We start from the raw sequence: 125287 nt of genomic DNA, 5'->3' as shown, positions 1-125287 counted from the left end.
GGTCAGTGTGGATCAGCTCTTCTTCTCTGGTGGGAACTTAATCCTGCAGTTTTTTAACCGCAGCACCTGGAAGCACAGAAAACCTTAGTTTACAAGTTTTATTTAAAATAACACTCCAGGTAGAGAGCCTTTCCATACTGCATTGTTATCGAATTCACATCTGCACATATACTATATGACAAACACTTGAGAAGTGCTGACACGTTGGATAAGCTAACATGCGATCTGTGGAACTCAAACCTCAACACGGCCGCCCTGACAAAACAACGGCATGAAACTCTGCATCAGCGCTGGTGGTATTTCCGTGCTATTTATCTTGAATTCAATCTGGTAAAGATTTGTTTCAGTGGCATGCATTGTCGGAGGCACTGAATTAAATATTTACAACTATTGATGTCTTCTGGAGAGCCTGTGTTCAAAGTTTATATAGTGGGTCTCGTCATACACTCGACAGTTCATCCATAACTTGAAATATTCAAGCCGCAGCTTCGGCTAAACAGACTCCACCTTTTTGTTTTTTCTTTAAGTTTGACTTAGAGGAAATTAAAAAGGAAGTTAGGACTGTATATTATGTTAAAAGCTAATATGTTTTCAATAGGACAGTATTAATTACCAGATAATGTAAGCACATCCATACGCCATGTAAGTTTTCTGACTTCTCAGCAGACTACTATTCCTTAGAACAATGACATCATTGAGTAAATGGTCAATTTAGAGTATTAAAAAACACATCAGTTTGTGAACTCACTTCTGAATAGTGGTTATAGTTTAAGAATGATGAAGATGGTAGGAGAACATTAAATACAAAATAGGATGTTGGATATACAGGATGAGGTTGTGCCAAAAGATATTTAGGTGAACAGTAGTGCATATATCTTCCCTCTTCTAGGTAACAAATCTCCACGGGGAAGATGCCCCCTGACCCCTCCCCCACACAGGTTTGGGTTGAATTAGACCAACTTCTGAGTTTCCATATCTTTGAGTCTGATCCAGAGCAACCAAATCCCCAAAACAAATGAAATTCAAAACTTAATCTTTAGAAAAATCTTCAGTGTATTGCACCACCTTTACTGCAATAAAAATAAGACTATTTATTAGACTGGGTTTTGGTTTTCTGCTGTAAGTGCTGGGATTTCTTTCCAAAAGTCATTTTGAAGTATTGTTTTTTTCTTCAATATTTTTTTAAGATATGCTTTATACCGCTTTGCGGTGTAAAGGCAGAACATGTCAGCATCAAATTCAATACATGCATTATAAATCATAAAGATACATTTCTCAAGCAGATGTTACGTACGTATTTATGTAAGTACATTTTAAAACTTGTAGCTAACACAAGCTAAAGCTAAACTCAATGTCTTCCACCACTGTCCGACTCCAGGGACGCCCTGATACATTCAGTCAAAGTCACTTGTTTGTCAAGGTCCCCTGCAGTGGCCCTAATTTTAACCATGTGTTCAGCCCAGGTGTCAACGCACCATGCTGCGTGGAGAATTAAAATAGAGTTGATGTCGTTTGGGGAGGGGACTCATCCCAGATATCTCACCTCCAGCAGCTGTTTGCTGACCCAACCATGAAGCATCACCAAAATACCTCAGAGCAGACCCTGCACTGCCGCTGGATCATCTCCCCCTGTAATGGGCTTTGTGGAAAGGATATCTTTTTAATTTTTTTATTCCTGCCTTGTGGCAAAAACAGTGTGGAACTTATCTGTGGGGAATCAAAGACTCAAAGGCATTTCAGTTACGGAGGCAATGAATGTTTCTTTGGTTCTATGCTGTAATTAGCTTGGATTCTCCTGAAATGTAATCACAGTAAGTGTCACTCACAAGCCACCGTAGGTCAAGGGGACAAGGCTTTTCGGCAGATGCGTGCAGATAAAAAGGTGACGATCAAATCCAGGAACACAACTCAAAGCGTGTGGGAGACTTCTCTTGTCTTAAAGAGCACAGACATGAAAAAAGCTTTACACTTTGAGGTGGACTGTGTCGTTTCCATTTGCATTAAATGAAGATGCTAAACCATTTTCTCATACATTTCAGACAGTTATGAATAATAAGCCTAGTGCCTCAATCATGCGGTGTCTTTTGAGGCTTTTCCCGTTTAGTGAGTCAAATTGCCATCTGATGCATCCTTGTTTCTCAAGCAGACTTTAGGGATATTCATCATGCATTGTTCTATTTTAGAGTCATACTTCAGCTGTTGGATATTATGCCAAAAGCATCACAGAGGACACAATAAAACCTTTTTAAAATTGGTAAAAATTCTAGAAAATAAAAACCTGGATATACTTCATGCGTCACCTAAAAACAAAGAGCAGCTTTTATGCTAAGCTAAGCTAACCATGGCTGGGACATTTAGCGAGAGTTGCTATAAGACTGGAGAGATGAGGGAGTGGCCTGTGGGGTCAGGTAATAATCTGCCAGGTTATCGCTATAAGCGACGTCTTTCATAGACAGGTAGTCATGCGATACAGTTAATCTGACAATATTGATTATAGCCACGTTATAGACACAGACCAGGGGGAGGAGCCAGACGGATCAGGCCAAACCAAAAGGAGGTAAGTGGACATCTTTCATCCCATTTACGACAATATGTACTACTGTTCAAGCCATTTGATGATAGAATACAGTCTCAATCTGATTCCCCTGGACTTCACTCAGGAATACTGTTAAACAGACAATGGCTCCATTTGTTGTCCACGACCCCGAATAAAAAAAAGCAGTCACAGCATTCGTATCCTCATCCATCGTGTGACGAGTTATTATTTGAGTCGACAGTAATTCATGCGTCATGTGAAATGTGTGGGCGTCAAAGGATACACACGCATCGTTCATACCGCCTTTCTTTACCCTTGCTTGCGAACATTCCTTCACTTTGCATGCCTTGACAATTTGACGGCAATCTGCCATAATCATGGAGTATAAATCAACCTAATTTGAGAAATAAAGTGACAGCGCACACGGCTCACGTTAAACATTCGATGCCAGTGCGTCTCCTTTTTGCCGTACATGAACGATCCCGTTTTAGAGGGCAAGCGGAAACAAGCCCAAGCAGACTTGCTCTCCGTCGGGTTGAAAGGTATTGACCTTGCCCCGGCACTCTGATTCCCGCTACGGTAGTGATGTGTTTGTTTGTGTGATGATCAATGCATTTATTGAACCGCGCACAGCGCTTATTGATCAGCGTTTCTTTTTCCTACAGTGGGCGCTGAGTGGTTTCTCCACACTGAAACTAGACATACAGTATTGTCCATTAATGGATGCTAAAGCTGCTGCTCTGCAAGAAGCCGGCACAGAGCTTGATGGAAATTGTTGGACTTTTCTTTAGAAATGGTTCTTTTGAAAAGGGAAAAAGTATTTTTATTTTCCCCCCCGTCTGTCCCACTTCTTTCCTCTTTAAAAATCACACTGGCATTAGCAGGGTAATCTCAATGCTTGGCGAACTAATGAATACTTTCAAGGCTCCATTTTTCAAAAGGTACAGATTCCTTTGGAGACCAGGACATTCGAGAGTTTCCACAGAGATGTTACCAGGGTAATAAGTCTCCCTGCTGGTGATTAAGTATGTCACGTCTAGGATCCTTACCTGGCTGAACACATTCGTGTTGTATCCTTTTTTCATGGGGGAAATGTCACCGTCAGCTCCTGTAGTGTTTGGCCTTTTATTACTATAAAAAAGAAAACACTCAGAGTAGGATGTGGATGTGTTTAGTAAGTTAAGTTTGACATGTATTATGAAATAAATTTTAAAAAAGAGTTTTTTGGCTCCACGGAGACAGCATCTGTTGCAAACTATATTGTGACCCTTACTGGAACATTTCTATTTCTATTTTTTAGACGCATGTTCTTTCTGTATGCAGAGCGATGGCTGTATAGACTTCTTCATCATCTCGTGATTCACATTCTATCACGGTGTGTTTTACGCGGCGCTGGGCCCCATCACATCGGCAGAGTGAGACAACACATGGGAGACAAAGTGATTGAGAAGTGAGACTGAGGGGGTGACATCTCGATGAAGTGGAAATATTGTGCCACGGAACGAAGTTAAGCAATTGGGATTCAAGCAGTTCCCCCTTCAGTACTTTAGTACCATACTTGACACTCATGATGATTTTCCAGCTGTGAGCAGGGAATGTTTGAGATGGAAAGAGAGTGAAACTCCACCGTGGCTCAACGCAGTTGATGGATGTCAAACACGGCTCTCATGCCAGCGAGAGGCAGGAGTGACACCAGCCCTCTCCATCAGATGGGTGCAGAAGGTTTGATGTGACAACCGTGTCCTGGGCCATTGGAAAAATGCACCTGTATCTGGGAACCACAGCCAAATGTAACTGGTTATTAATGGGATTAAAATAGGAGTGACAAATAATCATGTTTAAAGATTACAATGCTGGCTGAAATGCCTTGGTAATGCTGTCGCGGTTTATACAAAGAGGACAGGACAACAAACCATGGGCTGAATGAAGAAATCAATGAAGACTGCAGCGTTTGATATAACGCAAGATGATAAAAACTATGTATGAAAACGTCAAGGTATGAATGACACATTCTCGATCAGTGACACCATTTTATTTTGTCATTCAAGCAAACAACCTTTATTCCTTTCCCCAGAGTGGTTTACTTACACAAGCCGGAGCTGCAAGTCTCACGTCTGAAACCGTTTTTTTGCGCATCAGGTGCATTGCCATAGGCATGGCACTTAATCAATTCTATTTCTGACGACACAGCTGTCTCTGGGTCTTATTAGTGCAACACAAGCAACAGGGAACATTGATAGAACGGCCTTTAAAAGACGACATGAGAGCCAATACCTGGTGCAGCCACCAATTGCTGTCAAAGCGAATTAGCCCTCGGGGACGATAATGTGACGAAGACGACCGTCAGTAACGTCTTTGATTCATTACATTTAGCTGGTCAACAACCACTTGGAGAGAAGAGTATTACGCTTGATTTATAGGGATTACTGCCATCAGAACATAAGAAAAATAAATAAAACAGCATTTTTTGGGCACGTGAGCTTTGTGACTTTGTATTTGACCCGCCGTTTGTTCAGTCCATCTGTCTATCAGAATGTTGACACTGCGGTTGCACTCTGCGTTTGTCCACAGCACATACACACACACTCCGTGGAAAACGGCCAGTGTGGACTCAAGTTGATACGACACACACACCGCAGTGACACAGAGAACAAACAATCTGTTCGTCCAAATCGCAGCGCTTCCATATTCAGTCATTTGTATTATTTTAGACTTGTGTGGCGTGAGCCGGTGGGACAACATACCATCATAATGCGTCCCTGAACACAACACCCTCCAGAGTTCCCGCTTCACTGTGACACACACACATGCAAAGGTCTGTCTGTGTGTTTTTTTCTTTTTTTTACGGCTCTGCTCAGCTCCACTCACACAGGTGTGGCCACTTTTACCTGATTAGACCTCTTCCCAGGACTGTGTGGGCGTGTTCCCACTGAGCTCGTTTGACATCTTCCTCCCGCTGCTGTTGTCGTTAGCCGGAATCCGGTGAATTGCTAAGATGGACTTGGTGCCAGTAAGAAAACCCCACGGCCCAAACCATAAATGCACAGTTGTACAGTATAAAAGCTCAAGTAATAAAAGGAATGAGGGCTAAAATTAAGAGATTTTGCATTACACATTTTTCTTTCAGCTGATTACATTCAGTAGCATATACATATATTACAGATACTTCTAGTCGACAATACGAGCTTCCCCGGTTTAAATCTCGAGGTGTTAAACAACACAAACCCGCCGTCTTAAATCATAGAATATAATTTTAAACAACTGTCACATGTCTGCTTGAAAATTTGGCAGATCAGATCTCACAGCCTGATCACACAAATTGTGTTATCATATCAGGATTACTCGTCAAAACAACAAATACTTATAAGTCCAGTTTTCAATCCGTTATGCCAGCTAAATAATCCTTCCATTTCTTTTGTTTCATGGAAAAAAAAGGACACACTTGACAGATTGTGAAATGATTTATTTGAAGTTGCTTTTCACTTTAAAGAGAAGGAGATGGAGGTTAGAGATTTAGCATGACTGTGGCATTGTTCACCTTCAAAGCAGGCAGGCTAATTCCTGCTACCTTTGATGTTCCTGCAGGTACACCATGTAGTGGGAGACGGGAGGGAAAGGGTGACGGTCTTGAGGGAGAGGATGATGTCTCACGCTGCCTGCTAACTACAAATGAGGGCCAAGATGGTCATCTGTGCCATCATTAGCCAACATTCCTGTACCTTCCCTTGTATTGGGAGAACAAAAGAGCATCTATGGGTGCTGTGAATACAGTTTGCTCCACTGCTGGCATCCCTGCAACGTTAATAAGGATGGGATAATCAGCCGTATTGTGGTCCAGCTCTACTGACGGGAATTTCTCAGCACAGGCTCTGGCAAAGAAACAAGCAAAAGGCGTTCATTGGATGGTAGAGAGACAAATATGGCTAAAAGGCGGTCTGGCAACTTGACCACTGGGCAACCTCCAGGGTTTGGGTAGCACAGTGTGTTGGGTTGGCAGCGCCGCGGCAACAACCAGGGAGTGTAAACGAAAACCTCCCTCTTTGCTTCTCATTTACTGGAATTAAAGTACCCTTGAGCAAACCACATCCAGCCTGCGCCAGAGAGTCTGGTCATGTAGAGGACAACGCTGGAAAAGATGCACGAGTAGAACGGTTCAATATATTTTTAAGAGAAGCCTGTCTTAGAGACACAGTGCTGGAGGTGTTGACACCGGGGTGACATTTTTTATCTTTGAAGCCCGTAGTGAAAAGGGATAATGAGAGGATAAGGATGTTTTTTGTCTCCTGAAACTCTCGCCCAACCAGCTGAGTCCTCCCTCTGTCTGGTTTGTGCTGATGAGCGAATGCAGTCGGTAACCTAGATTGTTGCCTAGGAAGACCTTCATTAAGTTGTCTCTGAGCAGCAAAAAATGCCTTTTTTTGCTTTCGCGTATCCCCAAGGACAAAAAAACAGGTGTGTGAGTGAAATAATTATGCATGCCATGTTTGCTCTAAAGTCTTCTGCACATATTTTAGTTTTGCTGTAACTTCAGTGATGAAGATATAAATATATCGTATATGAATGTGATCGCTTCCTGTTTTTAAAGCAGAGTCAAAACGAAGAAAAGCTTGTGTGCTGGAAACTATCTTCATTCTGGCCACATAAGTAACCATTAAACCAACACTGGTTGTGTCGTGTAGCTGAATGGCTCCTTTAGCAGCTCAAGAATCATCCTTCTGTTCATCGACCAGAACACTCAAACATGCAAAGATCCCTCCGGCCAGGGAGGTGCCCCGCTGCTGGAGGTCCATGCAGGATTGCTGGGCCAGCTGTAGGGAAAAGAGGCACCAGGACTATGCAGGCAGACTATCAGACCTGCTGCCGTAAAATTCTCAAACACTACCGCTTCGGTCCACAGGGACCGCCGAAAGCACAAAATGGAAGTTCCTCGTTGTAACTGTAATTATACACAATGTAGTGTGTCTGCTAAGAGTGTGACATCAGTGTAATGTGATTTACATAGTGATGTTAGAGTATAACAGGAAGTGGGAAAGTTGACCGAAAGTTGGTCCTGCAGGGTTTCATGCTTGTTCAAACCGTTATTGGAACACAAAGCTCAAAGGGACTTAGGAAGGGCCAATTGACACTTTTCAAACACTGTCACACCACACGTCCATTTTCTCAAAACAGCACAAGAGCAGTACAGCACAACCACAGTAAAACGCCTTTTTGGGGCTGTGATGGCAGAAAGGAAAATTGGCATGAAGTCGCCAGCCTTGCCTCCAGGCATTTTGGTCATGCAGGAGTTAAAGCAGCTGTAAACCAGAACCACATAGCGATGCATCGTACAGACTCAAAGGGAAACAGTTACCTGTCTCCATGTCATCCAGCATCCCCATCAGGTAAAATGTGTCTAAAACTTTAAAAAACTAATGACATTCCCATCTGCCTCAGCTGTAGGATGCCAGCACACTAAACTCAGATGAATATAGACATTATTATACAGTGGAATCATCTTATATTGATGAGTCCATGTGTCAATTCCTTTTTATTACTTTTTTTTTTGTCAATTTCTTATACAGATTAACATCTAATAGACAATACATTTATTACATTAATATAAAGTAATACAATTGACAGCTTCTCTATTTGCTGATGTATTATTTATTTATTATTGACTGTTTCAAAATATAGAACACAACAAAATCAATATGTTGTTAAGCATAATAAATATATATATATATATATATACATATATGTGTATATATATATATATATACATATATGTGTATATATATATATATATATATATACATATATGTGTATATATATATATATATATATATATATATATATATATATATATATATATATATATATATATATATAACACTATAAGTGGACTACTATATTAGAAAAAGTGAATTTAAATATAATTTTTACAGCAATAACTTTATCCCAAACAAACCCGGCTCTGCTATGTCCGGGCATGTCCCTGGGGGCCCCTCCGAGCACCAAATGCCTCTCCGGGAAGGGAGAAAACTGTGCTGATGACCTGTGGGACACTGTGCTGCACCCATTTCAAGCTTAAGCAATTTCTTGCAAAAGAGGGACGTAGACCGAATAACCGCTGTGCACCTTTCGGCATCGCTGCCTACTTTTGTTGCATGCAACTTGCAGACTTTGAGACATCTGCCTGGGCTGTGACTGGTGAGACACAGACCTAACGGAGGCCTAGCTTAGCTTCAGTGCCCGGGGACCTTTGAGGGTGCTAATCAGTCTTGGTCCCAAGCTTTTGATCCACATAGGCAGTTGATCACTGTAGCTATGGTCACTATAAGCAGTTTGCGCCGCACATGCTACATACATTATATAAACATGTTAGCATTGTAATTGTGAGCATAGCATTTAGCTGGTAGAGCAGGCTCAGAGAGCTACAAGCATAGCGGAAGAATCCCAAAAGGCAACCACTCAATTTATGAAATTGAACAAAATAGTTTGCTATAAGCTAATAGCTTACATAAAAACTAACACATGTTTGTATCAATGCAAAGCAAACAGGGGTTCACGGCCCCTTTTGAGGGTCTAAAGAGCAGCCAGGAGGAGCCGTGTGAAGAAGTACGTTTGACCTGAGGAAAGGAAAGTGAAGAAACACCACGTGGTCCAGAACAGATCCTGAGGAGGTGGACCAAGAAAAAGTTAGACCAGACACAAAGCCTCTACCGAAACTCCAGCTCACAACAACATACCAGTAAAGTGCTGCCGGCAGCTCCAAGCCAATATGTGCATTGTTATCCTGATGATGAAACTATAATACTTGCGGTATAAAAAAAAAAAATGGTTCCATTAATTCTCAATAACCTTGACCACGGACAGCAATAGATGTTTATGATAAAAAACACATTCATCCTCTGGGAACTGCAGAGTAAAAAAACAACAATAATGACCGCTTAGCACTGAGGATTATAAAAAAATACATATATCTCACATTACCACTTGAAAGAATTTAAGCCGGTGAGAAGTCGTCGGTGCATTTACATATGACCTTGTGGAGTGTTTTGGTGTAGGACAGAAAGGTGATTCTCTGTCCACGCATCTAATCAGACAGCTTGATTAAACCCGTGCAGACCCCCAATGCAGCTCACGTGTGCGAGCGTACACTCATTTAAGAATCACTTATCATGGTAAATGAGTGTCAGTCGAGGTCTGAGATACACGGTACAGGTATCCGTCAGTGTCTTCTCATTAATCCCTCCGCTTTACATTTTTTAAGCCTTTTCTGTGCCCTGCTGTCTATTTGTGTCCAACATGAAGAGTGTTTTCTTCATTATTAAAGGTGTCAAAAAATAATAGTGTTTTTTTTTCCACTTCCCATGAAGTAAAAGTAATGTTTTTCTTTTCTTTTCTTTGGGAAAGGTAATACATTTGTCAAACGTTTGGACTCCATTGTTGAATATGTGTTTATGATGATGTTAGGAATTAGCTAATGGGGTGAAAAATAGTTTTTCCATTTCACTGCCACTAATGCGTCAGATCAGCCCCCCCAGTGTGTACAACATCAGCTAATTAACTTCTCTTCCTGGCCTCACTCGGGCTCCCACTCCCTGTCATTCTTGCTCTTTTCCCTCTCTCTTTTCTCACAGCACCCCACCTCTGTCTCGGTTCTCTCACTCTCTGTCTTCCCGTTTCGTTCGCATTTTCCATCTTTGGTAATTTGGCCCAAGTTCATCTTGTCACCAAACGGTTTCCTCTGCAAAGTGAAAAATGACATTTTGGGTCAGGGACTTCAAGGATGGTCAAGTTAATGAATGGCCACCAGATGTCCCTTATTAGGCTAATGTGTTCCCCCTCTCTGCAGCCCCAGCTCTCGCCTGGGGACTTAACTCGCTGGCAGACAGTGTGTGTGTGTGTGTGTGTGTTTTGTCTATGTTTGTGTGTGTGTGCTCATGTGCTGTGTAGAAAGGAGGGCTTAACATCCTCGGTGTGTATTTGTCTTTTGTAGAGATAAATCGGGTTAACCTGAGAGGATAGAAGGACGCCGCAACTCAGCCGCTCTGCGTTTTGATGAGGGCAACTGTCCACTGCTGTCCCGGTCGCTGCAGCACCCAGCTGACCCGCGGCCCTCCCCATCTGACAGCCTGACACCAGCCGCCACCGCTGCACTCAAGTCTGAAGTTTACATGCAAAAATAATAAAATATAGGATTCAAAGAAGGAGCGGCGACGCTTTTTCCCCCACCAATCTGACAGCACGTTAATTGCCTCATTTATAATCCCTGCTCATCAAAATGAATAATTGTTGTGATGCACACATCTACCAGAAAGACCTTTTGTTAAACTCCAGAATTATGCTAAACATGGTAATTAATTGAGTTTAATTTATTAGATCGTCATCGGCGTATGCTGCCACTGGGCCTTGGTGTTTCCGTAGGTGGATGTTGTAGCTGCGGGTGATGAGAACAGAGCTGTCAAAGCGGTTTCAAATGAGGCCAGCCCTGAGAGCTGCTCCACAAGTTACTGGAGGCCTCATCATCTTCTCTCACCAGCTGATGGGACTCTTCATCATGTGAAAAGCCTCTCATACAAATCACACCCTGTTTTGTGAGGAGAATTTAATCAGTTACACACAAAAAAACAACGTCTCCTGGTAGAAATTGTTTCCCATTATCTTTGCCCCTATATATAGACCATGTATTCAAGAGTGGTGTTGCATTTTTTTTTTTTTTTTTTTTAGATGACGTTATGCTAGTGACAAGGGTTTTTCCTCCTATTATGCTGCGTTCGCACCAAACGTGGCGTGAAAAATCGCGCCGCGTTCAGTTTAGTTTAGTTTATTTACTGGATCCCCATTAGCTGACGCCTTAGCGGCCGCTAATCTTCCTGGGGTCCACAGAAAGGACAAAATACATACAAAAACATGCAAAACATAACGTGAAACAAACAGTTAAAAATAATACAAACAGAATAAAAATAAAAATAGTACAGTCAGATACCTATTGCAATTCAACCATAACTTATACAAGAAAATCAGATGACTAAAAAGCAAAGGAAAACGTTAAGTGATTGATGTCCTGAGGTGCGCCTTTAATTGTTTTTTGAATGACAGATTATTACCAGTGTGAGTAATATGAGGAGGTAGATAATTCCAAGCATTAATTGCACGAAAAATAACTGTTTGTTTGAGGAGGTTTGTTCTTGGGGTTGGAGGTATTAAGTGACCTGAGCTAGCGTTCCTTGTGAGATGGTTGTGTCTATTAAATGTATATTGTAATTGATTGAAGAAGTATTCAGGTGTCTGATTAAATATGACCTTTCTGAAAAACGTGAGGAGGCTATAGTGCATATATGCTATATTAGTTCTAATTGAACACTGGAGTGCTAATCTGGCAGCTCGGTTTTGAACGATTTGTAGTTTGTTTATGTCCTTCTTAGCAGCTACTGACCATTTCACAGTTTACCGCTTCAGTTTACTCTCGCGAGTGAAACGAGGGTGTTCACACCAAACGTGAAAAATCGCGCCGCGACAAAGGGGGTGTGGCTTATCGCCGGCGCTTCTCTCCGTGAAAAAGAGTTATCTTTTCCGCTATCGACCATGGAATAAATAACCACTAGTTCTGCTTTATACTTGTTGTGGAAGTCCCAAAAACGTTGGAACACCAAACTCCCTCGTGCCGTGGTTCATAACACCATCCGTAGCCACACACAGCACGAGGAATTTCCCAGACTCCTCTAGGAACTGCGCCTGAATTATCGCAGTAAAAACACCGTTACCGTTTCTGTCATCCACCATGGAAATAACCACTAGTTCTGCTTTATACTTGTTGTGTAAACGCCACATACGTCGGAACATCAAACTCCATGGTGTCTGGGTTCATAATATTATCCGTAGTCCCACAACAGCGTCTGAATGACGGCCGCTACCAGCGCTACTTCAGGCCGACCAGCAGCAGTTTGATTCAGCAACGACAGGACGGTGGTGATGACGGGCGGAGCTTCTCAACGCTGATTGGCTGACGCAACTTTGCGTCACGACGCATGCGGCTCTTTACCCCGTCTGTTGCGGCTCCCTGAGGCTTTGACAAAAAAGAAAGAAAAAAAGACGTTTTTATTTTATTCTTTTTTTTTTTGCCCAGTAGAAAAACGTTCAAAAGGGAATTCCTCTTATCTTGGAGTTTTAGGTAATTTTGGGTCACTAAAAATAAAAACAAATGTTTAAATATTTCTTTAACTAAAATGTGCGTCACATCCTGTCACGTAGCTGTCAAGCCTCTTTCCCTGCAGGTGGCTACTCGTGATTCAGAGCCCCGCCCTCGCTAAACTATCAAGGGATAAATAAATAAAAAAGAAAAGTCACAGAGGAAAGTGAAGCATTTAATTCTGCGTGGACGTATTCATTTGCTTTCACTGCCAACGATGCTGCTGACCTGTCTGCTTGATATGTGGCGAGAAATTAGCAAAAAACTAAAAATGTAATGTTGAAAGACTCTTCCAGAACAAGCATCTGCTGAAAGGTGTCAAGCTGCAGAAGAGCGATTCCTCAACTGCTGCAGTAAACTGAGCAAAGTAAATATACTTTCAGGAAGCTGATCACGTCTCCAGACTCAACTCCTGCTGCTGGTTCTGTGGCCGCTCATGAGACACTGAGGCGTCCGCTATAAAGACGGATCCTCCTCCTGTTTGCGGAGCTCACGTCGCAAAAGATATGCGTTTAAAATGTAAAACTCACGTGAAGACAGGCATCGAACCTGCTACCTTGTGATTACAGGGCGATCACTCTACCACATGAGCCACATTTATAGACAGTGTTCAAGGTTTGCATAGTTGTACTTTTAATTGATCTCAATGTAGCTGATACATGACTATTTTTTGTCTCCTCTTCATAAGAGTTTGATAGTTATAAACAGGTAAAATAGCAATACAATGTCAAAAATTGTCTTTATTCTTGTTCTATAATTTCATAAATACAACAAACTATAGTTTTTTGTATATATATTATAACTATATATACACAACTTCAGAAGCTGTGATATCAAATAGCTTTTGCGGCTCCAGACACATTTTTTTTTTGTGGAAAAAAGGACAAAATGGCTCTTTAGATAGGAAAGGTTGCTGACCCCTGGTTTAAACCTAACTGCGGCCAACACGTCGTTTTTCTGCCTAAACATAACCATAATAGTTTCAAGATAACCACATGGTGTAAAATGCACCATAACGACACGTGGAAATGTCAGAAATATCATGCCATTAATGTGCCTTCCCATGAGATCAGGTTGGTATTCTTCATCTTTAAACATTCATGCTCTTCAAGACTTTACAGGATTTACTAACCAAGGCTACTGAAAAGTGAGATATTTTGGTGAAAGGCATTTGACCCATGCTTTGTTACATATTGAAAATTATTGTATTCATATTACAGAAATGTTGGCTTACTGGTACACAAAAGTGCCGTTGTTAAGGTTTTCCTATTATGACAAATACATGTGTTTGCTGTGAAAAAGGCAATTGGTATTTGACTAAGTTATAATGTTTGCATGGACTAATCACTAATTACATGAAAACAAGTTATTAGTTGGAAAAGGAAAAGTGTGCAGCAATTTCAGCTCTGGCATTGAGTGTGCGAGTGAAGCTAAAGATCTGTGAGACGTGAGTCCGCACATAAATGAAATGCAACTGAATGAGCAGTTGACGCGTGAGTGCGGTTGCCACAGCGGGCTAAATAGGGCAACAACATCATCATTATCCATCACGCTGAAAGTATAAAACTGTAATAAGGGAGTAGGGTGACCTCAGGCGGGGCTGAAACTCCTCGTAGTGGTGGTGTGGTGCCATCAGTGGAGGTTGGGACATAACTGCTGACGCCACCACATTCCCAGGAATGACAAATGGGAGCTGAATACATCTGGAGGTGCTTCAGGGGACACTGGGGAATGGGCATATTGCGAATGGCACGATTGCCAGTTGAGGTGAGGAGGGAAAGAGAAAGGCAAAGCAAAGAGTGAGGCCGACTCAAAGGCCCCAAAATAGAAGCTCTGCCTCACATCATCCCTCAGCTATGGGGAGGAAATAGGGGTCTGCATACATAATATAGAGCAGTGGGTATACTATCGGTTAAAGTCCCCAGCCACAGTCATGCTTTGAGTCACAGCATGGAGTTATGTGTGTTAAATAAGACTCATCCACACATTTTACACAGCTGAGGTTGTGTTAAAGAGCATAAACGCATTAGGCATTGTTGCTTCAATGTACTGCTTTTATACAGTATGTGTAACATATTCGGCAACGTACACCATGAAGACGTTCACTAGGGGCAACCCACCACTGAATACATTTCCCCACTGTGGGACTAATAAGGAATTATTCTTCTTAATAAATGAATACTGAAGAAAAAAAAATTTGTAATTTGTTACCTGGCAGGATTTTCTATGAGAGATATATATATATATATATATATATATATATATATATATATATATATATATATATATATATATATATATATATATATATATATATATATATATATATACACACACACACATACATACACACTCAAAAAAACAACGCTTTCAACTAAAATTTTTAATAAAATCATGGAAAGGATTTCCACATGATTAAACTGCTTTCTTTAAGCTATAAGTAATTATGTTGGTTCAATATAACTCACTCGAGTCGGATCAACTTAATTTATTAGGGTTAGTCAAATCTAATTTACTTGTGCCGGATAAAATAAAATGATTTGAGTTGGTTCAACTTAATTGATTAATATTTGTTTTACTATTGAAGAATTAGTTTGGCCAACCCTATTAAGTTGCGTTGGACACAACCCTAGTAAATGCGTTTAACCAACCCTAGTAAATTAAGTTGACACTACTCAAGTATTTTAAGTTGGATCAACATAATTGCTTAATGCTTTAAGAAAGCATTTTAAATCATGTGGAAACCTTTCCATGATTTTATTAAGTTAGTTGAAAGCGTAATTTTTGAGAAAATGTTAACACTCAAAGTTATTTTTAGAACTACCCATTAAGGTAATAAAAAAAAATTACTTTGAGTGTTAACATTTTCTCAAGAAAAATTACACTTTCAACTAAAACTTAAAGAATTACTCTTTTTTTTTACAGCCTGGTTGACTATAACAAGACAAATAGGAGATGTTGCGATAAAATAGTTTTTACTGAAAGTAGTCAGTGAATATTTTACAGGAGCACTTGCAAACAACATAATCGAAATGAGAAGTGCTCAACTTTCTATGGCATATAATCAAAATAATAAAGTAAACTGCTTCACTTTCACACAACAAAACATTTCTCTTAAAACATTTACAACATTCCCCTGAAAACATTTCACATTTCAAAACATACTTCTTAAAACGTTTTAAACACTCCCCTGAAAACATTTGCAATTAACTAATTAAATGACGGAACTTGTCGTTTATGTGCTGGTGAACTCACAGGAATACAGAAAACAACACATCTGAAACAGAAGTTTCCTCGCTTCTTTAGCCATCAGTGGGCAGTCTCAAATTAACGGGAAAGCTTTGTTTTGAGAGATTGTCCTTTTATGGATAGTTTGTTTCCATCCAGTTCCATAACTATCTTCAGCACAGCTTCGAATGTGTACTTGAGCTCTGGAGGGTATCTCAGGTTGAGAGCATACACAAGCGCAAGCAACATTGACACTGCAAAAGGTACATTCTCCAACTGATCTAGCACTACCGTCCCCTCCCGAATGACTCCAACATCCTCGGGGTCATCACTGGGCTCTGCACCTTCATTTCAAATGATAAAGATTCCAAAGACCGTCTCTGCCATGGCTGCTTTCGATATTCTGTGACAAAACAATTAACAAGGGCAGTCATTTTTTACTTACGTGCGCTACATCCCATTTTTATTTCACTGTATAAACAACTATCAATAGCTTAATTCACATAATTAATTTTTTACAGATGCAATGCAGTAGGTATATTGCAAAAAAAAAAAAAAAGTCATGTTTTTAAAGCTAAAGGCAACCAAGATGAAACCCCATCCATTCCAACTGTGATCATCCCCAAATAAAGATAAAAGGACATTAACATACCGTGTATTCCCTCACCAGCTTCTCTGGATCTTCGTTGAAGTATACACAAAGACCTTTGAGGGCGCATTATCGTGTGACGTCAACGCTGTCCGTTTAAGTATGCAGAAAAGAGAAAATATGCACGCAAAAAAATAACATTAGGAACACCATCTCAACCAACCAGATTACCGTCCATTCCATTTAATACTGCCGCTAGAACTACTTGTGTACACACTGAAAGCAAGTCCTTTTCTAATTTTAACCACTTCTAGTTAAATCTCTACAAGTGCACAGTAACTGATGTGAGTATGTCCCTAATCTCCAGAAAATCTGTAATTTCCACCATGGCAAAGTTTTCGGGGAAGTAAATACCAAAGCTCTACAAGTTATGAAAAATGCCTTGTTTGTGTAAACATTCCTGGCAAATAAACGGTTTCTGATTCTGAGTAGAATAGCTTCTCTTTAACATTTCCATTGTTATCGTACCTGGGTTGTGGGTACCATGATGCTCTTGATCCTTCTCCCTTGAACTCCACCTTTCTTGTCATATAGCCTGATCAGGTTTTTTGATCAGGCTTGATCAGGTTTTCGGAGTGAAGATCCAGCTGTGAGAAGAACTTTGACTGCAAATTGAGGGTTCTAATTCCCTTGAATTCTGCATTCACCTAGACAAAAAAGAAATTTGTTTGGCTATTTTGTTGTCACTGTTAGGTACACATCCCCTCAGAGAGCAACTTTTACAAGCAGCTGGTTCTACATTTAAAAAAAAAAGGAAACATGGGAACTAGGCAAATCTAATTTAGCTAGACCATCACACATAAGCTTTTTTTTTTTTAAATTGGAAACACTTGTTCAGTCAGAAACATTCACCGTTTTATGCCTGGCAGGTCAGTGAGTTTGACAAGGAAGGACACTCTTGCAGTTGGACAGTGCAGTCAGTGTGGTTGACCAAGATACTTTCTGCATTCAGAAGTTGCTGTAATAAAGTGAGATAGAACTAGGGCTGCAACAACGAATCGATAAAATCGATTATCAAAAGCGTTAGCTAACGTGTTTGGGTTGTGTATTGTCGTTAAAGTTACGTTATGTTCCGTTACAGTTCAGTCTTGCTTGTAAAAAAACGTAATGTGATGAAACATGCCGTCACCCCCGGTCTGGTTCAGTTCACGCTGTCACTCGTTAACGTTAAACCGGCACACCGGAGGATCTGGCTGCAGGTTTTTTTTATTTTTTTTACTCAAAGTAGAATGAAACAAATCACATAGTTGGGCTTAGCAAACAACGTGACGTCGTGGTCATAAGAGACCCAGAATGAAAGAGTTTAAGGAAGAGGACGCTCTATATGGAGCAGTACAGCTTCCCTCTGTCCCAGTATTTCATACATATTGATAAAGCAGGGTATGTAAATGCAGCCTCTGGAGGGATCAATTACAGTAAAAAGGGCTCACATTTGGCAGATGTAAAGCATACATGTGTATGTTTTTAGTGTTAGTCCATTTTGTTGTTTTAATTAACAGCTCAGGGATGTTCAAGGAGCAACCTGTTTGTGCACTTTCTGAAGATGTTTTGCACCGTCACTTCTGTTTTTGAATAAAGGGTTGGAAATGAACGCTTTTTTGATAACATGTTTTATCTGATTCATCGATTAATCGAAAAAATAAGCAACCGATTGATCGATTATTAAAATAATCGTTAGTTGCAGCCCTAGATAGAACAATCAATTAACATCCATGAAAGTTAAGTTAAGTTATCTTGATGAAAAAATGCTAATGTTCACTGAAGTGAAAATTAATTACATTTGAAGGCACACGTTTAGTTTCCTTGGGGGTAATAGGGTGAGACTATAGGCACCTTACAATTTGATGGGCTATACAATGTGATTATAAAGCAAGTGTTGATAAATATTGAGTCTTCAACATTTATATGTAGATTATATATTTGTTCTCCCTGTGACTTTCTGATATTTGTAAAGATTCATAATGTAAAAAAAACAATTTATCAATTCAATATTTTAACAAATAGAAATGTTACCCTCAAGTACCCTCAACACATCTCTTGCAAAGAGAACCAATCGAAAAATAAATAAAACCTGTCTGTAACATCCTTGGAGTAAAAACACAGAATTCAGCATGTTCTGAGTCATTTGACATAACAAGCTGCCCATATTCACTAAGACATAATAAAGACTTCTCTTAAAACAAATATCTGTTATAGGCAATGAGCTGTGGTACAAAAATAACTCTTTCTGGAACATGTAATAAAACTATACTTACAGTGACAAGTGCACGGTTACAATCTAGAGTGACTGTGACTACATTCTGTGACAATGGATGTCCACACATAGCTTGTTACTACTATCATACCCGTTTTCCTCAGGTGTCATTAAAAACAACAACTCTAGTCTAGCTAAAATACACCTAGTGTTAGCTTAACATAGTTCGCGCTAGCACGCTAACGGCCAGCTGGTTTAAAATACACCTAAACAACTCTAGTCTAGCTAAAAGTCTAGCTAAATTACATCTAGCGTTAGCTTAGCGGACCGTTAGCACGCTAAAGCGACCACGCTAACGGTCCGTTAACGGACCGCAAAGCTAACCATAAACTAGGCTTAAGCGTAGGTACGCCGTCGACCTGACGGAGAACCATAAATTGGGCTTCAACTATGCGTGCTAACGTTAACTTAGCGTGCTAACGGCCCGTTAAGCCAACGGACCGTTAGCTTAACGGGCCGTTAGCACGCTAATTTAACTCGACAAGTAGTATGCTAACGTCATTAACACGTGTTTGTTCGTTAACGTTAGCTGGTCGTGGACACCTTAGAATATGCCACTAACACGTTACTTTGTCATTAACAATAGGTCGCCGTTCACATTGGAAAGTTATGTGACAGGTTGCAAAAAAGCTAACTCAGCTTAATTTGCCATGTCGGCTTTTTAAGTCTGGTCAAAAATAACACAAAATAACAAATAGCCTTAACAGACCAACTAGATATAGCTATCTAATAGCTGAAGACATTTATGCACATGCATTTTATAGCATTTAGATGATAATGGATTCCTGCTTACCTTAAGCACAAGCCAACGTCCATCTTCTCAACAGTCTTCTTTGCAAAGGACCGCCTTCGCCTTGATTTTCGCGGTCATGCCTTGCTACTTGATTGCCTCAGTTTATCTCAACATGAATGGATCTAATAGATGTTACGTTTTTGAACTTCATGCAAATCCTATATGACTGAATCACGTTCACATTGGAAACATGAATGGTTCTAGTTTGAAATACATGTTACACTATAGTAAATGCAACAGCCAGCCAAAATCCTTTTTTTGAGTGTGTATATATATATATATATATATATATATATATATATATATATATATATATATATATATAAAGAAAAGAAGGAAATTATATACATATATATATATATATATATATATATATATATATATATATATATATATATATATATATAAATAATCTGTTTTTTCTTTACATTTTCTATTTGTTATGATTACCAAATAATTTGTAAACCTTTTAAGAAATAATTTGGAACAAATCTAAAGCCATTATAAAGTTCAAATTGCAAAGCAATGTTTGATGAGTAGTTTGGAGTTAATTCCATTTAAGAGAACTGCATGGTTGAATCTTGTTATAGTGAACACAGACCAAGGCAACAAGACTCTTAAAGCACAACTCCTAAATCTTCGTCCGGTGGTGTCCATCTTTGACTATCAAGGTCAAATAGATCTTACATCCAAACAGTATCAGGATGGAATCATGTGGATAAAAAAAATCTGCAGCACTCTCACCTCGAGGCTGGCTTAATACCCAGAGTACCAGACGGATTTCAATACATGTTTAACCGTCCTGTTATGTTGAGGGTAAAATTTATGAAAATTTATGAAAAATATTGCAACGTACTTTTTCCGTAACAAACGTATTCTGCTTGCCTTAATTTGTGTAATCAACGTACAAATAACACTAATAAAAACATTTAAAAAGTATTTGCAACCCACCCTGCAGGTTTATATTACAGAGGATGTTCGGGTCAATTTGACCGTAAAAGTGAAGGCTATAAGAGGTCAGAAGTGTCAAGTTTAGACCATTTCTTTCTTTGAAAATGTGAGTCTTTCTTACTCCCTCCCACCATGTTTTTAATGCGCGGCTTTGCGCATGCGCAATTAATTTTCAGCCTGGACGCTGAGTGAGTGACGTCTCCTCCCTCAGGGGCCGTTCACACCAGACGCGACTCTCAAAAACGCGTCGCTAGCAAAACCATTGTTTGGCTTTCATGCGCGTTTTTAAATGCCGCGCGACGCGTTTTTCTAGCGTTTTTTCGGCGCGCTTAAAAGTTTAAATATTCTCAACTTTAAGCGCCTTTCGCGGAGTCGCACAGCTCATCAATGTCACTCTCGGCCAGGGCAGCCAATCGGATGAAGCAAGAGGCGGGCTTTATTACTTCACCACTTCCTTCCTGTTTTCGTGTGGTATGAACTCCGACGAGGCATTAATATTAGCGATCTTTAACTACCGCCTGGCAGTTGAACATCGCCCGGCTGCCGCACCCGGCAGTTGATTATCGCCCGGCTGCGCACGCAGACCGGCTCCACAGGCTGTTTTTTGGCTGGCGCGTTTTTACCAAGGCGTTTTTGAAGCAACTGTTTCCACGTGATGTGTTTTCAGTACCAAGAGGTCCAGCAGGCGGTACAGATTCAAACCATTCTCCCTGGCAGATACAACAGCCAACCTTTTTAACATGCTCAGATCAATCTTTAAACATCTGAATTAGGCTTACAATATTGTCAAGATAATGCATATGATGTGATATCATGTACTGTCATGCATATGATGTGTTGTCATGCAATGTAAGTTTACTTTCCAGTGGGTAGCATTATTAGCTCAGGGGTTAACAATTTCCTCCCACAGACACACATGGTGTGTTTGTTTATACATCTGAAATTGAAAATAAAGATTTGAAACACAATTTGAAAAATTGCTCTGTCAGGGGTGGCCAACCCCTGAGCCACATTTTTTACTGTGTTACTGCAAAGAGCCACATCATGAAATTGAATAAATTGCACTCTACCGCATTAAAAAATCCCTTCAAAATAAAAGCACAGGATTTTTTATTTATTTTTCATGTAAAAAGACCGTACTGACGACTGAAAACGGTCCGCGATTTCATGGCTTTCAAGCCGTCGCAAGCCGAACGCAAGAGCCGCATGAAACCAGGAAAACAGCCGCATACGGCTCGGGAGCCGCGGGTTGGCCAGGCCTGCTCTATGTATTTTATTCAACAATAAATTTTCTTTAATCCTACATTAAAATATACTATATCCTAGTAACCCATGTACCAACTTTGTTGTTGCACATCATGAAACAATAAAAAGAGGACAGGACAATATTTGTTTCAAGCCATTTTCAAACTCTTTTCAGTTGTAGTTTATTTAATTAATTGTTGACTTTGATTTAGTGAAGTGTTACGTGTCAGTGTGTTGTGTTCTCCCCTCCCCTCTTTTTTTACCCCACAGGTTCCTATCGGCTAATTGGTTGCCACCTGTGAAGGCCAATCAGCGTGACGGTCGGCCATTTTAAAAGGAGGAGGTCGGAAGAGTTTGTTTAATCCATAAATCATATTTCAGTTTTTGGGCTGGAAAAAAATACAATGTGGTTGAAATTTTGCTGAGGCTTTGTCTGACAGTGGTTTTGGCGCAGTTGGCGGATTCCGTGGGTCGTAGGTTTTCCAGAAAGGTGTGCCATTCATGTGTGGCATCAAGCTAGGGATATACAAAATTATATTTTCATAACTTGGGGAGCTATCTTGAGTCACTTTCGAGTCATATTTATGGTTTATGTTAATATTTATGGTTGAATTGTGTTATAAACATGTAAAATATGCTCTCGTAAGGCCAGGCTTTGCATTTGTTTTGCTATGTCACATCAGTGGCTTTGGTATCGATTCATGGGAGTACGAGGACTTGGGAGTGAGGAAGAGCTCCTAAAAAAGAATTCTGCCCTAAATTAAGTAGTTCATCATTGAAAAGGCAAACACGCCCCTTTGATGAAAAAGACAAGGCAAGTTTATTTGTATAGCACATCACATTTCATGTGAATGACAAGGTGCCAGTGGAGGTGCTGATTGAAAAATATCTTCTATATTACGCTAGGGTTCTAAGTCAAAAGTGAGTTCTAATGAATTTGAAAAAATGATCCAGGAGATAAAGTTGTGATGTCATAGAATTGTGTGATGTCACAATAGTGGTGCCTTTGAAGATGACTTCCTGCAACAGAAACTTTTAAAATAGGACAGATCAGAGGGTGGGTAGCCGCCTTTGGACGAAGAACACACTTTGGACTTTCCTTAATTTTTATTCACCTCGGTGTCTTTCTACCCTTTTACAGTCATGTTGAGACAAAGTGCTCGCCTCCGAGACAGCGGGTATTACTTGGCGGACGGGAGCCCAGCTATATCTTACAAGGATACCTTGTGCAGGAGAGACTTTCAAGATAGGAGCGGTCTCTGCCGTCTGTATAATCAACAGTGGCAATACGGGATAAACGTGAAGTTTTGTCGCAGAAACACAATGCATATTGCCCAAACTTCCTCTGACAGGAGTGAACATAGCGACATTCCTGACAGTATCACTCCCGTCAGGATCACTCCGGTCAGGAGAACTGACAGTTTTCCTCCTGACGAGATCACTCCTGTCAGTAGCAACACTCCTGACAGGAGTGGAGGTAGAGGCATTACTGGATGGATAAGCACTTTTTTGCAGTTGTTCATCTTCCTGTTCCTTTTTTCTTATCAATACGGACTGTTTTCACGTGACATGTATTCAGTACCAAGAGGTCCAGCAGGCGGTACAGCTTCAAACCATTCAAACCATTCAAGCCATTCAAACCATTGTCCCTGGCACATACAACAGCCACCGTTTTCAACATGCTCAGATCAATCTTTAAACACCTAATTTAGGTTTGTCAAGATAATGCATATGATGTGATATCATGTATTGTCTTGCATATGATGTGATATCATGTATTGTCTTGCATATGATGTGATATCATGTATTGTCTTGCATATGATGTGATATCATGTATTGTCTTGCATATGATGTGATATCATGTATTGTCATGCAATGTGGGTTTACTTTCCAGCGAGCTGCATTGTAGCTCACACTCCTGACAGGAGTGAAAGTAAGTTCCTTTTTGTTATCAATCCAGACTGTTTCCACGTGATGTGTTTTCAGTACCAAGAGGTCCAGCAGGCGGTACAGATTCAAACCATTCTCCCTGGCAGATACAACAGCCAACCTTTTTAACATGCTCAGATCAATCTTTAAACATCTGAATTAGGCTTACAATATTGTCAAGATAATGCATATGATGTGATATCATGTACTGTCATGCATATGATGTGATATCATATATTGTCATGCAATGTAAGTTTACTTTCCAGTGGGTAGCATTATTAGCTCAGGGGTTAACAATTTCCTCCCACAATTTCCTCCCACAGAAACACGTGGTGTGTTTGTTTATACATCTGCATTTGAAAATAAAGATTTGAAACACAAATTGAAAAATTGCTCTATGTATTTTATTCAACAATAAATGGTCATTTTCTTGAATCCTACATTAAAATCCTACATTAAATCCTACATTAAAATATACTATATCCTAGTAACCCATGTACCAACTTTGTTGTTGCACATCATGAAACAATAAAGGAGGACAGGACAATATTTGTTTCTAGACATTTTCAAATTCTTTTCAGTTGTAGTTTATTTAATTAATTGTTTAGCCCCACTTGAGCCCCAGCCATTTTTCTCAAAAATTGCGAATGGTTTGCATACCCATACTAAATACAGAATATCTCCTCAAAAGGTATAATATACAGAAAACACTGGTGATACCAGTTAAGAGGCAGTATATGTGTTACTGGTTTATTAGTTAAGCAATAAGGTACGAGAGGCAGTACTGTGTCGTGCAATAATGTACTGTTCAAGGGAGTTGTTTCGGCATGCGCACTTTGAGAAGGACAGGTATCGAACCTGCTACCTTTGGTTACAGGACGACCACTCTATCCCATGGGCCATACATATGAGGAGGGATCAAGGCCGGTGTTTAATTGACCTTAATGTAGCAGACACATGACTATTTTTTTCTCTCTTGATAGTTATAACAGGTAAAATAGCAATACAATGTCAAGAATTGTTTTTATTCTTGTTCTATAATTTCATTTTCATGGGGGTCTACGGTTTTCTAAAGGTTAGCTGCGTTCTGATCTGTGCACTGCTTTGTGGTCTGTGAATTTGCTGATATGAGAAGTCCTCGATCGAGTATTGTATTTGCTGATTATCATCATCTTTTATAAAATCTTTTTTATTATAACACATTGAATTTTGGACTTCTTTTCGCGCGACCGCCCAAAGATAACAGTGACATAAACCAAACATCTAGCTCATCATGTCTCAGTCAACTGTACGCTTAAAAATACAGAAAGTAGTGGGAATCAAACGCTGAATTCAAAGGCTGGCTGAAGCCGTTTATTGTATTGGAGATGATTCACGGCCATACTGCCTGTATTGTGAGGCTGATTTATGTCAAACTTTGTGAGCGTTATAACAGTTCCACCCAAAGTAAGCTTCCATTAATGAGTAAAACAAATTGCTATATCATTACATTCCTGTCTCCTACAGCTGCCATTACAATTATGCAAATTCAGCGATGACATCATTTAACTTTTAGGACTGCCAATATCGACTTTCCTTGCTGAGGAGTTGGCAACACTGAGTGTAAAGTTTAAACCTTTGCAGAGAGGCAGCAGGATGCTCTAAATTTAAACACACATGCACACGAACGTACGGTAAACTGCAATTTCTATGCATTGCACAAACAGTCTGGATAAATAATGCATGTGAAGCTTCCCAGCAGCACCTAAAATAAACGTATCTAGCGATGAGACAAGACGAGGTGGGGAAACGGCTTGAGCTCCCACTTACTGTACAACCGGATCAAAATAGTTCACAGGGTCCAAATACTGCAGCGGGGCAAACACAAGAGCACACATTTAGGCAGTTAACGTACCAAATTAGAGATGCGAGTCTGGTGGATAATTGATGTCAGGTAGATGGTATGTCATATCTGCTTCTCGTGGTAGAAGATTCTGTAACACTTCCAGCCCCACTTCACTTCAATAACAGGATGAGCTAATGCACTTGGAGGAGACGGTGGTTCACTCATCTCCTCTGTGGAAGAGACGCGTGAAAGTGCCTCCACTGTGTTGAGCACAGGTCAACATACCAGGGGGTGAAAATAAAAGGGCAGTCGAAGTTCATTTACACAATTTGAACTTAAAGTGACCAATAATTATCTAAAGTGTCACCTTTTTAGGTTGCTTCAAAGTCAGAGGACACATTTCCACACTGTTAGCCATATGTCTGGCCATATGTGTATCCTGCTTAATGCAGTTCACCACGCCACTATAGCTCCAAAACAAAAAGCAACACGAACACACAGATCAGTCCTTCTCCTCACTTTTGGGCGACTGTGGCTCAGTGGTGAGCAGGGTCGTCCTTCAATCAGAGGATCGGCGGTTCGAGCCCATGTCGTTGTGTCCTTGAGCAAGACACTTAACCCTGAATCGCTCCCGTAGCTGCGCCTACGGTGTATGAATGGTTGATAATCCTGATGTCCTCATGTAGTGTTAAAGCGCTTTGAGTGGTCGGAAGACTAGAAAAGCGTTATTCAAGTACGGGTCCATTTACTTTTTTAATACTGCCAGTGACAGATTGTACGTTTTCTTTTCTAATACAAATGGCCGGTCATTAGTCTTAATACATCCTGAATGCTTATCTCTCCTGGACATGATTTATCCTTTCAAAACCCAACTTACAGAGTAACTGCAAACTAAAACAACTCTATGTTGACATCTCTTCCCACATTTATAAAAATCAGCATTCTCAAAACTTTCAAATCTTGCATGACCGATTTTAAGATGACGTTGACCGTGTGGGGCTATTCCTCATCATGAAATAAAATCCCTGTAATCAGACCCTCCCTCCCTCACCTTCACTGGAATAGTGGACTCTGCCCCTGATAATACCAAATATAGAGAGGTAACTAATGAATATACACACTTAATGGCAGAATAATTAAACTCACCATTATACGCAAGCATCTGCTAATGTGCACAAATGACCTCTCAGTCATCATGTGAAGAGTAGTATAACCATAGTGATTGATATGTTGAATAATTTAACTGATATTAGCATGGGGAAGAATTGTATAATAGCAGCCTGTGTAATAATACCACATAAATATTATTACCTTACGCTATATATCATTGCAGCTTCAGTATGAATAGGTCACACTATGATACACACACCTACACTCTTCCAGCTTTTCCCTCTACTTTTTTATCTTGATTCATGTGCGGAGAAAACAAGAACCGGCATGGAGCTTAAAAGATGTCATCACACCCAAGTATTTATTTCCAGCAGCAGCTGGATATAACTGCTGCAATAACAACTATACGTGTGACTTCTGTTGAGACACTTTCATCAAGCCGTGTGTGTGTGTGGGTGTGGGTGTGTGTTTCAGAATAAACGTTTCATGGTCCTGAGCTCACTCAGCTTCAGCTGTGCAGCTGCTGGTACCTGTTGACCTTGATTGTGAATTTGGAAGGACAACGCCGTTAAGTCTTTATGCCGCCTCCTCTCAGGAAGACACGAGCAGAACGTGTTTAATATTGCAAGTAAAATGTGGCAAAATGGAACTTGGTAGTCAGCCTTTCAGCACATTAAAGGATACATATTTAACTGTTTATGATGCTAATTATTATTGAAGGCAATGTTTGTGCCACCATCTGTTCCCCGCGTGTGCGTGTGCATTCTGTACAGCGTGTGTTTGTATGCATGTATGCGTGAATTTCTACTAAAAAACAAGGCTAAGACGGAGAACTGCAGCCCCTGAAAAGTGCACTAGAGTATGCATGAGTGTGTTTCTTCATTGAACGCCAGTGCCAGTTGGTATGAATGCAATCACACTGCACACACGCACACACACACACACTTTTCGCTGCTGAGAAATGCCAGGACATGTCAACATGCACACAGGGCTGTAGAGGACATACGTTCACTTGAATCAACACTTCAGGACTGCATAACTATGTATGAGAATAAACTAAAGGCTAGAATAATGGCGCCGCAACCTGTACTGAAAAAGGCGGCGATGCAGGTGTGAGTGTTTGTCTGAATTGACATGTGTGTGTGTGTGTGTTTTATGATGATGAGCTGTCTCAGGCACCTCAGTGTTTATGCTGTGCTGATGGTCTCCGGGAAAACAAGGGGGAACGAGTGCGGCTTGATATTTACACACAGAAGCCATACCGTCTGGCAATGATGATGGTTCCCTCACGGCCCCAAAAGGCAGCAATAAACCCCGAGAAAGCACGAGCGAGACGGAGCGAGAAATAGACCGGGATACTCAGAGTGCAGTCGAAGAAGCCAAAACATGACGGATTAGACGAGATGCAGGGATTTGGAAAAGGGAGATGGAGGGAGAAATAGACAAATGACTTCAGTGCTGAACTGAAACAAGAGAGATGCTCAGTTAACTGGAGGTCATCTGGTTTCCATCGTCCTCGCTGGTGTTTTGGTATGTTCTAGACGGTTAATCATGGTATGAGTAGTATTTATACACCAGGGTTGAGGGTTAGGGTGCCACGCATGCGGCCAGGTATCCTTGGGTTTTTATTCATTTTAAGGCAGAAAGAAAAGCAGCTTGCAAAAAAAAATTAAACGGCGCAAAATTTGACTGAAATGGGAAACAAACAGTTTCTTTTGTGTCAATGCATTTGGTAACTTTACTCAACTTCAGGTTTGATCTTCTGACAACATAACTTAGGTGTGATCGGAAAATAATAAAAACATCAATATCACTAACAATATCAATATAAAAAAAGTCTCCTTTTTTATTAATTTCTTTATTTATAAATAGAGCTTGAGTTAGTCGACAGTGTCTGGGTATCTGATTTGGGAACAACCTCACTATAACTCCAGTCTCAACACACAACTCCTTGCTCATCTTCAGAATCCATTCCATATCAGAGAGGACTGCAGCAGACTGGAAAGTTGGTCCGAACAATATCCGATTGCTTCGAAGAGGGGCTGATGTCACCGGATCTCACCGGCCATCTGTCACACTGGTGGTCCGGCCTCAGCTGGAAGTGAACCGGCGGCAGATCCAGACCGGCCCGGCCAAGGCGAAAGGCCCGCCTGGTGGTTATTTAGTGCAGCGTCTCTCTTCGCCCCTGCAGCGCCAGCAGCACTGCTGCTACATCCCACCACCGCTCATCCTTTTGGTCTCCGAGCTTCAGCCGGGCTCCAGCAACGGCAGGTAGCCGGGCACCAGATGGCTGAGGAGACCACCACCCACACACACACACATAGACCCACACACACACATGCGCGCGCAACCTGCACATGCATGCACAATCATTTTTGTACTAGGAAACCAGCAGTGAGCACAGACATATGGTATGCTTCTTGCACACACACTTGTACAACTACTCACTGCATGTTTTCACACACCCACAGTACTGTTAGCACTCATGTTTATTTGTTTTTTTGTTTTTTGCATCCATTTAAACTCTATTTAGAGGTACGGTTGACGACAGATAGCAGCAGATAACAACAACAACGACCCACCGTTTATCCCCACATTCATTCACACCTACTACCCAATAAGCCAGTGAGAAACAGCACCCCACTGGCTGCAGGTTATTTAAGTCCTGTGGAGGGAACAGCCACAGAACAGGGCAGTAACACACCGCAGCAGCCATTTAATGAGCACTTCTACACTTCAAGGACTCCTAATTTTAGCCAGGACGTCACTTCTGCCTGCTGAGCTAACAGGGATGAGACTGACCACAACAAAGACCGGAGACTGGATTACACACTTTTGATTTACTGACGAAGAGTTGGCAACTATGCGCTCGTTTGGCTGCTATAGCTACGTTGATGGCGTCAATGTTAAAAATCCCAATCTTTGAATTGTTCATTTTTAGAGTTCATCTCACGAAATAACTATTTAGAGGCGGCTTTCAAGTGTGAAAATGGCTGTTAAGTCTCATTACAGTTATGTATGAGGGGGTTTATTGATGATATGATATTCATTTGAATATGTAATTTGAACGTTACAATACCCGATAACCCAACGTGATTTATTACTCACTGACCATTACAAGTTTCCCCCGGCACGAAATGCTTCTGCATTTGCTTCAAGTTGGTGCACTGATTGAATTTGCATCCACGAGCCTTAAGGATGAAATAGATATATTTATTTTTAAATGACATGGTACATCTTACAAGTTAAATAAATTAGGATTGCATGGTTCGTGTTATTTGCTTTGGAACGATGACCGTGTTGCTGTCAGGTTTGTAGAGGAGGAAGAACTCAGAGTTCAAGGAGCAATATCACACACTACGTATGACTATAGAGCTTCAAGTGAAAGAGTCGATTTTATTTATAGAGCCCATTGGTCTCAGGGGGTTTACTAATGTCACTGTCCTTGGAAAGGTACTTGGAGTATACAAAGTTAAACACATTAGGAATTGTTTTTGAATAGTGGAATAAGTGTCAAGTAGCAGAACGTTTAAATACAGGAGCTTCTAATTAGTACTTAAGCAATGTAGGAAGGTTTAAATGTTGAAACCTAAAACTACTAACCAACTCAATGTAATTCAAAAGTAATCTTTTTGAAAACCCACCTATTTTTAAGCCTCTGCTCGAAAATTGCATACCCAAACTAAAAAAGGTACAGTATATCTCTGCAACAACTAGGGCTATTTGATAATTTAATAATGTTGGCGTTACAATAAAAGAGTATAATGTGAGTTGTGTGTTCAGATGTGTAAATATCAGTCTATATGTTACTGGTTATGAGTAAATGAAGAAGTGAATTATACAGTTCTTATAGCAATATCTGCCATAGAACCCATATGGGCTCCAGAGTTTATGTTAAAGGTCTCACTTTAAAGGAAACTATACAAACACACATTCTACATGATCTTTAAAACAAATAGTTTTCAGTAAATATTCATAAAAAGCTGACGCATTTTAACACCGACTTGAGCTGAACATCTCCTCCTACGCAACATGAAACAACACCTCATTAGAAGAAGCAATGTATATCTTTATTATGTGCTATGTACATATTTTACAGTATGGTACAGCAACAATACATGGTAACGCTACACAGTCGAGATTGCACAGTTTTAGAGTTAGGCCACAGCGGTCGGGTACCGTGGTTATGAGAACAAACACCGGGCGTACAGGAAGTACAGCGCACATCTTTGGCTTCGGGGGGATGACGGCACACGGAGCGAGAACACAGGGAGGCATAACACCAGAGAGGTGTGGAGGATCTGGCAAAGGATTAAGGATGGATTTTCGGGCCGAGAGAGAAGGAAGTAATACATGACATTTTCTTCATGTATGGGAGGGAGTATTATGTTTCTGTTCCGGTTACTTCACATTTGTCCTTCTCTGTTGGCGAAGGAGATTGAATCCAATAACCCCCTGCTGGGCTAAGACTTGCTCGGCCTTAAATCCTGTCAAAATGTTTCTCCACACGTACACGCTGTGAGCCTCTGCATGAGGACATGATCTGTGCACACAGTGCACATTATATGAAGAGATAACAGCGGTGAGAGCGAGCGTCTAATTCATTCTCTAATTGGCAGCATTTCTCCATGTGAAAGAAAAGTAAAGCGGTCCTCAATTTGCCGCGGTTGTTTGTAGAGAATCCGACCGCCTCTCCCTCTCCTGATAATACGGAGTCTTCTGTTCTCCTCCCGCCAACGTACAGCAGTTACAGCTCACGGACAGAATACAGAGAGAAACAGAGGAGACAGAGATTGGATGATAGATAGAGAGAGCGAGAGAAGGGAAGTGACAAGGTGAGAGAGAGAGAGAGCAGCCGACAGAAGAGATGGATTCAGCGGGGTCGGCGGGGTGAGGAGATGGTGTAATGATTAGATCTCGGATACCCTTGAGCCTTCCTCCCGTCCCTCCTGCGCGCAGAAAAAAAAGAATCCTGAAGCGCGCTGGGAGCGGAGGAAGGCCTGCAGTTGTAAATGGCCCCCGCTGTCAGAGTTCATCTGGGCGGAGGAGGAGTGCAGGAGTGGATTACCGGAGTCTGTGATTAGAGAGAGCCTACTCTGCCTCTCCAGTTCTCTCCCAAGACGGGGAGGGACTGGACCGCTGCCTCACTGCAGATCTCCTAAAGATGTTATGAATGTGATGTCGGCCGGCTCGGAGACTGCGGATACTTTGGGGAGCGGGAAATATCATCCTGAGGGTCAATGCTAGACAAGAGGGTCCTGGAATATCACCGTTCACTTCTTTAGAGAGACTTGTGTGATCTATATAAATGAAAAAAAGTGTTTGTCTATAAGGCGTCTTTTGTTCCCTCTCGATCCGAGCTGCTAGTCTGAAAATATGGCTCCCCTCCTAATCAGATGATGTCATCTCCTAATTTAAGCAAGTTGGAGGTGACTGGCCTGGAGCGGAGATGTGTTTAGGATGCTTCCATCTAGTGGTCACTTAATGACACTGTTGCTCATTGGGAAGCAGGGTGGACGTCACAATGCAGAAATACATTAGTGTGACTCTTTTTGACACATTTCTTCCGTCCGGTATTAAACAATATGACGGTGAACAAAAATAAAAACGTTTGTCGTACATATCATAATGGCTTGGAGTGGCAGGGCTGTCGCAGGGTTATTAAGGAGTTTCAAACATAATGGCTCCGTTAAGTGCATGCAAAAGCATATCTTTCACAATACATTCATACTTTGATTCCCAGTGGCATGGACACAATGAAGACATGACGGGGGAGGATGAAAGCTTTGAATGGAGGCGACGGGAGCGTTGCCAGAGGAAGGACCCACAATGTGGCCACATAGTTATACTTCTTCGTTAGCTGGGAAACGTCTGGCTTCATTCAATGTGCGATACATGTTTTCACTTAAGGTGTCAGCGAGAGAATGCGGCTTCTTAGTAGACGACCCCAATGTGTGTTTCAGTGACAGATATTGCATTTTATGTACACTGCATTATTAGCATCCCTGTGTGGAAAAAGAGATGGACGTTTTTTCTTCTTCTTTTCAATGCCATGCTGAGGCGAATATGTGAAAGTACATAAGGAACATGAGAAGTACAGCCAAAGAAAGAAAGAAATTCAAGGACTAGATCGAAGGTCTCGCATGCCTTCTGCTCATTGTGTGAACGAGAGTTCACAAAACACACATTAAATAAATCAATATGTACATATTTGAAACATGTAAGTAACATGTAGTTGGTTCCTCTCTCTCTTTATGAGAGACAGAATATACGTCCTGGCTGAGATTAAAACATCGCTGCACAAAGCCGAGCGCTGGGTTTTTTTTCTGGGTGTCACCTCCAGACACGGCTTCTGTACACACCACACTGCACTTCTCACTCCGGCTGTGACGGCATTATGCTGCGTGGCAACATTGCGAGTGTGTTGTGCATGTTGGCATTCATCCCCCCTCAAATGTGGGAAAATCCTCTTTCACCGTGGATTAAGCAGACAGTAGGGAAGAGGAAGGACACTTAGCGGGAAGATAAGTGGGGGAAAAGGTTTCTGGTGTGTGTAATACGTAAATCATTTTTTTAAATGAAATGTCTCTTGCCTAAATAAAGCCCCTCCATTGAAAGTGTTTCTGCACAAATCGTCCTCGAGTGTGAAAAAAAAAAAGACCCAGCTAAAATAACAGATATAGTAAAAGACTCGCAGCAGAACTTTTCATCTGCTTCTCTTTCCTCTTGGTGTGAAGGGGACAGGTGGCTTCTAGGTAGAGCGGCTTGTTCCCCCGACAAGCCGCTAATGCCTCCGATAAGATAAACCCTCGGCGAATGGGCTCCTGTCGACAGAGCTGCCACCGATAAGAGCAGAGGATCGCTAACGGCCAAGACAACTGAAAACATGAGAGGCTGGGCCGGAGATAAAGAATGTAGGAGGTGGGAGGAAAATAGGAACAACAGCGATCAATTGCTGGCACTGAGCAGCGATGCTATCCGACGCCATCCCTCTCCTCCATCTCCTGTAAGAGCGTGTGTGAGGCGATCATAATCTGAAGGGGAGGAGAGGTGGGTGGTGTGTGTGTGTGTGTGTGTGTGTGTGTGTGTGTGTGTGTGTGTGTGTGTGTGTGTATCTGGGTCATCAAGTCATCAATAACCACCTGCATTAGTGGAAGCAACAACACAGGCAAGGTCAAAACTAACTGAAATCCCTTCAGAGAGAGATGGGGATGAAAGGAAGAAGAAAAAAAAGCAGTACAGTGTGGGTTTTTTCCGGCTCAGATGACTCTATTCTCACAGGCAGTGGTGAATGGATGGATGGATGAGTGCCTGAATGAAGGAGTGGCATTTGAGAATCTACTTTTTGACAGACTTGGCCAGCAGAAACAGGTGGGAGTTTGGGGTGCAGAGACAGGAAAGGTGAATTATGGATGGAGGGGTGAAGTTGGGGATGTCTGGCGAGGGCTTGCGCCCCGCTGACAGGCAAGCTGCTACTTGGTGGAGTCACTTAGCCGCACAGAGTCAACCAGAATTGATGGGGCATCGTCGCATCTGCAACGTACTGGAGCCCCTTTTCAGCTCCCAGAAGGCATCTGGGATGGCCGTCGGCAACAGGACTCCGCGGAGGAGAGCGAAGCCGCCCGCTTCGCTCGGGAAAGTAACACTTGGGCGAGCAGCGGTGCAGAAGCTCAGTCTGTGTGTCACTGCTACGTTCACAGTTTGCTTACTCCACTGCTGCCGCTCTTCCTTTGTCTTGATCTTCTCCCATCGTCGAAGCTTTCACTCCTCACCCTCCTCTACGTACGTGGAGGGGAACCAGCCGACCTGATGGGGGAGAGAAATGGGAATAAGTAATCATGGAAGCAAGTCCTGGTGTTCTCATTTAGCATTTTCTATTTCAGATAGTGATTCATACAGATACAGGTCCATTGGAACATGTACTGCTACATGAACCACAGGAGTGCGTCTGCTAACGCCGATGGGAGGAGCGCTAGCTAGCTGTTAGTACGCTAATTCTTCATTCTGGCTAACAGAATTAACGGCTAACGGCGAACTAAACACACGGCATGACTGAGGTGTTAAACAGTCAACGTGAGGAGTTAACCCGTGAGCCGCAGAAAGCTGCACGTATCTCAATGAGAGCTTATCTCTTTTGCAGTTGCCGTGTGAGTGAAAATATAATGATCTGACAATCACTGCAGCAGCAGTCATGCAGTCACACCTGGTGGAGATCTGCCCTCTGAGGGGACTTTTCCAGTTCATGAATATCATTCCATGCTGGCAGTCATTTTGTACAATTTAGAATAAGCCAAATTATTACACACATATTTGGATCGCTGATATCTTGTGCCAGTATCCTTTTTGTTGTTGTTTTGACCATTTCCATGATAATGAGAGCCCGATATTACGTCAAGCTGAATTGAAAGGTTTCAGCGAGGGCTTTTCCAATTGACAGTATAAGCCCGTTTTTTTTCACCACCGCAGCCAGCAGTAGCAATTGTCTTTACCGGTCGGAGGCTCTAAAGAGAATCTAACAGCTCTCGACAGACTCGAGGCGATAAAGAGTTTAGTTTTCACCAGAGTGGCATCAAGCACACATCAGGCTTAGTTAAAGAGAAAAGCTCCTTCATTTACAACAGCTGTTTACAAAACACACTCACGGCCCAGACACATTACCGAGGGCTGCAGCACACACACACACACACACACACACACACACACACACACACCCACACACACAGGCTGAATTTGTCACTCAGTCTATCACTCTCCGCCAAGCTAAAATGCAGTGCAAGCGAGTGGGAGTCACTACATATATATCCCTGCATTTATAAGCAGGCCTTTTCTCAACGTTGCATGCTTGATTATAAAGTGCTTTTGGCTTTGGATGGGAGGGGAAAGTGTGCATGTAAGACGCACAAGAAGCAAGTGAACACATCCAAGGACTGGTAAAAACAGGCATGTTGGAAAAGGTGTCCATGACAGACTGAAGATGAAACTTGTTTCTTCCAAGAAAATATAGACGAGAATATCTGCCAGATATTACTTCTTCAAAGAGGTAGTGCTTAGCGCTACCTAAAATTAAATTCAAGGATTTAACAGCCAGAATGAATAAACACAACTATCTGAGTGAACTCTCTGCCTTGATGAAATACCACAGAAGATACACGTGGAAGCTACATATATATATATATAGATCAAATGAAGACAAATGGATGAAGGGCACAACAAAACAAACAAGAGGACGTGTTGAGGCTTTGGTCCGGAGTGTATAACCTGTAAGCCGATATCAGCCTTCAGAAAACACAATTTCCCCCTGGATTTGGTGATGGGAGGCTGCGTGTTATTGGCATCTTAAGGCGGCCACTTACCCTGCTGTTGACCTCGCCCCTCCACCAGCCGTTGGCTCCCGACTTTGTGTAGATCTTCACCACGTCGCCCTCCTGCAGCGAGAGCTCCCGCGTGTCTCGTGAGCTGAAGTCGTACCGCGCGATCGCCACGCCGATCACTTTTGGAGTGAACACTGGAAACGGAGAGAGAAAGAGATTCATAAGATACAAGATTATACGTTCATGCGAGGTTCTAGAAGATGCGTTTGATACACATACAAAAAAAAGAAATACATCAGCTGCAGTGACAACACGTGTACACACACACACACACACACACACACACGGATGACATGGGTGATCGTTTTTTCATTCACCAAGAAAAACCTCTTGCTATCTTTCTCTTTTCCTTCTCCTATTCTTATAAATTGTAACAAACTGCAATTAGTGGATGTAGACTAGTGTATCTCTCTTCCCAAATACTGAGTTGTAGAAGCTATCGCGGGACAGAGGTGGAACGAGAGCTAGCCTGAGCATGTTGGCATGACTTCAGCTCTCCGTTTAGTTTCCTGGCTCACGTTCCTATTTTTGGAAATACATCTTTGTGACGCTGCAGTGACTTCCTGTTCAAATGGATTACCTTTTAATTGTACGGCTCTACAAATGTCTCCCACGGCCCTGGAGGTCTAGGGAAGCCTAAAAGGTGTCGCCTCGTTTAAATGTAATTTTAAATGAAATGAGGCACAGAGGAATTCATCTGCCATTCGTTTTCTGACAAACATGAATCAGACATGTGTCTGCACTACCTGCGCGTGTGATTTATTGTATATTGCCTGACTAAAACAGAAGTGTGGCCCCTACAAGTTGTCGTAGTTGTGTAGTGCACTGCTTTAGCTGAGTCCAGCGTGCTGACAGCTGTGTGTGTGCGTGTGTGTGTGTCTGTGTGTGCGTGAGACTACACATGCTGTCGAGGAGCCGGTAGTATGAGAGACAGCTGTGGAGACGGTTAGCTAGTTACCTCTGCTCCATCCCACCCTGCCGGCTTTCTACCTTCTCCAGACACTGACTGGTGGGTCGGACTAGGCTAAGCTGACAGGTGGAAATGGAATGTCAGACCTCTACAACCTGGCCGTGGGGAGAGAATATCTAATATAGAGGAGCTCTGTGTATTTGGACACCTCCACCTTTTACTTTGACGGACAGACACACACACACACACACACACAGGCAAACACACATCAGACTCAGACACATATGCCTCTGAAAACACGTCCAACCCCCTCCCTCTCCTTTCTCAGCAGCGTCTGCCTCGCGCTCCGATATCCACATGCAGAAATGCCAACACTCACAACAACGTGCATTACTGAAACAAACAGTCCCCGCTCTCCACATGTATGCGCACACAACTATGGAGGAGGTGAGATGGTGCACGACGGGAAGCCGGGCGGCAGAGATTCAGACGATGACGTGAATGCACTGGGCTACAGCCAGCATGCCAAGCAGCCTTCAACATGAAAGGAGAGAGAGAGAGAGAGAGAGAGAGGGGGAGAGAGAGATACAGTGTTTTGAGAGGCAGACAGAGAGAGAGAAGCGATACCTGTACCTGACCAGAAGGGAGCAGAGGAAGGAGGTACAAAGCTGTAGCCGGCAGGAGTTACAAAAGAGAGGCCGCAGAGCAATGGGGCTATGGCGGGGCAGGCCAGGCAGAGGGCGACGCGAGAGGGGGGTGGAGAGGGAGAGGGGGAGGGGCAGAGGGAGAGAGAAGCAAAGGAGAACAAAATAAAACATGTTTTTCAAGATCCCAACTCTGAAGTAAAAAGAACACAGCTGCATTTAGATTTGTAAATGACGACCGGCACAGGATGAGCTCTAGCGAGTGTTACTTCGTCGACTCAGCCACCGTGAGCAGTTCTTTCTCTTATGGTTAATTCATACGCTGTTTGGCCTTACGGGGGCACCGTAATTAGTTATCTAAAAGATGAGTGATCAAACCCTTGCTGGGGTGTGAAGTTTCAACGCTTAAAATGAAAACAGAACTCCCGTTATTGAAAGGCTCGTACTTCTGGAACTGAAACACAACGTCTACAAAGCCTGGCTGTGACAAATGTTCATGGTTACTCTCATCAAAAACAGTCAAATGTCAATGTTTTTTTCATAAAACTTAAGAGGATTGCACATTTTGAGTTCTGGTGTTGGAGAAAACAATAAAAGATCTTCCTGACTGAATTAAAGGTCAAACATTTAAAGGTCCATTTACACGTCACCGCTGAGATCTTGTGAGAAAAATAAAAGAGAAGTGATGACACAAAGGAAGTCTGCATCATTAACTGCTGACGACAGCTTCACTTGTGCATTTCATTGGAGGAACATGAGGTGTCTCACAGTTACAGCATCGGGAATACTTCTCTATTTGCATATTTATAAAGACAATCATCAGTGCAGCCACAACTGCAGACACACACAAAGTCCCTCTGACAGACATGATGACTTATGAGACTATAACATTGCTTTATTTCATATTATTTTATTATAGAATACTTTCTATGATATCCTAATTGTCCTTCGATGTCGTCTTTCTGAAGCTCACATGTGCAAAATGCAGATCGCTCTACTTTTTAAAGGACTAACTGAGCTTTTACCTTTCAAACAACTCGAGCAATAACCTACCGGAGGCCCACAGCTTTTGTATTTCTATCTCTCATCTGACTCCAACAATGTCTGAGAGTTGGCCGTGTTGGGGCCTTGCTCTGGGGAATAGAAGTATTATAAATCCACTGGGTGAAACGTCGACATATAAAGTATGGCGCAAGTAAAGTGGATGGAAGATGCTCATGCTATGAAGGTATCAGTAGAAACAGACTATGCAGAGTACATGTATACAGGTCGTTGGCTTAATGGAAATGTCAATGAATGATTTTGTTTAGGAAACTTGAACTGGGGTGAACAAAACATCCCATTCCTGATGCAGACAATGGGAAATACATTATATAGACAGATGCAGAAGTCAGAAGGTGATGGTATCGGGGGCCAGTGGACCGGGTCTCTGTGTGAAGTGACTTTTAACACTACACAAATCAATCAAACAACTAACAAGAGATGCAAAATGAATGACACACAATAAACACGACCACACAGACACTCAAGACGACCACAAAGAGACAAAAAGGACAATCAGAAGTGCCAGAAAGAGCAAAACCAACACAAAGACGTCCATGGCGGTGGGCTATTTGGAGTTACAAATGGAAGCTATTAATTTCGACATATTTAAAGTTGCTTATTTGGCAATTATTTATTACACTGAATTAACCATGTAATGAATACAATTTACTATCGTCAAGAACCTGTGCTTTAAATCTGAGTCATATTTCTATTCATTTTACAAATACCCCCCTCACCGCCCCTTATTTCTGCACCAAGAATAGAACATCTAATCCCCACTATGCCAGACGGATGGCCAAACTTTATGAAAAATGTGCCGCTCCCAACAATACCGCTGGCAAGTTAACTGTCCTGGTTTATTGATATGCTAAAAGGAGAGCAGAGCTCCAGTGGTTTTCAAAATGAATACTAATCAGCGCTCTGAGAGACAGCTCAGCAACCCCTAATGGTGTCGAGGTACAAGCAATATGAAGAGGGATCGCCCTCCACTTCAAAACACCAGCTGCATTTTACAGGCTTCCCTTTCGCACTGATTTGTGTAACACTCTGGAATACACAATATGGAGCTGGCTATAATAGAGGCGACTAAGATCGAAGGCACACACACACACACACGCATGCACACACACGCATTGTAGATGACGAGCTAAAATCCAATCAGCAGCCCAGAGTCCCACACACGATGTCGGCCCAGATTGTTCCGTGCACACAAAGTAATTTATGCTCCTGGGTTCACTCTGGTATTGTTGCTGCTGTAGTTAACGTATTGGTACAAAACAAAAAACTATCAATCAATCACTTTTTCCTTGCGCAAAACTGTCCAAAAACACATGCAACAAAGCATAAACATTAATTAGCAGCCTTCCAGCAGCGCTCGACGAGGATGGAAATCAAAACAAAAGAGTCATTTAGAAGTGAAAGAGAGGAAACGAAGCCTTCTCTCCGGGAGGAGGCTGCTCACGAGGACGACGACCACACCGGAGCAAAACTAATTTGGATTGAAGCTGTCTCGACTTGTGTTTTGAAGCAGAGTTTGAACAACAGGCCTCGTCTCGAACACCCAAACAGCTCTGTACAATCTGTTCACATTTCTCTCGCACGGAACGGGATTGTCAGTTTTTTTCTCCTTCCCCCATTGCACGCAGTGGCACACAGGGTTCAAAGGAAATCTCATTTTGCCACTGATTGTGGCAGTCATACATTTTCCATTAAGCAACTGATGGGCAGTGTTGCTTTGGCAGGCTGACAAACTGTTAAATACCTTCTTTCTTCTGGCTTTGCTTGAAGCATTCAGCGTGGGGCGATCGCGGCTGCTTTACAGGGCGAACAGCACTTTCTACTTCAGCGTTTACACCTCTTCATGTTTTTATTATAAACTGAGGATAACTGAGGATATCACCCAAGCCACTAACACCAAGGATATAAATATTTGTACATTTCTTTTGAAACACTTTTCATCACCAAATTACATTAGAATAACTATTGTTTTTGTCAGAGAAATGTCTATATTCACTCCATAATTGGCCCTTTGACAATACTCTGCTGTTTCACCTGTTGCTTCAGCTCAAACCCAAACCATCATCTCACTAAAATTCCCATTCAAAGGAACACCCTGATGATGTGTTGCCATCTCCCTGGATGCCGTGTTCCCAAAACATCAGGCCTGATAAATAGCGTGTTTTACACCTTGAGTGCTGAGAGAAATCCGGTTAGCGAGGGTAATGACGGACAAAAAAAGCAGCGGCACGCATAAATAATCACCGGCGTGGTTCTGCTCCTCAGACTGTGCTGGTGACAGCAGCTGTTTTTGTCTTGAGGTGCTGCCAGGTTTGTTCCAAACAGAGCAAACGGCTCATTCTTACACGGGGAGGAAATATCACACCGCGAAGATCTTTACCCCAACAAACTGCCAGACAGCACACAACAACATCGACGAGAACTAAAAGTTCCCTGCAACTTCTCGAGGCGCGGCTGCTAACAAAGTCGGGGCTGTCTGTAGTGTAAAATGATTGCAGCGGTTGACAGCTGGATTATAACAGCAATCTGCTGGTGAGCTTGCTTTTCACTGGAGATTCAAGAATGCCTTCAAATCAATCTGACTGTGACTCAGTTCAGGCTTCAAGTGATGGTGTAATATTAACTAATATATGGATGTTAGTGCTATTTTACAAGGTTCAAACTTCAAATTATGTTGTATTTTTAAGCGCTTGAAAAATTATTTAGATGACCAATAAAACGTATAAAGTAACTAAAGAAATTACTGCTTAAATAAAAGACCAGATATCGAACAAAAAAGAAACTATATATGCTACATAGTCTCTCTTAAAACCATCAATTATACTTTTGCATAAAAAAAATCATTTAGAAACTGTTGTATTATATATATCAATATACTATGATCAAAATATCTCTCTTATAGAGTACATAAAGTGTATGTATGACTGTGGTAAAAATGAAACGTGAAAAAAGTACAATTTCTCATTCAAAAAGTAATTAACAATGTACTTTATTATTGTTATTAGTATTTCCTGTAACACCCAGGTAGATATGACTATAACTCAGATTATAAATCTTCTTGACTTGTTCTACCAGAGTATCGCTCTCTCCTCTGCAACTCCAATCGAATATGATCTTCAGTAAGCGTCCAGAGTTATCGAATCTAAAACATGCTTCGTGGATTCTCCAACCAGCATTTGACAGTTCTGTGAAAACCAATTAATGTCAGAGCGAGACCAGACCGCTTCTAACAACACATGGCTCCTTCGCTCTTTTAAGTCTGTAAAGATGCTGCCAAGTGAATTAAAGTGTTTGTTCGAGAGGAAAACGATGATAGATAAGGAAACAGGAAAGGAGGAGAGGTGTGAGGAATCAGCAGTCAGTGATGGCAGCCTGTTGCAGGTTGAAACAGAAACTATTAACAATAAGCAGCGGGGGGACACGAGCAGATCACACAGACAAACTATTATTTAAAAAAAATATCTTTGGGGTTTTGGACTGGTGGTCCAGAATATAAAAACAAGACACGGGAAAATGAATCAACAGATTACTCTAGGAAGAACATCATCATTATTTGCAGCCTAGGCCATAAACAAATAAAGACAAAGGAAACCTAAAGGTATCCTCTACATGTAAGCATTATGTTTACAATGACACTTCAGTATGCCTGAGATATAAACAATAGATGGACCCACTCATCAAAACATGGCTTCGTAGAGCCACAGGCGCCTTTAATGGATCCAAGCCAACAACTGTCCCGTTTGTAATTCAGCTCCTTAATACACTTTAGCAGTATTTGTACTTTTTTATTTCATTATTTTTGTGTTTTTTTTTATCCTTTGTCAGTAGATTGTATTTTATTTGTATTGTCCGGTTGCTGCGTTATGAGTTGCTGCCATGACTGCATAGAAGTGTTTTAGCGTTGGACCGTTTCTTTTCTTAGTGACTCTTCAGATCTACTCACTGTTGCTACCCGACCGGTTGAGGCGGTGCATAGCAGCGTTCTCCGGTTCCTGGTAGGGAAACTTCAGTGTGGTGTCCAGACTCCTAAATCCTTCTCTCAAGGAGTGGTGCTTGTAGTACTCAATCAGCTCCTAGACACACACACACACACACACACACACACACACACACACACACACACACACACACACACACACACACACACACACACACACACACATTAAAATAAGCAAGCTATATATGCAGGCATTTGCATTTCTGTTTAATGCATGTAACATTTATTTTGAAAAGCACTTTGTAAAACCAGATAAATCCCCCATGTTTGTGTTTTTCGGCTCTTTTCACAGAAACAATTCTATAATTAAATAAGAAAAAGTCTGCTTGAAAACTGAATGTTATTTTTGACACTGTACCGAATACTTCTAACCTGCTTTATATGTGAAATAGTCAGATCAGGGTTTCTGAATCTATAAAATGCAGTGAAACTGTTTTTCAAATATTACACTCCAACACCTGTAATTAGCAAAGAGAAAATACTGTGCCGGCATTAAGAAAGCTGGTGAACCTTTCAATATGCACTGGACTTATCTTTAATGCTGAAGCCCTCAGGCCAGTAGAAACACGTCTCTAACCATAGCTATTTTTGTGCACACTGCTAAAATAAAATTCAGGTTTTGACACTTCATTAAGCGAACACGATGATTTATTTATGAATTGCAGTGGTGGAATTAGAAAAAAAACAAAAGAGGCTGAAACAACTCACTAATATGCTCCTGAACTTCTTGTTCTCTGCGATGTAGAAGCAGCCGTCCTTTGTCAGGATCTTTATGTGCTTCACGTCGTTGTTGTACCTGTGGGCCATTGAATAAGTTATGAGTCTAATTTCCGTCTCTGATCACCGCCATCGATCGGTGGCCGGCCCCTGGCCCATGCGGAGTAGCACTGCCCCGCTCTGTAATGCATGGGGTCCCAAAGGTTTGTGACACATGAATGATGGGTGGTCAGAAAAACAGTGTGCATGTGTGTAAGCGCACCCTCCACCCACACACCAGGGTGGCTGATGGGACTCTGTGGTTGGAGGAGTAAAAGCTTTGTGTGCACACAGGATGGCTGTCAGTCACAGAGATGCTAAATCAGATACTATTCCTCCGATAAAGGGCCAATCTGCTTATTTCCTGTTTCCAGAGTCAGCCATGTTGGGGATCAACTGCTTGAACCTGTTGAAAACATACTCAAACCAACGTGCATCAACTACTAAAAAAATGAGAGAACTGAATTAAAAAGGAACCTGAAGATAATTACACCCAAAACTGAGCCAAACGGAAAGTTCCCTCTTTTCCTCTGAAGGCCCAAACACGGCCAATGACTCGACCCGGTTCATGGTCAGGTCTCGGACACGAGGAAGTCTATATTTTTTAAATTTTTTATGAAGGAATAGTTTTATATTTTAAGAATAATGTTTTTATTTATTTTTTTGCCAAGAGGTATATGGAAGAAATGAAATACCACCCTCATATGCGCCTGCTCTATAATAGTTTTGGAGCATTTCTATTGCCTCTCAACAGCTGTCTACATGACGACAGCTGAGCAGGCGGCTTGCAGCTAACGGTGCTAACGGTGCTCACGGCGCAGACTCCGTCGAAAGTGCTGACGGAGCTGACGATGTTATCATCTGTAACTGATTGTATGATGGCAGAGCTAATCAGTGCGGCGCTCTCACGTGCACAAACATGCACTAATGCGTTGTCAACAATGCTCAGATTACAGCACACACAGAGGGACAGTGACGTCGTTCTCTGCTCAGGTGGACGTTACTCTCGTGTATCTTAACACAGACAACGGTTGTTTGCTGCTGTATTAAAGCTCTGAATCCCGTATAGATTACACAAGACGCTACAGCCAGCAGCCGGTTGTCTGAGCTACAACATCAGTCTACTGACACTTTCAAACCTATTATCAATGTGTTCATCTTGTTTGTTTTTTACTATATTATAGTGCAAAACTGACAAAGTTGACAAATTACACTGTCTGAAACAAACGTTTTAATTCGTGAGCATTAGAGGTGCTTGTACCTTTTAGTTTTTTTTCAAGCTCACTCTTTCCTCCTGGTAGTCATGAGCGTTATCAATCTCGCTCTCTGCAAGACAGCAGTTGAGTGCATTTCCCAATAACATTGAACATTTCCTTAAATGAAACAAGACCAAACTTTTTGAAATGTAACGCGCTATATCTCAAAGCTCTCAATGTTAGAAGTCCACTTGTAAGGACATGGAGGTATCCCCTCCACTGCGTGTGGCCAGAACTTTCCATAGTCAGTTAAAAGGCTGCAGAACTGGGGTCTCTTGGCTATTTGGACACAATCATCAAAACAATCTTCTGCCAGCTCTACTCTGAGAAGCAGACATGGAAGGAGAGGCCAGGGGGCATATCCATCGTTTTAAATGTCGTTACCACAACGTAGGCGGTTCTTTCTACTCTGCCTCTCTCCTTCATGAGGGGGTGGTTAAATAACCTTGAATAGTCTTACAGTTGTTCCCTGCTTTGTTCAGACCACCGCCGTCTGTCTGCACACAAGCAATTAAGACTCCAGCGCAGAAGGAGCTTGAAGGCCCTGAAAGCGGCCCATTCCAGAGGAAACAAATCAAGGATGCTAAAAAAAACAGTTGCATGAGTTTGAAGGAATGTTTTTGTGCTGGAAGACGACGGTCTCTTCACTGTCATTTATCTCATGCGATGAGATACGTTTCAAACAACGACGAGGTCGCTAACACCTCAAGGTTCTGAAATGTGCTTTGTTCATTCTTTTTAATCACCAAGATTAGCATGGCTTTCAAGACCTAACTTTTAAGATCCTGCTCCGTGACTAGCATCTGGTTGGGTCCGATTCACACACATCACTGTGGCACACCAAAGCCTGAAAGCAAATCATCCTGCAGAGGAGCTATAAATGGGTCTGTCAAACTGTGTTGTTTAGCCGGGAGTTACGTCTGGTCAATAGTGTGGTTTGGCTCAAGGCATCGGATGAATCTAGCAGACAGAGCAGCCGCAGACGGACAGGAAAATGTCACGCTTAAGACAAACAATACAATCTGATGACCGTTGATAGCCAGACCAAACTACTCCTATTATCAGTGCAACTTGTGTCTCATTTTCATTCACATTTCATTTAAAGCAATCAAATCCAATAAATCTAGTTGCATTCAGAGGTGGGGACACTGACACTGACACTGCATGAGCTTCTTGAATGACTTAATGGGAGTGTCAGACTTACTTTATACTGATGGCGTACTCCGTGTACTCTCTGCTGCGATGGCGGACCAGGTAGGTGCTGTTGACCCTGTTGATGAGCTCGGCCTCTGCCTGGAGCCTCTCCATGGGCCCCGCAAACCTGCAACACCACGGCCAAAAAGAAGACAAGTTGTTGACTGTAAAGAACAATTCAAAGTAGCAAATAGTATGCATAGTATAAATAGTATGCAAATAGTATGTGGTAGCAGTTAGATGTGCGTACACTTCAGGTCAGAGCTGCGTAGTGTGATTACTCTGATATATATATATATATATATATGTGTGAAATTTAAATACATTCATATTTTGTCAAGTCTTGACTGGGCCAAAATGACTTCTAAGCCTGAAGCTGGTTTGTATCGGTAAATATACATCTGCATCTGCTGTGTTTTGCTCAAGCCAATAAAACTCTTTCCAGCATGAGTAAAGACTTGAACCTTCTTTAAGTGATACATGCAGACTGAGACAGCTGTTTTGTGGACATACCAGGGCTGAGAGGAGTAGTCGACGGGCTTTGGGACCTGGAGCAAAGAGCAAAAGTGTGTTGTTGTTATTTTTCACGTAGCTTGCACTCATCCAGGCTCAATACCACGTGCGCCTCCACAGGAAAGTACTTGGCGCCAGTTCCACAGGACTGTTTTCGCAGCTGATGTTTTGCCCTTCAATAAAAATAAAAGCAACCTGTACGATGCCAATAAAACAGCTTAATGCTCTGCTTATCTTTTATAAAAGTGTCGACATGGTGATAATGGTTTGTTATCTACGGGACGGCTCGTATTCCTGTAGCAGCTGGACAGAGAGTGAATTTGCCTTCAACAAATGGAACATGACAATGCAGTGATCCGGAGATTTATAGGAGGAAGAAAAACAAGCAATGCAAAGACAATGCAAACCACTATTCCTCCTCCTCAGCTCTGCAGTCCAGTTTGCACAGTGTAAAACACTGCTTGTTCCTCATAAGACATTGTGTTTCTTTGCTTCTTAATGATGAAGTGAACTAGACAGTAACGCACCTTTATCTCGTAAAACAACACATGTTCCTTGTGCGCAGAACATAAAGACCCGGGGGCTGTTTTCTCATGCCAGGTAAAATAGCTTACCTCCCCTTCACCAATACCTAAACATCCTCACATCACTGGCCTGCTAGTAAAGACATGTAGCCAAACACGGGCTGCTACAACAGGCCCCAATGTGGCGAAGGAAAAGCTGCTTACACATGGGCAAGGCTTCACGGCGTCGCTTGGGAAGAAGCCAACCTCTTTTGTCGTCAGGATCTTGCCCTGAAACCACAGAGAGATAATTGTGTTATGTACAGCTGGCTGACTGTCTCCATTATTCAGAAACAATTAGCTGGCAACACACAGAGCACTGTCAATTTACAGCCCTAGTTAACCATTTGCTGAAATAATGGCTGGCAGGAAGAAGGAAAGCGGAAGAGTTCCTTATTCCCCCCATGGTGAGGACTCTTTAAGGTCAGTTGATTTATCAACAATGAGGAAACAGTCATTGAAAACAGGGAGGCAGTGGTGCAGTGATCGTCTTCAGACTGACTCGGCGCTGTGGGTTGATGCTGCTGCTTTTGTTCTGTGCAAGACAAGATATTTGATTCATGTGGGACAATAATCCAGTCATGGATTCCGCATCTGAACAGAAATTGAGGCTTTAACTTTGTCAGATTAAGAGTTTTGTGCGTATGCAGATGGCTGTTGCAGTTAAAACTCGAGCAGGACTAAATGCACAGTGAACTGCAGCATGCATGTACTGTCTGTTTATAAACTCAGTCAATTTGCTGTTGCTATGCTACCACTGTCATATATTCACTTTACAAGTCAATAACCCCTTTTTCCTACACAATACATCATTTATACGTCCAAATTTGAATGCAATGCGTAAGTGAACATATCTCTGGATCAAATCTAGCGTTTCTGTTTAACATTCGGCCCCGTCAATGTATCAAGGGACACCAGTCAGCCTTACTGCCAATTAGCCAATAATATTACTTTTTCTATTATGATTATTTAATACAATAACTCTTTCAAAGCTTAGAGCTATTTTAATTCACCCCAATGTAAAGCAAACGTTTTGGATGGACTATTTGTAGCCTATTGGACTTTAAAGACATACAAAATTAAATGAAAATGTGCTTAAATGTATTATTTTTGTTTAATATGTTTTCAACAGCAGCTTCCCATAAGCTGCCTGTTGACTGTAAAACTGTTCTGACGTTTCCAGGGATCCTGGCGGTTAGATGGTGTCTGATCACAGGCGATTGAGGGATTGATCCGTGTGTTTTCATCCATTAACTGGGAGGCACACGTAGCGCACAACCGGCTAAGCCCATTTTGATGGTTTTGAGGCCGCCGCCCGTCACATCCCTGCTACCTCGGGACATTTTATCGGTCCTTGTGGAAAGCCCTGCTCTGTGCTGCCTCCGTGCTAACAGTGTGATAATGAGTGTAGCTGCTAACACTGACAGAGTAAACAGATGGTTTCTGTTGAATGAAATGAAATTACAGTGATCGATTCCATTTTTCCACGCATTCCCGGAACAGAAATGATTATGGTCTGCTGGCTACAAAGGTGATGGATATAGAATGTTTGCTGACTGCGGGGCTGCAGCCGCCTCCAATTAAGCTTTTATTCAGGGTTAATTGAATTTGTATCTATTTCATCTGTTTTGTATTTAGTGCTATGAGATTGGTTGGTTTCCTCATTACATGTCTGATTATAAAACAATAGTACAGTAGTTCAGGTCAATATGCACGGCCCTTTTCAGGCCTCATGCAGGTGAAATCCCATTATAATTACGATGACTTTGATTCAGCCTCTCAAACACACACACACACAACAATTTATCAAAATCTCCGGAAAACCGCTCATCGTTCCTTCATCTGAGGTTTAAATCACACGTGTTGTCACAATGTTATGTGACACAAACAGGTTGTTGGAGGTTTACTTCCTTAAAGTGAGTGCTCTGCTGTGTGTATAAATATCTCTGAGTGTATACACCTTAAAAAAAAGGAATTAGATTGTCAAATGCAGATTATCCAATCCAAATAAACTGGGTTATCTTTAGCCAGCAACACAACTGGAATGCTATTTTGACGAGGCACCTGAATAACATGTCCAACTTAAAGTACGATGTCTCCATTGAAATACCCTCAACTCATGAGGAAGTTGATACACAGGACATTAGAGCCAAATCCATTTAATAATGACCGAACCATGCAGACTATACCAGATCTGGCTTATAATAAAAAAGCTGACCGACATTGTTCGAACCCTGTTATGGAATATGAGGTCAGCACGAGGGTTAGATGGTTTGACAGTGGAGGAAATGAGAGATTTAAATACACTCGGCCCATTTTTTTTTGGTGTTGTGAAAGACTTGATTAAGAGTGGAACCTCTGACCTGCCACCACGGGCTGTGAAGGTCGGCGCAGATTAATTCGATGATGTCACCCGTCTGGATGCTGAGCGCTGGACCAGACGCCGGGCTCGGCACACCAAAGTAGTTCCTGGTTACCAGCATCTTGGGCCGACCTGCAAGAGGGACACAGTTAGCTCCTGCGCACCGTCTGGGCTTTAAACTGATCTTTAATGTGTCTGAAACTACACTAAACCCCAAAAATATATGTATATTGATTTGATAAATTCAAATTGTTGTCCTTATTTTCTTGTTTGCTCGTATATCATTGAAATGTATAGAACATTTCCTGATTTATGGAGTAATACAAAGAGACATCCAAAGTCCCCTCTGTCAAAACCTTTGACTCCAATATGTCAAACAATAATGAAACAATAATTTTGAACAAAGAGAATGCCTCAATTGCATATTTCAACATACAATTAAACAACTGCAATTTAAAAATAAGGATTTCCCTCATGTAAATAATTAACTGGGATGTCTTCGCTTTCCTGTTTGTAATTGTCTACTTTATATTTATTTAATTTGTGTTACTATGGACCATGGATTTGTAATAAAGTGAATTTAATTGAACTAAAAGACTATTGATTCACATAAAACATGTGAAACTTTGATGTTGGTGATAGTTTAACCAAACCGGCCTCTTTTTAAAAGTAGACTTGAGTATCTGGATGATTAAAGGAGGACAAACATAAAATGCCTTGATTTCTTCAGTCGTGAATGCATGGTAGCATCGGATTCTGTCTATGTGTGCCTATATACATATACAAATATATATATACAAATATATATATACACATATATATATATATACACACACCGTAAAAGTTGGGTTACAAGCCGCTACTACGTTCGGTGGGTGTCCCCGCTAGTTCCGCGCTGTAGCCAGCTAGCGCTTCTGCTAGTTCCACGCTAGCTCTCCGCTAACTTCTGCTAGCTCTTGCTAGCTCTCCGCTAGTTCCAACCACCGAAGGTAGCGGGACCAGCCCCGGCTCGACGCCCGACTCGGGCAGAGGGGATGCGGGCAGTAGCAGCAGCAGCGCTAGCTAGCTACAGCAGGGACAACCACCGAAGGTAGTAGCGGCTTGTAACTCGGCTTTTACGGTATGTACGGTATGTATTGTTTGGCCTCAGGTCTAAAAGGGCATGTTTGCCATTCTTAAAGTGCGTCTTTGCTCTAATAAAGTATTGTCCAGTCCCAGAAGAGCTGGTAATGAGAGGGAGTATACATGTGTAAACACACACACACCCCTTGTCACCAGTGTACTGCCCTTGCACATCATTTGGACCCATTATCATATTACAGATAAGCACCAGTGCATGGCTGGTTATCAAGTTCTCAGATAGGAGATAAGCAGTGAGTGACACTGTTTACTGCTGTACGATGTATTCTGGCCTGCTGCAGTCATGAGGACATTTTAATCACATTTACAATAAAGAATTAAAAGGAAAGCCATTCCGTTAGTTTTCAGTATACTATGATTGGTAATAATATTGTCTTTGGGGACACTGTCAACATTCCCTTCTTTTTTCTTACATACATAAAAAGCCTACATACATAAAAGCCTGTGCATAACTTCCCCTCACCTGCAACAATCCAGTGCACATAATGATTGTATATATATAAATAAATAAATAAATAAATAAATAAATAAATATATACATATATATATATATATATATATATACATATATATATATATATATATATATATATATATATATATATATATATATATATATATATATACATACACACACATATATATATATATATATATATATATATATATATATATATATATATATATATATATATATATATATATATAAATATATGACAACACAGTCGTAAGGGTTTGTTTGCACTGGCACTTAAAGAAGTACATTTTAATCATGTTTGTTTAAATTACCTCAGTCAGCACTATTTGATTTTGCACAAAGGCACAACTTTGATCCCATTATTCACCAAGAAATCACTGAAATTGAATTACAACCCGCCCGTTATGAAGCACCCACCCATGCCAAACAAATCCAGAGTTGGTATCGCAGAGGCAAAAGAAAAGTGTGTATCTCTCTCTGCACTGTGTGGCGATAGTTTTGTGCAGTAACACAATGTGAGAAAAATAACTTCTAGTGAGAGCATGAAGAAAAGGGTAAAGCTTAAGGCAAATAATAGAGACGTCAACAACATTGTATTGAAAGCTCATACATCTATATCGGGCTTTCTTCTCTTTCAGGGTCTGTTCCAGTGCAGTAGCACTGAGGCTGGCAGCCTGACATGTGCTAGCTTGCCTGAATAGGACTTCTAAAGACACAGGGCCATGGAGAATTGAGTCTTGGGGGCACGAATTGCATTCCTATCCACACAAGGACAAGCAAAGTGTTAGCGCACCTTTGAAAACAGACAAAGAGAGCCGCGTCGAAATATTATGAAACGCCAAGGGCCGGGGCAATCAAATGCCTATTGATTTTAATGCGTCTTCAGTCAGAAAGGATTTTCTGCAGCATAATGGATGGAGAGGTGGAAAATGAGTGTTGAAGCCAGGTTTATGAGAGATTAAAGGCCCTCTGTGCGGCGTACGCATGCACACGCGCACACACACACACACACACACACACACACACACACGCACAATTGAAAGGATGCTGCATGTTATTCATATTCTGTTGGAGAAAGATTGAGAGACAGAAAGTCACAGGAGGAGGGAGGCAGAAATACAATGCCTCTACAGTATTCACTGCATTTACTTTACACGCCTACTAACATGCTATTTTATGCATTCTATTTTGGCTTTATTCCACTTAGGACGTCTCTTAGCATGAGGCGTTCATGTATAGATCGATGCTCAGCTGCAGCGATGCAATCGGTTGATATCTACCAGGTGAACCTCCTTCCCTGGTGAACCAGGTTGCCTCTCACGCAAAGGGAACCATGACACCATGCCGGTGGTAATTCATGCAAACCTGTTGCCAATCCAGACAAACGACAATGATAGAGGGAAGTATAGAATAACTCAAATGGATGTGTGTGTAGGCACAGTCACAGCCAACACTGCAGCTGCAGTACCACAAACGTGAAAAACGTTCGTACTTCTCTCTGCTTTATAGCATTATAAATGTATCTTCATGCATCTTCATGTTTTGGACCATTATTCTGACAAAATAAGATATGTAAAGAAGTCACCTGTGGTTCTTTGAAATTGTATTTAAAGAATGAATTAGAACAATATTTATCTGATGAATTATTAATGAAAATAAGTGTTAATTGCAACACTGAATCGTTTAATAATCATAACAAAGCCAATTAGATAATAATCTAGAAAAAGATTTAACTAAAAAGGTACTTGGCCAGTCCTTTCCTCCTTTATTTTGCATGGAAAGATCAATGTTTTCAAAGCCTTTACGACATTAGCTGATAAACAGTATTAGTGCATATTTACAGTGAATTACATTCCAAAATCTGGTTATTTGTTTTTGGAGCAACTGTCTCTAAGCACATAAACATCTTCAGTGAGAAAGAACCAGATTTCAGTGGAGGAAGAGAAGACAGAATGGGTGGGAGGATGTCTGATGTAGTGTTGTGCTCTGAATTTCTCACCTGCATCTCGATCTTTGCCCTGAAAAAAACCCACACACACATAGAGTTACACACTGAAACAGGCACCTGCCTGTTCACGAACAAGCACGAGCACATTCAGACACAGATATCTTGTTCTCCGCTGATCATTAGTTCATTCATCAGTTTCTCCATCGCAAGCACACACAAATGTCTGCCACGGGGGAGTCGATACCAAGCCCTCCAAACTCAACAGCATAGCTGCCTTATAACCAACTAAATCAATTATTAGCTGCACTCACTGCACTCAGTGAGGTGAATGTGTTCCAATAAACCCCTCTGCCGCTGCACACACAGAATTAATATTTTAACCCCAGCCTGCTATTTCCCCTCTGAAGCCCACATGCAACGGGCCTGATGCGGACGGCACTACATAACATATTAAAACCCATATGGCATGCACTGCCGCCACGGGCAAAATACTGTGTGTCCCGCTGCAGCAGAAATACCTTTAAAGCTGCAGAGAGCGGTGACACTGCTGTGATTTCTAGCAAATACAGATAGTTCAGATGCCGTTTAGTTCAATGTTGTGTTCTTGAATTTTGGTGGAAAACTGCATGAGGCCAGTGGGATATTCTTAAGTATTTCCACACTAAATAGTAGTACTGCTATTACTACTACATCAACAACCATCCAACACACTGTATTCATGCAGTCTTATTGTGTGCATTGCATCAAAGCAGTTGGTCGAAAAGTTTCTGCTGCTTTCAAAAAGATTGCATGTTGCATTCTGAATTTGTGTTGAGCACAAAGAACACTTCTCATCGCTATACAGCGCTTGACACCGGGGACCGGGGACACAATTTCCCCTCCAGTCTTGTGTTTTTTACAGATGAGACTGGATCAATTTTGCATAAAAGTCCTACCAGCATAATACAGTTTTAGCCCCAGTTATTTGCGTTATTGTTGCTAGCCCAGTCTAATTTCCTGCTTGGGGATATTTTTTTAGCATTGTAGCAGTAAAACGCACAGCAGTTTAAAAAAAAAACACAGCAGCGACACTACAGGTTAAAATATGCAAAAAAAACAGAAGAATATATCTTGTTTGTGGCGTCAGGAAGGCTGCAGCAAGTAAAGTCAATTTGAGTTTCCTTGGCAAATAGCTGCAGGAAAGAGCAGTCTTCAAAGTGCAGCAAAGCTTTGGAGAGGAGGCGAACGGCAGACACAAGACAGTGCACACACACACACACACACACACACACACACACACACACACACACACACACACTCACATACACGCAGCGGCAGCTCACCTGAGTTCTGACGGAGCCTGGATCTGAAAGAAGTTTGAGAACAGGCATAGTGAATGACGGGTTAGCAGGTGCACGCAAACACTTGCACACACTCGTTGGTACGAGGCAACACTCCCTCATTAGTGGAGAAGGCGGACGCTCGTGTCTGACCGTGGTTCGCTTTGTTTTGCTGCGCTGCCACTACCTGACAGCCGGGATAGAGGAGGTAACGAGGCAGGGGGGAGGGGGGGGCCGACCTGAGGTTTTTGCTCCACCGGTTTCTTTCATTGGCTCCCCTGAGGGATGGGTTACACCCCCAGGACACACACCAACACACACCTGAGAGTGCGCACACACACACACACACACACACACACACACACGACTTCTCCTGTACCTGTGCAAACAGAGCAATTGCGTAAACACACACGCACCTGAACACACACACACATGCTAGTAGGCAGAAAGCCTTATGCATTGCACCTATATACACACACACACACACACACACACACACACACACACCTCTCAGCAGGCCTTTGACCTGTTACGCAAACACCAGCTGATAACAGAGACAAAATCAGGTAAACAATGCCTTATCTTTGACTGACACACACACACACACACACACACACACACACACACACACACACACACACACACACACACCCCTCTTCTGGGATGCTGTGTTTGTGCAGCCCTGCCTGTGCATTGACAGTCTCTGTACATGCAGACATTGTGGTGACGTGAATGAAGTTCAATGTTGTCGTCAAATTGGTGGACATCAGCACAAAGTGGTGCAACAGCCAACACATTAAAATGCCCCTCATTACTGTTACTGAGCATCTTTTCTACTTTTAGGAGTCTTAAACTTTCTTTGTCTTCAGTCGGATACTAAAGTAGTGATCCTCGTCCCTGCACAATTCCCTGTACCAGCAGAGGGTGGAGATACTGTGTGGAGTAATGAGAGGGGGAATTCAAACCGACATCCCAGTCTTCACCAGCTCTCCTGCCGCCGGTGTCGCCCAAATCTACTAAGGTCCGCACTCTGGCAGGGTGGGCCTGGCAGTGGCGTTATTGCCTCTGCGACCTGCTGGCACCGTGACAGATGCCAGGCCCAACAGGAGCTGGCAGCTTGCCACGGGGAATACAGACAAACACACGCAACGGTGACACGCAGTGTTACGGCTTGCAAGAGTAAAAAACAGCAAGATCGCTTGGTTCTTATAAAAAAAAAAGAGAACACAAGAATGCACTTTCAAGACCTACAAAAAAAAAAAAACTTCCACAAACAAAAAGTTTTTTCACCTCTTCTCTATCTCGCACACACACACACACACACACACACACACACACACACACACACACACACACACACTCACACGCACACGCACACACACAGAGGACATGCTAAGCTGGTTTCTGAAGGCCTTCTGTTCATTCCACATGTCTGAAGTTTTCCCTCCCTTTCTTTCTGAGCTGTCAGTGCTCCTGCACAGGGAGCTGAGTGACAGATAGACAACAGGGGCATAATAAAAAAAGTTAGGAGTTTCATAAAACTCCTCAGTAAAACTACTATTAAGCTTTGGGGATCGGAACAATGATACACAGTGACATTGCCTTTAAGGTGCTCTGAAGTGTCAAAACCACCCAGGGAAGCGGGGGAGCTTTTGAATGAATATCTGCAATTCTGATCGAACACTTGGATGACCTTGGTTGGTAGGAATAAGGGCACTTATTAAGTTCTTATATATTTAGAGCAACCCCCCCCCCCTAATTCCACTTTGTGCGATACTGTTCAGGATGTGACTGTGTGAGCTTTAAACCGGGCAATAAATCTCCCTCTTAATCATAATTAGTCACATAAGACACTTGCACATTGGATTTATGTGCGTCACCTGTCATTACGCTCGTACTGCTACAGTATAAACATGCAGTTGTGTTCATACGGTTACATTTTATGCGTCCCTCGAAATCGTTTTGTTCAGCGACAAACTGTTAACTGCGGACATATTGCAGACTAGATGTGACTGATACGGGTTTGTGCAATAAAGAGAGAGACTTTGGTTTTATATGCATGTGTAAAGCAGCAGACTGTTACCTGTTTTTCCACAGCTGCCAAAGCGGGACAGGCATTCTTTATGGGCACCTAAACCACACTTGGAGCACAGGTAGCCCTGGTTAAAGATGCCCCTGCAGACAGAGGAACAGGCATCACATGGATTGCTTAAAGGTACACACACACAGCAGGGAGAGCAATGCAAAGAATAGCAACATTACGTCTAAGTTGCAACCAAAAAGGTTTAATGTTATGGAGAAATGTTTTCTGACATATGAGCAGCAGAGGTTTGGAAACAACAGTCAACTTCTCTTGTGTTTTTAGCCGCCAACTAGCCAGCAATAATAATGGTATATCAGTCAGCCTAATCTGTACTTTGTGTTTGGTGCTTATCAGCAAATGTTAGTATGATGAGAGGCTAAAAGTACACGGTGAACACGTCATCTTCAGGTCTTCAAGGTCCTAAATGAAGTCAGCAGCTCAAGGACACCAGACAGATTCCAATACTTTGTACCAAAATCACAACCGGTGTGGATAGTTGATTCTAATAAGTTTCATTTTGAACTCAAGAAAAAAAAAACGGGCCTCAGCTCACAGAAGAGGATCCTGACATTCTTGGTGTAAATGATGTGTGTGCACACGTGGAGATTGAAGCAGCAGCCGAGCGTTGTCGTGTTTCCGTTCTCCATCTCAGAGGCCCTAATTAAAATGACATGAAAGGAAAGGCTGCTTTGCTCGGCTCTCCAGCTAATTGTCTGTTTAACCTCTTTGAGAAGCCTGGCATGGCGTTCACGTGAAGGAACGCTTTTATAGTTTTTTTTGCGCCGTTCAGAACTGCAGGGTGTGTATGTTGAATTTGGGGAAAGAAGTCAGGGCAGTGAATGTAAAACATTGGGACATCGCTCTTGTGAAACCTTCCCAATTCTTATGAAAATAACATGGAAGGAAGGACTTTCAAATTAAAACTTAAAAGAAAACGTCTACCAGGCACGTTACTCATTTTCTGGTTAATGACACAAGAGGCCTGTGCTCTTATACATAGATGATCAGAAAACATGAGTATACAAGAACTCAGATTGAATAATACACAGAACTTGACTCATTAGGCTTATGATTCATGAAGTCATTTGATCTTTGGTTTCGATTAGAAAAGAGGTTTAATTTCTATTGCGTCAATTCAAGTTGATTCGATGTTCCTTTACAGCGCTGCAAACAAAAGGCCCGAGCACAATGGTCATAATGAAACAGTCAAAAGGACCAATCATTATTTAAAAGAACACTTGAGAAATAATCACGAAATCAATGACACACTGCACTTGAGAGGCTTCTCCAGACTGCATTATTCTTGTTTTTCTCGTACCATATCTTGAGAAAACAGTGGGGAGTTCAGCGCCCGGCTCTGTATATTCACAGTGCGTCGCCTTGAATATGTGCTGAAGTGTGGCAGCCACTTTTTTTTTTTTTGCTTTACTGTCCTCGGTAGGTAAAACCACTCCGTCGTTCCCGCTGTGAGAAAGACCATGAGGCGCAGTCCTCTGGGTGCCGATACCATTCAGCAAATTCAAAAGAAACTTTGTGTAGCCGAGGCACATGTGCAGAGGAGGAGAGGACTAAAAAGGAAAGTGACGAATAGATTGTGAGGGTACTCTGGAGAGGAATAGCAGGAGTGGAGGTCTTTCAAAGGAGTCCCGTCAGGTGTTTGAAGGGAAAGGGTCCACGTCTCGTCCTCAGTCTTTATGTCTGACGATAGCCTTGAAGAGGGTTTTGTACTCCTTCCACTGTGTGTGTGTGTGTGTGTGCGTGTGTGTGTGCGTGTGTGTGTGTGTGAGAATAAGAAATGGCCTCTTACCTCAGCAGCATGTGGCAAGAGTTGCAGGAGGTGATCCTTTCAAAGGTGTGCATATTAAACTCGTGGAGGTTGTTCGTGGCGTTCTCAGGACGAATGTTGGATCTAAACAAGCCAACACACACAAGAAACATCAGATTATTATTATGAATATTATTATCATTAGTAGCAGTAGTTAGAAAACATTCCCTAAATAAAGCATTACTTTTAATTTAAGTAGCAAATGACAGTAAAAGCACCTTTAAGTTACTCGCGAACTCAGTTCAAGCAGGGACTCTTTTGGTTTTCTACTTCTATTATGCAACAAATTAATTGAAAATGTCGATGATAACACAATAAAGTAAACTTGTTTACATTGTGGTCTGTTTTGAAGAGTGAGCTGCCAAATCCGATCCATTGGACAAACGGCAAACTAAGATTTCTAAAGTGTTCTGCAGATCTGCTTGTTTCTGGCATCCAAAGTGCAGTGTCAGCTAAATTGCTGTAATGCACCACTGAGTAAATAGAGTACCTGCTCATGTACCTCCCTTCCCACATGGTGATGATATTATATAACTTGTGGTAGGAAATAATAAAGTGATAACATGACGTGTTGATATTTAGAATATTAAAGCTCCATAGACATATTGAACAGTACACTGCTCTGCGCCCGTGAACACATCTGCTACAAACGATGGAGGAGAGCAAGCAGTCGGACCGAACTGTACAATAAACACTGAGCGCTTGGAAGTTGTACGACAAGTTACAGATGAGCCAAAAAGATTGAATGAAAATGACTTCGTCGGTCTTGTTACAGTTTTCAAAATGCTTTGGTCTTTGATGAAAATGTGAATTTTAAAGCAAAAAAAAAAGAAATAAAGGGTTTACTTATAATTGCAGCCAACCAACTCTTCCAAAGCAACAGTAACATTTCACTGATACGACTCTTTGAAGTGGGAAGGAGAGAATTGCAAATAGACAGGTAAAGTCTGCTTGAAGTGAACACTGAAGTATTCTCGGCCCCTTGGGAGGTGGAGAATAAATGTGTGTGTGTGTGTGTGTGTGTGTGTGTGTGTGTGTGTGTGTGTGCGTGTGTGTGTAAAAGAAAAATAAAGAATGGCCAAGTTTGCCTGTAGCACAAAGGCCTGTTTATTTCAAATTGAAGAGGTCTGTTCTTTGTTTTGTCAGTGTTATGATAGCGAGACATGATGGCATTGTTGCGTAATCACGTTGCTTAACATGCACAGGTGTTACTTTTGGAACTCAAACGATTAGTCAAACTGAAGGACTCCAACGTGTTCTCTGGAAAATAGGACCAACAGCTCTGAGAGGGTGTCCTCTCCTTTGTACTGGGAGCGGCCGATAGACGCTTTCTGGGGAATATCGTTGTTAATTATGAATTGAAAACATAAAAATGGCCGCGCTGGCAAATAACACACAAAACCCGTTGAGCTTCCTTTTCCTTCAGACTTGACTTTGAGAGTGTGACTGGTCTCTTCCAGTTCCACTATTTCTCTGTACGCGGTCCGATGCAACTGCGTGCAGTCTGCTGAGAGGCACATGCTTGAATTCTTCATGACTTCTGTCTTCTTCTGACTTCGTGCTCACTCACCGCTGTTCACAGATCCGCTGTTAAGCATCGCCGTGGGAGCGTTTTTGCGTGATTGTCTGGTAACGACTTCGTATTCTCACAGCTAGTTAAATCCGGCCCAAAAGTTAATCAACCGAAGCCCCTTCTTCCTCAGTCTCGCATCACACCCGGCTTCATCTTCCTAATCATCTCCTTCACTTCCTGTTAAGGCCTGTTGCTTTCCAATGTCGCTTGACAATTTTATTTCACGGATTCTTTTTTCTTTCTACATTTTTCTTTTTACATTTTTAGTGTAATTGCACCTGCTTGGGAGCCCCGCTGCTCTTAACTAATTGTCAATGATGCCACTGGCGGTTCATCCAGGGATTGAATGGAATGGGTTTTTCTAAAGACATTTCCCATAATGAAACTCCACAGCGTCTTTTGTTAGATCGCTCTACGGGAGAGGCAGGCACCTTTAGAAACTCCACAGCTTCAGCTTGAAACAACGCTTTCTGTTGTTATATAAATATTGCGGTCTCCTGGACCAAACCGGCGTAACCCTGAAAGCATCACAAGGACATTATTGGGGTTATTTTTTTAGACTTTAAACAGCTTCTCCAGAGTCACACAGGATATTATACAATCACCTCCTACTGCACCTGTTGTATTATTCGTAAGCACAAGTTTTGGTTGTGAGGAACGCCGCAAATATAATCTCATTAAAATTGCATTTTTATTTCATAGTTTGAAATGTACAGTTCAGCTTACAGGCCACATCTTCACAAACCGTCCAGTGGTCTGAGATCTTGACTCTTTTTTTACTCTTATTAAAATCCTATGCACTCTTTTGTCCAATGTGGAATCGTGCTTTAGACTTCAGTTACGATATTAATATTATTATCTATAATTGTACAACTGTTGTCGTACAACCAATACAACTCGACTGGCCTATCAACTCTGCGAAAGACGACTCCTTCCTGGCTCTCCGAGGGGAAATACAATCGTTGCATTTGTCACTCTTGGAACCAGTCTGTCAGTTTAGGTGAATTTGGATCCAGTTCAGGCTGCGGACTGGTTGATGCAGTTTAACTGCACACACGTGGTACTGCAATTAAATTAAATCACTTGTGTTCTCCGAGTATATAAAGTGTGAAATGTTTATATAAAACTGGATAAAAAAATTAGTATTTGTGCATGTTCAATCAGGCTCTGCTTTTGAAAGTAAGTGTGTGTCTTACAATCTGCTCATCATTTTTGACACCACAGAAATCTTTAAGTAGCCAAACTTGAATAACAGGAAATTCAATGTGTGCGTTTTAATGTTGTAACTAAATGCAGCCGAGACAAAGACACACTCTTATCACGCCATGGCGCATGAACGCGCACACACACACACGCACACACAAACGTACAGAAGAAAAAAAACACACTCACATGGCCATGCCAAACTGCTCCAGCCACTTCTTTTTCAGCTCTTTGGTCTTGAAGAAGAATTCAAAGCCGCTCTGGCCCTGGTTATGGGTGAGGTAGAATCCGTAGGACCACTGCAGCAGGAAAGGGGAAAACACAAGCATGTCAGACAGAAAATACAACAACGGTGAGTAAATAAATTGAGGGGTTTTGAGTAAACGGCAAACGGAGCAGGAGCCGAAGGAGACGTGATGCAGGGAGACAGATGGAGACAAAGAGATGCAAAATGAAAGAGGGATGCTTGGGGAGAGCAAACTCAAAGGCTGAAGGGCAGAACTGACAGACAGAGACAAACAGAGAGGAAGAGCATGAAGGAGCACAGGAAGAGGGTGTTAGGCTGCTGTGCCATACAACCGCTGGGCATCAGACAGCATGCACAGACCAGTGGGCCTGTAATCAGCCCCCATTACCCACTTCAAAGGCTAAATATTAGTCCATTAGCCTCCGTGTCAACACACACCTCTGTTTTTTTTTCGCCTCCGACTTCACTAAGCAGATGCTTGTGAGATTCACTTTTTACGGCTCCAAGGCTGGGTTTTGAACTTCTAGCACTCAACTCTAAAGGCTAAAAACATGCCAAGCTCACAGCGCTGTCAGGGAGGCGCAGAGGCTCATCTTTTCTATTGAAAGAAAAGAGAAAAGGAAAGCAGCGCTCTACAGAGGCATTCCCAGTGGACACCAAGACTTGCGCTCAGCAGAGATATCTCTCGCAACCAATTTGTAAAAAGGAAGGAGACGGTGTTTGTCCATCTGTCAGTTTAATTCTTTTTATTGCTTGGTGTAGAGTTTGAATTTAAAAGGTTCACACATCCAGATGGATAATTGCTACCTGAAATATAACCAGTGCTCATGCCTTTCACCATGCCGGTCAGTGAGTCCAAGTGAACTCTGCAATAACAGTTATTTAGCCATTTGGGTGAGAACACAACATTTACACAATACCACCTTTTAAAATTGATGTGGTGCACTCGTTAGCACACAGCTAACTATTTTCACATCCAGCAGACACCAGGGCTCTCAAGTGTCACGCATTGAGCGTGACTGTCACGCATTTATGTGTCACTCTTACCCGTCTTAAAAACGTGAGAGCCCTGAGACACTGAACAACATTATAATGAATGTGAAGTCGTGTTTCTATCCACCTGGCGAATGCAAGTCCAATAATCATTCTCCTTGTAGCTCTGTTTTGGTTTCTACCAACTCCCGGGAGAAAGAGCTAGCTCTTTTGCTGCTAAATGCGCAGCATGTTCACTAGCTAGTTGCTAACTCTGCCGTTTGGTGCTGTACAGGTAGCGTACTGTGGGTTTTGGAGCATTTTTCTGTGCTGGGTAACAGCTGCTGCTTAAAGCAATGAGAGTGGGCCAAAAACAAAAGTAAATCTGCGGACTGAAGAACCAAAACAATGGTCCCAGAGACTCTGAAACCGCAGAGTCTGGTAATGGTTATCAGTTGGTTTGTCACTAAAAGCGGCACTTTACAGATTACACATAGTAATTGGATCTTTTGTTATTATGAAAATAGTGATTATCGCAACTTGCAGCTAAAATATATGTAAAGCTGCAAAATCTCAAACCATCAGCTCGAGCATGACAAACGGTGGCATAAAAGCTTCCCATGGCTGTGTACAACGATTAGACTTTGAGATTATTTTGGCTTTACCTCCAGATGACTTGCATGTAAATGTGATTATTCTGCTTCTAAGATGAAGGTTCTTCTCTCCGACAGCTGCCGTCATCTTTGGCATTTCCATAATAAATATGTAATCAAGCAAACTGCATCATATCCATTATTTCAGAGGTACATGAGACAGGTGAGGTTTCATGAAAAATGTAACTAAACCTACTAATGTCTGCTATTTACAACATCATTATTACCCCAATCATTGTTTCCTGGCACACCTTAGATATCATCCCTCATTATGATTGGCAATATTTTTCACCACTTGGCACTTAGTATTCGTGTGTGTGTGTGTGTGTGTGTGTGTGTGTGTGTGTGTGTGTGTGTGTGTGTGTGTGTGTGTGTGTGTGTGTGTGTGTGTAGTCAGGCCCAAAGCTAGGTTTAATGATAACACCATCTGGGAAGAGGCAGACTGCTCTAGTCTGACACTTTCAGTATTATGCTGGTGAATGAACAAGACAGTGTAAAACATGTGCTGCTTGTTTGTTGGTATGATATTAGCTAAGAATCTTTTCTGGTGATTATTTTCTTGTTTGTATTATGAGCTGGAAAGATGTTTGCATGTAGTTCATTTTAGCAGCACATCAGGGATTCGGGCTGCAAAAAGCAGCCGTGGGGTTGATATGTTTGGTACAGGTGCTTATGAAATACTTTTATTTTTACTCAATTTTATGAACCTGCATTCATCTGATGAATTGTTATGGCTGTTCGTTATGCTGAAGTAGCGCTGTTAATTGGTTTGTCAGGAGTCCAACGTGGTTCCTGAGCTTTGCTGACTTAGTCATAAAGAGGCAATAATGGACTCAACAGTGCAAGACTTCCCTCCATTATAGCTGATTGGTTGTTATGTGAGAATCTTGTTTTGTTCTTTTCATTTTACAGAATGGGAAGAACTATGTACTGCTATTATTGTTATTACTGCTATTATTAAACAGTTATTATTACTCGTACATGCTGTTTGTCAGTGAAAGAGTGAAAGTAGAATTCCCTCGCTGCATTGTTCTAGTCTTATTAGGATACAGCCTTTAGTGAAATAACATTTCATCAAAAGTTGTTTTAAAATCACTGTAAATCATCACTTAAACTGGTGTATTGCTGTTTTAAAATGAAGTTAAACGCTTGATGCTCAAGACATAGCTTATTTTTCAGTCAGTGACCTAAATCAGTGCGAATTTAAAGCGACACCACCAACCAGACCTGAGAAAGTGAAGCTTTCTTATTCTATTAAAAAACTTATAAAATTAGACGTGTGCTTTGCAGTTTCCTCTCAGCTGTGATGTATCTGGACTAAAAGGTGTGAACTGTAGAAATAAACTATTTGGCTCCCAGAGTTTCTGGGACATTTTGTCATTGGATTCAAATTCAAGAGCGAGTTCCGTTACCAAAAGTCCTCATTTCAGTGTGCAGCGCAATAAGGAAGTAGACATTTCTTCCCCCAATATTTTGTGCAAATATGAGCAATAAGTGTGGCGTGCAAACCTGGCAGATAAGAAAACTACTTGTTTTGTTTTTGTTTCACTTCAGCTTGATTTAATTGAGGCTACTGTTGCTGCATGTCTGAGGTAAAACATCATCTTTGTGGCCTCGCCAAAAGTGAAATTGACTTACTCTCTTGGAACCGAAAGGGAAATGTTCACAAAAAGATATGTTGCTGCCCTGAAATGACTGAAAGATGTGCCAATATCTTTTCCAAGGTGATGGCAAGATCTGAAACATGAAAAACATGTTCTTTGGCATGTACATGCTGGAGGAGTAATTCGCCTGGGAGGCCTACTCATGCAGGCTGAGGAGATCAAGACCAAGGGCGCAGGAAGTACACCGCTGTTCACGTCCCGTGTAAAGCCGAGAGAAAACATTGACTTCTCTCTTGTTCGCTGGAGTTGTTTTGCGCTTGTTACCGATACCCTAACGTTATGTAAGAGTCTGATAAGGATGGTTGTTGTGCAGGATAAGCGGTTACGGATAACGGATCAATGTGTCTCAATACAAACCATATCTGTGTGTGTGTGTGTGTGTCTGTGTGTGTGTGTGTGTGTGCGCCGACCTTCCGATTCTCCTTGTCTGATGTGGGGTTGTTAGTGATCTTGAAGAGGTGCAGGTCGATCACTTCTTTCATCTCGTAGTTGTCGCCTCGCCGCTTACAGACGATCACCGCGGCATCGAACAGGAAGATGTGCCTGTGATTGGAAGAGGATCTCATTACTGAAGCAGAGAAGACTGCATGCGCGCTCAATGATTATTTTGTGAGACCTGTTTAAGAACTATAGCATCTCATTTTGATACCACCATGGCAGCCTGCCACTGCACTTTCACAAAGCTTTCCAGAACTACACAAATAATCCAGGACATTACATTTTACTTTCAGATCCAAAACAATAATTCCCCTCCAACACTCACTGCTCTATTTCCAGGACACAAGACAAGCTAGGAATCATTTGATCAGATAAACCCTAAAACCTGCTGTACATTTCAAGCAGCCATATGAATACCATTTGATGGAATATATCTGCAACCACTGACTCAAATGTTACTGAATCCACCAAAGTCCTCTCATCTGTTTTGTGTGTCTCGTTTCTGGTTAAGGCCAGTTTTACTCAAACACACATCATTTTGCTACCAATCTTTTCCTGCGTAATAAATAAATGAAATGAAACAGAATAAAATGTGGAAGCCATTGAGAGCACATATACATGTTACTCTGCCCACTGATTCTTTCGGGAAATCATTCACTAACTTTAATTTACAATGTCCATTATTTCTGACATAATAAAAGCAACACAACAAGATGCATTACACATTAACAGCCTGTTTGCCTGAAACTGTGCTCATAACTAAATACCCTTGTTCTTCACTTTATTCTCTTCCTCACCCCGAGACACGCGGGTCAGGTGTCTAAATGCACTTTGGCTTAAAGCCACACATACTCTGGCGGTTTTCCAACTCCAAGAGCTGATAGAGCTGCAGCCAGTCAGTCAGAGTTTCAGCCAACCGGCATGTCAACCTGACATCTCACCTGTCCTGTTTAGCTCGTTTGTCCACCGAGGCCACCCGTACCTCTCCATCACCTTTCGGTCTCCCGTAGTTACTCAGAGGCTGATTCTGCAGAAATAGAGACAGGAAAAGATTGGATGGGATCTGACAGGAATTAAATCCATTCCAAAAGAAAGTGCTGCAAAAAAGAAAACGAGATCAGAATCTAATTATTTGTTAGAAGCAGGTGGCTTACCAGGTTTTCGATGGATTTCTGATACTGATCTATTTCTCGCATTGTCTCATTGTCTCGCTTGACTTCGTTGACGTACTGAGCCAAGTCCTGTAAACAAATCATCAAAAAACAAATTCTTTCCTTTTTTCTCCATTTTCATTTATTCTCCCTTCTGTGCGAAGGTTTTCTTTCTTTCTGTGCAGTTTTTCTCTCCTTCAAAAGGAGCCATTACTGATGTGTGCTTGTAAATTCAAATGAGACGCTGTATTTGACAATAGGCGGCTTTTGAGGGCGATCAAATAAGCAGCACTTATATATGCTGGATTGTATTGGAAGACTTATTTATTCATGTGTAGTCAAAAGGTGCGGACATGCAATGTATTGCAATGAAGTGAAATATCTTTTAGTCGCTCTTCGGACATGAGCGTGTTGGTTCATGAGCCGACACAATTGCTTTCATAGCCGGCTGCAAACATGCCACAAATAGTATTTCACACAGATATTAATGATGTTGGTTATTATGGTTTACATCGCCTTAATGAATGGATGACTTCAGTAGTAAGAAAGACAGAAAGCATTGCTTTAAAGGCGATAAAAGTCATTTTCACATCTGTTCTATATGAACTGCTTCTGTGATGAATGCAGATCCCCACTGTTCTGATTGCATACAACATATAAACGTTTTGCACTTTTACAAATGGTTATGTGTTCTCTATGCTAAATCAGTTTTTTCTGAAAATGATATTAAAAAAATAACTGCAATATTTTGAATCGTAAAACCTTGAATCACGATACATAGCATATTGCCAGATTATTGCAAATACACAAACTGATCATATACCTTCATGGCATCCAACGCCGTTCGCAGATTGCTCTTGTCTGAGGCATCGTGAGTGTGTTTCACCAGCTCCTGGTGGACAGAAGAAGAAAAAACACACACAAAATATATGTACGTGTCACAAAATATCACCTCTTTCATGACGTAAAAGTGACTTAAAGCATTAACGACAAGTTAACGCACTTAAAAAAATATATACCCAAAGTTAGAACTAGAAAGAAGAAAGCGAGTCTGTCTGTCAATCATAAATGGGAAGAAAAAAAACATGAAAATATAAATTCATGAACATTGTTATCCTGCTGCTTACATACACTACAGCCACATTGCACACATGAGATGCTTTGGCTCTAGATATGAAATGGAAAAGAATCCTGTCCTGAAATAAATCAGATAGTGTGTGTGTGTGTGTGAGAGTGTGAGTGTGAGTGTGAGTGTGTGTGTGTGTATGTGTGTGTGCGTGTGTGTGTGTGTGCACTCATCTATAGCAGAGGTGTGTGTGAAAGTGTGTATCTGAAATTGCTTGCCAGTGCCTGGCTGCAGCGTAAACAAGACATCTAGACCTCAGCAGTGGAGGATAAGGAAGGATACCATGCATGTCCTTCACACAGGCCCATACAAACTGTGTCCCCGCACACACACAGATAGGCACACACACACACACACACACACACACACACAGAGCCGCTAAGGGAGATATATGTGTCTGCTTGGCACTGCTCAAATCCCTGGTGTCAGTCAAGCTCAACCTGGGCATTATTATCATGAGCAAGGCGACAGAGTCCCATTTATCAAGCCTAGCTCCCACCTCCACACATCCAGAGATACAGGGGAAGGGAGTGGTCACACCGATAATCGGGACCATACATGATGGACTCATTGAGGGAAAGGGTGGCGGTGTTTTCAGGGGGAGGGAGAGAATGATGAGCAAGAGGCAGTGAGGAAGAGAGAAAGATTGATGACAAAAAAAGAGAGAATGAAAGAACCGGCAAGAGAGAGGAACTCTGGGAGCAAGAGGAAGTGACACAACATTTGTTGTACAGATTCTGTCTGTCATCATGTGGGAAAGTGACCCAGGCTGCTACTGGGTTTTGTTCTTTTTAGTGGGATTTCAGTGCTGTAAGGATTCTCAGATCAAGTATTCAATGCATACTGTACTGCGAATCAAACTAGTATATACTGTACACCCTTGGAAGCAAAGAAAGGCCATATTCATTTTATTTCATGAGCAATTGAATACTTGTCAAATGTAAAAAAAAATGTGTCAAAGTGTGCAGGGTCTCATCTGAAGGATGGATTGCTCAAGTGGAATTTTTTCATCTTCAATTTGTCAATGAAAAATGTAATTACATTTATTGAAATATAACCTGAGTTCTGTATTTGTGTCTTAAACAAACTAAAACATCTAGTTTTTATTATCGCACAACCTACTGAGAATTCAAATGAGGAGAACCCACATAGAGGCAGATTGGTGTTTCTAAAAGTCAAACATTTCAATAATTAAAATATCAACATTAAGTATTCAGTAATCAAATTTGAAAAGTAGGTTTTCAGTTGCTTTTCCTTTTGGGGTTTTTGTTTTGCCTTTTTTTGCTTCCATATAAAGAAATCATCCTCATCATCTCATTGCTCTGCCGAGGTTCAGCCTTCACAATTAATACAAACAAATGAAATATTACGGTAAAAAAACACTGAGACCATCAGCACGAGGAGGATGAGATGCTCCTCTCTTCTCTTTTCCTCAGTGTCCTGTACATGACGCACACAGACCACCTCCAACCTCTTTAAAGCTAAAATGTCTAGTGTGTGTGTGTGTGTGTGTGTGTGTGTGTGTGTGTGTATGCATTATGTACTAGCTTTAGTTATGACGTAGCTATATTACAAGTGCGTGTCAATATTTCAACATTTTAATCACAAAAACATAATGTGCCATCATCGAATATGAGATGCAGTCAATTAAAAATTGATCTTAGAATGAAAGTTCTCTGAGACATTTTGGATCAATATACTGTTTCAATGACGCGTTAACAACTTTTCCCTGACTTTGGACCGAGTTTCCACAGCTTCAGTTCAGCTCTCACCGTCTGTCTCTCTTTGGTTGTTTGTCTTGTCTGCCGCCCTCTCTCCCAGTCCTCACTTCACCTTTTCTATTTTCTCCCTTCTACTTCTTAATTGGCTCGATCAGATGACAATTATGTGCGGGTCATTTCAGACTGAGAGTCATAAAGATGCAACAGAAATAGACGACAGGAGTCTCAGTGCCTGAAGGACGAAGGCAGGGGACGGGAACCAAACACGGTAGACAGCACCACCTAGTGGCAGCGAGTCCTCCTGCTCATGAAGTCTGATTGGCAATAATGAACCTTTGATGCATATTAATAAAAACTCTCCGATGGGGCTCAGTCACTTACAGAGAGTCGTCTATAAAGTCAGTAAAGACTGAGCTTTGCTGATTTAATGACAATGACTGACATAATATTCAGATGTGAAGAGTGAGTTTTGATGGAAAGATGAGGTCAAGTGCTTATAGAAATGTACAAATATTTAGTGATAATCGGTGAGAGTATAAATATTTAATAGTACAGTTCAAATTTTTAACAGATATATTTACTTTCTCTATATATAAATACTACAGATGTGTTTTTAAATATAAATCTATTAGTCTATTTACATGAAAAGCTTTTTGTTTTCGGTTGTTATTAGAAGTCTATGTTTGCCTGTACATAATTACTGTACATAACTACAAATATGTTATGTATATGTAGTTTTGAAAACAATTTCAAAAAATATATGGTCAACAGACAAATTAAATATTGTGTGATTTGTATCCAGATTGTCTCCAGATGATATATACATAGAGTTATGTTACCATAAATAGTACAAGCTCAGAGTATTCACAGATGAATAGTTGGTCTCCAGAGGGTTTGAAACATCCGAGCAGAAAACAATCCCCATCTTGAGTTCCCTGGCTTCCCAACATTCACAGCACTAATTGGAAAGCTACATCCTCACACCATGATTACAAGTGTATGACTACATTAGTACAGCAATGCTGTCGGATGGGTTCGAGTCTCGTACCTGCAGGAGGAGGTGATACTTCAAGACTCGCTGCATAGGAACCACGAGCAGATCCCTCAGTGTGAACTTGCCGTAGTTCGCTCTCTTTGAACATTCCTGAAAGACAACGAGGAAACAAAATCAATAGATTCTCTTAAAAAAAACATATATATTGATATCGACCATATAAAGAAAGCCAGCCTGTGACTGTGCATTGTTCATCACGAGTAACCTAAAAGGGTTTGAACTGTTAACTAATAAAAAAACTTTTCTTTTTCACTATTTAAAAGTATGAGTCTAATGAAGTAATCTATATGAGCTTAATAGATCATTTTACAAATATGTATGTCAGCCATGGTGCCGTCCCCTGCAGTGCCTCAGATACACACTTGAGGGCATTCTCTGACTATTCTGAGAAATGAACACTTCACACAAGATAATCCTTTAATGACACTGTTTACCTCGAGCTTCATGCGCACGTCCTCCCTGTCTTTGCAGATGTCATCCAGACCGGCGATGGCTGTCTCCACGTGGCTGCAGTACTTCCCATAGATCAGCAACCTGCGACGGATCAAACACATGCAACCATAGGAATAGACGGAGAGCCAGGGTACCTGCACTCTACTGAGAACTGCAGCTAAAACCATTTATAATTACTTTTACATCTTTTATTTAAAGAGCGCTTTATGTACAGACCGGAAGAGAATAAATAGAGGTTACAGAGTCCATGGCTTACCTCTCTTTGAAAGTGATGAAGATCTGGTAGAGGTTCTGGGCACTTCTGTGGTGGATTGACTCTTGGATTTCCAGCAGTAAACATTTGTGAACTTTAACCAGTTCCTGAAACACAACAGCAGAGATCCTTAAATGTTGACGTTCATCACATGCCTGTTACTTTCATTCATCTTGAGTATTTTCTTGATTAAGTTAATCTAATTATCATTTGGTCATCATTTGAAAAGCCCACATTTCTTATATCCAACCAACAGCCCCACACCCAAATATATCTGGTTTATTATCACATTATCACAAAAAAAGCAGCAAATCCTCACAATTGAGAAGTTAGAATTAGGAAATGTTTGGTTTTCAAGATAGTCACATTTCTGCTAACCAGCTCGTTGATACTCATCTACGGAGCCCCAGAAGGGACATGGAGGGGGACTTTATTTTATTTTTATTTTTTAAGATCACTCAACGATCTCGCCGTCAGTTGGGCACCAAGGGAAAAAACACAACAATGGAGCTTGCACACCTGTGGTAGAGGTTCATATATTTTATATATTTTAAATATAAAAGCAAGAGAAGTGAGATAACAATTAGCTAGCTGGTGCAAAACACGTCCCAGCTGCTTGGAGACTACTTTGTGGAAACGGGCCTTCAGTTAACAATAACACTATTTCCCAAGCTGCCACCAGCAGTCAGAGACACTAAATGAAAAACTGTGCGAGAGAAAAATATTTTTCTTTTTCATTTTCTTTTCTCCCATCAGGGGCTCCGTACATTTCAGCCTAACGTTCATTTGAAACTAAACCTTTTAATGGTGGCAGACTGAATGATATGAAACATTGTGATTGGATTTGTGGTTGTCTTATAACAGTAATGTGTAACAGGCAAACTGTGTGCTTTGTCATTGTGAGCATGTTAGCATGCTGACATTAGCATTTCTCCAAAGGTACAACCTCACAGAGCAGCTAGCATATCTGCAGACTCTTTGTTTTAATACTAATTTCAATGTATTTAATGCATTTTTAAAGCTGCATGGACAGTTGAGTTTATATTTGGAAAAGTTTGGAACCTGTGACTGTCCTACTGTGACATGTCAACATGTGTTCAATGAAAAAGGCCCATCACTAAGGCCGTCAGAGACCTTGAGTTGACCACCCGGTTGGATCGTTAACCTGTAAAGACAATGACTTACCGGGATATTCACAAACACCTTTTCCATCTCGGTCATGGACAGAAACATGGTGAGGGGCGTCATAAAGTGCTGCAGCAGAGATGAGGAGAGAATGTGAGAGAATGAAGCTCATCTCCTCCGGACTAAGAGTGGGAAAGACATTGTGCGAGAGAAGCTGTTATATTATGGGGCCAAGATGCAAAGAGCTGCAGTCAGCGAAAACAAGGAGGACTGTCTGGGTCACAATAATAATAATCTCATTTTCAGAGTCGGCAATTTCATGATTTCCTTTCAGAAAAGTCCCTGCCGCATAGTCACCTCTACATCTCAAAAGGAGGAGGGCGAGCGCAAGCTAACTTCCACCATCCACTTTATATAGAAAGTCATCTACTCAGTACTCCGCTGGGAGAGCAAGCGCGGCCTTTTTCCAGACGTGAGCGTACACAAGAGGGAGAAGACAAGTAGCCGAGGCCGGGGGGTGAGAGGCGGCGGGCCTCCTTCTCACAGTTCTGTGAAAGTGGAAAATATCCACGACAAAAGATCTTTTCTTATAGTTCGGTGCTGGGAATACTCATTACCCGCTACTAATCTAAAAAATAAAAATATATTGTTGCCCTCATTTCTCTCTGGGAGTACAGATTTGTTACACTACTCATTATTTTTTCCATTATACCCCAAATTACAGTCAGTCAGTTTAGCAGTCTCCTATACTGCGAGCGATAAGGAGGCCAAATTGATTTCTAGTGCTCTGGTCATGCTTTCACTGCATGAAATCAATGGCGCGGGACAATTTTCACACTAAGAAAGTTCACTTTACTTTCATTGTTGACCCACTGTAGTTGAGTGTGGTCTCACAATAACAAAATATGATTTATTTCAGATATTGATTGGAATAAAAAATTGTTGATTGGTAATTTGTATTATTTCTGTTACTCAAATAATGTAGTTATTATGTTATTATTTAATGCTGGCTGGTAATATATTGATATGTTTTCCTCATTTAGAACAGTTTTTGTAAATCATGATGTTAGTACATATCACTGGTGTTTTTTTAACAGACTTCTGCTTATAAACACACTACACTCACAGTGTAGATCAATTTATTGCAGTTTGACAACTGCAGAGGACCCACTTGCTACAACTAGTCCCAAATCATCTCAAGACTGATGATCTAGACTCTCAACGTAATCTCTAATGTGGTTAGGGGATAAATCAAAGGCTACTCAAATGGATTGTCAATTCTTTTTTTCTCTCTGAGTTCTCAAATTATTATTTTTCCCATGTAAATGACTGTTTTGCCTCTAATGGTTTGTACTAAAAAAACAACTGCACAAATACAAAGCAAAAATGTTCAGCACAAAACATTATCATTTACAATAAGGCCCCTTTTAGTGAGTCATACCTTCTCTATAGACTCCAGGGTCTCCGTGTATTTCTCCTCTGTCTGCTTGATCTCTGTTAAACAGCAACTCTTGATGTCAGTCTCTGCTTGCTTCTGGAACGCCTACACACACACACACACACACACACACACACACACACACACACACACACACACACACACACACACACACACAGGACTGTTACTATGTGTCAGCGCTGTGGGTTGACACACTGTTGAGTCTTCAACCAGATGTAGTCAGTGCAAGCCTTTGAGCAAGGTCAGAGTCACACATGTTAGCGAAATTGTCTGCCAATTATGATATGAGTAGGAGGTTGCATCATTTGTTATTGAACTAACGCTAAGCATTTATCTGCTGTGAATAAATATACAAAATATAAAGATACTTTTAATATAAAAGTTGATACTGCTTTCTACAGTTGTTCACTTTTACTAAAGTAGCAATAGTTCATCAGCTTGATACCTTAAAGCAAAAAAAAAAGGCAATTTCACACACTAGCAGCCCAAAGAAGGCAACATTTCCGGGACTTCAATGCCCATATTTAGCCATGAGACATTGTGCGCTAAATGTGAAGATACGGCTAGCAGCCTAGCTTAGCATAAAGACTGGTAGGCGGGGTGGGGGTAGGGGGAAGCTAGCCTGACTTAGTCCAAATAAGATCAGCAATTAACATATTACATATTGTTTATTTAATCCAAACAAAAACTAAAAGACTAAAATTGATACGTTTTAATGTCATGGAGGGGTTTTCTCCGCTAGTTGCCTGCAATTTCAGTGGGAACGTTAGCGTACGACAAAACTAAGGAAGTCACTGCATCCAACCAATAAATAGTTGGACATAACGCCTTGAAAGACTTGAGTACAGATTAAACAAACAAGATATACTGCATTCTGTTAATAAGTGAGCTTTAGAGGTGCTGGGAGGCTAATTTTGTGACCACGCTCATGTTAGCTTTCAGATTGTATGCTAGGCTATGCTAATCAACCGGAAATGTCAGACTATATTTTACAGATGGTAACTAAATATGTCACGTGCCAATCTCAGTCATGGCAAAGAAGTGAAGTCAGAGAGAGGAGGACTGACCGGAGGAGGGATGGCTTCCGTCTTCATCAGGTCCTCGTAGATCTCCCCTCCATCTTCGTCATCATACACGCAGTCGTACAGATCCTCCTCATCCTCCACCCCGTTCTCGCTGCACCACAGATGACAGAACAGAAGTGGATTTCAATACTATACTACAAATCTTGTTAGCCTGTTACACAGCACTTAAGCCATGGCTGTGAAAGTGACTCAAAACACACACACACACACACACACACACACACACACACACACACACACACACACACAGTAAAGACTGTTATGTGTGACGCCATCGGCCTGTTCTGACTGCTCACATCTGAGCCAATTACTGTGCCTTTGCAACTGGGCTAACACGACATGACTCCGTGTGTTCTCACACTTTTTTTGTGTGTGCGTGTACCTGGCATGCTGTTTTGAGCAGCAGGGACTGGTATTGTTTTATTTGCAGTACACCATAGCACTCATTGTACAAGTAACGAGATACCCCTGAGGTGAATACAAGAACGAACACGAGCCAAAGATATTTTCAAGACGCTAAAAGTAAAAAATAGATGAATACAAATGATTTTTTTCTAATTTATAATCCAGCGTCCCTTTGTTAATTGTTAAATAATCTCTTACTATATGAGTTACATCGAGTATTTTTAATTTATACAATTAAATGTGATAACCCTGGCCAGTAGCAGGAGGAGTAGTAGGAGGTGTGTGTTCGGATCTTAGTTGGCCAAAATTTCTCTCTACTCATCTCACTGCCGTTAAGTGGGCGGGGCTTCAATTGGTAAGGGCTTCAAAATATTGAGTACTTTTTAACTTAAAGATCACACTATTTATATACATTATGATCATGCAGTCGGCGTTAGAAGAGGTTCAGGAGGAGATGTGTGTAATAAAAGCTCAACATACACCTATTCCGCCTTGATGGATCTTCTAAATAATTAGATTTTCTCAAGGGATCAAGAAGCAGCTTGTCACTGGGCTGCTGTTGCATCAAAGTGAATTAAGCCAATTATAAACCAGAAAAGAAGCACGACAGGTAAAACACAGAACATGCTCTTTATCTAACTGAACAGCCTTTGTATAGCCTAGTAAAGACATATATGTCAGCCATGCCTTCTGATGACTAGTGTTAAGAGTTCAGGCGGTTGGCTCCAGATGGGAACGTGGTGGGAACGCTTGCTGCTGGACATCGAGCAGATGGGAGTTGAGAGGCTCTGCTCAGTGTCATCCAGGCTGCCACGTCCAGCTCCCATCCACTGCTGGCTGCTGTCAGACTGCTGTTTCCCTCACTACTGGAAGATGATCTGTCTCCACTGACTTATATTATTACCATAAGCTGCAGCTCTGCCCTTCAAATGCAACTCAAAACCAATCCCAATGTTTTCCCATATTTGTTAATGGTTTGTGCTCAGGTCCTGGTAGATCCATTTGACTCTAACCAACAGAAGACAATAGGTATTATTAATCAAAAGGCGACTACACTGGCTGACTATAGGAAGACTTTTGCTTCAGCGCGTACGATATTTTGGATTCAGTTTTTTTATTGCTGCATTACAATTAGATAAAGAGCTTTGTGTCAGGAGTTGTTTGAAGTTTGTATTGTGACTTTGCTCCTTATTAGGTTTTAATATTTGTATTTTGGTGAAGTTCTTTTAGAATAAAATTGTCTAAAACATTAATCAGAAGATGTTTTGCTGTCACTATCTGTAAACGCATGGCATCTGCTTGTCAGCAGATTAGAGAACAATGAATTTCAGTTAATTGTTCAGGTTCATTTGATGTCCCTAAAACAATTCACTTAAGTTCAAACAGGCGTTAAAGCTATTCGTATACGGGCAAATATGTCATTTAAGTCTGCAACACTTTCATATGTGTGTGGGAAACAATAGGGTGTGAAAAAATTATCAAGCCAAAAGAAACCAACTCGCGGCTCACTAATAAAAGAGTGGGGAGAGCTCCTGCTGAACGCTTTTGGAGCAGGTGGCTGCCTTCCAGTCAACACCCAGGGAACAAATGTTGCCTGCGCCCACAAAACAGCCTGCAGATTTATTTGTGACACGTGGGACTAAATGAACAAATAACTTTTTTAAATGAAGTTCCTGTGAAAATCCTCACAAGTATGTAAAAGAGAAGGCATGTGGGCGTGTTTAGGAGAGGAGACGTACTCTATAAGGTCCTCCAGGTGGTTGTAGATATCCTCATCTTCAACACTCTCTTCAGATGGATAGGGCCTTTTAAAAGGGAATCAGAGAGCATCATCATCATATACATCATAGATTACATCGTGGATTGTGTCGTATAATCTTTGCACTTCCACGTACCTGATTCCAGTTTGTTGTACAATCGCCGTGTGGGAAAGTTTAGAGAGTGTGTCCATAACCTGCAATGGGAATAAGAATATGTTATCTCACCAATATTATGTACATCATGAAGAACATTCACAGGCAATGGGGTTTGCTGTCTGGGTCTTGGTGCTGCATTCCTGAGCGTGGCCACATGAGGGCAGCATTCTCACACACGCCAGCACTGCCGCCACACATACTGTAACTGTGTCATGTGTGTGCGCCATAAAACAGACACGGTTATGCTCCATGAGAGCTAATTAAGTCGCGCGAGCCCGACTTGTACTCTGAAATATAACAAATTCATATATTTTTTCATTATTATACAATCCTATTTGGGTTTGTTTGAACATTTTAGCAAATGTTGCGTTGCATCTTGAATCATAACACGCTCAAATCCCCTCCAGATATATTTAGACATAACAGAGGGGAGCAGTGAGAGAGGTGTTAAGAGAGAGAGAGAGAGAGAGAGAGAGAGAGAGAGAGAGAGAGAGAGATCGAGAGAGGAATGACTCATTGGACACACAGTCAACAGTACAGTAGCAGCAGATCACATGATCCGATCAGCAATTGATCGTGCTGTGAAGTTAACCACATGCACGCGTGGGCCGACATGATTGCTATTAGTTGACATGTCATTTCACGCCGCTGTGCTCCGTCCTGCTGGTGCCCTTGACCCCCTCTCTGCTCGTGTGTGTGTGTGTGTGACCTGCTTGACTAATCACCGGTGATGCTCACCTGCCGAACGAGCGATACACGTCAAGTATGTGAGTCAAGGCGCGGCGGGGGAGCTCTGCTTGTTCCCGTTTAGTTTTTTTTTTGCAACCTGAAAAAAACGGCTCTCAGAACCATTTTTTGTGGGTCGTCTGTCCGCTGATATAACACGCCTACGTGCCGATGAAAACAGGCCTGCATGTTCGCATCCACACACACACACACACACACACACGGATGTAACCGTAGATACATCTGGCCCGGAGCATAAGCTCTCAGAGATCAATACTGATCACACAACTGGCCTTTCCCTTCCCCCACCGGAGAGCAGAATAAACCGTGGAACACAAAAGGAAACCCTTTCTGCTCTAAACTGTAGCACTGTGCACCAGTGGAACCAATAACGTGACATGTGGCGTGTCATTGATTTAAAACAAATGTTCGGCCAAGGGCGGAACGCTGAAGCTTGATGGACTTGAGCCATTTTTGTTGCGTCAGGATTTGGTGTTTTTATCCACAAGGGTCTCTAACAGATACGCAGACGAGTGTTTATCACTTGCACAATATGTGATCAATCAAAAGGCATCATGTGCATTGAATAGAAGGTGGATGACATGGACTCAGTGTCTGTCCCCGAGGCAGCAGTGCATCGAGTTTATCAGTCGTTGCTCTGATCGGTCCAGTTCATTCAGCATCAACTCAACATACAGCGCATGCTCAGGAACCACGTGTTGATACCGGTATCCAATCCAAACACCCTGACTTCATCATGTACAACTCAAAGAGGGTCTTCCTCAGTTGATAGAGTTCCTCTTGCAAGAATAAAGGAAGGGCATGACATCCAGAGGCCAGTTGGGAGGTTCAAGCTCAAGATCCACTGTGTGCTGAACAGAGCGTTGGAAGCTTTCCAGTTGCAGCTGGCAGGCAAGTTTGGGCGACGAGTCGAGTGCTTTTTGGCCTCATTGGATACATGAGTCACACTCATTCGCAACAAAACTTACCATCTGCAGAAAAAGCAAGAGGCGTCTCTGAAGACCCACATGTATTACACCCTCCAGCGCGGTCGCACCGCTGTGTATAGAAATGTCAAGAAAATGACCGCAAGGGAAATGAAAGGTTTGATTCCAAGAGGTTCATAATTTTTGCTTGGAAGGAAATACATATATAGATGATGCCTGCTGTTCGGAGAGCTGCAAAAAAATGCATCGCGATTCAACCGCCACAAGGACTCAAGCGCTGGACTGGTGCAGCAGCTGCTCTTTGAAGCCGCTTTGAGCAACTGTGTCATCATGAAACAGCAAAAAAGCAGCCCCCCTACAGCAAGACTTCATTCAAGACTTCAAAATATGAAAACACTCAAAAAGATCATGCATTCGCTTTGGTGCACATAAAGCAGAGGTCACAGGCTCAGCAGAGTGTCGATGCAAGAGGACACCGGCCCTCTGATGGAGGCTAATAAACCTGCCCTGTGTGACCTCAGAGGCACCGCTGGAGATAATGATTCACACCAGAGCAGATTGAAGCAGTAGATGGTGTGTTTGTGTATGCGTGTGTGTGTGTGTGTGTATGCGTGTGTGTGTGTGTGTGTGTGTGTGTGTGTGTGTGTGTGTGTGTGTGTGTGTGTGTGTGTGTGTGGTTGCTCAGATGCAGATGTGTCAATAAAAGGTGTGTTTATTTATAAATTGATAGACAGTGCAAGTTCAAGTCAAAAACTGGAGCTATTTACTTTTAATTACATGTGTAATCATACGATAGAATACAAAGGAGTCTCTATTGAAATCCCAGATTATATACTGTACATACAATGTTCTTGCATACTTCATTTTGTTGTCAGATCAACATTGGCCTCATTCATCTGTCCACATAGAACAATTTGTCCTCAGGAAGCGAACAAAGACTATTTCTAATATCTGATCACCTCCTTGCATGTCAGATGTATGACACGCTAGCCGTTCTATTGGTTTCACACACGGCCCAGCACGCTGTCCCAGTTTCCTGCACTCCGATTTTAGGCTTTGCCTTCCAAACCAAGAAGAGGAACGCTTTATTCCCGTTTACAGATTGTAATCGAGGTCACCTTATGAAATCAGTGTGTAAAATCGCAGCGTTTTAAAAAGGAAAACAGAGCGAACCGCAAGCAGTGTCAAAATGACAAAAGACCCACTTAGCTTTATTAGCTCGTCTGGGACATTTAGTGAATCCTAAATAAAAAAGCAGCGTTGTCATTTTTCACTGCAGTCTCGGGTAACTTGCCAAAAATCATCACTCTGTCTCCGTACCCTGGTGCCTGTGACATTTGTTACACATAATACTCGTACTGAAAACAAACCAGTCCGAGTTTCACACAACAGTCACACCGCGACTATCTAACCGAGGCTGACCAGGGATCAGCTGTTTGCTGCTGGGTTTTCTCACCACCGCATACGAGACAAACCAGTAGGGAACTGGAGGTGTGGTTGACCCGACCACAGCAAAACAAGCAGGTGTGAGAGCGCTTTCACATGGCGTTAGCATCATCTGCAGCCGCGCGCTGACGGATATTTCAGGGGATTTTCCCACCTGATGCTTTGGAGCAGTTATTTCAAAGACTGGAGCCCTTCCTCTCACTGTTCAGTTTCCTGAAGTCTTGAGAGTTTACGGCTTTAGTTGTCTGCACAAAAAGACCGTAAATGGATGAGTGTGAAGGGTGTCAAATTCAAGGATGTTCCACACTCGTTTAGCCTGACAGAAAGTCTGTGCTGCACCAGTAAAGGAACTAAAAGCTTCAACTTGGCTTTTGATAACACCTTTAAAAAAAGAAGGGGAAAAAATGTGTAAATGTCTTTTATTTCATTGCATATCATTCATCAAGCTTTGAAAATGTTCACTCTTCACACTTAATTAATCTCTTTTTTTCGAGGGCCAGCGCTTTGATAAAACATTCATGAAAAGCAGGAAAGGAAGTCCGGAAAGTGGTGTTTGTGTTTCAGGGAGAAAACCAAACGGCTCTTTCTCTCTCACAAGTTTCACTTTCAAACAGTTGTGCTGCTGAAACAGTTTGGAACTAAAAAAGGAGACATTAACATTTACCAGCCTCCTCTTTCTCTGTTATTGTGCCTGGTGGCACAATAAACACCCAATGGAGAAAGCAAATACAGATGTGTGTGTGTGACTTCAGCTGGTTTCACACGTGAGGTTGATGCTTGTTATTTGCGCTTATATGCATACACATGTGTGTGTGTGTGTGTGTGTGTGTGTGTGTGTGTGTGTGTGTGTGTGTGTGTGTGTGTGTGTCAGTTTGACAGATGCAGCCGGTGTATAAAATTCCATCCACATACAGGGGGAGCCAATAAAAGCCTGATTGGCTCAGAGAGAGACTAGCTAATGTTTGGCAATCAGTGCCATGGCTCATTAACGCCCATAATACATAATTAGTGTGCTTGGATTATACAGACGTGTAGCTGTTTGGGATGCGACACACGCTTGCCATTTTCTCCTCAGTCTTCATTGCCTGCACCACTCCGCTCTACCTGCTTCAGCTCCACAGCCGTGCGTAGAGGAAAAAGGACGGTAGAGAATCCTCGAAACGCTGTCCATACAAATCTTTCTCTCTGGGTTTCTTTGGACAGCCGTCCGAAAAAAAGTTTTTTTCTAAACAAAAAACGCTCCCCAGGGTGAAATACATCTGTAAACACCGGCCTTACACAGATGAGGAAAATGGGAATTAAGGAAAATAACGACACACGCCCACTCAGATAGTGTCAGAGGCTGAGTGGCAGTAAAGTTCAGAAGCCGAACGTTCCCCTTTCCACTCGTTGTCAAAGACCAGTATAGATGAGGTTGTCATTAATCTGTGTTTATGTCTATGTTGTCATTGGACATCGTCGGCTAGCGATAGTGGCTTCACCTCACGTCTTTGTGAAATCAAAGCTCCATTGTCTCAGTGTCATCTGAAGTGATGTGATCACAGCTGTGCACAGCTGCTCGCAGCTATGGGGGTTTCTTGTTCGTGGACGACCCGGCAGTGCCTGCATATTTAAAAAACATGAATTCAAAACGTGCCTCAAACCGCCCGCTAAGTGATAACTGGAGCAGAAGTGAGAGTTTTTCTGCGCCTGGCGGCCCAACTGCTGAGATTACTCACAAACTTGTGCGTTGGAACAGAATCTGTCCCAGTGGAGGACACTCCCGGTCCTCCGAACTATGTCACGCTCTTCAGTTCAGTTCGGTGGTGAAAGAAAAGTTCACGGTGTTTGCATGCTCTGAGTATGTGCCTTTATTGCTCTCCCTCTTAATAACTCCCATCTCAGCAGCGTAAGGTCAAAAGCAAGGGCATCATTGCTGTCCAGGTAAATCACATCAACCTCCAGAGACTGCAGCCCCTCAGGACACACACACACACACACACAAATGTTTTATGTTCCCGTTAATAGGGCAGCACATCACCCTGGTGATGGCACGTTTTGCGATAGTTTTCACATGCAGACAAACGCACGACCACTCCGCCAGCACGCTGATGTTCTCACGCTGATGTTCTCACGCTGATGTTCTCACGCTAATGTTCTCACGCGGCTCGGCTCTTGATGCACAAACAACCCTCACCCTGCTGACAGGTGAGCTAACGCCAGCTGAATTCAGTAGGTCGCTCACAACTGACCGGTAGTCCACCAGCAGTCATACTGTACAAACAATGATATATGCTAAGTGTTAGAGCACTTATTGCAACAGCAGAGAGTAACTACAATCAAGTCAAAGCAGTTGTGCTACTAATGCATTTGCTATAAGAGCAAAAACATAGTTCGACTCACAAGGGACCGATTCTATAAAAGTAGAGCTGAACCGATTAGTCGATTAATCAACTAGTAAACAAACAAACAAAAAGAACCTGCAACCGTTTTGATAATTGATTCATCGTCGTTTATCAAGCAACAATTTTCAAAATCCACCTTTTTGTGTCTTTTCTATACAATATGTGAGGATAAACTGATCTTTTGGGAGTATTGGTAATTAGTAATCAGATGACATCTCCTTGGGCTTTATGTAATTGTGATTTGGTTTTTCACTGCATGTTATAAACCAATCGGTAGTCAGTCCCAGCCCTAAACAACGGATTGGTCAAAGCAGCAGAGGCAGAGTTATATTCTGACTTTTAGTCACTGGATCCTACAACTCCCATAATGCAACACAAAAGCCTTTATTTGTTCCTCCCTTGCATAAATGCCAACAGCCTTCAAGCTCCACATCTGGAGTTCGGTGAAGAATTGAAAGAAAAGTCTCAATCCCCTGATAATGCTGATGACATCACGACGACATCATCAGGGGGAATGTTTCAGACTTCCATAAACTAGTTTCAGAGCGACACATTAAACAGCTACTTTCACAGCTTAAGTCGTACGTGACAATGGAACTGATCGTGTCCCAGAACAGCTTACATTGTGCTTTCAGGCGAGTACAACTGAACTAATCTCTCTGTGTGACTTGTAAGAACCTCAGCTTCACATAATCATCACAGACTGAGGATCAATGATCATTTTTTCTTCCTTCAATATGAGCCTGCTGATAACTGAGGAAAATCCTCCACTCAGAGATAGAAAGAGGCATCCCATAGCGTCCCCCGATTGTGTTCACTGCTGTTATTATCGTTGAATCCTTTGTGGCAGCCATGCTAAAGACATAACCTCATCCCTCCGCCCACTCCCAAACCAATTGACAATACAGTCTCCATTGTTTCATCACGTTGACATGACGATCTCGTTCCCTGGCCGCTGAAACACTAGCCTGCAGTTAACCGAGGATGAAATGAGGCAACCGGGGAGAAAGTAGTCTCCCAGGAGGGAGTTTCAGTTTGAGAATATAAACTCTGCTTTTAAGAGTCCCTCTAACAACCCATGTAGTGAAGTTATCAGGATGCTGTTTAAAAGCTGCACATTTCTGCTCCTTGTAGACTCATTTGGGGAGCCAAGACATGAAAGACTCGGCAAAAACCGTTACCAAGTGTAAGAGCGAGTTTGAGTGGGTTGTCTGCGTTGTAAACGATGTCCTAAGGCGGTCAGTGAAAATCCATATGGGCATTCCTCAGGATTCTTTTTTCCTTCTTGCTTTGAAGCCGCTGTCAGTCATGGACCCCTACACTTCAGGTTTATTGGGCCCTGCCTCACCACATGGGACCGTAGCATTGACGTGAGGGGACAACTAAATGCTGAAATCAGTTCTGGGGATTTACTCCGCTACAGCATGGCATCAGCAGCAGGAAATACAGAAGCTATGGCCAAATTATATACTTCGTAAATCTCGGCAGGCGTTGATATGTTGTTTGCTGAACAGACGTCTACTCAAAGGGGTCATGAGGCTCGTTCGAGATGAACTGAAAGGAGACGAGAGCAGGCGGCGTTGACAAAAAATAGGTTTCAGGCTCCTGCAAAGAATACACAGGAAGTCAAAGAAACAGTTACTTCCTGTTAGACCCGTTCTGTTTACAGGTCTCGTTCATATGTGTTTATAAATACATATTTATGTAGAAATGTGGATGTATCTGCATTGTATGCTGTATTTTGTTCTTTTTATGTCTGCCTGTGAAACACTTTGCTGCTCGATTTTGATACGTGTTGTATAAATAAGCTTTATTAATATCAATCACACAATATATGCTTATAGATTGTTGTGCAATGCTCAAATAGAGGCAACGGTGTATTACAAATAACACAATTAATACACTGAGATATGGCAAGATAATTCCACAAAGAGCTAAAAAAAAATAAGTCTTATATTTTTGGAAAAAAATTATCTTATTGAAATATAACTGGCAGCAGCAGCAGCATTCAAAAGTCATAGATTAATTGACTGGTGGTTTCCCAGCGCACATATTGTATAATTTCCTAATTGTACTAAATGGTTAAGTATGTTTCTTTTTTTTTTACTAATTATGATTACTTAAAACAATTTTGAAAACAGCTGCATGACGATAGCGGCACTATTTAAATTGCTCTCACTAAAAAGCCTTAAAATACATTTTGGAGGCAGAATATAGTTTTCAGTCTGACTCTGGTTCTGAGGTCTTTGCACTGGCTTCCTGTCAAACAAAGAATTTACTTTAAAATCCTGCTGCTGGTTTATAAAGCACTGAATGGTTTAGGGCCTACGTATGTTTGCGATCTGCTGCTACCTTATGAACCATCCCGACCCCTCAGGTCGTCTGGGACGGGTCTACTTTCTGTTCCAAGAGTCAGAACTAAACATGGAGAAGCAGCGTTCAGCTTTTCTGCTCCACACATCTGGAACAAGGTCCCTGAAAGCTGCAGGTCTGCTGAGACCCTCAGCTCCTTTAAATCCAGATTGAAGACTTTTCTGTTTGCTGCTGCCTTTAATTGAACCAGATTCAATTACTGCATCTCACTACTGCTTTTATTTATTAAACTGCACTGCGACTTTTATTCAATTTTTTATTCAGCCTTTTGACTGTTTTAATGTTTTCTTAACTGTTTTTCAATCTGCATTATGTGTTGATGCTTTTAATGGTTTTATGTGAAGCACTTTGAATCGCCTTGTTGTTGAAATGTGCAATACAAATAAACTTGACTTGCCTTCAGTGAATACACCTCCACTTTTAAACTATATGAAGTTCCATTCTAATTATATTTAAAAGACAATGCATTTAAAGTGTTTTTTGCTTCAGCAGTAGAAGTGTTGAAAGAAAAGTCTGCTGGTATTTTACTGCGGCCATCTAATCAGGAACGGATTTACACCTGGGACACCAGGTGAACGCAATTAACTCGTTAAGAGGAAAGACAAGCCAGGAGGTCTGAAGCGCTCGCGAGAGCCAACAGAAGCACTCAGTCGGGTGACTGCACTTAGCCGGGATGAAGAAATCTTGCACCGCTATTCTCAGTAAATAAATCCCTGTCTGTTCGACTTTCTGCTTAAATTAGTGAGAAAAAAACTTCTCTGATATATTTAGATGAGACCTATCTAGGTAGCGCCACCATTTATGAGCCAGCAGCTCGAGCGCCGTAGTTTCCCGGCCAACAGACGGCACTTACGGCATCTCCGGCTCGGCTGTACTTGCGCTGTGATTTACAACCCACGCTGGCTGTAGGTAAACAAAGGCTGAAGCGGGGTTATCCATCTTGTTGCACCTCGCGCCGCTATTCATCATGGTAGTTTACATGTCAGCCATTTTATTGCTCTCCTCCGTCGATGCTGGATTATAGTGTTGACCAGAGCCGTATCGGGCAAATGCTCAAAGAGACAGTGCCATAAATCCAAATCTCCAAGGGAAAAAAGTAAACATAAAGTCATCTCTATTATTGGCTCCAGACATTAAAAGCCTGGAGAGTGAATTGAGAAGTCCAATATTCCAATCCTTTGAATCATGGCTGTCAGTCTAGCAAGTCAACTGTCTTCTTTATCGGCTTTTTCTTTATTTGTTCTCTTTAGCGTATTAAAGATGCAGTAGGCAGTATTAATATGTAAACAGCCTCTCCTCTGATCACTGGATCAAAAAGCAGGGCTGCAACAGCGACGTGAGCGTCCACTCGCTTGTGTTCGTAGTTGTTATAATTCTGATGTAAGTTGTAGTAAGTGTGGGAAATCTTCTTGATGTACAAAACGTGACCCATCATAAACTGAGTGATGAAATCTCAAACTGGCTACAAAACAGGGGCGAGCAAGCACACGGAGAGCGAGAACCAGGCTCACCGAACGCGCCTCGCTCCTGCTACGTTGCATATGTATTTCCCACTTTCTGTGCTGCGAGAGCGCCGGCCACAAATAGGCAGCATGTCACATCTATATGGCATAAGTGGGTTAGCGTCACTTTACATACCCTGAGGAGTTCCCGTTCTAATCATGAACGATTAAATACGCACTGTTTCAGTCTCACTGTGCAGATTCCTCGCATTAGTCATGCAGTTGCGTAGCAGTCTCGTTGTGGTGCTTCTCGGTGACTTTTCGCTTCAATAATGTAATGTGGCAAAGTCAAATATGGCACTTTGGAAGCATTTTACATCCATTAAATAAAGCTTTAGAGTAACATGAGACAAAAGCATGAAATAGCGGTTGATTGAGTTTCACCAGCTGGGGGAATATGATGTTTAACTCTAGGGTGGAGTTCATCTTTATGATCTTTGCATGGACTCTTTTTAAATCGCATGGAAATTAACAAGGAAGGAAGCATTAATCTCACCGTTTCATTCCAAAACTGTAATTTTTCCTACTTTGGTTTATGACTTAATACCTTTTTTTTTTAAACTGATGACATTCCCATAAGGCTCAGCTGTAGCTTGCTGACACATTGTGCCTTTAAATGTGTATATATATATATATATATTTCTTTTTTTCAAATGGGGCATATCTTGCATTTGTTATGAAACTCAAATCTTGATTACAGTCATTACATATTAGCAAAGATTAGTGACATTGTCATTTACATTCATGTGCAGAAGCACAGAAAACAGAGCTAAAGCTAATGCTCGATATTACCCTTCAGGCCAGATGGAGATCTAACATTGATTAACGCTTCCCTGAAGCCATGAGCTGTAATGGACAACGCGTGTTATCTGCCGCTGAAGATTGTGTCTTAAGAGGGCCATTGGAAGTCCTTTCACGAGGCTCGTGCACAGGCTGTCTCTAAGCAGTGAGTCATCGTGATGCACCCGTTGGTTTTGAAGCCATCACTCTCTTGTTGTTGTCGTTTTTGTGACCAGAAGTGACACGATCGGGTGGAGCTAAGTAGAACTGGACGCTGAGTAAGACCTTTTCAAGCGACCGAAATGGTCCCAATTAAATTTCATGCACTGAAAATGCAGTGTGAAAGGGTTAACGGTTAAAGTCGCCCCCTGAAGGCTAATGGAAAGATTTCAAGTGTAAGGTTTTTCCGCATTGGCTTCACCTATTCAGACCCGGAGGTCTTGGCTCACGACATCCTGTGTCTGTCCATTAAAATAAAAACAAACTGTTCACTCCTGGCCTTTTATTAATGTTTCTAAATAAAATCAGCTGTGTCCATTAAATGCTTACCCATCCACTGTATATTATCGTGTCCAAATGCGGTTAAAATGAGGCTTAACTTATAATTCATGTCAAACCTTCCAGTAAAAGGCAGCCTGGTCTCATTAGAGTTTCTGTCGTTAAATATACAGTGGCCTTCGCGGATTCCTTCTCATTAACTCGACTGATAAATGCTGCAGTGCTGTGATCCTCGTCCGTATGTTTCTTGTGTCTTTATGTATAAATTATAGCGGCTTCCTTTCGCCACTATGTATTTATATACAAATTTCATCTACTGCCTGAATCCAAACGCTTGTCTCCCAGCAGCCCATGTGATTCCAGCTGAACTGCATCCTTTTTGGATATTATATAACACACAGCAGTTAGTATGATGTGAGGTGGGATCATATTTTCTGAGTGTGGAGGCTGGAGATTAGCTTTTAGAAATGCCCCCACTTTGAATGACAGCGCATCCATCCACCCACTCCACCTCCACCTCTGGGAAGCGATACAGAAAAGAAAAGACCCCCAACCCCCCTCATCGTGTGAGCCTTGAGCATCTGGAAAAAGCATCGCTGACATACATACATACATACGGTCGTCTGCATGGCTTCTGCAGAATCTCAACATTACAGAAAAAACATCTCAGCGAGATCAGAAGAACATAAATGTCCCTTTTTGAAATCCCATTCACTGCCGTTAGCTCAGCTACGTTGGAGAGAAGACAGATGCTGCCTCTGGCGCCTCATGAAAGATTTAGAAGAAAAAGTTTTTAAAGATGTGTCAGACAGGGATTGCACTTGTTGGAAGAAAAAACAACAAATTTAGATGAAGCCGGCAGGTGCCCGAGGGAGACTTTGCGTTGCTGCAGGGAGAAAGTGGACTGAAGAGAGAGGAATAAACATGCAGACTCTAAACATTACTCCATCTCAGCTCACGGTTGCCCATCTGGAAGACAACACTGACTGTGGGCAATTCATGTTCTGACTCTAAATGCACCTCGCACAGTCATCAGTAAGCAAAGCAGAAGTAAGAAATCAAAGTTGTACAGCTTGGCTCTGTGAGGTTTGTCTGCTGTTTTTCATGAGGTCCAATACTGCAATGAAAACATCTGATATCTGATGTTTCAGTGGGCTGAAGGTCGCTGCAATTAGACCTTTACAGACCTTTTGGAGGCTGTTACTTTTGGATTAAGGACCCCTGAGCTGTGATCGTATGCTCTGTATCGTGGACCTGCAAATTTCTCTCCTGGAACTCTGACATTTCAGTCACAGATCCACAAATTTGTTCAGAGGAAAAAAAAGTGAAATGCACAAACTCACCGTGAAATCTTTGTAGCTACCCTCTAACTTGGAAAAACGCACAAGGTCCTCATAAAGGAATAGTTATAAATACGCTAACTGACCAAATTATCTGTCGGATAAACCTCATGACTCCTTTTTACTTTGATTGTAATCATTTATATTAACTTTATGACACCTTTCTCTATTGGAATAAATCATGTGTTTTGTTGGTTCTAAAGCCACCTAATGCTATTTCCCGGCATATATTTAAAGAAGATTTCCCACCATCCAGATTGAAGCTGCAGGCAACAAACATTGAGATAATATTCCGAGGCCTTTTCGAGCCTCCATGTTTTCTTCTTCTCAAGGTGGAAAAGCCTCCAAAGTACCATTTGGACCATTAGAAGACAATGAAAAAAACAGTGGCCATAAACCTATACTATATTGATACATATTTCAATGGAATCCAATTTGTTGTTGTATTTGAAAGGGTTCAGCTTTAGGTCGACACATAGATAAATATTGTGTCGGTAGTAAAGGGTGCGTTATTTGATTACATTGGTGTGTTTTTTCTTATATATCAATCAAACCCCATCATATCTGTCAATAACAGGTCAACGACACCGACTAAACCAGATGCCATTTTTAATAAACGGCTTGCAATACCAATACATCAGTCTCCTCCTATCTGTGTGATTTAGTCACAGAGAGATGTCGGTCCATAGCTCTGTATTGAAGCTGGAGGGTAAAGCTGTCAGAAAGTAGGACAGCGAGGGGAGGAGGTGGTTTGTAGTTCTGCACTTCAGTCTTTTGTCGTCTTTGATCCTGACCACGCTGACTTAACTTCACATGCTCGCTGGCTGGCCCAGACACAGCAGTGGCCTATAAATACCTGGCATGTCTGTAACCAGGTAACCTCAATACCCAGCCAACACTTGAAGATGCAACCTTCACACTCGGGTCCCTGCAAGCAGAATTACTGATCACCTTGTACCATCGTCAATCAATAATGAAGCACCGTCAACATGTATCGCATCTCAAATGAGAGTTATAGCAACCTGGAATGTGTCTTTAATTCAAACAAATGGGGAAGAATTACAATGGAACAACATTTCATATGTTGTGGTGCAGACCTGTTTGCAGTGGAAAAATACTTTAAAATCCTATTTACATTTTTAACACGAGGAGCATTTTCCTTTTGAATATTTTCACTGTTGGACTACCTGCAGTGTTTATGTGTTACACACTCAATGGGAGGCTCCCTTTGAACTGGTATGGGGCAAGGATGTACACCCTCGCTCTCTCACACACACACACACACACACACACACACACACACACACCCACACACACACACACACACACACACACACAGTAGACCACAAAAGTGGCAAGCATAAATTTCGGCCAAGCAGTTTCCGCAGCGCCTTTTGCACCTCTTTGTTTCTTTCTCTCTGGGTGTTTCTCAGTCAAGTCTCAAGTCAAGAATGTTTCCAAGCTTCCTCCTTTCAAACTTTATTTGAGTCAGTTTATTACCATTTCCAGTAGGAACATTGATTTTGCTTTCCTCAAAACAATATAGATAGAATTATAATGTGTAAAAATACATAACATGTGCACTAATTTTGGCCACTTAATGTACAAAACGAACCATTAATATGTTCTCCTCATAGCCACCTGTTCCAAAAATAGTACTTGTACATTGCATATTGTAAAATACACTTAATTCCAACTACAGAAACTATGTAAAAGTCATCAAACCCATCTTGGTTATTTTTTTCTGCCATTTCAACGATCACCAACTCTGGTTTCGTCTAAATAAACCCTTCATTTCTCAGGTTACTAACGTTTTTTCCCGACTGGTCTCTCTCTCTTGCTGGCTTCTTTGTAAGTGCTCCTTAGCTCAGTGAACGAGTCTGTCGCTGAGCGATGAAAGTCATTTCCAAAACCGTGGTCATGCATTGTGCGCATAGGATTGTGGGATATTTAGGAGTGCAGAGGATACAAACGTGCATCCTCTAAATTAAGAAGTTAGTCCTCGGTAGAAGGATGACGTGTCATCCTGGAAATTCAACCGTTTGAGAAACACCCTCTATGTTACTTACACACACACACACACACACACACACACACACACACACACACACACACTCTTCCAGGGGGCCGGGGCCCGGTCACAGGAAGAGCGAGTGCTTGATAGAGCCTCTGACAGGACAACACAGAGACAAGCTCGGATAACTAGGGGAAGTCCAATTGTGTTGGTCAAAGACAATCACACACACACACACACACACACACACACACACACACACACACACACACACACACACGGCATTGGTGAGAAATACAACACAACAGGGGAGGTAGTTTTGATCTTGACAGCCTGAGGAAGAATGGAGCGCACATACACACACACACACACACACACACACACACACACACACACACACACACACACGCTGGTGTTAATTCACCAGTACACCTGAAGCTAAATTTGAATACAGTATACACACACTCACACAGAGAGAACCGACTCCAGAGGGGCTCTGCGGTGACCGTTTCCTCTTCCTGTTTCCTGCTGCTTACTGAGACTTGAGATGAGTCAGTCCTCAGGGGAGTCACTGCTAGCTCTCACACACATGCACACACACTAGCACGTAGCCTCTCACAGACGCAAACCTCTTGTTCCCACATTCGCATTTAAAAAGGTCCATGTGGCATTTCAAATGTCAGAGAATCCCCTTCAGAAGAATTGCTTTTCCTATTTGTCCAACACGTAGACGGCAGGGGGCCGTGACTCGTCTCCCTCCAGCCGCAATGGTGCCAATACTTCTCCAATTTCAGCTAATTTCCTAGAAACCTTGTTACAGTAGGGAGAGCGTGCTACCTAATGCTTCTCGTCTTGTCTTAATCTCTTTTCCCAGTCTAACAGTCACCTTCTGACATCACAAAGAGAGGTGCAACAAGATGGTCTGAAAACTATAGTTAGACCACAATATGAACTCCTTGATTAACAAGAAAACAGATGTAATGCTTCACTGATGTACCAGTTCAGCCCAGCCTGAAGTTGAAGGGTGATGGTTTGTAACTTTCTTTGTGGTCGATAAAGTTTATCCAAAAAGACATGCTAACAGCCTGATACTGCTCTGCACGCTCTGTTGAAATGGGCGTGAATGATGGCTTTGACAGCTGGTTTGACTAAAACCTAGGGCTCTATTGTTGCTGAACATCACCTTTGCTAACCTTTGTGCTGGAGCTGTAAGTCCAGAAGATTCTAAGAAAAACTTTTACATTGTGGTAATCCCTCTCAAAGCCACAAGCTCCTTTTTAAAAAACATTATTTTGTCTGCATATGTCACAATGTTGGACAGGAAATAGCTGTTATATTCAGAACCCACTCGCTCTCCACGATGAGCCTACTTGTCTGCCATTGTAGGAGTGTGCCTGTACCACCTACGTATATGTGATGGTTGCCACGGCTAAGAAGTCCAGCGCTGCTCACACAGGGCACAGACAGATGTCCGCAATCATCAAAGAAGTGTTTTTTCTCTGACACCCTGAAACAATCAAAGAGACAATCCATCTCCGCTGCAGCTGGAAAGCAGGGAGGCACGGAGCTCTCCGGCCGAGCAATCTTCAGGGTTGGGGGTGTGGGTGTTTTTTTTTGGGGGGGGTGCACATGTGTGTGTGTGCGTTCACGCTCAAGTAAAGCCAGTTGATATGAAATGTGTGATTCCAGTGGAAGCGGATGTCATGCCGTCAGTCACTCTGAGTCCACGGATTATACATAGAGCTTTCAGCACAACAGCTTTCGAGCAAATTCAATTGAATTTCTCTGGACACAACAATAACTCCAAATGCATTGAGTGGAAGGAAGTAATGCATGGGAGCTTTTTCAGACACAAACATTGGAAGTCGAGGTAAATGCTCTGTGAATTTAGAGCACATTATTCAACAGTAAACACACATTGGATATGTATCTACAGTGCTGACCGAACTCAGGTGGAAATGTAGTTTGTGCTGGGCTTTGACACCTATTAAACCTCAGTTTCTTCTCGTATTTAAAAAGAAAAATGCAAATGAACGTGAGAGTTTAGCCAGACACAACTCCACAGACACCCTGAGCCTTCCTCGCTCCAGCTCCACGTGTACAGACGACACCTCTGTATTATTGATCAGAAACAATTACTTCAGCTCCCAGAAATAATCCAGACGGCCAACTTCGTCATGGCAGACACAAGGTGTAACTGATAATGGTGTGCCAGTGAGCCAGCATGCACATTACAATTGGAATACAGCCATTGTTAATGTTAGCGCTTATGCCTGCATTTGGCCAAATGACCATCAGAGAAAGGTCTGCTGGACAGACATCTGCCAATACAATCAAATGGATTGTTTTTGCATTTGTTCATCCAAGCAAACAAACTCGCTGTGCACAGCTGCAGAGGTTTCTACCAGTACGTTTTTTTTGGTGCCCAAAACGCCACAAACTTGCATAAGGTCAGTTTGTCCTAATCATTTGTATCTTATTTCGTGCTTTCTTTGAAAAGAAAGGCAGTCGAAACAGCGTTTAGACCATGATGGGAAAGTAAGGCTCTGCACTACAAGCCAGACAAATAGAGCTACAGTAAGTGGGTTCACAGCTCCTTTTTAAAAATGTAATTGCAGGTTTAACCTACTGACACCTTTGAGGCTATAACGTTAAACCTCTTACACCTCAAAGACTCCTCTGGTAATGCACTTGAGGATAGCACAGGTCTGGGAGGAACCTCCAAAGGCCAACATGGGGTTTTTCTTAAAAAAAGACCAACATCATCCTAATATATTGACCATCCGCTACACTTTTAGTCTGAAAGGCAGCTATCAAAATCTCCGACGTGATTTGTAGTCCACTGTTACTGCAGCTCGGCCGTGCAGTACAAAGACACACCCCGAGTATCCATTAGCTTGGAGCAGACATATGATATCTGACCACACAGATCTGCTGGAGAGAGCACGGCTGAAGGACAAAGGACGGACAGAGATGATGGAAGGGCTGTTCAGGAGATGCATCAGCCTTATGTGGGTTTCCGTGGTTAAATTTATCACAGTCAACTGAGGAGGAAGACACTAATCAATAAACCCTCTTTGTCTGTCTCCCTCTTCCTTTCCATCTTTCCTTTCCCCTCCCCCCTCCCCCCGGGGCTTCCATTCTCCACCCCCCACCAAAATAATCAGCATCTGCATCCACCTAAAACTGCGAGAGAGCCGGTGGTAGTTTATGGTAATAGAGAAGAGCCCACTGGGGCTGAGTTGACGCTGTCTTTGTATGCAGAGGTCAATGGAGAGTCACGCGTGAGGCTTTTAAACACGTTTGCCCTGCGGAGTGATGTGCTGAACTTCTCTCAATAACACGTCTCAACTAAAATATTAACACATCGATTTTATGATTGTTTCTTTTCTCCACTAAGTAGTTTGACTTCCAGTACTGTGTGTAGAGGCAGGTTTCACTGGAACAAAGCTACTTCAAAACAAGTGTAGACTGGGAGGAACATTTCAACCTTCATCTGTGTCTGATTATTGGAGCTGCCACACGGTATCTGCAGTGAACGTGGGGTTGAGTTCAATGCAGAGGGATGAATAGAACGCAGCTGCAAAAACAAAAGCATGCCGTATCCCTCTCTTATTGCCAGATTATCTACATATCGTACGGCTAAACGCATGCAGGTGGGGCATCTCCTGGCCCATTTGAAGGAAGTTGCGGTGCGGCAAAATCTGCATAGTCGACACAGAATGGAACGCAGCAGATGAGCTGAGGTTACTCCGCCATGGAGGAGTCCAGCCCACATGAAGCCCACAGTGCTCATCAATCATCCAGCTGTGCACAGCCAGTCTTTAAGATTTGAAGTAGGGTCTTTAATCATAGTTGTTAAGTACATTTCAATATCTGATGTTGCATTTAAAACTGAAATATAACCCAAAAAGTATGCGATTTCACAGAACAATATGACATTCTTGGCCCATCTTTCGGCAATAAATACGATTATTTGAAACACAAGAACATTAGCATGCATCAATTGTGAGCATTGAAAAGAAATGCTGGAATGAATAATGACCACTCCTGTTGCTGTTTAACAGGCAGACCTCATTTAAGCATGAAATACAACATTATGCCTAATTATCTGAGATTGCTTTATTGTATTAATTACATTGTGTGTTTATTAGTTATCACACTGTTACACTCTGTTTGAGAGAAGAATGTCCTGCTGGATGAATGAGATTCCAGTGTGTGACTGTAAGAAGCAGTTCGGTGGTCAGCGAGCACAACTCCCAATCAGCAAACTACAAGCACAGCTGCAGAGATGATGCACTACTGTTGCTGGTTTCAGTGTGTTGCTCAACTGAAGTATCCTGCATTATTTAATAGGTCAGTCCATGACACTCAAAATTTCCAAGTACTAAGCGACTGTCCGTCATGGGACTGGAAAGCTCCTGTCAGCACTTTGATTCTATTTTTGAAAGGAGCTGATACAAGATGAACGGAATTAGCAATAAACTAGAAGTGAGACAATTAGTCATTCGCTCTCGGGGTCGATGATGGCACAGTCCAAATCCATAGAAAGTTTCCACTTTTAGTTGGGTGGTTAAATCATAAAAATTAAAGTTACTATTGCTGTTCGATCATGTCACAACCAAGGGTGCATGACGTTTTCACACGAGATCCGAGGGGTATCTGGGATTACGTCAGCAGAGCTATTTAATCTATTTACTGTGTAGACAACGTTTCTTCTGGAGCAAAACTATTCATGCTTATGGTGATGTCTCCTTCATCATATAGCCACTAAACGCCTCCACTGATAAAATAAAACAGCAACTTGAAACAGCAGGAGGATATTGTAGCTCTCAATATCTCCTCTAAATACCACCTCGCTCTCTGCCAACCAGGTTTCTGTTCTCCCTACAGAACCCACAACCCTCCATGTGTCTACAAGACAGATGTGCAAACCAGATGTTCCTGCACTGAGGGGAAAGAGCTACAGACAAACAGACCTGCTGTATTTGTCAGTTTCCCGACCGTCGCCGCGCGGCCTCAGTCCGGCTCTGAGAATACCGAAAAGCCCGAGAGCCGTTTGTCAGATGGATCAGTGTTATCGCACGTTCAAGTGCACAACCTCCTTTTGAGTCTGGTCATGTTTTCTAAGACCTGGTCTCATCAGGGACTCGTCCTGTACTGCTGGATTCCTTCCCAGCTTTGAAGGTGGAGCAGTCGAGAAGAATCTCCTGGCTGCGTGGTTAAGGTTGCCTCATGCGAGTTCAGTTCAAAACATGTCCGGTATGTCAGGCAGAACAATACCGTAAGAGTACAACTGTTGGACCCCGAGAGAGAGGGAGAGAGAGATATCCAGCATGTGTTTCCTCACGGTGGCCGTTTCTTAATACCCAAGTACACAAGTACGGACTTGTGAACTTTTGGAGTCTGGACTTGGAGTCTGGACTTGGGAGTCCAGACTCTCAAAGACAGGAGAACGCAGGACGGTCTTTCTGCAATTGGAACAGCAGCTGACTTGATGGCGTCACCACCTCAGCTGTTGTTGTCATGAGTAACTCTGATTCTTCACTGTAAAGTATTTTTACAGTCAAACAAAATATGACAACCCTGCTTTTTTTGTACTGGTTTCACAGACATACACATATAATTGTGTGTATATATATATATATATATATATATATATATATATATATATATATATATATATATATATATATATACACATCTCATTGTATATATATTGTGTTTATAAATATGCATTTTATATAAATACTTATATAGATCCACATAAATGTAAATCTGTTTTATATATACTTATATATATTTATATAGATATACATATCATTTTATATATAATTTAAAAGTTAAATTAAAATCTTAAGTTATAAACCTTAACCTTTCCCTCAGTCAAACTGATTTAATGTGACTGTGAATAAATAATAATGATTGCTTGTTAAATCAGGCTGCTCTCGGCGGGCAGCAGAGCGCTGACGGCTCACGGTCCCGCGAGCAGGACCTCAACCCGTCGCCGTATCTTTTTAAGTCGGCCGATTCTTGAGAAAGCGACCACAGATTTGATGCTTAAACAACTAACTTCTCGCCTGAAAACATCCTAAAATTAAATGTTGTGACTCAACAACGGTAGTATTCAGAGAATGTCAACTTTCAGCTATGAGTTTTCTCATCCGCCATTGTTCCCCGTTTGCTGGTCCGAAATGCATTCTGGGATATTGGCGCTCTCAAGTACGCTCAAGTCTGCTCTGATGCATCCCCGGTAAAATGGGCGGATCAAGTCACATCCGGGCATTTTCACCGTTCTTGGCGAGAAGCAGACTTTTGAATTGGAACAGTACTTGGGCCGCGACTGATGACGTTTCACGAGTCCACGAGAACACAAGTACAGAGAAGAACGCTGATTGAGAAACGGCCAGTCTATCAAGACTACCACACAAACGGGCAACGTGGATGTTTTCTTCAGTAGCAGTCCAGCAGCTTTTTCTTTAAAACAAACCCCCCCCTAAAAAAAGAAAAGAAGCTGGAACTGCAGGTGAGTGGCAGCTTCTCCCATCCCCTCCTCCTCACTCCATTAGCCTCTGCAGAGCCAGCCAAGCGAGGATTACGGGGCCTCCTCGCTGTCTGATTTCAGAGATGGTAAATTCTCTCTGGGCAATGTGGGATTCACTCAAGAGAGTCATCAAAGTGTTGTGCTTGGGCGAACTGAAATCACCGAGGGAAACGAGGAAGATATCGGCAAAAAAGTGAAAAGAGTTTATCGTTTCATCTGAAACTGATCAGTGGGAAAGAGAGAAATTGGACATTTGAGCCGTTTAGCGTCGCGTTATGATGCTTTGATATGAGCTTATCAAAGAAGGGTCGAGCATTTATTGTTTGGGGTACCAGTAATAAATCTCATCAAAGAGTTTGAGTGTGATATTCTCAAAACAGATTTGTTAGACGGAACTTTTACTAAAACAAAGTGCTTAACCAACTGGAGAAAATGTGAAAGCTCAACATTTATGAAAAAACACTTTGATTTGATGCAGAGCGTTCGATGATTCCACTCTCATATTACGAGGAAGGCACAGCCAGCAGCCTGTTAGCTTAGCTTAGCATACCGGAAAGCGGTAAATACGGGGAATAGCTAGCCCGTCATTGCCGAGACAAAATGTGAATACCAGCACCTCAAATGTTCACTAATGAACACATTATAATGAGTGTGTTAAACCTGTGCAAGTATAGTCTAGTGTTAAGCAGTTAATAGTTGTTTTAACCCTTAGCTAAGCTTGCTAGCTGTAGCTTCATATGTAGCATACAGTCGTGTAACTCTCGGCAAAGAAAACGCTACAAATTAGTTGATAGGATTTAACTATTGTGACGTTCCTCAGATTGATCACACATTGTGTTTCTGTGACGAACTATAGTAAAAATATATATATATATATATATATATATATATATATATATATATATATATACACACACACACACACACACACACACACACACACACACACACACACACAGCTTTTCCAGAAGCAGCTTCAGCCGATAAACCCCTGTTTCATGACACTGTTTGTTTATTTAAAACGCTTGAAGGGGCTGAATTTGATAAGAAAAGCACATGAATGCAAATCTACAAAGCATTTTTTGGAGGGTTCAGGAGTGAGAATGAAGATTTGTATTTGAATATCCTGCAGTAATTCACTAAGCCACTGTTGGTTCCTCTATAGATTTCCTCTGAAAATATTTCCCTATAAGGGGGAAGAAAGGAACTTGCCAGCGGTCCAAATGTGTTTTAATTATAGACGACTTAATGAATAGATGACTTAATTTCATCAGCTTCTTAATTCAGCTCGGCACGCCAGCAAAACTGAGCGTTGCAACGGAGATAAAAAGGTGCTGTTGACCATATCCAAAGCCTTTCTCATTCCCCTTATCTGTTCTTCGAAATACTTTTCATAAGATCTGCAGAACATAGTACAGTAAGTGGCTTTTTTTGTCATACATATTACATCGCTAAGAGGTCACCTGAGGGACAGCATTAACATATCATTAAGTCAGAGCCTTCATTAAAGCTTCTACTAGAGACTTTCATTCTGTGTGGATGTGCTTGAACGCGGTAGTGTTTCTAAGCACCAGAGTCTCTTTTAGAAAAGCTCTCATCAGAAGACGGCAGCAAAGCAGGGACCTGGGTTTGGTCTCTAAGGGAGGTCTTTGCTGGAGTCGGAGCTGAAGGAGTTTCTGGTGAACTTGCATGGTTTCGTCTGATTTCGCGCGGAAACTGACGATGACGAGCATTAAGAAACAGCCAATCGTGTTGCTGATGGTTTTGTTTAAATTATGCAGGTAATAGAGAGGCATCAGTATTAAAGTTAGGCTTTCGTAACCATACAAGTTTCTCATAGCAACTTTAAGTGAATATTTTACAGCGAATATTAACAGATTATTTTCTTTGTTTTCAGTTCACAAACACCAAAATGATCAAGAGTCAGAACACGCAGATGATTTTGTTGATGCTAATAAATGAAGAGATAAGTGAAATGGTTTATTGTAGGAGGACATCGTGGACGATCATAAACCGTTACCTTTCATAAACGTTTGGTGTGTTTGCCATGAAAAGGGAAGTTCAATAGACGCATGTTAATTATATTTTTCCATTAATGAGTCAATTCACGTTAAGTTGTAATACAGAAACCACTATTTATCTTTTTCATTAGCAACAGCTATCGCCATCAGTGATATGATTGATATGACAATATTATCAATGTGCATTACTGTGGGGCTGAGTTGATGCATAGGGTGTATTTTTTCCCCTCTCAGCTGATTATAATATTAATCATTGATGTTATTATAACGGTTGGTGTAACTGGAGTATTTTTAGCATCCCATGATATTCTACATGCCCCCTTCTTCCCAGATTGTATGGCCATGAGATGTAGGACGATGACTAGTCGATCAATATGTCCCTGTGTTTCTCTCCCTGACACACATGCACACATTTAAAACTAGGACACATGACCGTCGTCTCATAAACGGCGAACATCATGTGCACCAGCGTCCGGCAGTATGGGCTTTCTCTCTCTCTCTCTCTCTCTCTCCGATTTCTAAGTAAACCTCCTGTGGACTTCACGAGGGCAGCAGCAGGGCTGTCAAAGAGCTGCAGACAGTTTCACAGCACTACAAGCAGAGTCCTATCAAAGTAATGAACCCGAGGCCAGACTTGTAACCCCTCGTAAAGTCTGCGCGCTGAGGCGTATTCACTCTAATGAGAGGAAGCGATTAAACTGCTGGGTCATGTTGCTGACTTCAGCTTTAGCTTGGAAGTTGTGAGGAAAGCTGTGTGTTGATTAGCACCAGCAATGCCAGTAAGAACATCTACTATTGACACTGAAGGCCATTAAAGTTGCTGTTACAGTGGAGAGGAGGGGAAGTACAAAAAGACAGCGGATATACATTCTAATTTAAAACCCCAAGTCCAAGATAAAGGAGCTCTCTCTCTTTCTCTTTTGTAAATAATGTTGACGACGTTCCATATCTTTCACACAAGGACGAGAGTAGGCGTAAAAGCACATTCGGCTAATTCAGTTTCAGTCTCTGGGGACAGCTGGCGAACGCAGCGAGGGCGGATTGGGGCCGTCGTCACCGGGAGCCGAGCCTCCACCTCGTTCTGTGTCACCGGGCAAAAAACTCTGCCTTACCTTTCCGAAGTCCCTGACGTCAAACAGGTCAAAGGCCTCGAACAGCTCGCTTTTCTTCATGCCGAATGCGTCGCTGCACGCCGCCAGGAACGTCCTGATGTTCTTCAGGCACAGGAACTGCGTTGGGGGAGACAAGAGAGGGTTCATCTGTGAGAAACAACCCCCTGACATGCACAAAAGATATGACGTGTCTTTCATTTTTCATTTCCAAAACACCACAGGATGGGCTCGCATGCTGCTCTACAGTAAAGCCTTCACTCTGGCTGTCTAGGACCTGCGAGACACACTGGAGGACCACAGCTCTGAAACATAGACGGATTGCTGTTTACAGGCGCCACGAGGGCGTCTTGTTTCATTAATATGATGGATTTCCTGGTGAAACGGGACGGTGGAATGGTGCGTAATTAGAAAGAGATCATTCATCATGGAGCATGGAGAGAGATCTTATTTGCTCCTACTGTGAAAGTATGATGTAACTGCAGTTTGACAGTGCAGTGCAAACGTAATTTAGATTTCTCACCTCTCTGTTAAGAGATTGCCACACATAAGTAAGAATAAATCTCTATTTATTTGGTATTTCTGTCCTCCAATGTGTTGTTAATTATCAGCCGACACATCTGGGATAACCAAAAGTTTGTTTTGTTTTATGTCAAACACATTGGAGACAAGCGAGAAAGCAAATTGCTCCCCGGGAGGGAGCAAACTGCAAATATAAAAGCTTTCATAATAAATTGAAGGAATTCTGTTGTCTGCTGGGGTGAATTGTGTCTCTAAACTCATTATGGTGTTATGACAGTTCAATTTGAGCCTAATTTCCATAGAAGGTAACGAGGTTGCTGCCGATAATAAGGTCTCTTCATAACTCTTCCTCAGCTACTTTTTATTCACTGCCAGCTTAATTACAGGCCCAGCTGAGGATGCACCTTGACCTGGGAAAATTGAATCAAACAATCAATAAGCAACTCCTCTAATAAACAAGGTCATTTACTGATTGTGTTTTCTGCCTCGTCTGCATCCTAAATCTAAATCTCGCTAATGATGCTAATGGAGCTTCATCCAGAAACGATTTATCCAAATTAGGCAGCAGTTAGCGCTCAAAGCTGCCCAACGACACCGATGAAACTGAGGGTGGCAGCGAGGGAAGCCACAGTTGTTAAGTAAGGCTTTCTGAGGTGGTTCGCTCTCTTTAGGAAGAGTGGCAGGCAGAAGTGAAGGGGAAGGTGTCAACATATGGTAGTTGCGGCAATTAGCCTTCCTGTAGTTGACACAAGGCGGAACAAGAGAGGGTGCTGGTGAAAGGGATGTTCCGGAAAGGGGTGTCACCACAAATTACCTCACACGTGCATTTTACTGCATTTACATTGCAGTGAAAACTACTTTGTTCAGCATTGTTGTAAATGTGTTCAATGTTTGAGGGACTAAAACGCTGCTGTGTTTCACCACGCAAATATTTGCAGCAGTTACGATGATCAGCCGTCACACAGGCAAATCATAACATAACTTCGTGCAAACGGATGCTCGCATGACGGGACTGCAACGGAGTAACATCAGCGTGAATGTTGACGTGTGCAAAGACGACGGCATATCACAGCCAACACAAAGGCTGTGTGGTTGTGAGGCGCCGTGTCTGCACCAGTACCCTTCTGAAGTTAAGAAAGACGACTGGAACCACTGGATTCCTGCAGAAAAATGTCACGATATTCTTTGAATCATAAAAAATGCTAAATTATTAAAAGGTGAGTCAGTTTTATTTGCATGGGAGGAACGCAGCAGCCGTTCAAAATACAACATCTCTCTGTTTATAGATTTTCTTTTTATTTATTTCATCCACAACTTCACATTTCCTATAGTAACTGCATCTATAGCACTCACTATCAAACCTCATTTGAAATGATCCAGAGATGCGTATCCATATTACAATGTCTCATCTTCTCCTTTTTCAATTTCTTGGGTAACGAGTTGACAGGATGTGGATTTCATTAGGTCTTTCCTGTTTCTCAAAGCGAGCACAACCCCCTGCCATACTGTGAACACGTGGAGTTCAGACTCAAAGGCCGGACTGTAACCATGTTTGACAACCGTAACTTAACAACCTTCAATAATTGAGTCGGCGTCATCTTGAAAAAACTAATATCTCAGCTGAAAGGAAGCCAGAAGAAGGACTTCTTCTGTTCATGACACACCTTCGGCCCGAAATCTGATTTGTCTGCACGGCGCAAGTCCATGCATCAAATATGAAATGCCTTTCCACTCCGATTGAATTAGGCTTTACAGATGGCTTCACAAATAGAGAGAAAAGCCCCCAGCCAGTGAGCTCCAGATAAGACGCAGCGTAAAGCAGCGAGCGAGCAGCGAGTGAATAATATTGAATGTTTACACTTGTAGACATCACTTTCTTTTATCAGACAAGCACATCTTGTCTGCCTGGAGACTCTGGAGAGTCCCAAAGGACCTCTGTATATTATCTGAGGGAAGCAGCTTCACAGAGCGCATATGAAAGACAGTGGCTCTGCTACACTGAGCTCGAGACAGTAGAGGGGGAATTGTATTAACAAGAGTGGAGCAGTAAGAGGAGAGCAGTAACTGTTCAGCTGGCAGCTCTTCTTCTGCATTACTGACTCTCTGGGGCTCAGGTTGTGTGTGTGTGTGTGTGTGTGTGTGTGTGTGTGTGTGTGTGTGTGTGTGTGTGTGTGTGTGTGTGTTCAGTCATTTGTATCTGCATGCATGTAACCTATGTACATGCCAAGAAATCGCAGTACAGACATCCCCAAATTATGTTTTAGTACTTAAAAAAAAGAGTGTCGCCCTCAGTCCATAATATGACTATTCTTAAAAAAAAATCAATGTCGGTGGTCCTTTATATGATGTGCTTATTACACAAAGTGAATATCCGTGAATATATTATTCTCAGATGTGATTTTTGCAACTAATTAGAATCCTGAAACCGTATTGATCCGGCTCTGATCATAACCAAGGTATTTATAAATGTACCAAGTGAAACTGCATCAAATCCAAAGCAAATATAACCCTGTCAGTGTACCTATTTCTGCATTTCAATGAAAGCTGCCAGTACCCTCATTGTGTAGACTGAGGACTTAAGTATAGATTGTGCTGCAACATCTCAGCAGGAAGCTCCAAACACACCCGTCGACAGCTCACACACTCCAGTGTGTGGAGGGTTTAAAATCCCACCAGGCCAACCATCTGGAATATAAAGGGGGAAATATTCCTGTAAGACAAGCCATCTCGCTGCCGCGCTTCTGAGATGAGCCAGGTCGTGCTCTGTATCCACAATAAGTATCCAGTTTCTGCTGGTGTATTCCTTTATACAAGTCAAAGCTCCATAGCAACAAGCTGGAGCCTTTTTATGGCCCCCGTGTGTATTGTGGAGCTTAATGAAATCCTGCTCTTGTTCTCTCCTCGATGTACGCAATGAAAGACGGCCACAGTTTCGGCCATCTTACTGCTTAAACCCGGCTGAGCATCAATTAATGGCCAATTAGGAATCGATTCATAATCAAATAGATGAGCCTCATGTAAAGGGAATAAAGGCCTTTGTAAAGAATTGCATTCGCTAATTAAAGGCTCACTCTGTCTGACTCTCTATATGTTTACTGACAGCAGTGTGGGAAAAAGAAAAGCGGGATATTATTAAGAGGAAACCGTGTCTAATAAGACATATATATGTCTGCCAGTTTAAAACCCCAGCTGGATTACGTGGCTGAGATATTGTGTCCGGAGCGAATGACATAATGTGCACAGGCCTGGTCTGTTGAGCTCTTTTTGTCAAGACTCTGTAAGTCATAACGCGTGGGTGACACATACGAGCCATCGGGTCACATCCATGTCATGTTGGAGCTTCTGTCAGCTGTGTAACCAGGAAGTGGGAGGTGGGAGGCGAAGACGTAGGCGAAGGTCTGCCGGCGCTGACAAAAGCGCCGCTGCTCTCTCTCAGAGTCAGAGGTCGGGGTCGTGGCGGCGGCCAGACACCATCTTAAGGGATCATTGTAAACGTTACGCTGGTCAGCAGCTTTTCAATCCAGAAGAAGAAGAAACGATGGTAACTTAAAGCACAGCTCCTCCTCTCCGGTTGAGCTCAAATGTGAAATGAGCTGCTGGTTTGGTTGGAATGAAAAACCCACATGACGTAAAAAAAAAAAAAAAAACCTGACCCAGCATGCAGATGGTCTCTCCAGTCACTTTTTCCAGTCAATGTCGTGACTCCGAATATCCCCCGCTAGTTAGCGACGGCCTCTTTTATCACCCCTTTAACTTCTCACGTTTCCGGAGAGAGGGGCTGTTCTGTTTTGTTTGGCCAGTCGGTCACCTCCTGCTTTAGGTGAGGAGAGGACATGAAAGTCATCTGTGTTTCCAGGAGATAGCTCTGTGCTAAGCCTCCATTTAGGAAGGTGTAAGTGACTGTGGGAGACAAAGCATTGTCCTAAAAAAAATTAGAAAATGTGGCTTTTTGAAGACAAAATGTTAAAGCTGCACTAATATTTTTTTTTTTTTAAAGAATTATTTCAACAATGGATGATCACATGACTCACATGGCGTTTTAGGCCGATGTTTTCAGCAAAAAAATGTTCTGATAAACGTTAGCGACTAGCTCATAAACGCAGTGGAGCATTTCTGGCACGATGCTGTGTCCATACGACATATTTTCAAGAAGTTCTTGCAGAGTTGCCGCATAGCTGTATCTTCTGATAAAGGCCACCATATACAATTTCGTCAAGTTGTCTAAGTAATTACTGTCCACACTAGAACCCAACAGCAATAAACTACTTCACCTTTTCCTTCCTTTTTGCTTTGGCAAACAACAAAACTGCATCACAGCCATCGCCGGTGTCAATGATACACACACACAAACACACACACACACACACTCTCAAGATGACAACAATACCAGTGTCAATGGTAATAATCACTTCACTTCTTTACGTTCTCAGAGTCGTCGCACAACATTAACATGAATAAAAGTCACTGAAGCTGAGAGGTCGTTTAAAGTGAGCAATCGCAGAAACAATTGAAGATGACAGAGAACTGGCCTCCTGATACTTCTGCACATGTAGGTTCTGGAAAAGCTGTGATTCAGAGATGACAGACAAAGGCATAGAGTTCTTCAAGTAATGACAATGAAGGCAGTAAGGGAAAAGCCGACTCCCTTCTCCTGTAACTCCCCCCCACAACACCAATGAGTGTCTCAGAGGCCATTTTCCATTAAATCCTGGTTTTAACCCCGGTGACCCCACTTATACACAACGCTTACTCCATCCCCCCACCAGATAAGGGAATTGAATTAGTGTTACTGTGTGAGATACAACCCCTCTTGGCTACAGAAACCTTTCCAAATAGTTGTATCTTAACCTTGAATGTCATATAAAGTGTGCACTAAATAAGATGTGCACACTGAATGCACAAACACTGAAGCAAGGAACCCCCACCTCTTCCTTCTACTCCCTCTGATGTATTCCTCTTGGAAGATTGTGTTAAAAAGGTGTGAATAATGCTCCATTTGAAGGAGCCTGGTCAACTGCTGTCTAACCTGTGTGTGTGTGTGTGTGTGTGTGTGTGTGTGTGTGTGTGTGTGTGTGTGTGTGTGTGTGTGTGTCCATTCAGGTGTGGGCTTTGACCGCTATGGCTGATACATAATCAGTGCTGATATCTTTATTGATTTAAGCTGCTGAAAGTGAAACGTTGTGGATTCAATTCGTCGATTCTATTGCCAAAAAGAAGCTTTATCATAAAACCGTACACACTGTATTTGTAATACTAGTATTGTATAGACTCACACATGACCGGATCCTTTTTCCTTTCCCCTCTGTCTGCTCTGCCATACATGTATGGAGCCACTGCTATTTCTATTGCATTCTTTCCCCCTCTGTCTCCATTACACAAGTAAGGACACCCCTATTTCCAATAGACTACAGTCATCCATCACTTCCACCTTGAGTCGCACAAAACAGGACGCCTGATGCATACAGTGAAGCTGCTGGAAGAGACTCTGGTTTGCAGCAGGCGATCCTGGGTCCCCACACAACAAGCATGCCGAATAAATAGAAGGCACAGAGGTCCATTTGAGTCTATATAAAGAGGTTTCAGGATGTTTTAAAGCAGCTTTCCGTAGAGCTGGATCCAGCGCTTTCCACCTCGCTTGGCTCCAGGTTTCCACGACAGTGAACCCGACAGTAAAAGGTTGCAGACGCACCGCTGCCGCCGGCTGAGACCCGGGTTGTAGGGCGGTATCATCTGGATCTAAACCCACAATCCCTGACTGCTCGCTGACTTCCAGATAGCGTTTTGACATTTCCCACAAGCTAAAAAAATAATAAAAAAAGGGCAAAACCGCCGTTGAAACATTCACAATCACACTGTATGCTGGGAGGTCTCCTCTGGTGTGTCGAAGCCCCTGCCTTCATTTAAAATGTCACTCTGGATGATGATTGTTTGCCAGTAAAGACAACGGAAAGTATTGACCTGCTCCGAGCTTTCAGAGCACTCAACAGTGATTAACTGAACGGTCCACGGCAGAATTGAGTAACATTATAAACATCGATCGCAGGTACATTCTCCACCGCTGAATATCTCCTAATAAAATCAGCATATACATTATCCATACTTTAATGTGCACCGGACCATCTCCTTCACCGGTTGGCTGTGGCACGGGCTTGTTTCCTTGGTGACGGAACGGAAGGTCAGCCCGCTCGGCGCACGTGTTCGTGCACCAGTGAGGTGCATCGCAATCGAGCCGCTGCAAACGTCTGCCTCCGGGCCCCGCTGTACATGAAGCGGCACGCGGAAATGCACGTCGTCCCGATTGACCCGGCGGAACGCGGATAACATGAAGCGGGAGGAGCGTGGAACCGGCCTCCTCGCGCTCTGACGGGTGCCATGCTTTCTTCAAGGGGAGCCAAGCCACAGTAACTCATCAAAGGACTCGCATCCGAACGCTCACATGGTGCATACTAATAGCGCGCGACGCGTGTGCAATATCTGGATGCAAATTCAGTCGGTTAAAAGGTGTATGAGTATGCAGACAATGTCGCTGAGGGTGCTTAAGAGTGGAGTGAGGTCATGGAAGTATGACCCCATCATTCTTCTCATCTCTATCTTGTTCAGAGCGAAACAAGACATTTTCTTCACAAGGGGCAACAAAGGAAGCGGGACAGAATTCCCGCTTCGCTACAATAAAGTCTGACTGCACGCAGAAAGTGCAACAAACTGCAAGCCGGCGTGTGTCAGTTCAGGAGCCGAGGAATGCACTAAAAGCTCCACGTGTTGCGCTGCGGTTTGTCACCGCCACGAAAAGGAATATTTCAGGTATTCATTAGTTTCACTGCGGGAACAAATCACAGTAAAGCAAGGGTTTGGATTAAGGATGGCTGCTTTCGGCTGATGCACGCTACTGTTTACACAGACTGGAGGCCGCAGCTACTACTATAAAATAACGTGCAGTGCAGATCATCCAAGAGGGTGGATAAGTGTGTGTGTTATGAGTCCGTGTTCACACCCGCTCACATACAGACACGCCTCACGTGGCTACACCTCACTTATCTATGACCTTTTTCTGCTTCATTGCGGAGTACCTTTAATTTTCAGTTGCCATGACACCCACAATGGTCTTTATCCGTCTCTAATGTTTCCACGTTAACGCCTAATCGGAACCCGAACTTGGCAAAATGCACGGTGAAAGGTTTTAACATGTGGGCCATCTTATTCAATGTTTGTACTCCGAATCTCAATCTGTCGTGTTCCCCGAGCCCATATGGCGTGCAGAGGTGTTATTCTGCTCAAACCGAAGGAAAATCAAGACATTTCTCTCTCTCTCTCTCTCTCTCTCTCTCTTTCTCATTCTCCCACGCTCTCTATCTCGCGCTAACTTTTTGTCTCTGCGAGTGAAGAGAACGCCTCGGAGCCTTTGAAGCCGGCTGCATGGAGTGTCTGTGCGTGGAGCCGCCTTTTTCTCCTCATTGTTTGACATCACAAAATTTGGGTCTGGGCTTGACACAATATACATGTGTACCATGCATAATGGATAAAAGTATTCTCTTTGCTACGCCTGGAAAAAGTCCAAATCAGACTAGTTTACCATATGAAAACTGCAGCATACCTGTCAAAATAAAAGCAAATCAGCTGTGCTATTTATTGTGCAGTCATTATTTCACGCAATGACAGTTGTTCAGTCATGTGCTTGAAAATATGCTCTAATAAATACATAATATAAGTAGCAGCAGTGGCCCGTGTGCTATACCCGACAGCCTGACATGACTGTATTCTGTATACCGTTAGAATAAACTGATAATTAATGAATAAATGTGTTGATTAAGTCTTCATGGCGTCTTGGTTCTGAGTCTGCATAAAACCTATGAAGCCTTTTCTGTCTGGTCCTTTGGTGCACGATGTACTTTGTTGCTTTGAGGAACACTTTCTGATGCTTGATGCTCGTTAAAATTAGAAACTGACTCTCACGCCATCTTTTCTCTCACTTTCACTTTCCAAAAATGAAGTGAGGTCTTTGATGCCGGCTCAGTGAGGAGAAAAAGTGTTTTTGTTTTGCCGCGTGAAGAGAGCGTCGGCTCCTCTCCTCATTGTGTCTGACATCAGCACGGCGCTTTGGTCTGAGCGTGATCGAGGGCATGTTGTAGTTTCGCTTCCTTCCTCTTTTCCATTTCCTGATTTCCTGTGCATGTTGAGGCTCACGGCTGGTCTGTGTGAGAGGCTTTCTGCAGCCGGCGGGTTCGCAACAATGTGCTCACTCTTGAATCCACAGCTTCTAATCCTGTGTCATGGAGAAGAAGGCAACAGTAGGCTTAACAAGTTGGGGACCCATTTCCAAATTTAAATTTCAATCAAACCATAAGAGCTCAGTTTTGCGGGGGGTTTTTAAGCACTTGTTTGTGTTTGTTTGAATGCATCAATGGCTGGCTCATTGTGTCAGCCTGTTGTTTTTAGCACGCGCCTTTGCTAGCAGCATTATGACACACGCAAACACACAAGGAGATAAACTCATAAACTCATAAAAGCCAGTGTTTGGAATGTATTTGCGGTCTTCTCGGTAAAAAACTGAGATTCAGCAGAACTTTGACCCAAATGCTCCTCGGAGCTGAAGGGTGGAAAGACTGCGTGATGCATGCGTGACCACATGGTCGGTTCGTTGCGCCACAGCAAGCATTGCATAGTTCCTCTTAACGCTAAACTGCTAATTTTCACAGTGAGGCAAAAAACAACTACTGATTATGTGGTCTTTTCTCTTGTCGGGAAGCAAACTGCAGCAGTCGCTGTGGTGGCGATGCGTCTAGACTTTTGTAATCGGCTCATTACAACCCCGATAAAACTACGATCAAAGAGGGTGAACATTGGGCTTGACGTTGACCTTACGACCCTGAACTGGAACTTTGAGCTCTTTGCGCTCAACATTATAGCAAACATTGCTGCACACATGCACAACCTATGCATCGTTCTCCATCTTTCACCACAAGAGCACAGATCATTTCATTTGTAAATAGACGGATCCCAGCTACGCCATAATTTCCCTTCTTTCGCCTGGCTCTTTGTTTCCCAAACTGACTCTCTACTGTATATAGCGCCTATAAAATCTCCCAAAAAACAGTTAAGATGAATGATGAGCAGCCCGCCCTGATGCCAACATCACACATGTGGACCCTGCGGAGCGTTGAGCCTTAATTAAGCATCCGACACCGACACAGCGGGCAAGCCCTTCAGGGCCCTTTATGTCCTCTGAGATGCGTCTGCGGAGGCCGGGCCGACTCTTTGTAGCTCTGTGCCTTCACTGCCTTTGTCTTCCCATCACATGGGTCCCATGGGTGAGTCCACAGTGGCGTCCCATGTGTTATTATTGGCCAATGATAAAGTAGCTGCCACGGTCCTCATGAATTATGCAGGTTAAAGGGGAAGCGACTCCGCCCTCAGTTATGTAAATTTAACTTTAAGGAGACAGGGGGGGAAAGTTGCTAAGGGAGGGGGTCCAGGGAGTTGTTATCCTGCCTCACATGGTGTGAATGTGTGTGAACGGGGAAGCCACGAGTCATGATCTACTGACATACATATGAAGTAGTAAAGTGCTAGAAGAATGATAAATATTCAATGTTTACAAACGTACATGTTGCCGCTATCACAGCAGGGACGTCTGGTCGGGGAAGACGATCTGCAGCGACTGGTTTTCATGAGAAAGTAAATAACCACGGTGGTTGATCTGGCAAAGAGACAAGGACCACGGAAAAACCTCACCCTTTAACCGAAGAATTATTCCCCCCTAGACGCGCTGTTCAGTTGGCAGATGACCTCTGGGAAACGCAGTCCAGAAAAACATTGTAGAAATAAACCTAACAGGCGTGAAGTTGCACATGTGCATCTTACGTGTATGGGACAGCCTGAGCCGACTACTCATGCTAAATTAACCCCTACATGTAAATTCAACAGTTCCTTGTGTGAGTAAGCCATCCAGCCATGCATAAAACAAACTCTATAAATAACCCAGTCTACTCTGGGTCAGGCCAGGCACTGAGCGGTAAGTATGGTTCACAACCTCTCTTATGCGCAGCAGCTCCGCTCCATGTTATGTCATGACAGCAAACACTGACCTATTGATGACTCTCTCTCTCGCTCTCGTATTGCTGCTATAGCATAACTTCTAACAGCAAATGGACCAATCAGCTTCTCCTCTTACGGGCCCAATCTAGTTTCCTCTGAAATACACGAGTAAACAGATCCTTTGATAGTTGATTTCCACTGCCATTGATGACATTAAATTCAATCTGTTCATTTTTTAACTGCGCTCAAGTCGAACAGTGGATACCAAATTAGATTGTGAAAGAACAGTAACTGCATATTAGAGTAACTATCCCGCTGTGACATTGAGTTTGTGTGCTTTTTCCAGGAAACCAGCCTAATCCCCCATTGGCTGTGCAATACATCAATAGGACTGATATTCATACCTTAATCACCTGCTCTGCATCGGATGAGAGCATTGGGGCATCAACTACATGCAATACTGTAGTCTGTGTGTGTGAGTACATTGTTCTATAGAGCAGGTCTGCAGGCTCAGTAGGTGAGTGTCTACCTCACTGTGTGTTGACACCGAGCCAGACGCCCAGATCCACTGTTATGAAAGCGAATATTAATCTGCTCATAGCTCCGGCTGTCCTGTTATTGAAACAGATGGTATCTGACCAACAGGAGCTACGTGGCCACGGCTCTTGATACATATAGATACACATTTTAAAAAAAAATAGATTTAAAAAAAAGAAGAAAAAAATATATATAAACAGACAAACAAACAATCTGGAGATTGCAATAACATTGGTTCCTTCATACTGCCCAGGCGAGACAAACTAATAACCTAGGAATTCTCAATAAAAAAGTATTATCATAGAATACCTCATTATATATAAATATACATGTTGTTAATCCTGTGATATACATCCACTTCCCTGTTTGGGATAGCCTACAAAGCCTTGTCACCACTTAATCTGCCCTCGGAGACTAGAGGTTAAGCTCTGTGTACATGAACTGTTTTGTGTAACTGTTAGCCCACTATAAGTTACTATAAGTAGACTGCTATAAATTAGTATAAGTAACCTAAACAATGGGTTACAGTAAAGTAATCAAAGAAAGTTCCCCGCAATAGTTGGCTACCAAATTTCGTTAAATGAATTGTCAATGTAGTGTTTCTTTGCTTACTGTGTAACATGTCCACGTCATAAAGCAACAGTTAAGAGCTCCTCACAGTGGCAATGATCACCTTTTATCTTCGGCACATATTCCGCACGCTATCACGGACTAGAGGGAATATCATTTAAATTTGTATCAAATATTGACTTCTTATTCGTCTCCTTCTCGCCGTTTTCCGCGAGCAGAATATCCACTGGGGGCGTAGACGAGCGGTAACCCCATTTTAAAAAAGTAAAAATGTTCTTAAAACCAAGTGCTAACTCGTGGTTTGTGTTATGCCGAATTTAATATCAAGCTATTTCCATTTGGAATCAGCTTCGTCGCTGTTCTAGCCGGCGTGCTCTTTCCCCCACATGCAGGGGAACTTTAAACCAGCATCACTGCCATGACGCCTGGTTGCGCTCTCCGCCGAGGTTTGGGGACGCAGCGAGGAACGCATATATTCGGTTTGCCTTTCGGTCCTTACCTGTGACATTTGCGGTCGGAGGTTGATTTCCTTCAGGTTGATGGACTGGGGTCTCAGGTTGTTGAGCAGATGGCAGAGGAGGACTCCATCCCGGAGGGTCTGCGCCAAGTCAAATACCTGTGCGGACTCCCATGTAACCCGGTGGTTAGCTGGAAGCACCTTGCAGTTTATTAACCACAGCGCGCATTGCCTCCAGTACTCCATCATTATTCTGACTTCAGCCGGACGAGCGGCAAGAGAATCTGTCCTGTTTTTGTTTTTTTAAGCAAGTGAAACTGCTGACTGCTCGGTGTGTGTCTTAAATCGTCTCCATGTTACATCCGCCAACTGTGAAACCCGATGGAAACAGAAGGGGAGCACAGCGCAGAGCTGCTGGAGGATGACAGTCCGCTGCACTGAGGCTGTGGATGGAGCTCTCCCTGCACTCTTCCTCTCTCGCTCTCTCTCTCACACAGACACACACACACACACACACACACACACACACACACACACACACACACACACACACACACACACACACACACACACATACACACACACACTCTCTCTCTCTCTCTCTCTCTCTCTGAATGTGTCTAAATGTCTCTCCTCCCTCCCCCTTACCCAGTTCTTCACTTCTTCCGCTTACCACCGAGAGACTCGTTGTGTATACTGTCGGAAATTACAGTCAAATTACAGTCAAATATACTGAACAAAACAGAGGCTGAAAGAGGGGCAAACGAATATGCATTTCTCAAATTATATCAACTAACATGCTAATTTTTACTGCCTATATTATCAAAAGCATCTTGTCCAAATTCCTCTTTGCATGCACAAATATCCCCGCTGCACAGGGAGTGTATTGATAGGGCTTGGATGTCAATTAATGTTTAAACAAACCAAATGAGATACTTTACTGTTATGGTTTCCAAAAAAGTTTGACATTTGCGATCGATGCGGCCATGATGTATGACTCATTGATGGCTTCATTTGACATTAGTCATACTGAGGTGAGTTTAAAGGAGCCTGTAGTTCAATAGTCTTTGTATTGCTTTATAGGTGAAAGATGCACTGCATAAATGTTCATATGTTCTGGGATATCTTCTCTATAATCAATGCCGTATTAAATGTGTCTACAGTATCAATAAGTTACAGGTAATGTGACATCTTTTCTTTGTATATATTCTATATTCTTGCTTTGTACTTTCATATCTTAACAGATGGTTGTGTGTTCTTGCTCAGTGATGTATTGCAGGTGTTTTCACCAGAACTTTAAACCTTTCATGTGCATGTGTGAATCTCTACTCTATAATATATATAATAATAATCTCATTACAGTTTTGGGAGGAAACTGTTATCTACAGATGTTTTAGAAGAGCAGGGTTTGACAGTTGCCCTCCAATGAATCGCCACCTTAACGTGGTGGAGGAGTTTGAGTGGCTCAGTGATCCTGGGAGCTATGTTGTCCGGGGCGTCAGCCCCTGGTAGGGTCTCCCAAGGCAAACAGGTCTCGGGGGAGAGCCCAGACTAAGAGCGATTCAAAAAACCCTGATGAATTGCAGCCCACGGACTAAAGTTACCTCGCCCGGACAAGGGAAACCGGGGCACCCTCCCGGAGCCAGACCCAGGAGGGGAGCTCGTCGGCGAGCGTCTGGTGACCGGGTTTTCGCCCATGGGGCCCGGTCGGGCTCAGCCCGAAGAAACAACATGGAGCAGCAGTCACCCCGTGGACCCACCACCCGCGGGGAGAATTATCGGGGTCGGGTGCAATGCAGACCGGGCGGCAGGCCAGGCAGGAGACCTGGGCGAGCCGATCGCCGGCAGCATAGACTAGCTCTAGGGACGTGGAACGTCACCTCGCTAGCGGGGAAAGAGCCGGAGCTGGTGCAGGAGGTGGAGCGGTACCAGCTAGATTTAGTTGGGCTCACCTCCACGCACAGCATGGGCTCTGGAACCAAGCTCCTGGAGAAGGGTTGGACTTTGTCCTTTTCTGGAGTTACCCAGGGTGAGAGGCGCCGGGCGGGAGTGGGGATACTCACGAGCCCCCGGCTGAGCGCTGCTATGTTGGAGTTTTCCCCGGAGAACGAGAGGGTCGCCTCCCTGCGCCTACGGGTTGCAGGGAGTAAAGCTCTGACTGTTGTTTGTGCTTATGCACCGAACAGCAGTTCGGAGTATCCGGCCTTCTTGGAGTCGGTGGGAGGGGTCCTGGAAAGGGCGCCGCCTGCCGACTCCATAGTTCTCCTGGGAGACTTCAACGCTCACGTGGGCAATGACAGAGAAACCTGGCGGGGCGTGATTGGGAGGAACGGCTTGCCCGATCTGAACCCGAATGGTGTTTTGTTGTTGGACTTCTGTGCTAGCCACAGTTTGTCCATAACAAACACCATGTTCGAGCATAAGGTGGCTCATAAGTGTACCTGGTACCAGAACACCTTAGGCCGGAGATCAATGATCGACTTTGTAGTCGTATCATCTGATCTGCGGCCATATGTCTTGGACACTCGGGTGAAGAGAGGAGCAGAGCTGTCAACTGATCACCACCTGGTGGTGAGTTGGATCAGATGGCGGGGGAGTCGGCTAGAAAGACCTGGCAAGCCCAAACGTGTAGTGAGGGTGAACTGGGAACGTCTGGCGGAGGACCCTGTCCGGGAGGTCTTCAACTCCCACCTCCGGAAGAACTTCTCACAAATCCCGAGGGAGGCTGGGGACATGGAACCCGAGTGGACCATGTTCAAAGCCTCTATTGTGGACGCGGCTGCTCGGAGCTGTGGCCAGAAGGTCATCGGTGCCTGTCGTGGCGGCAACCCGAGAACCCGGTGGTGGACACCGGGGGTGAGGGAAGCCGTCAAACTGAAGAAGGAGGCCTTTCGGGCCTGGCTGGCCCAGGGGTCTCCTGAAGCAGCTGACGGGTACCGGCAGGCCAGAAGGGCTGCAGCTGCGATGGTCGCGGATGCTAAAACTCGGGCATGGGAGGAGTTCGGGGAGGCCATGGAGAAGGACTTTCGGTTGGCCTCAAGGAAGTTCTGGCAAACCATCCGACGGCTCAGGAAGGGAAAGCAGGGCCTACCCCAGGCTGTTCTCAGCAGGGGGGGGGAACTGCTGACCCGGACTGGGGACATCGTCGGGCGGTGGAAAGAGCACTTTGAGGAACTCCTAAACCCGGCTAACATGTCCCCCGGAGAGGGGGCAGCGCCGGAAGACTTTGGGGTGGTTTCTCCCATATCTCTGGCAGAGGTCGCTAAGGTAGTCAAAAAGCTCCTTGGTGGCAAGGCGCCAGGGGTGGATGAGATCCGCCCTGAGATGCTGAAAGCGCTGGACATTGTTGGGCTGTCTTGGTTGACACGCCTTTTCAGTGTCGCATGGGGGTCGGGAACAGTGCCCATGGACTGGCAGACCGGGGTGGTGGTTCCCATCTACAAGAAGGGGGACCGGAGAGTGTGCTCAAACTATCGTGGCATCACACTGCTCAGCCTCCCGGGAAAAGCTTATGCCAGGGTGCTGGAAGGGAGGCTCCGACCGCTTGTCGAACCTCAGATTCAAGACGAGCAGTGCGGATTCCGTCCCGGTCGTGGAACAGTGGACCAGCTCTTTACCCTTGCAAGACTACTGGAGGGGTCCTGGGAGTTTGCCCAACCAGTCTACATGTGCTTTGTGGACTTGGAGAAGGCTTTCGACCGGGTCCCTCGGGGGTTTTTGTGGGGGGTGCTGCGGGAGTATGGGGTGCCGGACCCGTTGGCACGGGCTATCCGGTCTTTGTACGCCTGCAGTAGGAGCTGTGTTCGTATCCTCGGTAGTAAGTCAGACACGTTCCCGGTGGGTGTTGGCCTCCGCCAGGGCTGCCCTTTATCACCGGTCCTGTTCGTGACTTTCATGGACAGGATATCTAGGCGCAGCCAGGGGGCGGAGAGGATCCGGTTCGGGAGTCTCGGGATCGCCTCTCTGCTGTTCGCGGATGATGTGGTCCTGTTTGCCTCCTCGGATTGTGACCTCCAGCATTCACTGGGGCGTTTTGCAGCCGAGTGTGAAGCGGCAGGGATGAGAGTTAGCGCCTCCAAATCTGAGGCCATGGTGCTCTGCCGGAAACCGGTGGATTGCTCCCTCCAGGTGGGGACAAACTGCCTACCCCAAGCGAAGGAGTTCAAGTATCTCGGGGTCTTGTTCACGAGTGAGGGTAAGGTGGAGCGGGAGATCGACAGACGGATCGGTGCGGCTGCAGCAATAAAACAGGCGCTGTACCGGTCCGTCCTGGTGAAGAGGGAGCTGAGCCGGAAGGCGAAGCTCTCCATTTACTGGTCGGTCTATGTTCCAACCCTCACCTATGGTCACGAACTCTGGGTCGTGACCGAAAGAACGAGATCTCGAATACAAGCGGCCGAAATGAGCTTCCTCCGCAGGGTGGCCGGGCTCACCCTTAGAGATAGGGTAAGGAGCTCGGACATCAGGAGGGAGCTTGGAGTCGAGTCGCTGCTCCTTCGTGTCGAAAGGAGTCAGCTGAGGTGGTTCGGGCATCTAGTCAGGATGCCTCCTGGACGCCTCCCATTAGAGGTTTTCCAGGCACGTCCAACTGGTAGGAGACCCCGGGGAAGACCGAGGACACGCTGGAGGGATTATATCTCCCGGCTGGCCTTGGAACGCCTCGGGATCCCCCAGAATGAGCTGGAAAGTGTTGCGGGTGAGAGGGAAGCCTGGGTCGGCCTGCTGAACCTGCTGCCACCGCGACCCGACCCCGGATAAGCGGCTGATAATGGATGGATGGATGGGTTTGACAGTGCTGATGTTATATTTATAAACGTGACCTGTGTACTGTGTGCTGTAATTACGCTCCCGTCCACAGACTTACAATAAGAACCCTATCTTCTGATTTGCATCTTTTATTTAATCCTCATTTGGGTTTGTGGTATTCAAACTCAATGGAGTGGATTTTTCCGAGCATCGCGCTTCCTTGTTTTGACACAACAGCAAAAAGAAGGATGTGTACAGCTACAGAGAAAGTTGTTTTTAATTGCATTTACTGACTGGATTTTTACAGCAACATATATTTATCTGCCTCTTAGTCCTCCCCCATCTGCGTCTGCCGACCACAAATTGTCTCCTACACATTTAAATGATCCCTTTTTACAATTAAAGACCAATTATTATTTTTTCTCCTCCATCTAAATAAGCCTTTTCCACTTTATGATCACCACCCTTACCATAGTTTCCTGTTGCAGTGAAAGTAAACAGAACTATTTCTGTTTTTACTACTTTACTACATGACATCACACGGGTGTGATATTTAGAAGAGGCCACACGTCACGATGCGTTTCACTGTAACAATAGTACTGAATTATATACCTTAATATTAACATGTTTTAAGAACCTTTAGTATTTTCACACAAACGGGCTGCAGCAACGACCACAAAAAGAGGCAAATATGTATTGAGACATACCTTTTCCACAAAGCATTAACATTTCTAACACAACATCATGTAAATGCACAACCCCGTTAATCATCTCACTAAGAGGCGAGCATGATTGACATGACTGAGCCAATATATGGTCCAACAGAAGCCGGGTTTATCTTTTATTGCCACTGTGATAGTACTGTATGCAGGCTGCTCGATTTATGAGCATCAAATTAAATGTTTTAAATTGCAATAGCGATGGGAAGGGAAAGGATGTTGAATCAATACAGTATGTGCAAGATGTCTTTTGCTCCATCTTCACCAAATTACAGTATGTATAGCCTTATAGTGTTGCTCGGAGAATTTGGCCAAAAATATGAAACATTACAATGCTCTCCTCTGTCACGGTCATGTTGAGCCACAACTGATCCGGAGAGCCGCAAAGTGAGTGCACCTGCAACACAAGTCAGATTGATGCAAGTTTTTAATGATCCCTGTTGGACTATTACGACGAAACGTAATGTGCTACATAAATACTTTCGAGTAAACGTGATTAAACAGATAAACATCTGAATCGGGATGTGCAAAAATTCAAGCCTCGGAGCGACGCAACAGAGGGACGCGATACATTTTGCATTCTTAATTTATGACAAAAATGTATGCATTACGTAACAAAGACAGGCATGTGAGAGGATGAGAAATCCAATATTTATAGCGCAGGGTGCTGGTAATCACATTAACAGCACTACATGAGGCCGCTTTTATGGTATGTGCAGAAATGATGGAAGATAAGAACACTTACGAGATTCATTTCCTTTTGCAGATAGAAATGAGATTCACAGAGAACCTATGATTTGCAGAGGAAGGGCCCTACACAGGGGAAGAAGAATGCATGCCGATGAATCTACCGGGTACATTTACATACAGAGACTAAACACAGGCATGTGCAAACAATGCTGTGAAGATTAGTCTCCAGCATCTGCAGTTGTAAACACTTCCATCTCCACTTCTTCTCTTCGTGCTTGTGCAGATGATTTTGGACGAATGTCAGAAATGTCTCCCACTCTTTCGTTTTTCCCACATTGTATTCAAATCGAGGCCGATCAGGAGTGGAGGGAGTTTGTGCGGCTGAGTTGTGAGCGTCCGGCTTTGTCTTCCACCGGCCTGTGAACCGGATGCCATGGCTGGCATAGCGCGGATGATGGGAGAGGTGGCCGGCGGCCGGATGCTGGCATACCTCTCGGCACCCTTCTCTCGTTTCAGCTTCCTCCCCACAGCCGAGGAGGACAGCCATGCAGCCAGACAATTATCAGCATTCCTCTGATTAATGCTGTGCAGCGATGAGGCGAGCCACACAAACACTAAAGTGTCTCACAATCATGCATTTGGGAAATTGCAATGCTCCCAGTTATTCTTTCAAATCGCACATACCCGATAATCCCGACAGTTTAGGATGTACCTTGGCATTCGCATCAAAACATGTTGTTCATGCTTTAAATTTGCCATCAATGCACAGATGAATGACTCGCCTATTTCTGGGTTATTTCACCTGGAATATGACCAGAACTAGAAGGGAATGACTAACCGTGTGAGCTTCCAAGAAACAGCGTGATTATGTCTGGGCACATATGGCAGATTTGATCTGACTGCCAGGGATTTTTTTTCTTCTCACCATCACAACACATCAAATAGGAGATAACAAAATAAAAGCATTCACCAAGCAAAAACAAGAAGATGGCAAACGATAAGAGGGTATTGAATGGAGGAAATCAAACAGTAAAAGATATCACATAAAAGCAAGTATATCAATTGGATTAAAGGATGAGGCTACAGCCAGCAGCTCTGTGTCATCCCTAGAGCCCTGGATGTGTTGTGACTTTGCATCCTGAGCAAAATGTCGAGTCACGTTTGATTGGATAAAAGCCTTGGCATCACTTAGGTTTAGGCAACAAAACTACTTGGTTAGATGAAGTAAAATATCTTGTTACATAACTTATGGTAGTATGGCCTTCTCTATTATTATAAGTATCTTATGTAACTTACTTGAAATTAATTAAAATAGTATTTAATTTTGGTTTCCTACGGGTCTCCAAGGTGAAAGTCCTGTGTTTGTTTGACCCATCCATCTTTGAAGTCCAGCTACTTACAAGCCAGTTGCGTCTCATACAGACGCTAAAGGGTCCCTTGTGCGTTGTTATGAATGCTATAGTATAATATATAATCAGATACAAAGTGACAAAACATCTGTCTTAGACAACCTGGGAATGAGACCGGGCTGGAGTGCTATGACATTATATTCATGCATGCATGGTTGCAAGAGGATGAATCCTCATGATCGCCTGATTTTTCATCAAGCGCCGTCATCAGGTCAAAGGTTACATGTTTCCCATGCCTAGTTGTATAACCAATTACCTGCAAAACTAATGACATTCCCATCAGCTTCAGCTGTACTTTGTTTTTAGTGCTAATTAGCTAACGCTAGTATGGCAGCATGCTCAATAGCGAATATTATAGGCTACCTGCTTAGCATCAGAATTGTCATTGCACGCATGTTAGCATACTGATGTTAGCTTTTAGCACAAAGCATCACTCTGCCTCACAGAGCTGCTAGCATAGCATAAAAACCTGTAATTTGACAAATTCATTTTTCTAAATACAGTAATAATTGCTGTATTTTCCCCAAGCTGGCATCCTGAACATAAAGGGGTACGTGCAAGTGTTACACCACAGCATTGTGTTCAGGTCAACACACATTCCCTCTTTATTGTTGCTTAGCAGGTTTTGGCATCAAATTACAGAGTGGCATCCCGTCCACTCCCCGCTGTCCTGTCAGATCATAGACCCCAAAGCTCAGCAGCTCTCCGAACACGCAGGCACTGCACGTACTCCATCAATATCTTCTTGCAAATTCTGCCAGGCTTTCATAGAGCTTCACCCTGCTGGTCACTTGATCTGATGACAACGGCTAAACTATTTGTGCAGCTCTTGTATACCCTCGGTGAAGGGCATGTTATCTCCCTGCCAGAGAAAGCAAATGCAAATCCACTTCCTGCAGACTTGTCCAATGAAAAGTAATCTCTCAGCTGTAACTGAGACTTAATGTATTTACATACATTTAGATGGAATGTGTGTAATGTTCATCAAAGTCTTTCCTTTTTTCTCCTAATTCATGCAAAACTACCACAAAATGTTAGAAACTGCAGACTTTTTGCTCCACAATAGGCACCAAGCGGCGGTTCACGACACTTATGGTATAGTACCTTCCACCAAAATGGGGCGGCCCGACTCCTCTCTTCCTCAGGCGATGTACTTTGTAAGTGAACTCCTCGCAGAAGAAGATGGCGTCACAATCAGATCCTGACTGATCATTTCTGGACAGCTTTCATTTGCTATTATCTTCCAAACCTACAAACCAGGCAACAACGGGAGACTGACCAGAAGAACTTGGTTTTAGGTCAGGTTGTGATGATAATTGACCTCCAATATCCTCGAGCATCATGGCCTATTGGAAGGATAATTGAAACCTATCCTGGAAAGGATAACAGGTTTGCAGTGCTAAGGTCCTTTTTCAAGGTCATGAATACACGCGCCCTGTTTCCAGATTAATCTCACTTCCCAAAATAACTGATGAATCTAAATAAAGTGTATTTGCTGCACAAATTCAAGGGTGGCTGTTAGAAGCTGCAGGCTGTTTGCCCTCCTTTCCACAAGAGGCACCAAGGCTGCAGTCGAATAGTCAAAAAATTACCTCCTAACGTTTAACCCTAACTACTTTTCCTTGACCTCTGTGGAAAACATCACGGGGTTAAGGAAAGATGGGAAGTAGAATTCATGAAGAGTTAGGAAAAGACAACCGCGGTGTTTAGTAAATCCGACTCCACTTCCATTAAGTCACGCAGTTATGACGCGACGGCAGGCGATGTTAGTGATGTCGGTCTGCAGCGGTGAAACTACAATGTTTTTGCAGTCCTTCTCTTCTGATTATGATTTAATTCAGATGATTGACAGGTCATCTTTGATCCAATTTGTTTGTGATATTATGATGAAGCACATGTTAAGCTATTCACTTTATTCTAAAGACCATATTTAAGTTCCTTTAATTTGCAAATATTTGGCATGATTTAAATGCTGACTTTATGATTTGATCAAGATGTTGAAATGTCTTTCTTTCTTTGTGTAGACCCATGGCAATCATCAGCAGCCAACTTCTAATAGCTTCCAGGCAAAAATAAATGGCACAAGAGATTGTAACTTTGTTTGCTGGTGGTTTGTGGCTCCAGTTAGACCATTAAATCCATAACAAATGGCCCTTCAAGCCGGAATCTGAGGAGAACCCCAAGGAGAGAAGGAGTTGGTCCAGGCAGAATACATTTGCCTTAGTTCTGTCCCATGTAGTCAAATACAACTCTGTTTGCTGTTGTGTTCAACAATGCGATGTGGGACATAGCAGGTTTCCTGTGGTGGGTCTACCTGCTCAATGAATCCTCTGAACTTACCCAGACTGCCCAAGCTTAATCAGTTCCTCATGGTATTTATCAGTTATGAGCATGTTGACTACAGACAACTGTCTGGAGTATCTGCAGCTTTCCCTCATCCTTGAGTTGGAGGCTTTCTTTCTCTCGCTGAGATTATTTTAGTTTTTGAATCTTTTCTTCATCTGAAGAAATCTGTTAATGCAGAATCTCCACTTGTTTGACTTGCTCCTGTAGGCGTTGGAGAGCTTCCTTCTGTTGAGTATGTTCTTGTTGAGCCAATGTCTACCGACATGGCAGTTTTAAACATACTGTGGCGTCCGAAACTTGTAGCAGAGCAGAAACCTTAAGTTGACACTTGTTTCTGATCCTATGCGCATAGCTCACACAGACAGCGCTGGTAGGTGAAAGTCAAAAGAGTTTCCATTTTCCTTCCTTCTTCCTAAAAGCATCGCTGTTTGTCTCGACACACTCAAAGGTCCACAGGTTAATCCACAATTTGTTCCGTAGCATAATCCACATAACACGGTCGGAAAACTGTCCGCCTCCACTCTGCTCCAGATACTAACGGTCCAAAGTGTGATTAGAGTGACGACAGTCTGTAACTTACACGTGTATTTCTTACAATAACAAATTATAAAGACATCTTTGTAATATTCAAGGTGGACCCATGTCTGATTAAAGTTCAACATGTAAATGAAAATAAATGTTACTGCAAATTGAATTTGGCTCTTACACAAACCTTCAGACATTCACAACCATAACACAGAGGTTTAACGGAAGACCCCCTTATCATTGTTCATTGTTGTCTAACTGCTATTGATTACTTGACCCTACCAGTGTTCCCTCTAATGATCTAATGATGGAGTGAAGCTCGCCCAGAGCGCCACATGAGCTCGGGCCGGCGCTGTTGAGGCTCCTCTTGGCGGGCCCTGCTCCAGCAGCTATAGGCTACCATGGCGAAAAGAAAGCCAGAGCAGGCGCCCCAGAAAAAGGTCTGCCTAACGTTCAAACATGAGTGGCTAGATGAAATAGTCCAAACTGACACAGGTAGGATGAAACTTTCAGACATATTTAAATATGAAGAATATGAAGTTATTAAATTGTTTATATAGGCTACCTTTAGGAAAAATGACACCATGTCAATTTAATAGGCCTATAATTATTGTTAAGCACTGCATTAGCATTTTTCTTTCAATGCAGTTCCACTTAAATGTTGTACCTGCTGAGAAATGACTAAACACCTTTGATTCTTTTATTTTTTTAATATATATCATTATCAGTCATAACCAGTGAACCAGTCATAACCTCCCCTTATTGAAGTTCAACAAAGATCCTTTAAGTTCAACTAAACTGACTGGTAAAACACCATCATTAAAATGTTCCCAAAGTCCAGCCATTATAAAGGATATTGAATAAATATAAACTGTGTATACATATTGATGCATTTGCTGTCATCTCTTTGAATCCCCTATGGCTAATGCAGGCTTGTGGTCATTTTCGGCAGGTCACGTGGTTGCGAATTGCTCACAGAGCTGAAATGTGCGCTCAGAAAAAAAAAAAATTTGCTCAGTGCTGAAAAAAATTAGAGGGAACATTGGACCCTACCCTTAGCACTCTATTTTGCTGGTTTAGGAGAGCAGGAGAGAAATCAATGGCCTGGGATACCCATGAGAGGCCAGGGATAATTGGAGCCTGGCCAGTGCTGGAACAGGGGGATCAGCTGGGATGGAGTGGAAGATGTACAGAGAGAGCATGGGGAATTCAAATGACAGTCTTTGAAAGACATTTCAACATATAGTGAATTGGCCTCCGATGCCGCAGTAGAGTTTGTCAAGTGCAAATTAACTGATAAATTAGTTGAGGAATAATTTAAAGAAGATGTTAATGGTTTTATTAAAACAATGAGAGTTTAGTCACAGGGTCAGGCCTCAAAAACCCTGCAAAGCAGAACTGTTGCCTACAGCTTCTCCAAAAGCATTTTGCACAGTCAGTAGTATAGCAGGATGCAACGCAAGCTGAGTTTAATCAATACATTTTGCAAGTATGTTCTCTACTAACTTTCACTTTTTATTTTAACTGAAATATTCAGTTTTACTCCAATTATCAGATTGATCGGCGTGTCCTTTTGTACAGACATCCACGGTCCCCAGAGAGTGAATCATGATTATTATGGTGAGACTCCAGTAGGTCAACGTTTTCTTTAATTGAGTGCAGTAAACTCACATCTACTTGATGTAATTGGCACAAAATGTGGCACTAGGTATGGTTCCCCAAGGATGGACCCAAATTACCCCGGTGATCGCCTTACCTTTCCACAAGCACCACCAAGAGGTTTATTTTTGGCCCTGACTTTCACTGGCATCACATTGAGCACCATTGTCGGTGCTCCTAACATTCTCATCAGCTGTGCTAATTAGCAGATTCTAGCATGCTAGCATGCTACACCAAGAACATGGTACACATTGCGTACTAAACATCAACATGTTGGCATTGCATTTGCATGTTAGCATACTGACTTTAGCATTTAGCTCAGAGCACTGCTGGGCCTACAAGCACCTCACAGCGCCGTTAGCCTGGCTGTCATGAATAAAGATTATGCAAGTAAGATATTGCATGCAAGTAACGCTTATGCCAAATCCACTATTGAGCCCCTGTTGCATAAATACTGCGGCTTCCCAAAATTAGAGTTAACGCCTCCACCTTTAAGCCTAGCAACACAACAGTATGGAAATAGCTGCTAACAATTTCTGAATGTTGAAGGTAAAATGTTTCAAAGTATCTCTTAACTGGGATCAAGAGCAGTCCTCATATACGGTGTAAAATCGTCTTTCTTCTGTTGATACCTAACCTAACATACATTCTGTACATGCATACCAGCAGTAGTCCAGTGTTACACAACAGTTTTTGTTGGCCTCCCATTGGTGCGGTCTTATCACCGGCCTGATGGAACCCTGCCCTTGTCAGAAAACGAACACAGAGACGACGCTTT

The 125287-nt window shown here is 42.6% G+C and overlaps 1 protein-coding gene and 1 pseudogene across 2 annotated transcripts in view; one reads left to right on the top strand and one right to left on the bottom strand.

Moving 5' to 3' along the window:
- Positions 1-34428: 34428 nt before the first annotated feature.
- vav3 (vav guanine nucleotide exchange factor 3) lies at positions 34429-112664 on the bottom strand (the record flags this gene model as incomplete). Its single annotated transcript, XM_079234413.1, has 28 exons — positions 34429-34500; positions 36048-36199; positions 37609-37689; positions 42625-42754; positions 43387-43474; positions 45895-46011; positions 46398-46432; positions 47126-47191; positions 49324-49454; positions 52940-52958; positions 54211-54233; positions 56291-56382; positions 58098-58199; positions 61081-61190; positions 64838-64970; positions 65807-65892; positions 66020-66106; positions 66840-66908; positions 69912-70007; positions 70352-70451; positions 70627-70730; positions 71809-71877; positions 73190-73291; positions 74275-74383; positions 76437-76502; positions 76593-76651; positions 100301-100417; positions 112458-112664. 28 exons carry the CDS (start codon positions 112662-112664, stop codon positions 34456-34458), a joined length of 2595 nt encoding a protein of 864 aa, XP_079090539.1. The 3' UTR covers positions 34429-34455.
- Positions 112665-125279: 12615 nt separating this feature from the next.
- LOC306750724 (crystallin J1A-like) overlaps positions 125280-125287 on the top strand; it is a 5225-nt pseudogene continuing 5217 nt past the window's right edge. Inside the window, exon 1 of the transcript XR_013771255.1 lies at positions 125280-125287. This exon is cut by the window's right edge and continues 46 nt beyond it. The product of XR_013771255.1 is annotated as a crystallin J1A-like (transcript).

This window comes from Taurulus bubalis, assembly GCF_910589615.1.
Source record: "Taurulus bubalis genome assembly, chromosome: 18".
NCBI classification, from domain to species: Eukaryota; Metazoa; Chordata; class Actinopteri; order Perciformes; family Cottidae; genus Taurulus; species Taurulus bubalis.
Note: the sequence above shows the minus strand (reverse complement) of the source record. Positions and strands in the feature narration are given on the sequence as shown.